The sequence below is a fragment of the Gossypium hirsutum genome, chromosome D08, assembly GCF_007990345.1.
Source record: "Gossypium hirsutum isolate 1008001.06 chromosome D08, Gossypium_hirsutum_v2.1, whole genome shotgun sequence".
Taxonomy (NCBI): Eukaryota; Viridiplantae; Streptophyta; class Magnoliopsida; order Malvales; family Malvaceae; genus Gossypium; species Gossypium hirsutum.
In genome coordinates this window covers 58,074,433-58,218,611 of record NC_053444.1, presented here as the reverse complement: position 1 = coordinate 58,218,611, position 144,179 = coordinate 58,074,433, and the positions used below count along the sequence as shown (strand labels likewise).

The following is a 144,179-nucleotide window of genomic DNA, read 5'->3' as shown; positions in this document are numbered from 1 at the left end:
GGCTCAAAATATATGCGAAGTTATGAGTAAAAATATAAGCTTAAAAAATAAGTTCGAATAAAAAATAAGGTATATTTTCTAAATAGATTAGGTATTAGGTAAATTTTTTTCCTGACCTAAATTTGCCTAATTATTTTTTCATTGTTGTTTTGTTGTTGTTTGCTACTATTTTGATGTAATTTTGCTATTATATTATTATTATTTAGATATTGTATAACTCTTGTTTTATTTTTAATTTTTTTACTATTATTTTTTCCAATGTATTTTTAAATTGTTGAGAAATATTTATTTTAATATTTTTAGTGTATTTAATTCATTATATTTTTAAAATTTATTTTTATAGAAGAAATAATATAAAAAATTTAATACGAGCAAGTCAACCTTGAGTTTAGTATTTTTATTTGGGTCGGACTTAAACAAAATTTTAGACTCATTTTTTGGGTTGAGCTCAAGCCTAAAAAATGAGCACAAAATTTACATTGACCCGGCTTGACTCGTGATTAGGTCTACTTGTTAATTGTTATTGTAAACATTTTTCTTATAATAATCTTTTACAATAGTTTTATAATTCCATGTACGTATAAACAAATCATTTAGTAGTACCTTTTATATATTTACAAAACCCTTTAAACGTTGCTTGTGAAGCCTTCTATGTCAATAAAAGATCAGAGCTCACCAGAGCTAGGTTTCATGAGTACATATGTAGGACACATGAACTTTTGTGGCATTGATATGTAAGTTGTATAAAAAAACGAAAGAGAACTTCAATTCACAATTTATACATATAATGGATGTCTCATTACAACACCACTACTGCATCTATAAGTGATCTAATCATCGAATCACTATGGTAAAAAAGAAAAAAAAAATACTAATAATGATTACTAAAATCTTCGTTTCTTCTGTAACTTGGCCAGCAGCTGCTGCTCGGCTTCTTCTCTCTCCCGCCTGGCTTTGTTTTCGATAGCTTTCCTACCGTTGATCTGTTGTAGCAAGCGTTTACTTTCACGGACCTCAGCCAACCTTTCTTTTAGCCCTGAAAGCTGCAAACCATTGAGTTCAAAGTCTTGGAGTTTTGACTCCATATCTGTGATATCTTGTAGCTCCTCGTCTTGGATCATTGACAACATAATTGTGATATCGTTTTGCTGGAGCATCTCTTCCTCACTTTTTATCTTTTGATACAATTCTGCTAGTGAGTTCATAAAGTAGCTTTGAGAATCTGGGTGGGTAATTCTAAAATTGTCTGCAATATTAGGGTAGTTTTCAAATATCTCATTCAGCACGTCGCCATTACGCTTAAAGACCCTGTAGCTGTGGATGATACCATAAAGTCTTCTATAGGAATGTCAAAATCAAATCTTGTTCTATTGGGAGAGAATACGACTGTGTAGCAAGCAATTACAAGGAAAAAAGAAATCAGAAAATAGTCCAAAAATAAGCACATCACACAATAAACTTTGCAACAAAAACCAAAACTTATAGGACCATCATTTTTTGAATCTAAGATAAGATTAATAGCATTGCACATGAAAATCGATGGTCTTCATTGTGCCTGTATGTCTCTCTGCCTCATATTTGCTTATTTCTTATTTGATCTTATACAACAAATTTAGGTTGTGTTTGGTTTCAAGAAAAAAAGACATTTTATATTCCATTTCTTAAAAACCGTGTTTGATTGAAGTTTTTTAAAATAATTTTTGAAAAATGAAAATAAAAATATGCTGGAAGGAGTAAGTGGGATGAGTTATAATTTAATTGGGTTGAATAACGAAAGATGTGCATCATTCCTTAAATGATATGTGGATAGAAAGTGGTGAACATGATTGATTCAGGTCATCACTTGGCTGGGCACCTTTAAATTTTCTACTCTCTCTGCCAGTAAATTTATGATTAAAGACATTTCCTCTGGTTGTCCCTCTTGACGGATGATCTACATTAGAAATATAAAGGCGTAAAGATTACAAACCGTGAAAACGAATTACTTGATGTTGACTGGTTTTCAGCAATATCTGTGAATTCAATAAACCAAAGATAAAAGACAGTTTACTGCACTTACTAATTTTAATCAACACTAACCATTTTATCTGCATCCAGCATGCGGTTAATGCTATGATCAATAAAGCAAAGCATTTGTTGATTGAAATTTGAAAGATGTGTCATATTGAGGTTCAAAAAAAATCTAAATGCACCATGAATGAAAGTAGTTTATTTTGGCATTCTTCTTGAAAATGATTCTGCCGCTCAAAATTCTTACCTTGTTGGCTCTTAAATATGGCCTCAGCTTTCTTTCAAGAGTACCTGGGTTCAAAAGTGTTGCGAAAGTAGTCATCCATTCCATTAACTTTTTTAATTTTAAAAGAGGACCAGCCCTATTCTTCAATGATTGAACCGCTTGCTTTAGAGACTCCTGATGCTGGATTTGCACAACAGAAACTCAATCTAATCATCCTAACAAAAATTTAAAACTAAAAAGAAAATACAGAGAGGGAATAGAAAGATAATTGGTATTGCCTGCTCAAGTTCTTCCTTCCTGGATCGGTAACTCTCCTCATGCCTTCCGATTCTCACAAACAGATCTTTAGCGTCGTTTAAAAAATCACCTACGATGATTGTGACAGATACATTAATATTTGATGACTATAAGTATATAATGTTATAAATCATAAATGAAGCATAATTCAACATCCATCAATTTTTTTATCCCTTGGTACTAAAGAGGTTGCTGGTATGGTGTCTTAGTTGCAGAAGCTGTGGCAATGAAAGAGGGACTTTACTAGCTGCTAAGAAGTACTCAAAGATGATTAGCTCTCGTTTCTGCTCTTCTCACAATAATTATTTGTATTTTGATTAAATTATAAAGTAAAAATTTTAAAGTTGCAATACTTTTTGTATATTTTGAATTTAATCTTTATAGTTTATTTTTAGGGACTTTCCAAATCTAAAAATTCAGGTTCTTTTGTTAACACTGTTAAATTTGTTGGTATGATATTTTTAAATTAAAAAAAATGACATTGTAATAGATTTGAATTTAATAAAAAATTTTAAAATTCTTGTAATGGGCATTGTAATTATTTATTTTTTGATTAAAATATAGAGTAAAAATTTAGAAGTTGTAAAATGTTCAAAATTCTTGTATATTTAGAATTTAATCTTTATGTTTTATTTTCAAGATTTAGTCCTTCTACTTTCCAAATCTAAAAATTTAGGTCTATTTGTTAACATTGTTAAAATTCTTCTATTAAATTTGTTGGTGTGACATTTTGAAATTGATCCATGTAACAAAAAAAATGACATTATAATGGACTTGAATTTAATAGAGAATCTTATCAATGTTTACAATTTTTAAAATTCACATCAATATTTTAATTAGAGTAAAGTATTTAGGCAAACTAATAGCATTATAACAGTCGAGGTACCAAATTATGTCAAAATTGAAGTACAAAAATTAAAATTTATATTTGAGCGAAATAGAAAGAATAAATCTAGAATTTAACCATTCTTATCATGTCAAAAAAAGAAAAGGAAAACGATTGACATTGGAGTATTGGACAGGTGTCATATAAAATGCAGAGGGATTAGAACTGATATTTGGCCATTAGCTTCTCATGGGAAAAAAAATCAACTAACATTGGGGGGATTGAACAGGTGTCAGAGGGATTAGAATTGATTTTGACCATTTGTTTCTCATGTCAAATGAAAGAGAAAACAATTCACACTTATATTGGATAGGTGTCATGTAAGGAAGGCCTAAGGCCCTTCTTTTATATAAATATGAAATGGTTTGTAAATTTATAAATTATATAAATTATTAAATATTGTTATCTATATCATTATTTAAACTCTTGATTTAGTTATTATCACGAGTCAATTAGATATTAACTGAATCTGAGAAATTATTAAAAGTATAAATAATTTTTTTGACCCTCCAACTTTACAAAAAAATCTTTTTATTTTAATAAAAGATAATATAATTCGATACATTTTAGTATTTTTATTTTAACTCAATCCGGTTAAGGATATTACGAAAATGACATTCTATAATTAAAATAAATTAATATTATTCGAGAATATTTTAATCTTTATTTTAATAAAAAATAAATATGGTAAGATTTGAACCATACCAACTGAATTAGGCTTCCTTTGGATGCAGAATCAGCCATGGTGAGATGAAATTTTGAAGGAATATTCTTTTTTCCTGCACTGTGTTGGTGTTTGGAGAAACAATGGTGAGGTGCAGTTGAAGGTTTGAACCTCACTGCCAGCCTCATTTCTAACTGGAGGTAAAAGCTCCAGCTTAAACACAGTGGGCAGTCAAGTTTTATTGCAGACAAAAATGTCCATATTTTCATTTATTATTTTACAAGTTATCTTTGAAAGTTAAAGTATTTTCATTTATTAATTATCATTTTATCTAATAAATAATCTAAATTAATTATATAATTCATTAAAATATTGGAAGATACATTTTAATATTTTATTAAATAAATTTATAAATTCACATATTTTAATAATTTTAAAAAAGTAAAATAATTTAAAAAACTTCTATTATATATCAATTCTGATCTGATGTCCTTAATAGTCGTTTTTTATTCTCACCTCACCGCTATAGCTACGTTTAAATCCAAACACACACTCCACCATTGTTTCTAATCTCACCACTACAGTATCTAATCTCACCGCTACTGTAACTAATCTCACCGCCACCGCTGTTTTTAACCTCACCAGAGATAAATACACCGCCCATCCAAACTAGCCCTTAGTAAAATCTTAAATTTATGACAAGTGAAAATACCATTTAATATTTATTACAGAAAAAAAAATGCATAACGGATTTTAGAAGAGAGAATACTGAAATAGAACCACCACAATTCATAATTACGGATTTTAAATTGCAAAGCAAGCAAAAAGCTTTTATGTCATATAATTATTAAACGTATAAGTCCAAAAGTATGAGATTGCGACTGCTCCTTCACAGCACTCGCAGCGTTACAAACTCTAATATTATTATTTACCCTTTTATCTATGTTTATTATAGCTGCTACGCTCGCGTTCCTTGGATCCTCTAGAGTGCCGTGGTTGTTCTATCCACTCAGCCGATGGTGACCGTGAATACCTCGACGGCTTCCTTTTGAAATGTCTATCATCATCACTAGATTCGTAATCTACAGCATTGCTACGACTGCTCTTCCTACCACCCCCGCTGGTACCAGAAATTGCCTTTGGGGCTGCTGAACTAGTCTTGTAGTCATCATAGTATCCATTGGAAGTTGACTTGTGATGGCCAGAAGATGCAGGTGCATCCGAAGATAGTCTGCGTTTCTTGCTGTGTTCTTCAGGAAAGCTAATGCGAGAAAACACACTTGTCTTTTGACTCTTATCCATTGCTGCAGTAGCAGTCGTGGAAGTGGCTTTGGTGACTGTTTCAGGGGCAAGCTTGGAAGACTCAGGTCGATGGTGATGATGGCGATCACGGTCATAGTCACGATCATGATGCTGGTCAGGGTTTCTCTTTGTAGGGCGGGGAGGTGCTTCATGGTCCCGCATGGAGTGTTCATGAGAGGTCCTCTCTGATTGGAGCCGTGGGTGTTCATGGCGATGGTCACCACCTAACATTTGTGGGGTAGGCTTCTGCAACAAACAAACATAAAAAAACCTTTAGCAACTTAAAAGTACTCACCCTAAATATGGATCTCTCTTTTATAAAAATTTTATCCCATATTGTCAAGTTATTTTGTTTGTTCCTACGAATTCTTTTGAATTGCTATCTGGCCCTCATCAAAAGGCCATCGTACTCTTCTCGCCCTCATCATGAAACAGAGTAGCAAAAGCAGAGAAACTTCTAGTAGAATTTTATGAATTGCCGCTATAAGCATATATCTCTCTTATGTTCATTTTAATGATAAAAACAGAACAGGGAAACACGAGCAATTGGTAGATGAAAAAACTAGAAAAGCTTGGGAAGACCAGATGGCAAAAGCACAGAATGATTACAAATTGTAGTTTTAGAATACTTGAAGACTAGCAAGGAAAAAAACACGGACAAACAGGATGAACTAGAAAAGAACTTCAATTAGAAACTTCATAAGACAAGTCTACGTCTAACTGTATGCAAATGAGTCGGCGATTTATTTCAAACCCCAATAAGATTTGCACCACTAACACTTCAATTAGCAACTTAATAGGACTAGTTTATGTCCCCAACTATATGTGAATGAATTGGTTATTTCCATTTTTCAACTCAATAAAACAAACAGGAGAAAACAAAAAAAGCAGCAGACTATAGAGCATATATTTAGTAGTACAGAATATAGATAACATAATATCAGTAGGCTGCAAAATGACACTAATACAATGCTTAAACAGTGAGCAACTCCATACGCTTATCCTTTTTCAAAGTAAACCACCATAGAACTTTGCGAGAAAGAAAACAGACAAGTACCAGTAGAAATGTCAAAACTTTAAGACAGCTTAGGAGTGAACATGACTGTCAAAAAGCTTCAATTTTTATGCTCTTCTATTGACTTCCCTATGTCAATAAGTGGAACCATATGTGCATAACCAGAAAAAAAAAAAAAAACTAGGGAAATAATGAAGACATACAGATTTTGGTTTCAATGAAGAAAAATCACCACTGCTGCTCATTTCTCTACCAAATTCCCGATCTCTGGAGAAATCCCTGAAACATGGTAATCCATGAATGGTAAGAAACATATGAATTTAAACCTATACCTAGCACATTTCAAGGTATCAAGACTTAAATGCACTATGAAACCAGGAATAGAAAAATGAAAAGGGAATTATTCCCAAGTTAGTTGAAGTGAACAATTAGTGTACCTAGTAAGCTTAAGAGTATGTTCAGTACCTTTCACCTCCTCTCTCATTTTCACGCCTCCTCCGCAAATCAGCTTGCCGAGCCTGGAATTCCTCTCTGCTCCTGATTGGTGGGGCGACATTCATACCCATTCCGAAGTCGGCAAGATCTCTACAATGCATTTAAAACAAAGCTACTGAGACCATGGATGTCCAAATAGTATCAAGTTGCATATGAAGGTCATTGATATTGAACCCAATAGTACTTTCAAAACAGAGAAAAATGCCATGCATACAATCAAGCAAGAAAATTGCAACTGGTATAAACATACCATATAGGCTATTTAACAAAAGTTATTTGTACCTCTGAGGCAGGACAGGAGGAAACATGTACCCTTGAGCGCCAAAAGGATCTGGAGGCATTACACCTCCAAATGGCATGTCCAATGGACCTAGTCCATAGCCCCCCATATAAGGCATCGCACCAGCATAAGGACCCATAAACCCATCCATTCCTGGCTGCATACCAGTCCAGTAAGGGTTATAGGCTGAAGGACCCATAGACATCATATAGTTCTCAGCTGCAAGATCCTGAGGGGTTTTCCATTGCAACTCTAGAGGACAAAAGAATAAGATTCAGGTTAAATATTCCAAATATTTTTATGAAACTCAATGCAGCTTCCAACATCACCAAATACAAAAAAGGGGCTGTAGACCTACCATTTGCTAGCAAACGGACCTTCTTCTTTTTCTTTTTCTTCCCTGGAGAAGCAAAGCATCAAAAATTAAACCTCAATCTATTTATTTACTGATTCCCACGAGAGAAGGAATACTATGTTCTCTATGATACACACAAACATCCATCCAACTACTTGTGCAAGATGAAACATGAAAGAAGATCACATAAACATTTACAGCCTGAAGAATGCATGTTAATAGACCCACCAGAAATGCTTTTCAAAAAGGACAAATCCTGGCCACAACTTTTAAGAGGAGAGATGGTACTAAGGCATAAACGGAGCAGAATAGCCCCACGTCAAACGTTTCCAACACAGGTTTGAATCTTAAACCTCTCCACTTTCTAGGGAGGATCAGTACCAATATTCATAAAGATTATCTTTCAAACTGATCAAACCAATATAATCAAAAAATTAAGAAACAAATAACTATTACCTGCATCTCCAGAAGCCACCTTTTGTTGCACTTCTTCCTCTGCTAGTGGGGCACTCCCTTGTGATGCAGGTTCCTTCACACTCATTGATTCCAGTGTAGCCTCAGATGCATCAGCAGCCTTAACAACCTTAACTTTCTCCAAGACCTGCTGAGGAATAGCTACCTTAACCTCATTAGCTTTATCGTACACATCAGGACATTCTTCCTTAGCAGACACTGGCTTCTGCTCTCCCTTTGATGCAGCAGATGCAGTAGGAGATGGAATTTTTGGCTGGGGACATCGAGCAGATTCCATATCTAAATTTGGAAGACAGGACAAATCAATAATGATTCTTAATCAAAATGATTCTTACATGATAGAACTCATTGAAAAATTCATTTCATAATGTTGATGACTTACAAACCTTGAACTTGAAAAGTGCTTCCAGCATTATCGGCACTGCTGTTACCAGACTCCAATATGCGATTAATTGTATCTCTTAGGGTCTTATTTGGCAGAAGATCATCGGCCAGTATGTTGGAAGCCCCACATACACACATTAATTTTGAGATAATGTGGTCTCTTATACCTGAGTTATATTTTGTTAAAGTGAGTTTCAACATGCATAACCAAAAGCATCAGCAGGAAAAAAGAACCACAAAACAAATGGAATAAGTAGCTACGAAACTCACATTTATCACAAAAACTCGTAAAACAACATTTGCTAGTTAGAACAGCATCTTTCATTACTTCCTTGCACAATGGGCAATGAAGTTCAGGTGGAAGGTCACCAACAGGACGAGTGGAAGGTAAGCCCTCAATTTCTCTCTCAAAAGCAGCTCTGTTTGAAACAAAAAATTAGTTTTCAAGCATCAAAACAAGAATTTGCTACAAGCATAGACAAAACCCAAAACAGTTACTCATTGGGCTTCAAAACTGCAACTGCTCCGCTCGGCAATGCATAAGAGCCATCTGGAGTTGCCATTAGCATCGACTTTGGAATGCCAGTAGGAGGCTTTACCCTTTTGATATCATAGTTTGGATCACCATTTGTGGGGCAGTGCTGAATAAAATGCCCTACATGAAAGTTCCTTAATAAGCACAATTTTGCTATAATGTCCAGGAAAAGAAGTATTATGAATCAACATACCTGGCACCTTACAGCGGTGACAAACATAACCTGGAGGAGGTGTTTTGCGTTCCAATCCTAGTTGAACCAATAGAAACAAAAATAATTTTCAACTCCATATACAATTTCAGAAGTACAATTATATGAATGAAATGTCCCACAAAATTTCAAACCCCACTTATCTAAAATGAGGATAAATGGACACTGTTCTTTCAAAAATGAATGTTATATAAAAATCATTATATGTTAAGAGCAGCAAAAAAAGTGATGGTGCAAACTTCAATATATTTACAAGGGCAAAAACCACTAAGAACCTCGCACTTAAGGAACTATGGACAAGCCGTCACACTCACATGCAACATATATAGACACAAAATGATAAGAAATCACAATACTAATATCACATACAAAGCTCGGAGGCCCATTTATGCCACAATACTAAGGAAAAGAAAAATATCAAACGTCAATAATCTAGAGATTAACATAAAAAGAATATCCTATGTACAAACTCACACACCCACCCACCATGATAAATGATGCAAAAAAACAAAAAGGACATAAGATAATCACCAAAACCACGCCCACCCATCCTTCCACCCATACCCCTTCCAAAGCCTCTTCCAGGTCCAAAACCATCTGCACCTTGGCTGTTGATCGAAAATAATTAAAATTGTAACCAATGGAAATTACATCAAACTAACAAACAAGAAATGAAAAGGAAAAGAGATTCGAAGTCATCTCACCGCTGCCAGTCCAAGGCAGGAGTATCAATTAAAGCCTTAATCTTGTTGTCTTCATCAGCTTTATTAGAAGGGGGAGCATTATGAACTGGATTGCTAGACTGCACTGGCAGCGTTTCAGGGATTGAATATAAATCATTTCCAAATTCATCCCATTCAGTGTCTTCAGTCTATATGTAAAAAATGAAGGTTGATATTAGGTTTCTACTGTTTTTTCCCTGCTGATAAATACAACATTCCTCAAATACACAACAGTTAACACAAGTTGTGTGAAGACGAACCAATCTTCCGCAAGGAATATTTTGGGATTAAAATGCTTACATATTTTGGGACAGATGACTCAGCATCCAGAAAGTTTATCTTTTCAAGTTGAGCATTTTTAGTCTGATTTTCCACCTTAGGCCTGAGAAACATAACATAGCCCAAACTCAAAACTATAATCAAATTTCGTCTAACAATAGCAGGCAGTACATGCCAGAACAAATCTAAGCACACAACATATAGTTCATGCAGTAAATTGAATCTTTTACACTTGCTTTTTTAACAAGTACAATAAAGTTAAATATTTGACTGGTTAGGTATCTAAGGGATTGAGATAATACTCTTGAGCAGCAACAATAGGCATGCGAGGCCTTCCAGGAACCCGGCGAATTAAAACAGAAGTATTTTTTGGGATTAACATTGCTTCGTCAAGATATTCTGAAATTGAAAAGAGAACAAGTCTATAAAACACTAGAAACAGACTAATCCATGGCGGACAAACAATTACTAAATATCCATTCAAGAAACAAAGTGGGCCAACATAAAGATATATTTGGCTAAACTCCAAATTGACATTTCTATGCTAAATTTATCAAAAATGAAAACTCCCTCCAGGAAACAAAAAATTCTTTCTATTGACTTGGTTCAAGGAACCAGTTTGCAACCCGACTTTTGAATTTAGAACCGACCTCCACGCACTCAAAATACAGAAAGCTAGTCATGGTTAAAACCATCTACACAAGAGAAACTCTACTTGAAATTGAGGAAACCCAGTCGAAGATACATAACAACCAAATTTGAAAGCTTAAACACCGACGAGAACCACTAAGTACGTAAGAACATAGTACTAAATGCCATCTTTGCTCCCAAAAAATTACTATTAACATTTAATTGAACAAAGCTGGCAAAGAGCAATGACCAACCTTCGTTAGTTTGGGCATTAGTGACAACGAGGTCGAAGTCTGTACCCCTGCCCAAGTGCTTTGATTCAAATATTTTTTCTTTCAAAGTACCAACGCTTATAAATGGACCACCCATGGCAATTGAATCAAAGTCTCTTGCACTCTTAAACTTGTAATAAACAGCCATTTTTCCTTTCTTTTCCTCTTAATAGTAATAATGATGATGATGATGATGATGATGAACAAAAATTAAATTAATAAAAAAACAATGTAATTAGCTTATTTATTGGCCTTCCAAAAAATATTTATATAGGCCTGATATTCAAAAAAGAAAAAAGAAAAAACCAAATTGAACAGTACAAAAATTCTTTATTTTTTTTCTTAATTCTAAAAGAAATCAAACCAAACTCGTGATTCCTCGCCGATGCAAAATCCGAAGCTCTCTCTTCAAGAAATCTATCCTTACAGTTTCTCCAGAATTTTATCAAAAAACCGCCGATCTTTTTCGAATTTGTAAGCGAATCCAGAAGTTCCCAAAAATATCAGGGCAAATCACAAGGAATTATTAAAAATCCACTTGGCCATAGCCATTCGTCAAATTCACACGAGCTCTTCGATTGTTTTATTAGAAAAATGGGTCCGAAACAATCAATTCTCCGCTGATCCAGATCTTCTAAAACTCGACCCAAAAGTAATCTTCGACAGACAATCCCACCACCGATCGATCTTCAAAGAAAAACACGGCAGCGTCGAAGGTTGAGATTCAGAAAAGCCAAAATCGAATAGGGAATATTAAAAATGTTGGAGAAGCTCAATCAAAGATTGGAGAGACGGAAAGGATTAGCGATCATCATGCAGCTCTAGGGTTTGGGATTGAGATTGGGTTTGGGGAGGGTTTCAAAGAGAGATAAAGCAATGGGAATTTGGTCCGAGGCTCCACATATAATCTGGACCCTCTAAAATATTTATTTATCTAATCAGCTGGATGGGCCGCCATAAGCCCCGCACGTGCTCCCGAGCTGTTGGTCTAAATATAATTTTGATGAAATTCTTCCAATAGTCCCTGTTCTTAGTGCTTGGTATGGATTTAATCCCTCTATTCTAATTTAGGCCACGTATGTTTCATTGGAAATATACCTTTTGGAAAATGATTTAGGGAAAATGGATTGATTTTCTAGTACTTAGATGATTTTATTTTTCATTTTAACAAATTTTCTTAAAATTATTTTCTAAAAGTTATTTTTAATTAAAATATAAATATATTTGTTATAAAATATTATATTAACATTTCATTTTAACAATCAAAATTTATTTTATAATTAATATAGTATATAAACTTAATAATAAATAATACCTAATTAAAATTTAATTTAAATTACATATTAAAATGTAGATAGTGGCAGAATTGGAGGGGATAACTGAAACTATGCATAATTTAAAGAAATATTCATATTTTTTATACTATAAAGCATTTAAATATTTATAAATTGTAATATATAATTATTATTGAAATATTAGTACAAATATTTTTCAATAATATAGTAATAGTATTACTTAATTTAAAATTGTTATTGTTATTATTAAAATAAGATATTAAATTAAATAATTTATTAAATTAATAATTATTTATTTTATTAAATATAAATAGTTAACTATGTATGTTTAATAATATTGAACACTATAATATTTGATATTAATATTTAAATATTTTTAAAAAATTAAAATAAAATGTATTATTAATATAATAATATTAAAATTAATTTAAGTTAATTTTTATATAAAATAAAATTATTTGTAAAGAAGTTTTTTTTTTTCTGAAAAATAACTTAAGTCTCACAAAAGTAAGTCAATTTATAAGAAATGGGGTTTATTTCTCATTTATCTATAAGTCATTCTTTATTGACTAACTTAAAAATATTTTCCATAAATCAATTTTCATGAAACAAACCTCAATATTTTTAATCTTATACTTTTTAATATTTGAAATATCAGCCTAAATACTAATAGATGTGTTAAATAAAAAGACAAGGTTTTTTAACGTGTATAAGATGAGAATAATAAAAAAATGGCACGACGATAGAAAACAAATTGTATAATTCTAGCAAAAAGAAAAAGGAAAAAAAAAACCACATAATTTATGTCCACCATATATTATTTACGATTAAAGGACATGGCATGTGTTTTTATTATAAGGATATTATTAAGGTAATTTCTCTATTATATGAATTAATTAATTCTTATATTATTGATAGAATCAAATAATATTAAATAAATTAAATGAAATAATTAATTAATTCTTATATTATTAAAAGAATTAAATAAGATTGAATTTTAATACAATTCATATTTACGGTTTTAAAAAATATTATTTATTATTTAAAACAGTTAATAAATTTTAAAAGTTATTTTTTTGTATTCTCAATAAAATGTAAAAAATAAAAACTCATTAAAACTTAAAAATAAAATAATTTAAAATATATAAAAATATAAAAAAAATTCAAAAAGTTTACCCTTATATTGTTATATGGTTTACAATTAAATTAAAATTTAAAAAATATTTTTGTCATTTAAATTGAATTCGGGTCGGTTTGGCCCGAAACATAACAAACTTTGTCCAAACTCAAGCTAAGGCTGGTCGAGTTGGGCGGGCTGTTGGGCCCATTGACGAATTTATTAATTTACTCCATGAATGGTAATAAGGTTTCTCCAAAATTTGAGCTATTTGTTCAATCCATATTAAATCAAACTTAAATATTTTTTAACTTATTTTTTAATCAAATTAATTATATATCAAAAATATTTTTATGTAAACTTAATTATTAAGTATATAAAATATTAGTATAAAATAATTTTACAATGATGATACAAACTCTAAATCCATTCAGATTATTTAAAAATTTACTTCATGAATTATAAATAATTAATTTTTAATTATTTTCATATATAAAAAATTTGAATTAAATAATAATACAAATTATCTATTTGAATTAAATTTAAAAATATTATATAAACTTTTTGTTAAAAAAACACTATATGAAAATTTCAATATTTAATTTATTGCATTTGTATTTTACCAAAATAAGATTTTTTTTATTTAAAATTCTTTTAATATAATATATTTTGAACATAAAAATTTGTATTAAATTTAGTTTGAACATATTCATAGTTTTTATCATTATTTAATAATTATTTTATACTAATATTTTATATACTTTATAATTAAATTTACATAAATATATTTTTGATATATAATTAGTTTGATTGAAATTTTAAAAAAAGATTAGTTTAATTTTATTTAATATGGATTGAATGAATAGTTAAAAGTTTAGAGAGGCATTATTACCATTCATAGAGTAAATTAATAGGCATGTCCATGATTGGGCAGCCTTGATCCGATTTGGGTTGGGCTTGGAGAAGGTTTATATCCTGAGATTCAATTTAAATAATTAAAATATATTTTAAATATTTTATTAAAATTTGAATAGTGAAATGGACTTTTTGGGTGGATATGGCTGAAAACGAGTCCAAATTTGAAATTCTTTTTGGACTTTGACCTCGGCCTGTCGTAGATAAGTCTAAGTAAATAACATATTATATTTTTTAATTTTTGGATATTTTTATTTTTTTAATTTAAAGAGTTTCTAAATTTTCACAATTTTTATATTTTTATTGAAAAAAACAAAAATAAATTTTTATGTACTTTTAAAGAGTAAGGACCAAATTGACACAAAATTGTAAATAAAGAGGGCTAAAAGAGTTATCTTACCTTTTTTATAACAACCAAATTAACCATTGTAGTGGGAATTATATTTTATTTTTAAACACATCCTCACATTCTAAAGACATAGTTTTTACATGCATTACCTACAATATGATAAAAGGTAAAATAATAGACAGAAGCGGAGTGAAAAAAGCATTTACCACCATTGTCTTGTTCCACCTTGTGCTCTTTTTCAATAGAAAAATCTTTATTTAAAATGTATCAACATGAAATCCTTGAGTTTTATCATTTCTACTTATAACTGTCCAAAATCTAATGTCCCATCCAATAAAAATAAAGATTTTCGATATAAATAATATTTGATACATGTATTTATTTCATTCAATAAATCGTATACGTGTTAAATTCACATATTTAAAGCACATGTATACATAATCAAAATAACATTTTTTAAATAATGAAATGTATGATTTTAAGTTGATAATAAAAACATATATGTAATATATATGAGATTAAAATAAAAAATTTAAATAGATAAATACATCTGATTAAAAATAGTAAATATAGCACACTCAAATATTATAATTTATTTTGTGCATAAAAGAGTATTTTAACCATTTCTCCAACAGAATTAGCATTTAATTTGTGACATCTGGGTTAAAAAGTTTGTAAAGATATAACAAGTTGAGTGGATTTTTTTTTTGAAAAATAGTAAAAATTATATGAAAGTTAAAATAAAATTTTGGCGATGCTGTGAGTTTTTTAATTAATTCTATATTTTAATAATTTCTCCAACAAAATTAATTTGCGATTAACTGACACTAACAATCGGAATCCAAACAAGATAAACAATGAAAAGAACATACAGTTAAAACGAAAGTCAGCCATATCTATATATAGCATAAGCAAACTACCAAGACAGTTACCGTCTCTCTCGCTATTCCCCTGCATTAAAATCTCTGTCTTTTTCACTCATTTCTTTCTCTTACAAACACTTTTTCCCATATTTTCTCTCTTTGTTCACATCCCTTCAATTCCCAGAATCTTTATATCTCTTCTTTCAGGTACATAATCTCTCAATCTCTCCTTCTTCTTTCCCTGTCTTTCTTCTACGTATATCTTTCTTCCCCTGTTTTAAGATTTCAGGTTGCTTAACAAATAAACTTCCAGTTAAATATTTATTACCCCGCGTAAAAAGTAGGACTTTCGTATGCAGTTTATAACAACAAATTCATTTCTACTGTATTTACCTCTCAAAAGCTTTTCTTAGAACCGTTGATACTTCATATTATCTTTTACCTGCCTCTTGTTAGTGACTGTATCATTAACAGGATAGCCTAGATGATGCCGGAAAAGCAAAGGCATCCGACGGGACAGGAACAAAGTCCAGCTTCGATCCAAAACTCAGGTATGCTGTAATATTCACATGTTTATGTTTCTCATGGAACCAAATGGCTGAAATTACCAATCTTGAGGGATCTGTTTTTGTTAAGGCCAAGGCAAGTTTGAAGAAATCATCATATACGATGAACTGAGGAAACAATTGGAGCATGTTTCCCTAGCTCTGTTTAAAGAACTAATCCGGCGTTTCGCATGGCGCAAAATCGACTGGAGAAAGTTGTTTCTTGCCGGTGCAGTTATGTCAATAGCTGGGATAATACTCCCAACCTTTTTACTTGCTTATCACCGTAACAGCCGGTTCGAATCTCCGAATGGTACCATGCATTTGAGCAAGAACTTGACAGAGGCAAGGTTGGATAAATCTCAGCTGGTTACAAGTGCTCCCTTTGTTTCACTGAATTCATCTATCGAATCTAAAGAAAGCGCTAGAGTTCTTCGTATGAGGCAAAACAGGAGGAAAACGATTGATGTACTAAAGGTTGTACATCCTCCCCCTCGTAGATCGGTGCCCCGTCACTTACAGGTGAAGATCTTAGAGCTGTTTTATAAAAGTATGATCAATAGATGGTATTGATAATCTAAACTATAGTGTCATGACTTCTGATTCAGAGATACCTTCAGTCATTATCATCACATGAGGCTCTTCTTTATGCTAAAAGGGAAATCGAGCATGCACCATTAGTCGAGAACGTAGGCAATGATTCTTATCTGTACGCTCCGGTATTTCAAAATATTTCGATTTTCAAAAGGTACGGTACATTTCATAACAGCAACTGTGTTCTTATGGTAATAATGTATAGAAATTCAAATTTCTTGTCTTAAACTATTAGGAGCTACGAGTTGATGGAGATGATACTTAAAGTCTACATTTACCGTGATGGAAAGAAGCCCATTTTTCATCAACCTCGTTTGAATGGTATTTATGCTTCTGAAGGATGGTTTATGAAGTTAATGGAGGCAAACAGGGAATTTGTTACAAAAGAACCAGAAAAGGCTCATTTATTTTATCTGCCATATAGTTCACGCCAGCTGGAGTTGGCACTTTATGTCCGGAACTCGCATAATCTCAGACCACTGTCAAAGTTCCTAAGGGACTATGTGAACATGATAGCCTCAAAGTATCCCTTTTGGAACCGTACACATGGATCTGATCATTTTCTTGTTGCTTGCCATGATTGGGTACAGTTGTCTGCTTTATTCTTCAATCATCTACTGAACATGGTCATTGTTTGGGCAGTCGGAGCGCCTGCCAAACAAAGAACCGAGCCTCGGCTGTGGTGCTCCGTTCTTTGTTTTGCAGACAGTGACCACCTTTACTGGACCTCAACAAACAGACCATTTTTATATATGTATATGCATGTGGAACTTCAAAATCTCCTCTAACCTGCATCTTAACCATTAGCAGGGTCCTTTCATAACCACGGAGCATGTGGAACTAAAAGATAACGCCATAAAAGCTCTATGCAATGCTGACCTGAAAGAGAATTTCGTTGCTGGAAAGGATGTTTCTTTACCAGAAACTGCCATAAGAATTGCCAGTAAACCTCTTAGAAATATTGGTGGTGGGATCCGAGTTTCGCAGCGCCCGATCCTTGCTTTCTTTGCTGGAAAAATGCATGGAAAGGTCCGTCCCAAACTTCTCAAGCATTGGCTAAACAAAGATGCAGACATGAGAATCTATGGTCCTTTATCGCGTCGAGTTTCTAAAAACATGAGTTATGTTCGGCATATGAAATCGAGTAAATATTGTATATGCCCTATGGGATATGAAGTGAACAGCCCTCGGATTGTGGAGGCTATATATTACGAGTGCGTGCCAGTGATTATTGCAGACAACTTTGTCCTACCTTTAAGTGAAGTCCTAGAGTGGAAAGCATTTTCTGTGACGGTGGCTGAAATCGATATTCCGAAGCTAAAGGAAATTCTCTTGGCTATTCCGTTGAAAAGGTACCTGCAAATGTTAATGAATGTGAAGATGGTGCAGAAGCATTTTCTATGGAATCCAAATCCAATGAGATATGATCTGTTCCACATGATACTCCATTCTATATGGTATAACAGGCTGAACCAAATCCAAATTCCTCAGTCCTAGCTAGCTTTGATAAATGGGAACATTTTGCAACAAAGATGGATAGCTCCAAAGGGCCAAAACTACAAAGATGGATAGCTCCAAAGGGCCAAAACTAGTGACTAAGCAGCAAGCATCAGCTGACACTATTTGAAGGCTTTTATTGCCTAAGGAGCTGGTCCCATCACCCATTTTCAGATATCAGTGCTTGGAGCTGGATACAGTACGGCAGATGCCTATGCCAGAATGTGTATTGTTGATACAGAGTGTATATGACATGATATGAATATACCAACATGTTAAAATTCGTAAAACACAAATTATCAATAACTGTATAAATATAAATATCTTAGACTCAATCATCACACAAAAAAAGTACAAACACCACATAAATATGTGAATTTCAGTAGCTAAGTACCTCGACCAATTATATTTGACGTTGACCCTTTAAAACCCTTTCGGCCTCAAAATTCTTGGAGCAAATCAACTGAAAATTGATTCAAGAAATCTACACACCAATAGTTGTTGTTTTTTTCTTCACTTCAAAAGTTAGGCCAAGAAATTTAGACATTTAGACTGAGAACATCTGATCATAGCCTAGAAATTTAGACTGAGAACATCTCTTTATTTATTTATTTATTCAAGGAAACATGTTAATTACAAACTTATTATACCATTGCTAATGGATCCTGTTGGTCATCAAGTTCAAGGAACTTATTCACCCAATCCAAACCAAAGCAACCTTCCGTTGAGAAGTCAAAGAATTCGTCCACATCAATGCTGAATTCAGAGTTTTCAATTTCATCACTTCCTTTTACTACCTCTTCTTCTTCCATCTGGACAGTTTCCCATGCTTTGTGAGGCACAATTTGTTCCGAGGAGGAAGTTTGTTCTGTTCTGACATCATGGTTTATCATTTTCTTGCTCAAATGGGAATTCCAGTAGTTCTTAATTTCATTGTCTGTTCGCCCTGGAAGTCTCCCAGCAATCAAAGACCACCTGTTTCCCAGCAGTTTATGAAGCCTAATAATTAAGTCCTCTTCTTCATCTGATATGTTGCCTCTCTTAATGTTAGGTCTCAAGTAGTTCAACCATCTCAACCTGCAACTCTTGCCGCATCGATTCAAACCTATACATCAAAACAAACCAACCCGTTAATTCCAATGCTCCAAAAATGGAGTTTCTCTTCAACAGAAAGTAAATTACCTGATTTAATGGCGATTGTTTTCCATCTCTTTGCACCATGAATCTCAATATATTTAGCCAATCTTCTATCTTCCTCAGCTGTCCATGAACCTTTGTTAAAAACCCTTTTGCTCACTCCAGCCTTCTTTGGAGCCATTATTAGCCAACAGTCAGAAGAGGCAAAGAGTGAGAAGGGGAGACTGAGATGATTAGTGAGAAACAAGAGAAGCGAAGTGAATGAGTATAAAAACATGGAGAGAGTTTGGCGGTTAATGAAGCAGAGAATTGAATGGTCAGTGAGTGGCTCCTAGATATCTACCCTTCTTGGCAAGCCTAACATATACGCTCTCAACTACCAGTTCTGTTTGGACTTTGTTAACGTGGCAGTACCAACCCTTGAGGAATTTTTAGTTTGTTTTTTTTCTCTGATTCATTCTGAAAAGGAAAACAAAAAGAGTTGGATTCACTTGGTAAAGCTGACCCATGTTTCAGTTTTGGACAGGCCGGACCAAAACCCAATCCTCAACAACTACATCCAAATACAATTTTGGTTAAAATTAATAGGTTGGGCCGGGCTAAGGCTTAGTTTCAATTTTTTTTAAGTTCAGGCCCGTTTTAGACCCAGCCAGCTCAAAAGCTGTTTTATTATTCAAAAATTAATAAAATATTTGTTTGGATTGACTCGATTAAGTAACGAACAAGTAAAAAAATAGCGGAAGAAATTAAGAAATTGAATATACAAATTTAATGTGAAAAACCCTTCCAAAGAGGATACAAAACCACGAGTAAAGATAATTTTACTATAATGACAAACGAACAAAGAGTACAAAAGATAGAGATAAAAACTAAACCCCGAAAATCGAAAATAAAGAACCCTCAAAACGTAAACACGAAATTCTCCAAATGTGTTATGAGTTCAAATATTTTAATGGGTGTATTTTCTAAGGTTGTAAAAGAGCCTATTTATAGGCTAAATTCGTAGGTTAAATAATGAAATAATCTAGATTAATCAGAGTTACACTGAAATAAATAAACAGAGTTTAATTGGGAGAATATCTCTCAAATTTGATTGAAATATGAGGCATACTCAACAAATCTCCACATTGACTCATATTTCCACAACGCCATCTTTGTCAAAATCCACCACGGGCCTATCTTGGACTATGCAGGGAATTAACTGAGTCAAATATGTGCTTAGAAGCTAGAAGACTTCTAGCATTCGACTTGTGCAATGCCAAATCAAAACTAACTCGGGTTTGATTTTCACGAATACAGTACCCTAACTTTTCAAAACTTGTATCCAAAAGAAAACCTTTCTTCAACGAAATGGTCATACCTTTTTCGCTCCTATAACCAAGTTATCTCCGCTCCAAATGAGTTAACTTCGACTCCGTAACGAATGAGGGACATCTGGTTTCACCGATTACTGTAGAACCTTCCAGAATATAAAAATTGTCGATCTTATCTTTTAACAAAATGAGAGCCCTACGAGACACCTTAATGTCGCTTGACTCGATGTTGATTCTGCAACCTTTCGAGTCTAAAATACTTAAGGAGATGAGGTTCTTTTGTAAATCAGGTACATATTTGACATCTGAGAGTGTCCTAATCGTCCCATCGTGCATTCTAATTTAACAGTACCAATACCGATTACCTTATTAGATGAACCATTTCTCATGCGCACAACTCCACCTTCAACCAAATTGTATGTAGAGAACCATTCTCTGTTGGAGCACATATGAAAAGAACACCCTGAATCTATGATCCACTCAGATGTAAGCTCAAAGCTAACGCTCGTTGGCATTAACAAGAAATCATCACAGCTTTTGTTGGTCAAATTAACACCAACTACATCTTCCTCGTTACTCTTAACAACCCTTTTATTTCGCAGTTTATAACAATTTGCTTTGACGTGACCTAACTTCTTACAATAGCGACACCTTTTGTCTCGCTTCTTTGATGCTACCAAAATGGAAGCTTGCCTATCTGCCTTGCTATCCGAACCAAACTTATAGTTAAGTTTGTCTTTGTAATAGGGCCCAATTGACCCAAGTCCAAATAAAATTAACAGTCCAACAAATACAGGCCCGCACAAGCCCAATACACCAAAAAAACAAAAAGGAAAGGAGAACCCTAGCCCCGAATGCACCCAGCAGCCGCTTGTCTCCCAACTCCGCCTCCAGCAGTTCCCAGGCACCGCACGTCTCGGAATCGACCACCCCATGCGCGCCGTTTGCTCCACGTTCACCTGCGAATGCGGACTCAATGAGTCCGAAGAGAAAAAAACAAGCAAAATAATTGTATTTTTATTTCTTTTTTCGGCCTATAAAAGGCCCTTCTATAATCTGTAACAGGGGACAGATATTACAGAAGGAGTGATTGACAAAGAAATCAAAAGCAAAAACAGAGAATACAAATTTATTTTTTAAAGGTGAATCAAGTTTTGTAGTTTTTATTTTATTTTATTTTATTTTTTATCTTTTCTTTTTTTGCGTTTTTAAAAAAAAAGGAAAAACAAGGAAAAGGGGAAAGGATTTTACCCCATTCACCGAGGACGCCAGACCAGTGGCCATCTCCGTCGTGATCGGAGCGCCGGCGTGGGCTGAGGAGTGATGCGAGGAAGCTAGGGATAAAACCCTAGCAGAGCACCTGTTGTGTTTTTTTTCCCTCATTCGGTCCTAAATGATTTTGACAAGGAGGAAAATTGTTTTAATTAACAATCAAAACGGCGTCGTTTCGTCCAGGCCCTGACCCGCGCGGTGACTCGACCCGAAGGGGAGGATCCGTGCGCTCTGACGTCACATGGGATATTTGCGCAGTTGGCCCCTCCAGTTTGCAGCGCATTTCAATTAAACTTGTTTTGTTTTTTTTTAGAAATTGGGGGCGCACATTTTATTTTTGCTTCAATTTGGTCCCTTGCTGTGCAGCGTTTCTGGAGGGAGGGAATAATTTCCCTTTTAGTCCCCCATAGTGGCGCGCGTGTTCAAGTGGGCCCTTTCTCTTAAAATTTTATTCAAAATTCGCCCCATTTTTGTTTTTTAAGTTCAATTTAGCCCATTTTTTTCCTTTTATTTTTATTTTTGAATATTTATCATTATATTGTTATTTATTATTTATTATGGTTATTATCATTATCTTTATATTCATACACGCATGGTTTTTACATAATATATATGCATTTTTTTTTGTAGTACATACGCATATTTTTATATCAAATATATACATTTTTATATATGTATTCTTTAAAACCTTTCTTGAATACTTGCGTATTTTAATGCATACGTTTTTATATATATTTTTTTTAAAAACTTTTATATACTTTATATTTTATATATACTTATATATTTTTTATTTTGTAAATATTTACACATACTTTTTTTATCTTTATTTTATTTTCATAGTTTTCGTACACATATATACATGCATTTTTATTAGTTTTTTTTTATTTGATGTGTTTCATTCCTTCTTTTTAGTTGTAAATTTAATTATACAATGTACTTGTATATGCTTGTAAATATTTGTTTGAAATTAGGGTATCCGTTCCAGGTTATACCTTAACCCTTTTTTTAACCTCCCTTTTAAAAATATATTTTGCTTTTCTCAAAGTATTTAAATCATCATATTTTATAAATTCTAAAATATTTGGTATTCCTGGTTCTCGTGAGAGGTCGTGTCCTAACTTACTGGATCGCGATTATTTTTTTCGATGAATTTAGGAAGCCAAGTATTTGTTTTGCAACAAATTCACAAATTTTAAATAAAAGCTTATTCTCGGGAATTCAGAATGTTGGGTCCTAACTTACTGGTCATGACATTTTCTTTTCGAAATAAGAATTTTCAAAAACAAAAGGCAATATTCGGGTGTTTTGAGGTTTTAAAAACATTGTGCCCTAACTTACTGGGTGTGGTGTTTTATTTCTTTGAAATACGAGTTGTCTTATTATTTTAATCCATTCATGAAATAAAAAGCTTCATTTTAAAGTCTTTTCAAATTTTTGACACCAAGGCATTTAAAATCAATTTGGTACCAATTTTGGGCGTTGCGAGGGTGCTAATCCTTCCTCGTGCGTAACTGACTCCCGAACCTATTTTCTCAAATTTCGCAAACCAAAATTGTTTTTAAGGTGGGCCGATCACACCTTAATAAAGGATCGGTGGCGGCTCCAGTTTTGTTTTTTTAAGTCGACAACCAAAATTTTTGTTTTCAAAAACGGTTTCGACAGCTTGGCGACTCCACTGGAGATTTTAGAGAGTCGAGTCATAAACTGATTATATTTGTCTTTGTGTCGAAAATTAAAAGTTTTTAAAAAATTCATGAGTTCCCTTCGCACTCATTGATGTTTTATCATGGTATTTTGGAAACTTTGCATTTGCATTTTGCATTTCGCCCTTAAGTGGGAGCGAGAAACTAGTCCTTCGTGAGGTTTTCACCTTCGTGCAGGGTAGTGGATCGCTTCCGGGATACATCCGTACCTATGTCTTCGTGAGATTTTCATCTCCGTGCAGCCATAGGGAAATGTGTCCCCCTGACTGAACTCGATCCACATGAGCCTATAATGGGTGAAGATCGAGGAACCTGCTGGTTCGGGTACCCTTACTCTAGAAACTAAACCGCATATAGTGAGCTTTAGGAACTTGCCCTAGGTAGAACTATTCCAAAACCCTAGTAGATTCCTAATAAGTGTTCTTGCCATGTTATTATATTTTTATATGTGATACTGACTTGTTTTATTTTTGCTTTGATTGCATGACATCATGATTGCATGACATTTCATTGTAAAGGCGTTGGTTCATATTCGGTTGCCAAATAGGAAGCTTATCATGGGAAATGGGTTTCTTGATAGAGTGGAAGACAATGCGGCTGTCCGGGTTTGGTCTGAGAAGATACAGCGTGAAAAAGGTGACAATTTGGCTGTGGGACACGTATCAGAGTTATGGGACTTCACTCGTGTTAGCGCAGCCCAGAACAACTTGCAAGAGTTGAAGGAAATTTGGGATCAATGGGATAATGAGGTTAGGCAGTTATTCTATTTGAATTATGGGGATTTGCCTTATTTACTTGACATGAAGGTAGACAAGCGTTTGTTTCGAGCTCTTGCCCAGTTTTGGAATCCGGCCTACAGTTGCTTCACATTTGGAAAGGTTGACTTGGTGCCTACAATAGAGGAGTACACGGCTTTACTTCGGTTTTCGAAGGTTCAGGTGGATAGAATTTATTCGAATGCGGTGAATGTACCAACCTTCTTGAGGAAGTTGATGAGTATAACAGGGATGAGTGAGCAGTGGGTTACAGCTCGGATTAAGCAAAAAGGGGATAGTAGGTGTATTCCTTGGAAAAGTTTGAAGGACCTCATTTTAGCACACCCAGATGCGAGGAAGAAAGGAGACGTCTTTGCTTTAAGTATTTATGGTCTAATTTTGTTCCCTAAGATTTTGGGGCATATTGACGAGGCGGTCACTGATTTTTTCGATCGGCTTGATAAGGGAGTTACACCAGTCCCGATAATTTTGGCGGAAACCTTTAGATCGTTGAATGTATGTCGAAGAACGGGAGAGGGTAGATTTATTGGATGTGCACAGTTACTACTTGCGTAGTTCCACAGCCACTTTTGGAAGGTTGATAAGGTTTCATATCAGGTCTTCTCTGAGAGTTATTCACCGTTGAAAGAGATAGTGGCCACGTCAAGGAGAGATGACATCTCGGAGGAGAAATGGATGTCGATCTTTCAGAGTCTACAAGAAGAAGATATTGGGTGGAGAGCTCCATGGTTGCTTCCAGATGATATCCTATATAGGTGTAGGGATTTCGACTAGGTTCCATTGCTCGGGATTTGGGGAGCTACTGGTTATGCCCCATTGCTAGTATTAAGACAATACCGGTCAAGACAGTTTGTGCCTGCCACTCAAGGACTAGCTGAGTGTGAATTCTTGTATAAGGATGATGGCTACAAAAAGAAGGCTCGTGAGATGGCCAATGCGTGGAATCAGACTCGTCGAATGAAGAGATTAGCCGTGGGTCCAATGACAACTTCTGAATATAACGAATGGCGTGTTAGGAGGATTAATGACAACATTCCTGGGCCATGTTCAGAAAATAGTCAGTCGATAGAGGAGCATTTGCGCGTCGTCCCTTCTGAGCTGGAAATCATAAAGTAAGACCTCGAAAGAAGGAATGCAGAATTAGAGAAGAAAGTAGAGCAAATGGAGGAAGAAAATGTGAATTTGAAGTTGGACATAGATGTTCAAAAGCAGGAAACCGAAGGCCTGAGGAAAGGGAAGCGCAAAGTCGAGGAAGATCTGAACAGCTTGAAGACGGATTATAAGAGGCTACGTCTGTCAGTAAGAACTGCTGGGTTGGGAAAATCCTTAGAACAGTGGCGTCAAGAGGTTCAAGAAGAAAAAAACAAGGCTGGTAGATGGGAAGAAAGATTCCAGAAAGCACAGATGCAAAACAGATCGCTCGAGAAGAATTTGTTAGAAAATCAAGATGAAAGAGATAAATTAAAGGCTAGAGTGGTTGAACTTGAGAAGATTGTTTATCAATACCGAAATCGTAACTCAGTGGCGGAACTACAAGCAAGTTTAAGCAGAATCGAACAAATGAAGAAAACTATAGAAGAACTAGAAGTGACATTACAGAATGGTGAAGCCAGGATTGAGTATTTGGAGGCAAACAAAGATCATCAAAGCGAACAGCTTCACTATCTCCAGAATCAGGTTAGAAGTAGGGATCGTGTTATGGGACAAGCCTTGGTTCAGATTCGAGAAGTAGTTGATCACTTACAAACTCTGGCAGTACAAGCTGACACATTGAGCGTAAAGTATGAATTAGAGTCAGACCGGGGACGGGAGTTAGCCCCGTTACTTCAAAAAATCAAGGTCTTAAGTATTAGGGCGAAGTCGTATTTGTAGTCTATTCTATGTAAAGGGATTTGTTTTCTAATAAAGTTTTCCAAGTGAAATTGAATCATAACTAACGCCTTTCTTGCATTCATCTCATGCATCGCATCATATGCATTCAAAACCTTTAATTGATCCTAATTAATTAAAATTATTGCTCAGTTAACCTGGAAACCAACCAACTAACCCGACACCGATACGGCACTCGAGCAAAGACAAAAGATATGGATTAGAGATTAGAAAAGCTTGAACAGCACTAGAAGGAGATGCAAGACCGGCTTCAGCTACAAATGCAAGAACAGTTAGACAAGATGAAGCAAGAAATGTCTGAGAAGATGCGGGAATCTCAAGAGGATATAGTGGCAAAGTTAACCCGACTGATAACAAAGGGAGGTGACAAAGGAAAGGGCCCCATGGCAGATGTTGATGAGGGAAACGATGATGAACTTTTCTATCCTCCAGGTTTCACCCCTCCACATGAGTGAGCTCAAGCTGAATACCCACGTAAATCTACTGTCACCATCATGCCTCAGCAATTTCGAGCTGGTATTTCGAATCTCCAAACTGGGTCGGGTTTTAATCCCGAAAGCAATCCTATTAACTCCGCCATCCCTGACTTTGATGAAGTGGTTGAGAAGGAAAGGGTGAAGGAAGAGTTACCGAATCAGTTGGAAGAAGGATGCAGGTGGCTCGAAGAGAAGTTCAAGGCGATGGAGGTTGCTGAGAGTTATCGAGGCATTGACGCGAAAGAGCTGAGTTTAGTGCCAGATTTAGTACTCCCTCATAAATTTAAGATGCCTGAATTTGAAAAGTACAATGGGACAAGCTGCCCAGCAGCTCACATCACCATGTTCTACAGGCGAATGACGGGTTATGTTAACAACGACCAACTCTTGATACACTGTTTCCAAGACAGCCTTACTGGGGCAGCATCCAAGTGGTACAATCAGTTGAGCCGTGCCACGATTGGATCATGGAGGGACTTGGCACAATCGTTCATGAAACAATATAGTCATGTGACTGACATGGCTCCTGACAGAATCACCATTCAGAACATGGAGAAAAAGCCAAGTGAAAGCTTCAGGCAATACGCACAGAGATGGAGGGAGGTCGCAGTCCAAGTTCAGCCACCGCTCCTGGAAAAGGAAATGACCATGTTGTTCATTAACACCCTGAAGGCACCGTTCATTACACATATGTTAGGAAGTGCCACAAAAAGCTTTCCTGACATAGTCATGAACGGCGAGATGATTGAGAACGCCATCAGGAGTGGGAAGATCGATGCTGGAGAGAGTAACAGAAGATCGGCCTAGAGGAGGAAGGAGAGTGAGGTGAACAACACGAGCATGTACAACAAGGGTTACTCGAAGTCAGTAACAGTGAGTCAGCCAAGAAATGTGGCTGCCAGTCAGCAAAACTCGTCGAGACAGGAGGACAGTACAAGGCGAAATGTTGAGAGGCCCCAATTCACGCCAATTCCTATGTCGTACAGGAAACTATACCGAAATTTATTTGACGCACACGTAGTTTCCCCTTTTTATCTGAAGCCCTTGCAACCCCCGTATCCCAAATGGTATGATGCAAATGCACAGTGCGACTATCATGCGGGAATAACAGGGCATTCTATAGAAAACTGTACGGCTTTTAAGAAGTTGGTTGAAAGGCTCATTGGTATGGGAGTCGTTAAATTTGATGACGCGACCAAGGCAGAAAATCTATTACCAGACCACACTGATGGTGGGGTAAATATGGTGAGCGAAGACAGAAGAATCAAGGCAGATATTGCGGATGTAAAGACTCCTTTGAGAAGGGTCTGGAAGGAGATGGTGAAAAGGGGACTAATCGTCTCAGAAGGAAACTGTGAAAGGAAGAGGAATTACTGTGAGTTCCACCATGAAGTGGGGCATGAAATCCAAGAATGTACGGAGTTCATACAAGGCATGATGGACAATAGGGAGGTGAAATTCTGTGAAGGAGTTCAAGAGGAAAGTGATGTATACGCATCAGAGTTGGCGTTGGGGGTCCCGAAGGTTAACCGTCCTGTGGTCATCATCTCGCGACCTCAGAAAAGTGAGGTTGGGGCACGAACAACACTAAAAGTAATCATTCAAAAATCGACCGTGTTTACTTACAAAGATAACATGAGGGTTCCTTGGAATTACGATTGTAATGTGACAATCCCGGGGAAGGAGGATGTAATCAATAGAGAGGAGCAGGATGAAGGAAGGCACCACGAACAGATGAAAGCACGAGTCGAGCCAATAGGAGAGGAAACTTCAGTTGGAAAAAAGAAGAACGTGGTTAAACCCGAATTGTTGGTCAATGAACCAATCAAAGAGGAGGAAGCTAGAGAATTCTTAAAGTTCATAAAGCATAGCGAGTACAGTGTTGTGGAACAGCTGCACAAACAACCTGCTCGCATATCTGTGCTAGCTTTACTCTTGAACTCGGAGGGACATCAGAATGCACTACTGAAGGTGCTAAATGAAACTTATGTGGCCGACGATATCTCTGTTAACAAGTTGGATCGACTGGTCGGCAATATAAGCGCTGATAATTTCATCTCCTTTAGCGATGATGAAATACCACCTGGGGGTATGGGATCTACTAGAGCTTTACACATCACTGCAAGGTGTAAAGGGAGTATATTACCGGGAGTCCTGGTAGACAACGGGTGGGCACTGAACGTATTACCTCTATCCACGCTCAACAGGCTACCTATGGATAGTTCACATATGAAGTCATGCCAGAATGTGGTGAGAGCGTTTGATAGCACCGAAAGGAGGGTCATGGGGAGAATTGATGTACCTTTGTTAATTGGCCCAACTGTCTATGAGGTAGACTTTTTGGTTATGGACATCAAGCCTTCTTACAGTTGCCTATTAGGAAGGCCGTGGATTCATTCAGCGGGTGCGGTACCGTCATCGTTACATCAAAAACTGAAGCTGGTGTCAAAGGGCCGGGTAGTGACGATAGATGCTGAAGAGGATATCATTGCATCTGTGACTAACGATGTGCCTTATTTGGAGACGAGTGATGATGCAATCGAGTGCTCTTTCTGTTACTTGGAATTTGTAAATGCAACATTCATCCTTGAGGGAAACAAGATCCCGATGCCGAGAATATCAAAGACCACAAAAATGGGTCTGCAATTGACAGTAGGAAAGGGGCTTTACCGAGAAAAGGGTTGGGGAAGTATCTTTAGGGCCGAGTTGATGCTCTAGTATTGAAGGACAAGCAGGACCGTTTTGGCTTAGGATACAAGCCAGACGCTAAGTAGAGGAAGATAGAGCAAGAAAAGAAGCGGGTAAGGAGAAGGGCTCGTTTGACAGGGGATGAAGTTGAATGGGAACCCATGACCTTTCCTCACTTATCCAAGACTTTTGTATCGGGAGGATTCCTCTATCAGGGGGTCAGAAGTATTAGTACGGAGTTGGAGAGTATTCATGCCGTGTATGAAGAAGCGACGGGGGGAAGAACCTTGCGGGATATTCGTCCTTATGAGTCGGGAAGGGCGCTAAACAACTGGACTGCAGAAGAGATACCTGTAGTTTTTAGGATTTCCTCAGAGTAATGTCCAGAACACCCTTATTGCTTTTTAGCCTAGCAGTGATAAGGATTCCTTTGTGAAATAGGCTCATGTCCAGAAAATTGTTATTTTAATAAAGTTCATGTTTGCAATCATTCCTGGAGCAAATCTTTCTTTCCATAAGAGCAATTATTTTAAAATTTTCCCAAACTACACTTGCATTTCATTCATGACCATATTCCTGAATCCATATTGTTTTTATAACAGGTCCCACGATATCAATGATACGAATGTCACTCTTACAAATTTAGAGTCTCCTTTTGAACGAAACATGTGTTTAGAGGGATCGCATGATTTTGAGGATGACGAAGACTGTGGTTTGTCTCCTGACTTGTTGAAGATGGTAGAAAGGGCTGAGAAGAAAATCTTACCTCACAGGGAATCAATAGAAATTGTGAGCTTGGAGGAAGGTAAAGAGGTGAAGATTGGGTCGGATATTTCTGCAAAGACAAAACAAGACCTCATCGAATTACTCCGAGAGTTCAAGGACGTGTTTGCATGGTGGTTGAGTACCGACATCGTAGTCCATCGTCTTCCTATAAGAGAAGATTGCAAGCCAGTGCAGCAAAAGCTCAGAAGGATGAGGCCTGATATCGTGTTGAAGATAAAGGAGGAGGTCCAAAAGTAGTTTGATACCGAATTTCTGCAAGAGGTCAAGTATTCTGAGTGGGTGGCCAATATCGTACCAGTTCCAAAGAAAGATGGGAAAGTACGAATGTGCGTGGATTACCAGGATTTGAACAAGGCTAGCCCAAAAGACAACTTTCCATTGCCCCACATCGACACATTGGTAGACAATACTGCGGGCTTTTCATTATTTTCCTTCATGGATGGCTTTTCAGGGTACAATCAGATAAAGATACATCCTGATGACATGAGAAAGACTACGTTCATTACGTTATGGGGGACGTTTTGTTATAAAGTGATGCCGTTTGGATTAAAGAATGCGGGAGCGACATACCAAAGAGCCATGGTAGCCTTGTTCCATGATATGATGCACAGGGAGATCGAGGTTTATGTGGACGATATGATCGCGAAGTCCAGAACGGAGGAGGAACATGTGCAGGTCTTAAGAAAATTATTCTTAAAATTGAGAAAGTTCCAGCTCAAGCTTAATCCAGCGAAGTGCACTTTTGGGGCCAGGTCAGGAAAATTGCTAGGCTTCGTGGTCAGTGAAAAGGGAATCGAAATTGACCCAGACAAAGTCAAGGCAATACGAGATTTGCCTCCACCTCGCACTCAGAAAGAAGTTCGAGGTTTCCTCGGAAGACTGAATTACATCGCCAGGTTCATTTCACAACTGACTGAGAAATGTGGCCCTATATTTCGTCTTCTAAAGAAACATAATCCTGGTACTTGGAGTGAAGAATGCGAAGAAGCCTTTAACAAGGTGAAACAATATTTGTCTAATACTCCAGTGCTGTCACCGCCTAGCCCGGATAGGCCCCTGATATTGTATCTGACAGTGTTTGATAATTCCATGGGGTGTGTGCTAGGCCAACATGATGAAACAGGGAGAAAGGAAAGGGCGATATATTATCTCAGCAAGAAATTCACTGACTGTGAAATGAGATATTCGCCTATCGAGAAATTATGCTGTGCTTTGATTTGGACAACTCGGAGATTAAGGCAGTATATGTTATACCATACAACTTGGTTAATTTCAAAGTTGGACCCGTTAAAATATATGATGGAGTCAACTGCTTTGAATGGGAGGATGGCCCGGTGGCAGATCTTACTATCCGAATTCGATATAGTCTATGTGAGTCAAAAAGCTGTAAAAGGGAGTGCAATTGTTGACTTCCTAGCTAGTAGAGCTTTGGAGGACTACGAGCCATTGAGTTTTGATTTCCCAAATGAAGACCTGATGTGTATAGCCGCTACTGAAGAAGATCCCCAAAAAGGCCACAGTTGGAAGCTAAACTTTGATGGGGCCTCGAATGCTGTGGGCAATGGAATTGGGGCAGTTTTAGTATCCCCGGATGGTGATCATTATCCTTTCACTTGCAAATTGGATTTTGATTGTACAAACAATATGGCAGAATACGAAGCGTGCATCATGGGTATTCGTGCAGCCATAGAGCGAGGAATCAAAGTATTAGAGGTCTATGGAGATTCGACATTGGTTATATATCAGCTCAAGGGTGAGTGGGAGACGAGAGATCCCAAATTAGTCAGTTATCGAAAGTTGGTCCTTGAATTGATTAAAGAGTTTGAGGACATCACTTTCTACTATCTCCCACGAGATGAGAACCAAATGGCTGACGCACTGGCTACTTTAGCTTCCATGATCAAGGTGAAGAGACGTGAGGATATGAAGCCTATCCAAATGAGTATCTACGAAGACCCGGCTCATTGTTACAATATCGAAGAAGGAGAAATCGATGATAGCCCTTGGTATAAGGATATTCTACGATATGTAAAAAATCGTGAGTATCCTGGCCAGGCAACGGAGAATGAAAAGAGAACTCTGAAAAGACTAGCCATTGATTATGTCTTAGATGGGGAGATCTTATACAAAAAGGGAAAGGATCAAGTTCTGCTAAGATGTGTGGACGCCGTGGAAGCAAAGAAAATCTTGGAGGAAGTCCATGAGGGCATTTGTGGAACGCATGCTAGTGGTTTCACAATGGCCAGACAGATTATGAGATTCGGGTATTACTGGTCCACCATGGAAGGGGATTGCATCAATTATTTTAAAAAGTGCCATAAATGTCAAGTCTATGGTGATAAAATGCATGCACCTCCTTCACCTCTTCATGTCATGACTTCTCCATGGCCTTTCTCCATGTGGGGTATGGATGTCATCGGGCCAATATCGCCGAAGGCTTCAAATGGGCATCGTTTCATATTTGTGGTTATTGACTACTTTACAAAATGGGTAGAAGCTGCTTCGTATGCCAACGTTACAAAGTCATCAGTCAGTAAGTTTTTTAAAAGGGAGATCATATGTCGGTATGGAATGCCTGAGAGAATCATATCCGACAATGCGTTGAACTTGAATAATAGCTCAATAGCAGAAGTCTGCAGTCAATTCAAGATCAGACATCACAATTCGTCACCGTATCGCCCGAAAATGAATGGTGCAGTAGAAGCGGCCAATAAAAATATAAAGAGGATTGTAGGGAAGATGACTGAGACTTACAGGGACTGGCACGATAAATTACCGTTTGCCCTCCTTGCTTATCGAACGTCAACCAGAACCTCCACCGGGGCAACGCATTTCTCCTTAGTTTATGGCATGGAGGCAGTCTTGCCCATCGAAGTTGAAATCCCTTCTCTCCAGGTTTTGTCTGAACTACAATTGGATGAAGCGGAATGGGTTCAATCTCGATACGATCAGTTGAACTTGATAAAGGGAAAGAGGCTAAAGGCTATTCAGCATGGTCAGATGTACCAGAAGAGAATGATGCGAGCCTACAACAAGAAAGTCCGACCCAGAGAATTTCACGAGGGGGACTTGGTGTTGAGAAAAATTCTTCCTCTACAAAAGGATTTTAGGGGGAAATGGATGCCGAATTGGGAGGGTCCTTATGTTGTAAAAAAGGCCTTTTTTGGAGGAGCCTTGATCTTGGCTGAAATGGATGGAAAAAACTTGTCTAATCCGGTAAATTCAGATTCGGTGAAGAGGTACTTTACTTGAAGAAGGGAAGGAACCAAAGTGAAAACCTGCAAAGGGCGCTTTGATTCCAAAAAAAAAATAGAGAGGCTAGGGTGAAAACCCGCAAAGGGCACCTTAAAACCAAAGGGGATTTGAGTTGAAAACCCGAAAATGGCGGCTCAAATTTTGATTGTCGCGTGGTAGTCTTGTTGTACCTAAATCGGTAGAAAGGAATAGATGACATCTTGGGGCATCAACAAAATACTGTGAATTTCCTAAACACGTGTTGAATTCAGAAGGGTCCTCGAAAAGCTATATAGAGAAGTTCAAGCAGAGATATCTGGGGCACATGTTCATAATATTTGTATTGAATTCATTGTTTTAGAATATTTCATTCTTTTCTTTCAATATAAATATCCCCAGATAATTCCTCTATCATTGACGATCCATCGCGAGCTATGCTTCTAAATTAATTTTGTTTTATTCATCGTTATGATCTTCTCGCAAGCATGTTGCATTAGAATGACGATTAATGGACTAGTAAAACTTTCACAAGGGAAGTTTTCGTATTACTCTAGAAATCTTTAAATAGCTCAGGAACCTGAAACAGGACTATTGTTTAGACCTTTACCGGGTTAAAAGGATGGAGATATCTAGGAGTTAAGAGTCAAAATTGAAATTTTCAAGTTTTGACGAAGCGTTGTTATCACAAAGGAAGCCTTAATGAGCAATAATGACTTTAAAACATTCAATATTCATTTTTCATGACATAACATCCAAATGTCATTCATACACGCCTAGTTAGGAGCATTTGATTCATTCTGATCATAACATCCTACTAATTAGGCATAATTATGCTCATAAAGTGAATCATACAGGTCATGTTTCACAGAGAGCAGATTGGTGAAATCATAAAGCCTTGTCTCCCTGAGCAACAGTGGAGCAGGTTGAAAAGCAGCAGATCTTGCCTTCCCATACTGGTGGCGAAGCAGATCAAAGAAAGTAGATCTTGTCTTCATGTACTGGCATGAAGTAGATCAAAGGTAACATATCTTGCCTTCCCATACTGGTGGCGAAGCAGATCAAAGGAAAAAGCAGATCTTGTCTTCATGTACTGGTGTGAAGTAGATCAAGGACATCAGGTTCTGTCTTCCTATATCGGTAGCAAAGTGGATCGAATATACAGGTTTTATCTTCCCATACTGGTGGCGAAGTAGATCGAGGAAAACAGATCTTATCTCCATAAGCAGTAGTGGAGCAGATCAAAGATGGCAGATTTTACCTCCCTGAGGTTGCAGTGGAGTATATTGAAGCCAGTAATTCTATCGCCCCGGTCGGCAGTGAAATCGATCGAAGAAAGCAGATCTTGTCTTCATGTATTAGCGTGAAGTAGGTCGAAAAAAGCAGATCTTGTCTTCCCATACTGGTGGTGAAGTAAATTGAAGATACAAGTCTTATCTCCCTGAAGTTGCAGTGGAGCAGACAAAAGTAACCAATCCTATCTCCTTGAAGTTGCAATGGAGTGGATTAAAACCGCAGATCTCATCTCTCTGAGGTTGCAGTAGAGCAGATCACATCAGATTTACCCTTAAGTTGTAACAGAACAAATTGAAGCTATAAGTCTTATCTCCCTGAAGTTGCAGTGGAGCAGATTAAAGATAGCAGATTTTGCTCTTTTGAGAAGCTACAACATATGAATCCTATCTCTCCGACATTCCAGTGGGGGAGATTGGAGCACCAGTTCCTACACCTCTGAAGATGCAGTAGGAAGGAACAAGGCTACTAGAAAAGAAGCACTGAAGAAGTTAAGGCTCAGTATGGCCAGGCGCAATTGGGCCTTATAGTCTTTGCTCTGTTCTCGTTTCACGACAACGAGCAAAGAGGGGCAGCTGTAATAGGGCCCAATTGACCCAAGTCCAAATAAAATTAACAGTCCAACAAATACAGGCCCGCACAAGCCCAATACACCAAAAAAACAAAAAGGAAAGGAGAACCCTAGCCCTGAATGCACCCAGCAGCCGCATGTCTGCCCAACTCCGCCTCCAGCAGTTCCCAGGCACCGCACGTCTCGGAATCGACCACCCCATGCGCGCCGTTTGCTCCACGTTCACCTGCGAATGCGGACTCAAAGAGTCCAAAGAGAAAAAAACAAGCAAAATAATTGTATTTTTTATTTCTTTTTTCGGCCTATAAAAGGCCCTTCTATAATCTGTAACAGGGGACGGATATTACAGAAGGAGTGATTGACAAAGAAATCAAAAGCAAAAACAGAGAATACAAATTTATTTTTTAAAGGTGAATCGAGTTTTGTAGTTTTTATTATATTTTATTTTATTTTATTTTTTATCTTTTCTTTTTTTGCGTTTTTAAAAAAAAAGGAAAAACAAGGAAAAGGGGAAAGGATTTTACCCCATTCACCGAGGACGCCAGACCAGTGGCCATCTCCGTCGTGATCGGAGCGCCGGCGTGGGCTGAGGAGTGATGCGAGGAAGCTAGGGATAAAACCCTAGCAGAGCACCTATTGTGTTTTTTTTCCCTCATTCGGTCCTAAATGATTTTGAAAAGGAGGAAAATTGTTTTAATTAACAATCAAAACGGCGTCGTTTCGTCCAGGCCCTGACCCGCGCGGTGACCCGACCCGAAGGGGAGGATCCGCGCGCTCTGACGTCACATGGGATATTTGCGCAGTTGGCCCCTCCAGTTTGCAGCGCATTTCAATTAAACTTGTTTTGTTTTTTTTAGAAATTGGGGGCGCACATTTTATTTTTGCTTCAATTTGGTCCCTTGCTGCGCAGCGTTTCTGAAGGGAGGGAATAATTTCCCTTTTAGTCCCTCATAGTGGCGCGCGTGTTCAAGTGGACCCTTTCTCTTAAAATTTTATTCAAAATTCGCCCCATTTTTGTTTTTTAAGTTCAATTTAGCCCATTTTTTTCCTTTTATTTTTATTTTTGAATATTTATCATTATATCGTTATTTATTATTTATTATGGTTATTATCATTATCTTTATATTCATACACGCATGGTTTTTACATAATATATATATATGCATTTTTTTTGTAGTACATACGCATATTTTTATATCAAATATATACATTTTTATATATGTATTCTTTAAAACCTTTCTTGAATACTTGCGTATTTTTATGCATACGTTTATATATATATTTTAAAACTTTTATATACTTTATATTTTATATATACTTATATATTTTTTATTTTGTAAATATTTACACATACTTTTTTATCTTTATTTTATTTTCATAGTTTTCGTACACATATATACATGCATTTTTATTAGTTTTTTTTATTTGATGTGTTTCATTCCTTCTTTTTAGTTGTAAATTTAATTATACAATGTACTTGTATATGCTTGTAAATATTTGTTTGAAATTAGGGTATCCGTTCCAGGTTATACCTTAACCCTTTTTTTAACCTCCCTTTTAAAAATATATTTTGCTTTTCTCAAAGTATTTAAATCATCATATTTTATAAATTCTAAAATATTTGGTATTCCTGGTTCTCGTGAGAGGTCGTGTCCTAACTTACTGGATCGCGATTATTTTTTTCGATGAATTTAGGAAGCCAAGTATTTGTTTTGCAACAAATTCACAAATTTTAAATAAAAGCTTATTCTTGGGAATTCAGAATGTTGGGTCCTAACTTACTGGTCATGACATTTTCTTCTCGAAATAAGAATTTTCAAAAACAAAAGGCAATATTCGGGTGTTTTGAGGTTTTAAAAACATTGTGCCCTAACTTACTGGGTGTGGTGTTTTATTTCTTTGAAATACGAATTGTCTTATTATTTTAATCCATTCATGAAATAAAAAGCTTCCTTTTAAAGTCTTTTCAAATTTTTGACACCAAGGCATTTAAAATCAATTTGGTACCAATTTTGGGCGTTGCGAGGGTGCTAATCCTTCCTCGTGCGTAACTGACTCCCGAACCTATTTTCTCAAATTTCGCAAACCAAAATTATTTTTAAGGTGGGCCGATCACACCTTAATAAAGGATCGGTGGCGGCTCCAGTTTTGTTTTTTAAGTCGACAACCAAAATTTTTGTTTTCAAAAACGGTTTCGACAGTCTTTACTCAACAAATGACCATTTACATCCTCGAATGAGGATTTGTCTCTGTCATAAATCAGGGTCTCCCTAAAAGACTTGTATGAAAAGGGTAAAGAGCATAACAATAGCATAGCCTAATCTTCATCATCAATCTTAACCTCAACATTTTTTAAAATCATTCAATAGAGTAATAAATTGACTAATGAGGTCTCTAAGAAGCTTACATTCGTTCATGCAAAACATAAATAGACGTTGTTTTACCACTAAATGGTTAGCTAGAGACTTAGTCACATAAAGAGTTTCTAACCTTTTCCAAAAGGCGAATGATGTTTTCTCCATCAATACCTCCTACAATACCCTATTCGAGGCACAACTGGATTGCAAACAGAGCCTTTTCATCAAACTCTTCCCATTCTGTCTGATCTAGATCTAAAGGTTTTTCGCGGTAACGACTTTTTTCAGGCTTGTCTGAACTAGAATTGCCATCATCCGAACTTGCCACAGATTGAATTTTGTGACACCATCGAACTTCTCAATGTCAAACATCGTTACTGAAAGTTCTCAATGTTAAATATCGATTTGTGGCAAATCAGGGTGTTTCCATTTTATAAGTTCTTTTTGTTACTGAAAGTTAATAGAATTAAAGGGTCAGATACTAAAATGGTGTTAGAGTTTGGATTGAGTTAAACAACAAAGAATCGATTTAAGCAGTAATAAATCGATTTTTACAATAAAGAATTGATTCAAACAACATAAAGAATCGAGTCAATCAACAAAATAATCGATTCAAATAAGCAAATAATTAATTTAAAACAACAAACAATCAATTCAAAAGAAACAACAATGCTTTTAGTGCTCAAGCAAATAAAAGAAAGAGTAAAAGAAAATGAGCTGAAAAAATTCAGTTGAACAAATCTGCAAACTGATCTCAATTACTTTTTCATTCTTTAAAAAGTACTTTGTTTTTTTTTTGTGATTTAGGAATCTCTCTACCATTGTATGAAAGTGAAGATTTGACTTTTTTTTATGCATTCTCTTTGATTAAAGATCTTTTTGGGTTTTCCACATAATTATATAAGGAAAGAATCGAGTGAAGAAAGAAGAAGACTGGAAGCTTGGGTAAAAGCAATTGAAGCTTGAAGATGATAAAATGGTGGAAGCTTTGTACAAGGAAGCAATCGATTTTTGTGTCGTGTGTGTGTTTGGTTGATGAGAAAATGTAATAAAATTTGGTAAAAATTGTTTGATGAGAAGAAAATATAAGAAAATATGGTAAAATCAACACTATTATATTGACAGATGGGGTAAAATAAATAGAAGTTTATGTGATAAGTTGTGATTGGCGAAAATTCTTTTTTTTTCTTTCTAATAGAGCTAACAATTGGAGTAAAATGGGTAACGGTTGAATAGTTTAGGTATCAGTTCTGACAAAAAAAAATTTAGGTACCAATTTGGAAAAAAGTTTGGGTACCATTTTGTTGTTTAAGCCGAGAATATATGAGTCTAATAACATAGAAATTTGTTGGTCACATTATCCATAAATTAAGAATACTGTATTGACTTGTATGGAGTAATAGTTAAAACTCTTGTCAGACATGTATTTGATGTTAGTTCAAACCTTGTGACCTCCATCCACTACTCCAAAAAATATATAGAATAAAGAATACTTTTATGAAGTTTGATAAAAAAGAATGACTATTTTATGAAGCAAATGTTAAAATGAATTAAAACTACCAATAATGTTTGGTATAATAGTAAGACATATTATAGTTTTAAGAGAGATTACATATTTAAACCTTAGAAATAACATCGTTAGGAGAGACAACTACAAACACCGAATATAGACTTCTTAAAGTCCAAACTAGTACTTTTGTGAATTTAATTTTTTTTTAATTTTATGTATTTATAAAATTACATTATTTTTTAAATAATTTTAACCCCTAAAAACTATAAGAATTCTTTTAATTTAGCAATATGTCATGTTTCATGTATTTTAAAAATAATTAAAAATATTAAAAATTTTCATAAAATTTTTAATTTTGACCTTTTTATGTATCTTTAAAAAGAAAAGTACATTGTTATAATTTCTAATTTTTTTATAATTTGTAAAAAGATTCTGTTTTTCTAATTGGGATTTTGTTTTTGTTTTTAAAATTTCCCATTTTTATTTAAAATTTTATTCTACATAAAAAATATTTTGTGTGGCAAAACTTCAAATTTAAAAAAAAAACTTCAATATTAAAGTGAAATAACTTCAAATATTAAAGTAATAAAAAAGCACAACTTTGGGAACTAAATCAACCTTTTAACTCATTCATTCCTCGAAGGAAAATTTGAGTTAAAAAAAAAACCTTTTGTAAATATACATAGAAAATATTTCACATTATTACTGGAATAATATCTTTTGAGAAATTTCCAAAGCACATAAGCAACATTATTAATCAATTAATTGACCCGCTTGTGTCTCAAGCCTTTGATCAAGTCATGTTCCTTTTTCACTATTTGGCAAAGCCTTGTCCTAATGAGACCACAACAATTGCAACTAAGTTATAAAAGCGAAACAACCTGGCACAATTTTATTCTCTTATCACCACAATTATTACAATAGGATGTTGATCATTGCCTAACAACACTAACTAAATTTATATTTGATATATATACAGTAGATTAATTAAGACATCACTTTTCCTACAACCTCATCAATACAACGCCTCAAGGCTAAATGATATTTTACTAAAACCTTCCGTCCACTTATAGTTTACTTTGATTGCTCAAACACTTGTTAGGATTTGGGTTATTAGTGTAAATTTAAAATTGATTAATTTGAGATTCTTTGTATGATTGTTCTCAATAGTTTTTGCACATAAAGTACAATGAATAAACAAATGTTGGTTCCTAATTATAAGAGGTTTAACTAATACTAAATTGTATTGCATGGTCGGTTTATAATGCAAAAAGATAACTTGTATTAGTAGGCGATCTAAATAGTCCGTAATTAATGGTAGAGTTAAATTAAGTAAATGAATCTAGTTAGGACTATTATGTCTTCTATAAGTCCAATTGTTGAGATAGATTGTCTTGGCTATCGAAGCTAGATTCACTCAAAAAATATATAGATATAGATTGTTTGGACTAAAAATATATTAAACATGGCCCAAGTTAAAATAGTCCTAGACTTGTTTATGGATTAATTCATTTGTGACATTTATAGTGTGGGTTACTAAAATCCTAAATAAGTAAATAAGTATACGCGAGTGTCACGAGCCACGAATCAAAGCCCATGACGAATGCACACAAATTATCCCATGAAGGTCAACTGATCAAATTGACTCATTTAATCCACTTGAAATAGTCTAATTCGTGGAACCCATGGAGAAGCTCATCTACTTAAATCTTTGGTGGCCCAATGAAACACTCCAGTAAAAGTAGAATTACCAGGGTAATCATTGTAAATCCTAAGGGATAAGATTGTATAGAATTTAAATTTCTTAGGACTCTCATCTTGTAGATAGACAGTAATCTCAACCATTGATATGATTTAATCTGTACAGTTGGATCTGGGGAGCTCAACTATAAATAGAGGTCTTCCCTCCATTTCTAATCATGCCATTGTACTTCATTCTTGAGTAATAGAATACTTTGAGAGCATTTACTCAAACACCTTATGAGCATTGCTTTATTGTGGCTTTTTTTGTTCTCTCGTTGCTTCCGCTTTATTTTCCATGCCTTGGAGAATTTCCCTTGTAAATTATTATTTTGTGATAGTTAGGCTGACTTAGGCGGATTTAAAGTAAAGAAATTGTCTAAGGTCGCACTAATTGCGAGACTAAAGTTCTAGCCTCGTGACACAAGTGACTTGTGTACTTTTGATATATTGATAACCTATGCTCTCAAGGTAGTGGACCGAAAGTTGGTATGTTGTGTATTTGACTTTTGCATGATATGACTTCACTCACAAGATTGGAATCCTAGCTCCATAAAAAAAAGAGTAAATGATATTTTCTTATTGTCATCGTGTGGATTATGAAAAATAAAACATGGTAATGAGTATTTTTTATGAGACAAATGATTTTATCATTAAAAGTAGAGTAATGGTCATTTTCATTACGAAAGATACATTGGTGATTATGAGATAAAAGGGATCCAACTAGGTGGGCAAATTTAACCTTAAGGGATCTTGGATATCCTATAAAGGTAACACACATATGACAAGTTCACTTGACTAAAGTTTGAAATAAGTAACTTCCATAATGTTATATAATGGAGAGTTCAATCATGGTACTTTTACTAGATTAACTCCATGATTAAACTTTGTAGTTAATAAATAAAGATTCAAAACTTAATTACAAATTATTTTAGTCCTAATCATATATCTTCAACTGGTCCCTTCGCTAGTTCAACATAACTTTAAATGAATGGACGCAATGAAAAATGAGAAATAGATTTCATGGATTACAGTAAATGTATTTTCTCGAAGAGGTAGTTAATGTAATATTTTTTGGATTATTATTTAATTGATTGAATAAATCAATTAATTAAGTCTAAAGTGAAAAATTAAATTATGTAATTATCATAATTAAATTTTATTCAAATAATTAAATAAATTTATAAATAAATTCTAATAGGATAAAGTCGTCATGATTTTAATGAATTTAAAATAGGGTTGTGTAAATCATTTAATTAGAAAATTTAATTTAACTATTCATGCTTGGGTTTTTTATTTGAATCATGAGATGCAACGAAGAAAAATTGTGCAAGACATGGGTCGCCCTTAAGGACCACCTAATTAGGGCAAGGGGTGGCAGCATGAGACTTCTTTCCCATGGACAAGCCATCAACCACATCTTTAGGAATTCTTAATTGGATCATGACTCCTTCATTCTTAATTAATTTAGAATTAAACCTTGCATAAATTCTATATTAATATAAAAGTCTAGACAAAATTACAAATGCTTAAATAATAAGGGAAATTTTTGCAAAAAAATTATTTTGGTTAATTACTTCAGATGTCCCCAGTCTGGATTATTAAATAAGTTTTTAAATTTTGTTTAGAATTGACATGAAACATATTTAAAATACTTGAATAAAAATTTAAGGGACACAAAAAATTGCTATATATTACATCTAAGATGATCATGTCGCAGTATAGATGTGTTAAAATTTGAAACACATACTTTAAATGTACTTTGAGAATTTAAGTAGAATTTTTTAAAGGTTAAGAGTAATTTAAAATTCGAGTCAAAAGTTTGGAATGTCTATGAAATTAATCTTGTTTCTTTTTCAAAAGGTTAAAATGAGAAGAAGACAAAAAGATGGTTCTCAATTGACAAATTTGCCCCATTTCCTTTCCCATATTTACGGGGGCCATTCTGTCTGCCTTGTACGGACACAAAATGTTGCTACACATTTTTATAATGTTGTATATGTATTTTGTTTTTGTCCAACAAATGTAAGGCCAACACGTTAATTGTTACGATATGACATTTTTCAACAATCAATGGTGTAGTGACATGTGACACTGACGTCAGTTGATTGGTTACTATCTCATCAATATACATTTAAATTATACAAAAAAATGTTTTATATTATTTATTTTAAAATCTTGAAAATTGAAAATATATATAAATCTAAAGAAACCACAAAATATAATTTTTTTAGAAATTCAAGAAATATATTACAAAATTAAAACTAAAAAAAAATAGATTAAAATTGTAAAAAATAAATAAAAATAAAAAAAATTCAAAAAGATACATAGACATTCTAAAATTTTATAAAAATAAAAAATCAGTTAAATTTTTAAAAAAAATCAAAATTTCAAGAAGAAAACGATATATAATTTCTAAAAAGAAAAATACTCAAATTTAAAAAATTCAGAAAACAAACTTTGACCGGATTTGATTGAAATTGACCAAAATTGACTGGGATTGACTACTGATAAATTTTAATCATCAATCAGTCAATACCTGTGAACTTCAGTAAATTATTTTAATTTTTTAAATATTTTTAATTAAAAAATAATTCTTTTAATTTCCAGGAATTTTAATGATTTTTTAAATTTTTTTAAATTTCAAAAAGTTAAACATTTATATATTTTTTTAGAATTAATATATACCTTTTTATTTTTATAATTTTTTTAAAAAAATTTAGCTTTTTATTTTTATTTTTTTAAATTTATTTTTAATATTCTAGATTTTTAAGAATGGTTTATAATTGTTTTGAATTTTCTAAAAAAATCATTTAAATTAATTAACATTCTTAAAAAATTATTGCACCATTAGGTTTTTGGTTATTTTGTATTAACATTTGCCTAATTTAAATATCAGATGGACTGAAAAAAAAATACAAGTACCATATTAAAAAAATGTTAAATTTATATACTTAAGCTTTTAAAGAATTAGCATCTCTCATAAATCTTAGGCTATAAAAATTGGTTGGATTAGGATTATAAATTTTTGAAAAAATTAAAATTAAATTTTATCATACGTAAATATAAAATTTTAAAATTTCTTAAAGAAATAAAATTACAAACTTTTTATTTCTCATAGAGATCAAAATTGAATTATAAATTTTAAAAAACTATTAGCGAAAATCCTTGCATGAATTTCGTATGTATTTACAACAAAGAAGTATCTGTATTTATCATTCATCTTAAAGTCTCTTGATGATACAAAATAAACCTCTTTATCCCATATTAGGGCATTGATTTTTCCCAGTTTGTAAATTAATCTTTATTTGTCTGTTAGAACATAGGATACTTCCTGTCACACTCCAGCTAGTCCCTTTCTCTTGAGCATTTTTAGCCTCAACAATACCTATACAAATCTAGGTATTTCTACACAATGCTTGTTTAGGGCAAATTTAGGGACCGGTCTAAAATGAAAATATTTTTATTTTAGTTTTTTAAAATTTTTAAAATCTTAAATTAGTAAAGGTAAAATTATACTTTAACCTCTTAAAAATAATAAAATTTTGATTTAATTATTTAAAAATTGGCTACTTGTTTGGCTTAATTTAGACCATCTGTATGCTATACTTTCTACAGTTTTTTTTTCTTTCAATGACCCAAGTGGCCGAGTCAAGACAACCTTTTATACCTTCCATTATTTATGTTAGGATCGTCCCGAATAAGCAACGAACAAGTAAAAATTGTAGAAGAAATTGAGAAGATGAACACACAAATTTAACGTGGAAAAACCCCTCAAAAGAGGATAAAAAACCACGGGCAAAGATAATTTTACTATAATGGCAAAAGAATGAAGAGTACAAAAGATGGAGATAAAAACTAAACCCCGAAAACCCAAAAAACAAAGAACCCTCAAACGTAAACACAAAATTCTCTGAATGTGTTATGAGTTCTAATCTAATGGGTGTCTTGTAAAGGAGCCTATTTATAGGCTAAATTAGTAATTCAAATAAACTATACTAATAAATGCTAAATATATTATACTAATAAATACTAAATCTTCTAGAAAGAAAATATATTTTTGTTTAACTTGACTTGCAAGCAATCTCTTAGAATTTGGGTCACACAATTCTAACAATTTATATATGGATTAGACCATGAACATGCCTTTAAAAATGAAAAAAACAGAACCCGAGTTGTTAAATTTAATGGCATATTTCTTTAACATCTAATTTACTCATATTCATGCATTGAAACTGCAAATTTTTTTCTCAAATTACAAATTTAGCTATGATTATATATTTGAAGCTCCATTGCAAGTAACACTCATGGTTATTGTCAAGACTCTACAATCAAATGAATGGTAGTGGTCCATGCATAATATTTTAGATGAAGCCATTAATAACATTTAGATTATTTAAATATATAAAAAAAATGGATGTGATCATTTTCTTCTTAACTAAGATATCATGTTAGTGGTTTGAACCTTAATACCGTTGTTGTTGCACGAATAAAAAATTAACTCATTTTTAAAATTAAATGCATGGACAAGGTAGGGAAAAGAAGGTGATTTACTTGGACATTTCTTAGTTATAGACAAGAAGTAAGGGTATAGGGGCAGATATTGATGGAGAAGTGACCAATGACTCTGAGTCTAGGAAAAAGATGGTGAAGATAAAGCCAAGGTGCCACTTAACCATGGTGGAACAGCTAATTTAATTAATGGGTCTTTGTTGTTTATGTCTGCCAATCAAATAAAAGAAATAAAAGAAACCCTTAACTCTAATATTAAAGTGGTGGGGACTAAAGCTAATGTTGACTGCAGGATAATCAAAATGCAGGCACACTTGTTTGAAAATGAAACAATAAAATTGCAAAACAGGTGTTACCTCCGGATAAATTATTTTATGAAGAAAAAGGATTCATCAGCAAATGATGGGATTCTGTGATGCCGTGTCATAATCGTTACTAAATTTAGCAAGGTGGGTGTATGTCCTCATATGGCATCAAAGCCGAGGAGATTTCCCCTCTCAACCATGGTGGTCGACTAAACAATAAAGGGAAAGTACAATTGTGTAAGAACTCCGACCTTATATGTACCTATGGACTCCATATTTACAATGTCCAATATTTGATATGAACAATGAAACCAGACAAGAGGGTGATCACAGTGAAATCCAGGTTTGGAATTTTGGGTAAGCAAGAATTTGAAATTCGAACCTGGAAATTTACATTTTTTTTATTGAAGAAAAATGAAGTTGCTGGCACGGGGCTCCTCACCTCCAAACCCAGTTTCAACAGCATCATGTAGCTTCCATGATACTGAGCTCCAAAACTCATCAATTTGAAGATTCATGTCCAGCAAGAGATCTGGAAGGTCAATGAATGCTTCATCATCATTGATTAAATGTGACTCTTCTTGAGATGTTGCTGTCGTTGTTGGAGACCGAGGAAGCATTGGATCATCTTCAACACCATGGCTTTTGGTGTAGGTTAGGGTGGCAGCTTTAGCCGCAGCAGCTTGGATATCCTTGGGGGATGCACTAACCGGACGAGGAAGCTGGTGGGCTAACTCAGGGAAATTGAGATAAGCAGAGTTGCCTTTAATCGTAAGAGCTGCTACATCGTGTGCTCTGGCTGCCATTTCAGCCGTAGGAAATGTGCCTAGCCAAATCCTTGACTTCTTCCTGGGTTCGCGAATCTCAGACACCCATTTCCCCCATTGACGCATTCTCACTCCCCTGTATGTTGGTTGTTTCCCGTCCTTTCCCTTGCTTTCACTACCAATTTTCACTTTGCGGGACTTAAATCCCGGTGGGGATGACGATGAAGATGAAGGGAAAGGAGTCTTGGACTCTACATCAAGCGGCACTTCCATGGTGGATTGCTGTTTTTGGAGGTAAAAAATGAGAGGAGCATTGCTTGGAGGAGAAGTGGAGGTAGCTAGCTTCTTATAATTGATTGACACATTATGAAGTTAGAAAAGGTTTTTTCAAGGCAATGGGGCCAAAGGCAAAAGAAAAAAAGATGTACGGTTTTGGTTATTTTGTTACCATAAAATTATTCTCAGAATAATGCACGGCTAACCTTTATCTATCCTTCTTCCTTTTTCTTTGCAATTGCCTGCTCCTTCATGTCTCATTAATCACTCTTATTTCCTCCATCATCAAACCTTTTTCAATTTCACATTTCCTTTTCTCAATTATACATTTAATTTTCAATCTTTCAATCCAATTTTACAAAAAAAAAAATAGCCCTCCATTAATTTATCATCTCTTTTAGTCTTTAAACTTATATCAATCGTCAAAACAACTCAAACTGGATGGAAAGCTTAACCCCGAACAGTCTATGTGTATGCCACATCAATAATTAATTAATTTTTTAAAAAAATATTAAGATTCTTTTTAAAATTATAAAAATTTGTAAAATTTCAAAAAATAAACTTTTATGTTTCTTTTAGATTATTGAGAAGGAATCGTTAACATCAGAATAAGTAGATTGAACAACGAGCAATGGCATAATATTATTAAGAGGCTCAGATATTTTAAATTTGAACATTATGCTAAACTGAACATAGTAGATGGTATGGTTGAAGCCATTTTTCAAAAGGTAACAAGAGAGAAGGTTGAAGATTCATAATCTGGGTACAATCATTTTCAATTTTTATAATAACAACTTCCGGAATTCTAGGAACATACTATATATATAAATGTGGGGGATTAACTTCGTAGGGCATTTTCACTGACACAAACAAAACAACAATAAAATGGTCCAATCTCGTCCGTCTCGAAGCAGCTAAACAATTGAAGGGAAAATAAAAACGTTTGTACACCGGAGCCTAAAAGAGAGGGGAGTCCATGTGCTGTCAATTAATCATGGGACTAAATTTTCTTGTGGACTACATCTTAGGGGTTATCCTTCATCCGATTACTTTTAACGAGGTGAGATTTCTTCTACAATTGCATCACAATTGTTTGTTTACGTAACAATATTTTGATTCTATCGACGCATTTATATCACAATACAACTGTGGTTGGAGAGTTTTTTTTTTCTCATCTAAATTTTTAATGTCATATCTGTTTTTCAATTAGTATTTATATAATATATTTTTAATTATTTAATGAAAATGTATTAGTTTATTTAATAATTCCAATATAATAAAAAGGAATTTTTAGATATAGTATTAAAACACTGATATTTTATAAATAATTTTTAATAATATTAAAAAAATCCAAATCATAATTAAAACATTTGTACTATTTCCAATGTACAAAATATAATTGATGTAAAACAACATTATTTGAAATAATAACTAATAAATGTTACTAAAATACATATTAATTATTTTGATATTTCAAAATATAATGCTAATAAAAATAAAAAAGTGTAAATTATATACCAAGTAAAAAATAATAATATATTGTAGTTAATAATAAATTATACATTTTTGTTTATATAAACAAAATCATAAAAAAAATATATACTTTTTTGTGAATCGGAGAAGTTGCTTTTTTAAAATGGTATAAAAAGTCAATGACAATTTATATTTATTATCAACATTAATAAACTTATCATAAGATTTTTTTTACACCATTTGTAATGATTGAAAATTATGTCACAACATCATTAAATATCAATAGTTGAATTTTACTTCTTTGAAATAATTTAAATCAAACGTACAATCAATATCAAACTAGAAAAGATCAAATAAACAAGGAAAACATTGAATTAATACATAAAAAATTAAAATTATATAAGAAAGTAAATACAAAATATATTCACACTAAATTAATAAACACATTTAACAATAATAATGGTGATTAAAAAATAATTATTCAATTTTTTTTTAAAAACAAATCCGCAAAATGTTTTTCATCTGCACCAAACAAATAACGAATAAATAAAAAAATTGTTTTAAGAGTGCTTGTTTCGCATAGTACAAGCAACTTACAAAAAAAAAAATCATAATAATGTATTACCTCATCATCAATTTAAATAGTTTTTCATGTAACCTCCCCAACCCAACCCAGACGCTAGACTCGAATTCAGAAGATTACATTAGCAATTGAAATGGCCTAATAAGCTATCAAAGTTTTTTTTGAAAATAATCATTTTAAAATGTTTGTTTATCTTTGGAAGAAAACTTAGTTAATTACCAATTTATTTACTACTAAAAATTCTTAATTATAATTTAGCAACAAAAAAGTGATAATAGTTTATGTTTTTAACAAAAATCGAAGTTCATGCATAATTACTTAATATTCATAATTCGAAGTCCTAAAATCAAATTAAATGTCATGCAAGCTATAAAATAAAACTCAAATTCTAAGTTCCATGCCACAATTCAAAATAAAACAAAAACAATACAGTCTGAATAGTTAAAAGATTAAATAATAAATCTAAGATATATTGTTAACTAAATACGAGCTGAGACCCTCCGGATGCCGCGTCTGCATCTTAACCTAGTGGGTTATTTGTAAGGATGAAAATTAAAGGGTGAGTGTGCTATGACACTCAATGTGAGATTAATCACAAGAAAATCCGTGCAAACGATTATGCATACGAAAATATGTCACACATAAATAATTTACAGAGGCAATATCAGGGTATTGATGTTTCAGATCATTCAACAACATTCATATACATATATGCCATATCAGAAATTCCAATTTTGCATGCACATGTTTTTGTGAATGTCATACAGTTTCGGTTTTAACAGAAAAGATCCTACCCCACTGCTACACACCACAATGGGAGGACCCCTAAATTCCAATAACCAACACACCAGGTTGTGGCTTAGCCATTACTAGTTTGCGGATAAACTACCAATGGTTGTGGATATAGAGCAAAATCCCATAGATGGAATCTACCTCTGGCTGTGAGTTCACAACAAAAATCTTTGCAAATGAAATCTGCCTCTAATTGTGGATTACACAACAAATAACCCACAGATGGAATCTGCCTCTGGTTGTGGATACAGAACAAAATTTTCAAATAAACTGTCAATTTTCATTCGTTCACATCGTCCCACCCCAGGCAATGCAATATGACATGCTCAAAACAAATCAATACAACAACATTTATTATGCTTTTAACGGAATAATACAATAGCAAACAATATGCTTATAACAGTTCGATTCAGTAGCAATTAATATGCTTATGATAGATCAACTCAGTAGCAAAAATAATGCTTTTTATGTATTCGATTTAACGGTAACATAAAGCATGCTATACGTACACTCACTAATACACATACAATAGACACATGTATTATTCACAATTCATACAAATATATAAATATTATATTAATTCAGTCAATCAGATCATGGATTCTTTCATGCTATTAGGGACTTAATTAAATAAAATAAAACATTGAAAATAATTCGGGAACCATTTAGAGACTAAATTGAACAAATTATAAATTTTTGGACAAAACTGTAAAATTTGAAAAATAGGGGCACACGATCGTGTGGCCAGGTCATGTGGAATGCTATAGATTGTATGGAGGGGTTACACGATTGTGTGGCTAGGCCGTGTGGGAAGGTCTTAGCCGTGTGAGATTCGAACTAGCTTAGGGTTTCAGAGGCACATGGTCGTGTGAGGGGCCATGTTATCACACGTGTGGCCCTACACGATCATGTGGCAGATCGTGTGGTCCTATTCCTAAACATGATTTGCCCTAATTCATTTGTAAAGGAACACGCACCTTTCACCGGAAGCCCAAACGTCGTCCCTCACGTTGCACCTAAAATGGGTCCTTCAAACGATATTTATACACGAGTTAATGTTTTTTTCAACATTTATCAAGATTACTGGGAATTTCAACAAGATTTGTAAAAGATTCATTAATTTGAACAAAATATTGGCATCAGATGTAAATACTACGAGAATTTGGGTTTAATTATCAGGACTGAATTGTACTTATTGATTCTTGACAAAGATCAGAATTCTATTGTTGATAACTCTAAAATCGATGGACAAAACGATCGAATGGATGATATTTTAATTTGGAACAACAAAATATTCAGCAGTAGAGTATGTAAATTTTGATGTAAAAGAGAGGAAAGAAGAGAAAAGAGAGAAGAAATAGAGAAAAGAAAGAAAATCCTATTTGAATTTGAAAAGAAAACAAAATCCTAGTTCAATTGGGGAAAGCTGGATTAAATATCTACGGTTTGGGAACCCTAGGGTGGCAAGAGAAATTTTCCCAAAGTTTTGGGTCAAAATTTAAAAGAAAATTTTAAGAGAAAAATAAAAGGAACAATTTTGAGGTTGGATTAACTTGAACTTGAGTATGTAAGGGGAAGAATGAATGTTTAACTATTAGGTTGTTACCTATTTTTTGTTTTGCTTTTACTTCAAATATTATATGGTCTACTGTGGTTTTTATCATAGTTTGCTGAAAATAAAAAGAAAAAAATAGGAGAGGAGTGGATAGAACATAAAACCTCTAGGGAGTTTACTAATTACTTAATCATCAAGCCTCAATCATTTCTTAATTAATTATTTCAATTAAGCCTTCTATATTTTGGAGTGTGGCATTCCATCTTTCTCTGATGCCATTGTTGTTTGAATATGATTCGATATTGACTCTTCAAATAATCATTTTTTAAAGCTACATTCTTTTTTTTTTATGTAATTCAAACTTATTAATCCTCACAATCTCCATTTTCAGACTTATAGGTTAAAAAAGCTCTTAAAAAAATTAGTTGAGCCCTTACACTAAATTCCCACCTAATGAAGCCTTTGTCGTTAATTAAAAAAATTAAGCTCCTTCATTAACGGTTTCCGTCTTTGACCATGTTGATCATTAAAATTAGATGATGGGCTAATGAGATGACAACACGTGACAGCTTCTGATTTAATCTTATATTTTTATCATAAAAAATAATTAAAAACATAAAAGACCACTAAAATGATAAAAACTATTCAATATTAAAAAATAAAATATTAAAATTGATATAAACTTATAAAAATTATTTAAAAAATCATAAAGACAATATTATAAAAAATTATAAAAAAATCTAATAAACTTTGAAGTTTCTTTTACTAGAATAGAGTTTAACAATGCATAAAATAAATAAAACAAAACAATAAAATAATACTAAGAGCGACTATATCTAACGTGGCCCCCAAGTATTAACCTAATAATATCTATTTATAGAGAAAAAAATCACATAATGGAGAAAATACAAAAGTATCCTTAAGTAAACAAAGTAGAATTTTGGTAGATTTTCGTTTCAAACTTCCATGCCATTTTTGTACACCTTCATGACATTTTTGGGGCTTGAGTCATGCAATTACTTTAGCTAGATCTTTTGATTCCCTTCTAAATGGTATATTATAGGCACAAAATAGAATTCCGTAGCTCAAGTTATTACCAAAATATTGAAGCAATTTTGTGTTGAATGTTTAATTTGTAAAAACTTACCAAAAATAAACTTCAAACTCACTATCATTTTTAGCATTTTTAATTGGATTTGAATTTTTTCAGCAGAACAAAGTTGAAAATCAGGAGGAAAAATCTTATTTGTCACTCTCCTATTGGAAATGGATAGGGATGACATGGAATCACAGTTTCATGCAATCCATTCTTTTCATCTTTTGCTTTAATTTGTGAACTCAAACTTTAATGTCCTTAAGGTTGCCACTTGTTGATGGTTGATTTATGATATGCTGATTATTAATGATTTAATATGTATAAAATATTTATCAGTTTATTTGAAACATGTTTATATGAATATATATTGTTAAAGCAAATGGTTAAAAAGATTTATTTGTATTAGTTAATAAACCTTGCATATGTTATCGGAAAGCTAGTTGAGCATTATTGGCACGCTATAGAGTACGCGAGCTCATATAGTATTATACGGGTTGCTTGATGCACCCCGAAGTATCGTAGCGTTTTGTGCATTCGCAGGGCTTGGTTGGCTAAGTCGTGCTTTGCATGCATCGAAGTATCATTAAACGTTTTATCGTATCGTTGTGCTTTGCACACTCACAGGGTTTGGATGGGTATATGCATAGTCGGTGTGATTTTCAATATATGGTTACTTGGGCTCAATGGCTTCAAAGTTTAAAAGGCAAAAAAATTAAAGAATAATAGTCCAAATGTTTAAAGGAACTATCAAATGAAATATTGTAATATCGACTCATATTTGTATAGCTTGTATGTTTTATTTATATGATTTTATATTGTTGGCATAGTTATAAAGGTGGGCTAAGTGCATGTAAATATTTGAATTATGTATGTTATAAGTTGGTTGGTTTATGTTGTAATTATAAAATATGTTTTGTTGTAAAATTGATATTATGCATGTGATCTAATTTTGATTACATGGTATATCAGACTTTAGCAGAACATTATTAAGCTTTGTAAGCTCAGATTATCGATTAAAGTTTTCGTGCGTAGGTAATAATCAAATCAAAGAGCTCATGTTCGAGCACTATCACTAAAGAGTCTCTGCAATCCATTTTTGTAAAGACGATTTTCACTTAGCTTACCATTGGCATGTATTTAAGTCCACCAGATTAGTTAGTCATTCTTTTTATATTCGTTAATTGACGAGTCTTTGGCTGAGTTGTGTTAATTGATTTTAAAATTTTTTATATGTATGATTTTTGTTTAGCGCTTTATTATTTGTATGCTTTTTATGTTTTTTATTTTGTAATAATTGAAAGATTGATTTAGTGGGTTACTTCAGCGACTAATGTGGCACTCCAGATCTGACCGGACTTCTAGGTCAGGTTTTGGATGTTACACAACCCAAGCACCTACCTTGTGTAACACCCCTAACCCCTCTCTGTCATTGGATTAGGGTCACGATCATTAATAACACTTCAAGCATTTAATCAATCATAATAAACATATAAACTAGCCATTAACAATATAATATACAGGGGCAGGTCATGACAATCTAATACTTTCGTACTAGGATCTTAAACAATCGAATAATGAATCATACTATGCAATGCTAAACTTGGTCTTCCACTGTTTACACTCTTATCACTATTTATCCCTTCTTGGATGCTAAAAGTTGGCTACGTACAAGACTATTCCAATTATTAACATTAGAGTATAGGTCCATACTCCGACTATTTATTTTCTTTATTTTCAATGATGTTAGTATAATACACTTAATTTTAAGTTTTCTAATCCATTCCAATTTAGAGTAAAAGTTACTCCTATTTTGAATCTACGGGCCCTTAAAAATAGTTTTAAAAAAATAGACAGGGACTAATTCGAAATAATTCTAGAAGTTTAGGGTTATTTTTGAAATTTCCTAAAAATAAGGGACACATGGCCGTGTCCCAGCCTGTGCCCTTGCCTGTTTAACTTACTGACTTGGGTCACACGCCCGTTTGTGACACACAGCTGTGTGCTAGGCCATGTGCACCTAAAGGTGCTTTAAAACTCAAGTTTGCCATTTCCTACTTGCTTGGACACTAAACAACTCATTTACCAATCGTTTAACCTACTCAAAACACGATTAAACATGCCCAAAATATACCAAATTCATCACCTAATATGCCTAACAAATGTATCCTCATTAGTACCACATTTTAAATGTTCGAATACATCAACAACACATCAAACATTCAAGATTTTCATTCATATCACATTTACCATAATTGAACTATCACTTAGCTATTTAAGCTACCAAACTTTAAACTATCACATACCAAAATATAAATTAGGCTAACATAGAAACATAACCTCAACCACAACCATATACACATTTAACCATCATTTCACCAGCAACTAAGATAACAACACTTTAATAACAATATCAACAAAAGACTTCTTAGGTACATGCCATTACAAAATAAGATATCACCACACTTAAGCTCGGGATTTGTTGTTTGATGCTGAGTCTGCGCTACGTCGAAAAGTACCTAGCCTACGCACGAAAAACAAAACTACACGCTGAGTATAACTCAGTGGTATTTCTATAATCCAAATAATATAAACTTAATATAAGTAATTAAAATGCAAAATGCAAAATGCAACAAGTAAGCTATGTACATGTGTTTCAAATCAATAATATAATTTTGCTCATTCCTTATTCACATCTACTAAGATTTTCACACGTTCAAATATATAAGTATATATATATCAATGACATTTCATTTAACATTTGAATATATCAACTCATGCAATGACATGATTCATATCTTTGACCAATACTTGAATTTATTCAAGTTTCACATCTCAATTTATCAATTCATATTTCATTTCTCATCTCATAATCATTTCTCATCTTTGCCATTTCAATATTTTCTCATCTCATTTTCATTTCTCGCCATTTCCATTTCAATATCAATCACATAAATTATTATTTTACTTTCCCCTATTAACACGACTCAGACTCGGACTTAGACGGATACACGGATCCAACCAACACATCAGTTTGACACTCAGTGCCTCATCGGTTAAATCTAAAGTAATAACTGTGCCTAGCGCTATATAAATTGACACCCAGTGTCTCATCGGTTAAACCGAAGCAAATTGGCACCCAATGCCTGATAGTAACAAATATCAAGCTCTCGATAATATTAAGGTAATAACGTGAATGTAATTTATAATACTTTGGTTTAAGTTTCATTTATATTTACTTTCTAAAATTTTGTTATTTGTAGGAGAGATTTGCTTTAAAGGTCTCGAATAATTAAGTGAAGAAGGCATTAGGAAAGAAATGGAGAGACCATAAAAGTACTTTAAAGAAGGAATATTTTAAGAAAAATAAAAGCCTCAAAGAGAAATTGTAACATCCTTAAAACCCCATTTGTAGTAAATAATATGAAATAAAATCTTGGTGAACAAAAAGTATAAGATCAATGAAAATGAAAGTTGTAAGATATCAAAAGCAAGCTAAATCAAGAAGCAAGACATAATGTATTAAATTAAGGAATGGACTAAATTGTAAATACGTGAAAAGTTTTGTGGAATAAGTATAAATATAAAAAATTTGAAGTGAAAGGCCAATAGTGAAAATATCTTAAAGGTAGAAGGATCTAGAAACTAAGGAAAACGGATTAATACAGACCAAATTGAATAAGCGAAAAAAGTATAATGGACTAAATTGTAATTTTACCAAATTAAGTGATGATTCAAGGATGGAATTTTAAAAGATCATAAAGGGAAAAATGGTCAATTAGAAAGAGAGAGAACTCTAGAAGGCAATGGTGATGTTGGAGATATTTTGATGATATTTTATAATTATTTAATTAGATAAATATTATTTAATTAATATTTTAATAAGATATTTTATTAATATTTTATTATAAATAGCTAGTATAAAAGGAGAGAAAGATGAAGAAAAAAAAAGAAGAGAGGATCCTCCATCTTTCCAACGTGAGTGAGGGGGAGAGAAGAAGAAAACTTTGTTGTCTTTACAATTTGATCCTTCTACCAAAAATCCACCATTTTCACCTAGAATTTTAAGGAATTTTCATAACCACTAAGAGAGAAAAGTGATAAGGATACTATGGAGAATAAGAAAATCACCTTGGATTCAAGAAAATAGAATTTGGATGAGAGAGAAAATCAAGTTAAAGTTTGAAATCAATAGGACAAGGTAAGAACATCAAGATTTCAATATATTTTTAAGCTTGATATTATTGAAAAAGCATGAAACTGATGTTATTAATATGTTAGTGAAGGGAAATAAGAAGAAGTGATGAGAAATATTGTAGAGAAAGGAAATGAGGGTGTTATAAACTTTGTTATCAACATTTTGCACTAAAACAGTTTTGGACAGCAGCAGTAGTCTAACTTTGAAAATTCATCAAAAATTGTAGAAATTGAATTAGAGTTAATTAAAGTATGAAATTAAAGCCTATTGAGTCTAATTTTTCATAGAAAAAACGACGTAAGAAAAAGAATTTCATATTATGAGATATATGAATTTTTGTGAGACAAGGTCAGATTGATTTTGGGTTCCCCTGTTCTGGCTTTGAAAAATAGTCAAAAATTGTAAAAAAAAATTATTAGGGGTTTAAATTTATATGTTTAAATTCTTAATGAGTCTATTTTCAAGAGAAACAAATGGAAACATCATCCATAACTAAGAGATAATTAATTTTTAGTAAAGAAAGGTTGATGCTATCAAGCAGCAGAACAGGGACAAATTTGAAGAATTTACTACACTTATTGGCTAAATTATAAATTCTGAAATTTTCAGTAGTTGCTTCGGCAACGAATGTGACATCTTCATGCCTTGACTTGACGATCGGGTCGGGTATGGGGGTGTTACATTTGGTGGTATCAAAGCTTAGGATTTTCGATTCCCGGGCTAAAAGTGAGTCTAAAAAAATACATGTTATATATTAAAATATATATAAAATAATGAAATGTGTATTTGAAATTAGAAAAGATAGTGAAATGTAGAGGTGATCATGGGTTGGGCTACTTGGCCCAGCCCGACGGGCCGCCCGAAAAATGGGAGGGTTCGGGTAAAAATATAGACCCGAAATATGGTTTTGGGAAAAAAAGAGGCCCATTTAGAAAACATTTTTGCCCGGGCCTGGCCCTGCCCGAATTATATATTTTATATATATTAAATATATATTTAATGTAGGTCGGGTCGGGTTGAGCTCAAACTTGGTAATTTTCTTTTGGGCCGGGCTTGGATAAATTTTTAGGCCCATACTTTGGGCCAGGCTGAGTCCAGGCCTAGAAAATGGGCCTAAAATTTTGTCTGGGCCTGGCCTGAACTTGGCTTGTCCCGGCCCATGATCACCTCTACTGAAATGGGACTTAAATTATTTTTTACTAAATAACGATTTTAGCAATATTCGTATGAAATATAAATATGAGAAAAAGAATAGAGTTTGGACTTGAGAAAGTAATGAAGAAGTGAAGGTAATAAACAAATATGACATGAGATGAAGCGACAAGAATATAGGACTAAATAGTAAATTTTGAAAACTATGTGATTGAAACAAGAGAAGTGAAATGTATAGGAACTTGATATTTGAAATAAAATATGAAAAAAAAATACTTGATACATGAAAGAGAATGAAATTGAAGTAATGGAATAATAAAATTAAATCTTTGTTGTTAATAACTTGTTTTCATTATGCAATGCTTTTGAATATTTATTTTACTATGACTAGTTATATTAATCTTATTTTTATGAGTTTTTAATGATTTAATTAATATTTATACAATTATGTTTTGAGATGAAAAATATGCTTTCAAATGATTAAATTAGTAAATTCTTGGTTATATTTTGAGATTTGAAATATTATGATTTCTAACGATGAACAAGCAAATGCTTGATTATATTCGGTTGAAAGCATAAATTTTTTTATATGCAGTATATGATTTGAATATGAATTGAGACTGAAATGAGAATGGAAATGAGAATGGAAATGAGAGTAGAAATGAAATTGATATGAGAGAGAAAATGAGATTGATTATGAAAATTTGATATGTTTCCCGTTAACTAAGTTAGGCTAAGTCAGATATAATTGGCATGCCATAGAATCTTTACATCAGAGATTTAGAACTCCCAAATTCCCAGAGGGTCGAGGGAGGAAAGACAAATGGTCAGATAATATTAGCCCCAATTCCCAGAGGGTCGTAGGCAGTTCTAATTCCCAGAGGGTAGTGAACTCACTTTGATAGCCATCGTTGCCGAACAACTCGGGGTGGCGGATTCGCGTATCTGAACTTAAGTCTAAATTTTAGCACGGGGATTAACTTAAAAAAAATGAAAACGAGAATGATGTGAAAATGGAAATGAAATGGATTATGAAAATTAGTTTTTACCCCGTTAGCTAAGTTAGACTAAGTTCGGGTATAGTTGACATGTCATAGAGTTTCTAAATCAGATATATAGAACTCTCCAATTCCCAGTGGGTCGTGGACTTATTCTGATAGTCATAGTTACTGAATAACTCGGGGTGGCGGACTCGTGTATCCGATCTTAAGTCTAAACTTTAGTACAGGGACTAATTTAAAAAAAAGCAAAAAATAGAAGTAAAGGTATAAGTATATTGAATTATTTGCCGATAAGGGTTAAAATTGTAAAAAGAGCAAGACTTGAGTTATTTTAGTCATTCTAAGTAAAATAAGTGAAATAAATGAAAGAGAAATGAGAATTAATAAGATATGATTAGCACTTTGGTGGGAGTACTTCGGTGCGATACTGTGATTGTGCACTTCAGTGCATTACTGTTAATATTCTGCATATCGTATGAGTTCTTTTAAGTCTACAATGAGTTATATAAGTGAAAAATGGAAAGTGAATGATTAATAAGATTTGGTATGTAATTGTGATGAAAAATTTAACTAATATTAAAAATAAAAAAGTAAAAAAATTGATAACTATTAGTAATCTTGATAATGTTCTTGAAAATCTTAAGAGTAAAAACATGATGAATGAAAATACAATCAAGTGATAGTAATGATTTTAATTAAGTGTATAATATTTTAAGTGATGTGGTTAGTGGACGAAATTGTAAATGAAATAAAAGTAAGTTAAGTAAATAGTAAAATTGATTTTTCTGAGTAAATATATTGAAATTAGTATAATGGAGTGCCTATGTAAAATGGTATTGAATTATGAATAGTTAAAAAAAAACATGAGAAATAAGAGAAGTAAAAAAGTGAAATTTAGCAAAAGAAAGCTAAATACTCATATAAAAAGTGAAATTTAGCAAAAGAAAGCTAAATACTCATATAACCTCTATTTCTTTTTTCAAAGTATTAAATTGAAACATATTGTAAATTAAGTGCAGGGAATGCAAAATAAATTAAAAATAATATTATTATGGGATTGATGGAGAGAAATAATATTTAAAAATATTATAAGATTTAAAATGAGTAAATTGACATGTATGAGACATGATAAATGAAAGAGGAAACAATTGTGAAATGTACAGGAAAAATTAGAAAGTGAGATTAATTAAATAAAATATGAAAGTGTAGAGAAAGATGTAAATAAGTATTCATGAGTTAGAAATTATTAAGCGAGAAATGATTTAATTAGTAACTAAATGAAATTAGAAAAGTGAGTATAGTAAGTGATATTAAATCATGATAGAGTAAATAAGCGACAAAATATGATAAAGTGGTATTGAAATGCATTTATAGGGGTGTTATTAAATTGTATAGGACTAAATTGGAATGATTGTAAAGTTAAGAGTAGTGAAAATTGATGCAAATGAGGGCTAAATTGCAAGGGTATAAAAATATAGAAGTGTGAAATGGAGACACTTAAATTTAATTATAAGAGACATTAAAGTAGTACATTAATGAATATTGATTTGTTAGAAAATAATGATTAAAATGCAAATATTGTAAATTTCTTTATATGCTATTAATTGATAAACAATAGCGATGAAAGGACAATATAAATACCCAAGTAGATGAGATATGAGCAAGTTGGATATGCAAGTGATAGTGCCACTTCGGTGTATTTCAGTGTTAATTTCGCATATCTTGCTTGTTCAATCGAGTCTATTATGGGTTAAATGAAAAATAATTATTTGAAGAAAAGTAAGAATGATTATTGAATCAAGAAAATTTCGAGGACGAAATTTATTTTAAGGGGGGAAGAAATGTAACATCCTCAAAACCCCCCTTTGTAATAAATAATATAAGATAAAATCTTAGCGAAAAAAAGTATAAGATCAATGAAAACAAAAGTTGCAAGATATCAAAAGAAAGTTAAATCAAGAAGCAAGACATAATGTATTAAATTAAGGAATGGACTAAATTGTAAATATGTGAAAATTTTTGTGGCATAAGTATAGATATGGAAAAGTTGAAGTGAAAGGCCAATAGTGCAAATATCTTAAAGGTAAAAGGATCTAGAAATTAAGGAAAATGGATTAATAATGACCAAAATTGAATAAGCGAAAAAAAGTATAATGAACTAAATTATAATTTTACCAAATTAAGTGATGATTCAATAATGGAATTTTAAAAGATCATAAAGGGCAAAATGGTCAATTAGAAAGAGAGAGAACTCTAGAAGGCAATGATGATGTTGGAGATATTTTGATGATATTTTATAATTATTTAATTAGATAAATATTATTTAATTAATATTTTAATAAGATATTTTATTAATATTTTATTATAAATAGCTAGTATAAAAGGAGAAAAAGATGAAGAAAAAGAAGAAGAAGAGAGGATCCTCCATCTTTCCAACGTGAGTGAGGGGGAGAGAAGAAGAAAAATTTGTTGTCTTTACAATTTGATCCTTCTACCAAAAATCCACCATTTTCACCTAGAATTTTAAGGAATTTTCATAACCACCAAGAGAGAAAAGTGATAAGGAGACTATGGAAAATAAGAAAATTACCTTGGATTCAAGAAAATAGAAGTTGGATGAGAGAGAAAATCAAGTTAAAGTTTGAAATCAATAGGACAAGGTAAGAACATTAAGATTTCAATATATTTTTAAGCTTGATAAGGAGACTATGGATCTCCTATGACTACTGAAGCTGTAGAAATTATGGTATATTTACTTAATAAAATTTGAATTATTTTAAATATTTATCATGTTTAATTATAATGGTTTAATTCGTCATTTGTAATGCAAATAATGCCAAGTTATGTTGCATTTGTTTGATTATATATTTCATTTCTAACTCTTTGATTGATTTATTAGGAGAAACTAAAGAATAAAAGGGTGGAGTATGAAGCGATCGCTTCTAGTGATAGTTCTGTTAATCTGGACAACATTGATAACCGAATTATTACTGAAGTTTTGGGTCCTGAAAGATATGGTCGGGTTCGATTTCAAGGATCTTTTGTTAACCCAACCCAATATTTTGGATCCAACTCACAGCAATATATGCCTTCAGTGAATCAGGCTCAAGCTGAAGTTTAGAGGTTAAGAGACCAGATGACTCAGATGCAAGCGAGCACAGTTGAGCAAATTGCTCAACTTAAAACGGAAGCAACATCGAGAGAAGCAGAGGCTTAAAGAAAATATGATGAACTCCAACTATAACTTAAAGCAGAGGCAGCAGCGAGGGAAGCAGAGGCAACAAGAAAATATGATTAACTCTAGCTATAACTTCAGAATATGATGAAGATGCTTCAACAGTCGCAGAATCAACCATCTTAGACTTTTGTTTTCTTATTGTGAAAATATCTTAACAATATAACTTTTGAATGTAATATATTTCATTTATTAATTTAGATCATATACATATTTCTTTCGTGATAGTATCATTTAGATATGAAGTTCTTGGTTGAATTTGATGTTACAGGAAATTATGTTGAAAATTCGGGTTCTATATAAATTAAAATGGTTTGGTAAAAATCTGCTAAAGTTAGTGACGTTTTCCCACAAATGCCGCTAAAGAACATCTCCTTTAGCGGCGCTTCTCATAAAAACACCGTTAAAGAACATGACCTTTAACGGTGTTTGTGGGAAAAACACTACTAAAGAGCATGTTCTTTAGCGGAGTTTTTAGTGAAAGCGTGGCTGAAGGTCATATTCTATAATGGCGTTTTCCCACATAAATGCCACGAAATTTAGCGGTGTTTATCAAAATGCCGCTAAAACTTATTTTGCTATGCAACAATTTAAAAATACCTAGCAACTTAAAGATAAAAATTTCAAACAAATTAAAATTTTCATAACAATGCGAAATAACTTAATTACTTAATCCATGCTAATTGTATATATTATAATCTACTATAAAGTTAATTACAAGTTTAGAGTTTAATGTTGCGTATCATTAATATAAAAATATACATTATAATATCATAATTTTATATAGGATTACATATTATTAATAATGTATCTTAATTATATATGTTTGTTGTATATATTATAATCTACCATACAGTTAGTTATAAATTTAGGGTTTCAGCTTACATCTCATTAATGTAAAAATATACATTATAATAGCATAGCTATATATAGATATACATATTATTAATCTACCTGAATCATATAATATTAACTATATATTTTGTAATCTACCATAAAATTAGTTACACATTCAAGATTTAAATTGCATATTATAATTGTTGAAACCAACTTTTATTTTGAGAAAAAAACAAGTTAGTTGTCGACTTTAAAAAAATAAAAATTGGGAGTCGCCACCAATCTTTCATTGAGGTGTGATTGGATCACCTAAAAAATAGCTTTGGTCTACGAGTTTTAGAAAAATGGATCTGGGAGTCGGTTACGTACGAGGAAGGATTAGCACCCTCGTAACGCCCAAAATTGGTACCTAGTTAATTAATTAGTGTCTTAATGTCGAAAATTTAAAATATGATCCTTAATAAAAACTTAAAAAAACGTTATTTATTAAGACTCTTATCATTTCGGATAAAGAAAATGTCACACCCAATGTGTTAGGGCACAACATTCTAATTCCTCAAAATGAATTAGTCCAAAATACTCGTGTAATAAAATTTAAAAGAATATTAATTTGTTTAAGATTTATAAAGAAATTGCGGCCCAATACGTTAGGGCACAACTTCTCAAAATTCTAAACTTGGAATATTTCCTTTGTTATTATTTTTTTAAAAAAATCTTTGTCTCGAGAAATCAATACGTCACATCCAATACGTTAGGATACAACATATTCAATTCCCGACAACAAGATTTTCATTTTATTTTTTTAATTAATGAGCAATTCTCGATTGTTAGATTTAACGAAGAAAATTGGAACCCAATACGTTAGGGCTCAATTTCCTTGAAAATCCTAAATACGAGTATTATCTCAATTTTGAAAATTTTAAAATCGAGTAAAAAAATGATGTAATGCTACATTAAGTATAAAATACAATAATAAATACAACAATGGCATAAAAATAAACGAAATTAATGTACATAAAAAACAACGACATGTAAAGTATCAAATGAACAAAATATAAATGAAAACATAAATCAATAAGCAAATGAAGGAAATAAACAAAAAAAATATAAAGAGAAAAAAGGTACAAAATATATACATGAAATTATAAAGAATAAAAGACATACACATGGGTTTACTTATAAAATTTTAGACTATAGAATTTATAACAAAATATATATAATGCATTTACGAAAATAAAGAAAAATATATAAATATACATATATATATATTATAACATATGTGTTGAAAATATAAGTTTGTATTTAAGCAAATAAAAAACATAGACATATGCGTATATATATATAAAATATTCATTAGAAAAATATATAAATACATACATGTACATATATACAAAAGTAAAAAAATTTGAAACTAAATATAAAAGTATGTATATGTATATAAAAGTTAGGAAGTAAAATAAAAATAAAAACATATGTATAAAATATATATAAGCATAAGTATATTATATATAAAACAATATATATTACATAAAAACGATGCATGCGCATGAATATAAAAATAAAAATAATAAATAATAATAATGATACAAGATTAATGATGCCACATAATAGTATTAATAATATTAAAATAATTAATTTAATAATAAAAAACTAAAATAACAAATAGAGGATTAAATAGCATCAATAATCAAAGACCAATGAATTTAAAACAAAGAGTATAAAATAAAAAAAAATATAAGGCCAAATAAAATGTACACAAATTTGAAAATAATGAATTTAAAAATGAATAATAAAAGAAAAAGAGATTTGAAATCAACAATATACAAATCAATAAATAAATTATACACAAATCAACAAAATAAAAACGCAAAAGAGAGAGAAATTTGAGTAAATACTCTTAAGAATTGTTATTACTCCCCACTTCTGTTCTTTACAATGAAGGGAGAGGCCTCTATTTATAGTTGAGCCTCCCCAAATCTAACGGTACAGATCAATTATATCAACGGCTAAGATTAAAGAGTATCTACAAATTAAATCTCTAAGATGACAAAATCATATTTTCTAAGATTGCATATATCATATCTAAGATTGCATATATCATATCTAAGATTACATATCCTTGAAGATTATGTTTCTATATATAAGCCCGGGCTAAAATTGGGTATTACAGCTGCCCCTCTTTACTCGTTGTCATGTAACAGGAACGGAGCAAAGACTTTAGAAATGACCAATTTTTACCCGGTCACACTGGATCTTGGTGCTATTCTTCTTCAAGCAGCCACATCCATCCTACTGCATCTTCAGAGGTATAGGAATTGGTGTCTCAATCCACTCCTCCACAACGTCGGAGAGATAGGATAGGTGACTCGTAACTTTTAATCTGCTTAACTGTAATTTCAAAGAGATAAAACCCATCACTCTAATCCACTCCACTACAACTTAGGGAGACAGGATTTGTTTAGTCTGCCCCACTGCAATTTCAGGGGGATAAGACTTGCTTTCTTGAGTCTACTCCACTGCAACTTCAGGGAGATAAGACCCGATGTGATCTACTCTACTGCAACTTCAGTGAGATAAGATTTGTTGTTTTAATCCGCTCCACTGCAACTTCAGGGAGATAGGATTATTGGCTTTAATCTACTCCACTGCAACTTCAGGGAGATAAGATTCGCCATCTTCAGTCTGCCTCACTACAACTTTAGGAGGATAAGACTTGATTACTTAGTCTGCTCCACTGGAACTTCAGGGAGATAAGACTAGATGCGATATGCTCTCTGTAACTTCAGAGAGATAAGATCTGTGATTTTAATCCGCTCCACTGCAACTTTAAGGAGATAGGATTATTGGCTTTAATCTACTCCACTGCAACTTCAGAGAGATAAGATTCTCAATCTTCAGTATTTTAAATTGCAATGTTGGGGAAACAAGATTGATCGTCGTAGCTTCAATCTGTTCCACTACACCGCCAGGGGAGTAAGATTCATCGTCGTGGTTTCAATCTGCTCCACTGTAATGCCAAAGAGATAGGATTCGCTGCCCACAGCTTCAATCCGCTCCACTTAAGCTAATCCAAGCCTTAACGCCAGGGAGATAAGATTCGCTATCGTGGCTTCAATCTGCTCCACTACAACGCCAGGGAAATAAGATTCGCCGTTGTGGCTTTAATATTTTCCATTGTAACGTCAAGGCAATAAGACTGATGTCTTCGATCTGCTTCACTGCCAGTACAGGAAGGCAAGATCTGCTATTTTCAACCTACTCCATTGTTGCTCAGGGAGATAGGATTCACAATCTTCAACCTATTCCACTACTGACCAGAGAGATAGAACTTACAATCTTCAACCTATTCCACTGCTGTCCAAGGAGATAGGGTTGGGGTCATCGATCTGCTTCGCTGTCGGTGTAGGAAGGCAAGATCTACTATTTTTAACCTGCTCTGCTGTAACCTAGGGAGGCAAGGCTGGTGTCTTCGATCTGCTTCGCTGTTGGTGCAGGAAGGCAAGATCTGCTATTTTTAACCTGCTCCGCTACAACCCAGGGAGGCAAGGCTGGTGTCTTCGATCTGCTTCGCTGTCGGTGCAAGAAGACAATATCTGTAATTTTTAACCTGCTCCGCTGCAACTTAAAGAGGCAAGGCTGGTGTCTTCGATCTGCTTCGCTGTCGGTGCAGGAAGGCAAGATTTGCATCTTCACTGATCTGCTCTCTGGGGAACATGACCTGTATAATGAACCTAATTATGCCTAATGATTAGGATGACATAAAATGAGTCAAATGCTCCTAACTAGGCATGTGTGAATGGTGTTTGCACGAATGCATAATTTTTTAATAATTTTTTTCCGAGAATGATCCCACTTAGGTTGTCATTGCTCGAAGTTTATTAAGGCCTTAACACTGATGTGCTACAATGCCTTCTTGCTTCGCTGGCTTTTCTGAAGAAACATTTAGTCAGGTTGCCCCCACTGTAAACCTCAAAGTTCAATCCATTGGGGCACAAAATTTGTACCATCATTCTCCCACTGTAACCCAAAGGTTGGAATATATGGCTTTTTCTCGATCCTCTCCTATCACAATTCAAGGATACAGGATCTAAATCTCTCTGGTCCCTTACACCATTCCCAGGGTATTGTACCAAAGGCTCATGCATAAATGAAGGCTTTCTTCTCCGAGGAAACCTCTTCCTACTGTTTGGTGATCATTGCTTACTTGTTATTTAAGCTTCGTCATTTTGTTCAATCAATGTTTTTAACAACAAAATTCAAAGAGAAAGTCCTACCTAATTTAGACTCTTCCTTTTCAGATTTCCAACCTTTAAACATGGCGCGTTCTAAACAATAGTCCTATTTCAGGTTCATGTATTATTTAGAAACTTCTAAATTAATATGTCAAACTTTACTTGTGAAAGTTTTATTAGTCCATTAATCATTATTCCAATGCAATATGCTTGCAAAAAGGGTATAATAATGGATGAGAATACAATTGGTTCTAAGCATAGCTCGAAAGGAATAGTTACCAAAAAATAAGGATAACAAAGAAATTGATTGGGAGTGTGTATCTTGGAAAAGAATGAAGTATTCCAAAAATAGCAAATTCAATATAAAAATTGGATGCCCCAGATATCACAGCTTGAACTTCTCTACACAAACTTTCTAAGTTTGACATGTGTTTAGGAGATCTACAGTACTCTGTCGATGTCCCAAGATGTTGTCTACCCTTTCCTGTTGATTGAAGATCATCATATGCCCCAATCTGATCAAAATTTGAACTGCTCTGATCACCTCATGCCCCATTCTGATCAATATTTGAGCCGCCCTTTTCGAGTTTTCAACTCAAATCCCCTTTGGTCTCAAGGCGCCCTTTGCGGGTTTTCACCTTGGCCTCCCCATTTTCTTTCTTCTTTTCTCTCTTTTTTTACTTTTTTTTTATATTTTGAAATATTTTTGATTGAATCTGAACTCATAGGATTAGGCATGTCCTTGTTATCTTTTTTTATCAAAATCGATGCTTTTCCAAATAAAGACTTCGCACATAAGGTCCTTTCCAGCTTGGGATGAAGTTCTTTTTGTATGGGAAGGATCTTCTTCAATACTAGGTCCCTCTCAAGGAATTCTCTAGGACGGACCCTTTTTGTGAACTTGCATCATTTGCTTTTGACGCATTTGACAATGATGGACAACTTTGAACATTCCTCTTCAATCGGAATTGGATTCAAAAACTCAGAAAGAATTTTGTCTTCAATAGGCAAAACTGCTATGGTCCCAAGAGAAAGACATTGTCCCGGCAGAGTATTTTTTTGCGCCATCTTTTTTTTTGACGATATGGCATTAATCGTGAACAGACTGCAAACTTTTGATATTATGCTGTTGTTCAAATTTAGTACATTGTTAGATATGATCCTTTTGGCGTTCCATACTGACATATGATTTTTCACGAATTTGCTAACTGTCGAATTCGTGACATTGACATATGAAGCAGCTTCCATTCATTTAGTAAAGTATCTGACAATCACAAAGATGAATCAATGACTGTCAGACTCTTTTGGCGAGATCGACCAAATGACCTTCATGCCCCATATAAGGAGAAGTCATGTATCCCAATGATTCTTTGTAGGGTAAGATTCGTTTTTCGACTTGTTCTACCGTCCTTAACAAGTCTGAAAATAGGCTACAATCTATGTCATCTTCAAAGTTATGAAACCCCTCTAAACACATGTCTCGCTCAAAAGGAAATTCTAAGCCTGTAGCAGCGCCACTCATGTTATTGATATCTGGAGACCCAATATAAAAGAATATACAAAAGAATGTATTTATGAATAACTATTTGTACAATATAATTATGAATGAATGAAAGATGTGGAAGAAAATCCAAAAGAATGAAAGAATAATTATTTCAAAAAGAATGAAAAAATATTAGCTCAAAAATGAATGCAAAGATGTATTTTATTAGAATAATGACGTTCAGACATGAGCCTATTTCACAAATGAATTTCTATCATTTTTAGGCTAAAAACAACAAGAATGTTCTGAATATTACTCTAAGTAAGCTCTAGATGCTACAGAGATTTCTTCTACAATCCGATTATTTAGAACACTCTCAAGTTTATAAGGGTGGATATCTAACAAGCTCCATTTTCAAGTGTGTCTTCACATATGGCATTGATGTGATCATTGCATCCAATCCATTATCAATCATGATTGGGCAGTGGATTTTCTGCACTAGATGAGTCATCAAACTTGACAATACCCATTTTGATTAGTCTTTCAACTAGCTTTTTAAATGTAGTGCAATTCTCTATTGAGTGTCCTGTAATTCCCGTATGATAATCGCATTGTGCACTTACGTCATACCATTTGGGGTACGGAGGCTGTGGAGGCTTTACATGAAAAGGGGAAAAAACATGCGCCTTGAATAAGCTTTGATACAGCTCCTTATACAACATTGGAATTTGCGAGAATTGGAGCTTCTCAGTATCTTTTTTTACTCCTGATTCTTGTCTTGATGAACCCTGCTGATTAGGAACCATTTTTCTTGGTTGATTCACCGTAATCGATTTACTATACACATTCACGCTGTCCACCTCATCTTCTTTTTCCTTTGAGGCTTGCTTCCTGTTATTTCCTCCAACATCAATCTTTTCGCTCCTTATGATGCTTTCAATCATTTCACCAGTCATGACTATGTCAGAGAAGCTTCTTGTGGCACTTCCTAACATATGTGTGATGAATGGGGCTTTCAATGTATTTATAAAGAGCATTGTCATTTCTTTTTCCAAGAGCGGTGGCTGAACTTGGACGGCGACCTCCCTCCACCTTTGTGCATATTGCCTAAAACTTTCATTGGGCTTCTTTTCCATGTTTTGTAGAGTGATTCTATCAGGCACCATATTAGTCACATGGCTGTACTGCTTTATGAATGCCTACGCTAGATCTCTCCCTGAATTAATCTGGGTACGATTCAATCGATTGTACCACTTGGATGCTGCCCCTGTGAGGCTATCCTGGAAGCAATGTATCAGCAGTTGGTCGTTATTAACATACCCAGTCATCCGTCTGCAAAACATAGTAATATGGGCTTCGGGGCTACTAGTTCCGTTGTACTTCTCAAATTCTGCCATTTTGAACTTGTATGGGAGTACCAAATCTGGAACCAAGCTCAATTCTTTAACATCAATCCCATAGTAGCTATCAGAAATTCCATTGCTCTAAATTTCTCCTCTAGCCATTTGTACTTTTCTTCTAGTTGTTTTGGCAATTCATCATTCATTTTCTCCTTTCCAGTTGCTTCATCCAAGTCAGGGATAGTAGGATTAACAAGGTTGTCTCCGGGGTTAGAGCCCGATCCAGCTTGAAAATTCATTGTGTTGTAGCGCCGGTCTGGAACTGCTGAGGCTTAATTGTGACAGAAGATTTGTATAGATACACCTCAACATGCTGTGGGGTAAAGCCCGGGGGATAAACAGGTTCCTCGCTGTCTCCTTCTTCAACATTTAGCACAGAGCCTTTTACTTATCATTTCTCTTGGTCAACTATTGAGTTAACTGGGTCATCATACTCCCTCGAGATTCTATCATTTTGTCTATCATTTTTTGCTGAATTTTCTCAAGCTGCTCATTTATTTGTTGTTGAAGCTGATCCTGCATTTCTTTTTAGAATTGTTCTAGTCTTTCCATCCTTTGATTCATGTCTTTAGTTTTTGATCGAGTACCGTAGCGGTAGGCTGGTTGGTTTCCAGATTAACTGAAGAGTGATTTAAATTAATTAGAATCTTTTAATATTTTTTAAATGCATATGAAGTAATGCAATGCATGAAACAAATGCAAAAAATACGTCAAATTTGATTCAATTCCATTTAAGAAAACTCTACTAGAAATTAAAATTCTTTACATAAAGTGAATTACAAATAAGACTTTGCCCTAATACCCAGAGCTCTAATCTTTCTAAGTAACAAAGCTAATTCTTGCCCCCGCTCCGATTCCAATTTATACTTCACACTCAGCATGTCAGTCTGTACTGCTAAAGTCTGTATGTGATCAGCTACTTCTCGAATCTGGACCACAGCTTCTTCCATAAGACGATTTCTGCTCCTAACTTGACTCTGAAAGTAGTGGAGCTGTTCATTATTACGACTCTCATTTGCTTTCAAGTACTTGATCTGGATCTCACAATTTTGTAGCGCTATTTCTAGCTCTTCGATTCTTTTATTCATCTCCTCAATCTTGCTCAAGCTTGCTTTCAACTCTATTGCGGAATTTCTATTCCGATACTGATGAAGAGATCTTTCCAACTCGGTCACCCTATCCTTTAATTCACTTTTTTCTCTTTGGCTATTCGACAAACTCTTTTTTGAGGCATCGTTTCGCATCTGCATCTCTTGGAATTTTCGTTCCCATCTATCGGCTTTGTCATTTTCTTCTCGAAGTTCTTTACGCCACTGTTCTGAAGTTTTTTCTTATTGACAGACGTAACTTTTTATAATCCGTCTTCAGACTATCCAACTCCTCCTCAGCCTTGTTTTTCTCTTTCCTTAATTTCTCAGTTTCAAACTTCTGAACGTCTATGTCTAATCTCAAGTTCGTCTTTTCTTCTTCCATCTGTTCTATCTTCTTTGCTAAATCCGTATTTCTTCTTTCAAAATCCTATCTTATAATTTCCAACTCAGAAGGGACGACTCATAAAGATTTCTCTATTGACTGGCTGTTTTCCTGTTTTAACTTAGGTGTATTATCGTTGATCCTCCTAACCCACCATTCATGATACTCAGAAGTTATTATCGGACCCACAGCTAACCTCTTCATTCGGCGAGTCTGTTTCCACGCACTAGACATCTCTTGAATCTTCTTTCTGTAACCATCATCCCTGTACGAAAATTCGCAATTAGCTATCCCTTGGGTCGCAGGCATAAATTGTCTTGACCTATACTGCCTTAGCACTTAATGGGGCATATCCAATAGCTCCCTAAATACCAAGCAAAGGAACCCAATCAAAATCACCACACCTATACAGGATCTCATCTGGAAGCAACCAATGAGCTCTCCACTCCACGTCCTCCTTCTGAATATTTTGAAGAATTGCCATCCACTTTTCCTCTGAAATATCATCTCTTATCGGCGTAGCAACTATCTCCTTTAGTGGTGAATAATTTTCATAGAAAACCCAATACGAAACTTTATCCACTTTCTAAAAGTTACTGTGAAACCACGCGAGTAGTAGTTGTGCACATCCAATAAATCTACCCTCACCCACTTTTCGGCATGCACTCAATGACCTGAAGGTTTCTGCCAAAATTACTGGAATCGGTGTAACCTTCTTATCAAGACGGTCGAATAAATCGGTGACTGCTTCATCCACATACCCTAAGGCTTTGGGGAGGACAACCAAGCAAATACATCTAACCTCTTCCTCACGTCTGGGTGTGTTAGAATTGCATCTTTCAAACTTCTCTAAGGAACGCATTTACTATCCCCCTTTTGCTTAATCCGTGCAGCAACCCACTGCTCACTAATTCCTATTATACTCATCAGTTTCTTTGAAAAGGTTGGCACATTTACCGCTCTCGAGTAGACCCTGTCCACTTGAAACTGTGTACAATACTTAAATCCATTAAGCAAGAAATAATGAATGCAACAGGATACCATGAATTTAAAAAAAAAACAAAATTTTCTCGACCATAACACAAGAATTAACCAACTTTGTGGCTCGACTGTCTTATTTTTTTTTAAAAGTCCCCAGTGGAGTCGCCAAGCTGTTGAAACCAACTTTTATTTTGAGAAAAAAAACAAATTAGTTGTAGACTTAAAAAAAAACAAAAATTGAGAGTCGCCACCAATCTTTTATTGAGGTGTGATTTGATCACCTAAAAAATCGCTTTGGTCTACGAGTTTTAGAAAAATGGATCCGGGAGTCGGTTACATACGAGGAAAGATTAGCACCCTCGTAACGCCCAAAATGGGTATCTAGTTAATTAATTAGTGTCTTAATGTCGAAAATTTAAAAATATGATCCTTAATAAAAACTTAAAAAAACGTTACTTATTAAGACTCTTATCATTTCGGAGAAAGAAAATGTCACACCCAATGCGTTAGGGCAAGACATTCTAATTCCTCAAAAATGAATTAGTCCAAAATACTCGTGTAATAAAATTTAAAAGAATATTCATTTGTTTAAGATTTATAAAGAAATCGCGGCCCAATACGTTAAGACACAATTTCTCAAAATCCTAAACTTGGAATATTTCCTTTGTTATTATTTTTTAAAAAAAAAAATTTGTCTCTAGAAATCAATACGTCACATCCAATACGTTAGGATACAACATATTAAATTCCCGACAACAAGCTTTTCATTTTATTTTTTTGATTAATGAGCAATTCTCGATTGTTAGATTTAACGAAGAAAATTGGAACCCAATACGTTAGGGCTCAATTTCCTTGAAAATCCTAAATACGAGTATTATTTCAATTTTGAAAATTTTAAAATCGAGTAAAAAAATGATGTAATGCTACATTAAGTATAAAATACAATAATAAATACAACAATGGCATAGAAATAAACGAAATTAATGTACATAAAAAACAACGACATGTAAAGTATCAAATGAACAAAATATAAATGAAAACATAAATCAATAAGCAAACGAAGGAAATAAACAAAAAAATATAAAGAGAAAAAATGTACAAAATATATACATTAAATTATAAAGAATAAAAGCAATACACATGGGTTTACATATAAAATTTTGGACTATAGAATTTATAACAAAATATATATAATGCATTTACGAAAATAAAGAAAAATATATAAATATACATATATATTATAACATACGTGTAGAAAATATAAGTTTGTATTTAAGCAAATAAAAAACATAGACATGTGCGTGTATATATATATATAAAATATTCATTAGAAAAATATATAAATACATACATGTACATATATGCAAAAGTAAAAAAAAAATTTGAAACTAAATATAAAAGTATATATATGTATATAAAAGTTAGGAAGTAAAATAAAAATAAAAACATATGTATAAAATATATATAAGCATACGTATACTATATATAAATATATATATTACATAAAAACGATGCATGCGCATGAATATAATAATAATAATAATAATAAATAATGATACAAGATTAATGATGCCACATAATAGTATTAATAATATTAAAATAATTAATTTAATAATAAAAAAATTAAAATAACAAATAAAGGATTAAATAGCATCAATAATCAAAGACCAATGAATTTAAAATAAAGAGTATAAAATAAAAAAACATAAGGCCAAATAAAATGTAAACAAATTTGAAAATAATGAATTTGAAAATAAATAATAAGGGAAAAAGAGATTTAAAATCAACAACATACAAATCAATAAATAAATTATACACAAATCAACAAAATAAGAACGCAAGAGAGAGAGAAATTTGAGTAAATACTCTTAAGAATTATTATTACTCCCCACTTCCGTCATTTACAATGAAGGAAGAGGGCTCTATTTATAGTTGAGCCTCCCCAAATCTAACGGTACAGATCAATTATATCAACGGCTAAGATTAAAGGGTATCTACAAATTAAATCTCTAAGATTATAAAATCATATCTTCTAAGATTACATATATCATATCTAAGATTGCATATCATATCTAAGATTACATATCCTTAAAGATTATGTTTCCATATATGAGCCTGGACTAAAATTGAATATTACAATAATATTAAAATTTTATAATTATTATACATTTACAATTTACTTATATTTACTTATATATATAACCATTGATATATTATATGTAGTTAACAGATACTTACCAACAACAACAATAACGTGCTTAATTACAAGTCACCTTAACATCGAGGTTTCTGTGGTGTACGGACACCATTAATGCTTTGCAACAAGTGGTCATACGTGGTCCCTTTGCAACGGGGCTAACCTCAGACATCAACTTAACTGTTGAAAAATGCAAATCTCAACTATATGTGGTGTTTGTCTATTTGAGAGTTTAAGAGCAACATGTTACCTATATCAGCAATGACAGGTCACCCAGCATTAGTTTGGGTCCTTGTCTTATAACGACCATTTTTATATTTGTTCCAAAAAAAAAATTGGAAGGAAAAAAGTCCAATGGTTTTGGTATGTTAATGGGTACTTATTACCACGATGACAAGTACTAGAGATAAAGTTTTATTGACAATTATATTTAATGAGTAAAATGGAAGTATCACTTTCAATTGTTTATGAAAGGTCTAAATTTTTTATGAGAGAGATATTTTGGTGACTCTTAGAAAATCAGATACTACTTTTTATATTTTAAGAATAGATGTGTAGATTTCATGGAACTATATAAAAAAAAATGACGTTCTGTGGGTTGGTGAAGGTCATAGAAGCTAATTAAATGCATAATTGGCAAAGCATATATTACGAACAAACAATGGTTTTAAAAACAAAAATGCAAAAAAAACCAACAAAATGAGCATTCAAAATCATGTTACCAAATACAAAAGGATATCATCCTCTCTATAACTTCTCCAATGGCATATAATTCATGCCTATATTTGGTAAGAAAAGATACAGCAATCTTAACTTGTATTGCCAAAAGAGGGTGGTAATTTTGATAATTTGCTTGAATTCAAGTACTATTTTTTGGATTTATATTTTATCTAAAGACTGCCTATATTGTTAATTAATTAAATAATAATTCATAATATATTTTTAAAATTAAATTCACAATATCATCTGATTCACTGATACTGCATAAAATTATACACCATGAGTGCATCAAATATTAAACTTTCTTACTAGCTAATTTTCTCCTTCCTCTATAACGAGGGACGTAAATACGAGCCCACAAATGCTTTCCGTTGACCAAGAATTTGGCTTTGGATTGCCCATTCAAAACCATGGGTATCACCAATGAAGTAGTGAAAACAATACGTCCGAACTGAGGTTCTTGTCCTGGATGACTAGTGTGTTCAATCACAACATCTTGCACCACTTCTCCCCAATTCCTGCAATGCAAAACCCAACATCAGTAACTACTTCACATTCACTTAAACCATATGTGTATGTATGTATGTATGTAGTTTAATTACGTACGAGGTAAAGAAGTGGAAGATTTCTTCCCCGCTTAAAGGGTGGCCTTTAGAGAATGTTATGAACATTGTTCTCGTATCCTCCGGCGTTTGTCCCGGTCGAAACTCATTGGCACCGGGATTCAAATTCGATACCTTCGTTGACTCGATATATTGATTCAGTTCCAGGCTTGGGTTCGAATCCGATTCACCAATGACCTGTGAAGTAGTAGAACCTTCTCCTAGGGGTCTAGCCGCTGGCTTCAAACCAGATTCATCAACTTCAATAGCAGCATTTTCGCCAAATATTTTGTCACAAACAGTGTCCATGATGTGAACGTAACGCTTGTACATAAACTCCCGATTGTAATAAAAGAACCTGTAATTCATTGGTTCGTCGAAAAGACCAAGGAAAACAGGAGTGTCATATGATTCATCGCTTGGTGATGAAACATTGGGCTGAATGAACTGTAAGCATTGCAGTGCCTCCTCGAAGAAAGCATCGATGGTGTCATCGTCATAAGAATGGATGATTCGAATGAGTTCATGGTAACCAATTTCTTCTAGCATGAGCCAAAGTGTCATTGCTGACTTAACCTGTTGTGAGTTTTTGCCCATTGAGATCACCATTCTATTGAAAAGGACTCTTTCAAGAGTGTAGAAAAGTAACAGGTCTACTAAAGTACCTATTCCAGGCATGGTCGTATTATGGAGCGGGAAACAAGATTACTAGAAAAGTTAAACAGGGAAAACCAAAATGTTGCTGAAGAGTATTGTAGATTTTTTTTCTTTGTATTTTAGATTTGATTTATGTTATTAAATAAATAGGAATTGAAGGGGCTTGTAAAAGTAAATTTGACGCATTGGGAGTGAGGAATTAATTTGCGACTCCTTGGTTAAAGAAAATGCATTTACACTTTTGGTTAATTATTGCTGAAATGGAAATCTAGCTGAAAAATTCATGAACATATCCAACCTTAAACATGATGAATTGGAAAGTATAATTTACTAGATAAATAAAATGATTCTTGCAATATCAAATTGAGAGGGTAAAATTAAAAATTTATTCATCAACTCATTATAACAACTCAATCAAGAATTTAGAAATATATTTATGTTTAAAGTAGAAATAGAGAAGACCTACAAATGTTGAGCGTAATGATAAGATTTATTGTACGGCTTTCATAGACTATAAAACGGACATGAAAGATGTCTTAATTATAGTAAAGCAAAATTATAATTTTTTCTATCCATGTCATAATAAAATTACATTTTTTTTTTATAATTGGGGCAGGGGTAGGGTTGTTAGGGATTAAATCCAAGCCCTCATGCCACAATATAAATGCTATTGCCACTAAACCAAGAGTTTGTTAACTAATAAAATTATATATTTAATATATTGATAGTGTATAGTTGCCACCTCATTAGTGAACAAAATAAATAATATTGAAGCAATTTTTAATAAATACTTAAAAATTTAATTAAAAACTAATCTTAATTTTCCTTTTATAATTTTCTCTTCTCTCTTCCAAAATTGATAAAGTTTTACCATTCACTAAAATCTTAAAAACTTTATTGAAATATTAAATCATCTTTGAGGCTACTCAAGATAAGCAAAAACCATCCCATCCCAAAATTGGAATGGTTTGAGTGTCAAAGTTTAAGCGATCAGCTTCAACTCACCACTATTGGGCAGGTGTTAGCAGAATCTTCCATCCCTTTCACTCTAGGTTGGGAGATAAGAGTGAGGTTTGAGAATTTAGTAGACAGTTAAACTTCATCGATACATAACAAAGGGGAGAAGAAAATTAAGACTAATTTTTAATCATGTTTAATTACTTTTTCAAGTATTTATTAAAATGTCCTTTGATCTTTTTTATTTTGGTCATGACAATTTATAATTAGCTGATGATGCATAGAACTTGTACTTAGTGCATGAAATATAATCCCTTATATTCCATACATCATCAATCAATTATATGATGCCATTTTATTACTACTATTATTATTTAGTTGAAATTATATTGTAACATAAGAGTTTGGGTTCCAAACTATTCCAAATTATAAAGCAATATCTTCGTTGAATATTATAGCAGTCAACTTCATTGGGAGATGTCTCAAACTCCTGCAATCCCATAGAGTAGTTATGCATCAGTCTCGTCATGACATCAATCCCATAGATGTCTCATTTGAAGAATACAAATGAGGCTTTTAGGGAAAAGTATTAATAGGGTGGATTCTGTAAACCACCAACTCCTGTATTCTTTAAGCTGTAGGTAGTTTTTTTTTTACTTTTGTAGCAGATTTTTCAGTTTCTTGGGAGTTTAAAAAGAAAAAGATAGTTGGTGGAAGCTACCTATTCGAAAGTTGCTTTTGGATAACAGTGAAACAACAATTACTTAAGGTCATTACTCGTATGAGTGAATAATATATCCTTAATTGAATCGGCCATATATTTACCTCTTTCAGTTGGTAAATCATGGTGCTCGAATGGTGTTTTCTTAAGAGTCATGCACTACGAATCTGTTGCTTCAATATTGGCCGAATGTACTCTTGGTAACCGTCCGCCACAATCCATGCTCCCTCGTTCAGTTTCTGATACACGAAATCATGGCATCCCAAATTGTTAAAATCCCAATAATATTATAACTAATTAATTAAGAGTTTATGATATTGATGCTATGAAAGTAAGTCGTCATTCAACACATTACAGAATATATCCTTAATCTAGTTGTATCAACAAAAAAGAGAGATCATTTGTTTGTATTAACAAGTCTAAACAACTTTTGAAGCAAACTACATTATCCAAGATCAAATCCTGAAGACCCTTCAATCTTCTATATAAATTTTCAAGTTTCAAGATCAAGTTTTGATAAACTCTTCTATCTAAAATTAAATTTAGATAACTATTAAATTGAAAGCTTCATCAAAGAAATTATAAAATTATTTGATTTATTTCGATTATTTCAAGTCTGCTCAAATTTTGTGCTTACTTGCCTATTATGTATTGTACAATATTCAATTTAAAGAAACTGATTATATGTCGAGTTTAACTTTTTACATGTCTTGAATGTATAGTACTTTAAAATTTTTAAAATAATCCTTATTCTCTATGAGTTTCTATTTTTAAATTATTATAAATTTATATAAATTTTACACATTAATAATTAGTGCTAGTATATTCATATCGTGTTCATTTTGTAGCTTAATTCATTTTATATTTTATATAGTTTATTAAAATGATTAGATTTTAGTTGCAAACTATTTTTTTAGATATTAAAAAATAAAAAAATTATCAAAATGATCATTTAGACAACCAATTTATTTTATTTATTGTTAAATGATTTGTTTGGTATAATATCAAAAATCATAATTACCATAAAATAAAATCATATTCAAACAACTAAGAAAACTAAAAAAAATATTTTATTATAATATTAAAATCTGTATTCAATAAGTTGATCCTTCCTGAGAAATCAATTTAGGTTTCATATTAAAATTTACTATTAAATTAAAATTTTAAAATCCATAGGGAAAATGGAGGATATTTCTATTATACAGTTTAAATATTCCTCACCTAATTTTTATAATGGACAATCCAATAAATATCTTGTTAAAATGTAGTATCATAATTTTTTTTATATAATTAAAGCTGAAAATAAAACAAAACAAAGAGTTTGTAAAGTCTTAAATTTAAGGCTTAATGACTTTGTCAAAATGGCCTTAATTGTATTTTTAAGTCTTTTTTGACCATCAACCTTTGTTCTTTTTTTTCAATTTGTTTTTTCTAACAGATTTAATGAAAGTATCATTAAAAAAAATTAACAGAGATGATGTAGAATTTCATGTGGAATATTTTTAATGAGATGTAATTTTTACTTAGATAAGCCAATAAGATAATTACATGTAAAAAGTAATAAAATAAATAATACATTAAATTAAAAAAATAACTCTTAATTTAAAGAAAATAAACATAATTATCTAAAAAAATTAACTCAGTAGAAAAACCTCTAACAGATGTATGGAATATTGAAACTTTTTGAAGGAAAAGAAAAATTGAAACCTTGAATTTATTCATTAAATCTGTTAGAAGAAGCAGATTGAAAAAAAAAACAAAGGTTGATGGCCATAAAAGACTCAAAAATACAATTAAGTACATTTTGACAAAATATGCAAACGTTAGTGGCTAAATTTATCATTAAGCCTAAATTTTAACACCTAAAGGAGGTTGTTCAAATAAAAGTAAGATGTTTCATTACTGTGATCCATTTTTGCTAGTAAATCTACAACTTTATTTTCTTCTCTAGGCACATGTTGGATATGCCAATATACTGTCTTTTCTAACAGCTAATGAATTCGTCTAACCAAGCTGAGTTTAAGTTTCTTAATATATTACCTTCAATAATCTGAACTGCTTCCATGCTATTTGTACTTACCAACACTCTATAAAATATTTGCTTCAACAGAAGAGACAAACCCTCAAAAATGCCTCATAACTCAACCTCCAATACAAAACAAATTCCTAGGAACTTACTAATCCTAAAATCCAGTTTCCCTTAGGGTCACGCATAACCCCGCTACAGCAGCTGAACCAAAGGCCACCTGAACAGCACCTTCTGTGTTTAACTGAATCCAATTACCTGCCCGTATCGGATAGCAATTCGATCCATTTCTCTTGGCCACATTCGCCTTACAAACAGAAGCATACTATTTAGCTCAATTATACAAGATTTTGATCACTTCGTCAACAGTGTTTCCTTGAAATACCTATAGATTTCAATTTTTCCAAATACCCCATGCAAAGGAAAAACCAATCCACCTCCCCAAACAAAGTCTGCAGCTGGTTGTGCAGATTAACCACAAGCCATTTTTTAATCTAACGATAGAGTTATAGAATGCCGCATATTATTATGATGAGCATTAAATGAAGAAAAAATATTCTTTATCTGTAAACGGTTCATCAACCTTGACGGCATTCACTCAACATGTCAACAATGGAAGTCTGTTGTTACTAACTCCCCCTTGAAATTTGAAATATACCACAACTCAACCATTTGATTTGTCGTACTATTAAATTAAGTTAGTTAATCGCATTGCAAACTTTAAAAAAACTATATTTATTGATATAACTCTAATTTTAAATCAAGATAAATAGAAAACGATACCTTGCTTCAACCTTATGAATAAGAAGCAACTGCAGATTACATTACCATATGCTAAGCATATGAATAAACAAACTAATTGCAGAAGTTAGCTACTTCACCATACAACAAAATACAGAGTTCATCCTTCTCCCACTTCATATCTCATCAATTTCAATGAAAACACTTCAGATCAAACACATTGTTAAAAGATTCAAATAATTTCTAACATACTACTACAACCACCACCTAATGCTAAGCATAGGATTAAGTTAAAACCAGAAAACCAAACTTATTGAGTTGAACCCACAAAAGAAATATATATAACTAAACCCAAACCAGATAGCAAATTATTAGTCTACTAATACCACCAATATTAACCTGTACTGCTCACAAACCCTGAGCTAACCTACGACATTAATTTCAGATCAAGTTTCAAGTTTTTATCTTAAACCGCATGGATTGGGTTCCCACTTGAATCCATGTTAGAATTACCAGATGAAGCAGGATTGGCATGAAAAGCAGACTGCCTAGATGAACCATCAAGTTTTAATGAACGAGATGATGAGCCGCTATCACCAATACTTTCTCCCAAACTCAACTTTGACATTCCCACCAGCTCATCAACATTGATCGGGCTCTTTGAATGTACTGCTGTTGGCTTCACCACTTCATGCGTGTCCTTCTTCGTTGGTTCTGTGTCATACCCCATCCAATATGGTAATGAATATGGAAAAAATGGTGGGAAGTAAGTAGGATATACTACTGGGCAACAGGGTTGTGAGCTCTCTGACTTTGGAGGTACAGTTTCCCCATCATTCGAGTTGTTGGAATCCATTGGTTTATCTTCTTCATCCAATGTAGGTGGAATACTCAACTGGTCATTACTCTGTGTTTCAGCATGTGGATGGTTAGCAGAAAACAAATCCTGTGATGCCATTGGAGTGTCACTTGACTGCAAGAAATAAAGAAGAAAAAGATCTCTTACACAACTAGAAAAGCAGTCAAATTGGATGGATATAAAATGTATCCAGGACTGTTAGTAAGCAAATAGGTATAAACCTATTCTTAAAGAACAAGCTAAGCTAGCTGTTTTATATAGGAGTTTCCTTTGATACGAGTACGAAGCAAACCATTTCACAAACAAATGAAAGAAATCTCAGTGGTATGTCCATGATCCTAGTCATATCTACATTATTAAGTTCTCAAGGTTTAGAGTAGTTGGAAGTTGAAATAGTCAACCAAAAACAATCAAGTCAATTAGTCAAATTAGTAATTCATACAAGATATGGCAACTGATGCATCATTATAGAGAAAATGGTACTAACTTCATCTGCTACGATATCAAAGAGGCTAGAACGTCTTTTTCTCCTAGAAACATTGGACTGCCTGATGAAATATTTCTGAGCATGGCTAGCCACTTGAGTAGGAGTCCTTGATATAACATAATTGCGTGAGATTCCACGCCAATCACCTTTCCCAAGCTTCTGCAGACCAAGGAGAAACATCCTATGCTCCTCTTCTGTCCAAGGAACACCTGTAAAACAAATATAACTCAGATTCAAGAATCGCAGAGAAGTACACCCATGTTTTATCCTATTGCTTCAACGTTTCATTAACAAGAAAAAAACCACCTAGCCATTGTCACACCACGTACTTAGATCATTATTCAATGTCTTCTGGACTTCTCATCCCCCCAATGTCTATGATCAAATTTTTGAAGGATTATCCAATACTAGAACAATGTAGACGGTCACCAGGCACAAAATGAAACCCATTTTATCACCACCAAAACTCAGTGATATCACATCTGATAACCATTCTTTTGGACAGGATTTAACCCAACAAATTTCATGTTATAGCATAAATTATAAAATAAAAATTACTAAAATCCATAACATCTCGATAATGAACTATGAAACCCATTTCTTGTTTTTCAGCAGCCCACCTCACCATATTAAAAAAAAAAAACCAACCCCTTACTCTAACCAGAAGAATGAACTATAAATTAAGTCCAAAACTAACCAGAAATGCCACAACTTTACTTTAAATCCTTAAACTTCAGAAAATTTATATTTAATCGGAAAAAAAATATTTGTAAACAAAATCCAACGTGATTACTGTGCACAAAATAAATACATGGAAGTTTTAAGCCAAACAAAAGACTTCAAAAGTATTTGGAAGGTTTTCTTTTGTAGCTTATATAGTCTTACACTAATCATCCACAGAATAAAAACATAAATAATAGGCAAATAAAATTAATCCATCGAAAAACTGAAACCTTTTTTCCTTTCACGACTCGAAGACGACCCGGGGACGAAATCCTCAGAAGCATAACCATCGGTGTGATCCGGACCCTCACCGGGCGAACCCGACCCATTCCCGTTATGCGCGCCAGAATTCGACCCGGAATATTGGCTTAAGTTGCCCATACTGGCGCTCTTCCGAATCGACCCGTCAGTCAAGCGGACTCCGAAGAGTTTGACCCCTCGGTTGGGACATGTCCGAGAGTTGTGGCCGTTGTGGCTGCAATGTGAGCAGCGACGAGTCATTTTTCACGGCCGAATAGATTCGTTTGGGATCAGATCAGAATGAAAATTAAAGCGATGAATGTCAATCGGATCTTAGAGAATCCGGATCCGAACCGCATGTGGGATAGGGCTGTGGTTTTGAACCAGAAAACAATTTTCCTTTAGTTTTTCTTATCTGGCTCCTCGCCTCTGGCTGTGTTAGCAGGTGGGAGAGAGAAAGAGGGATAAACAATATCCATATCGCATGTATTTATTTATTCAATTGCAAAAGGAAATCTAATGATCCAGTGCTTTGCGGAGTTTATTGTTGGAGATTATCATATTTTATCTTTAACCGTTGATATGGTCAACACTGGTGTGCCATCATCATGCGTTTGGTGTGGGGAGTTGACTTCAACAAGACTTGAGACCATTCCCTTTTTTTTTTTTTCTTCTTCCTCTTCTTCTTCTTTTAGCGATAAATAGTTTAATCCCATGTTGTCTCTCCATTTTCTAAATATAATTTTTATTATATTGGAAACGGCAATAATAAAAACTGTCAGAAAATAAGTGACGTATTCTTTCTTCTCAGCTTATTTTATTTAAAAAAAATATATGAATGGTATGACACGTGTACGGCGGAGAGGTTAATTGGCAGGAAACGTAATCTTGGTCTGGGATCCAAGACCCAAAAGGGTTGGTGAGATGCGTATTCGCCATTTGCAAAATGGCATATTCTAGGGCATAAAAGCTTCTAGGATAAGTCATCGTCCCAAAAGAAATTATTTGTATCACACAAAAAGCTTTATCCAAAGCCGCGGACATTTACAACATATTTAAATACTCCCATATAATTCTATTAATTAACTAACAACATTTATTTAGTTTTAACTAAAGTTAAACCCTCTCTCCAATTAATCTAAAATCTACTCTCTCTTTTTAAGTCTTGGTAACCTCTTGTCCTGTTGTGATAGCATAGGAGGTGGGCATGAGCAGATGGTCGGTCAGGTGATATGAGTTAAAAAATTGGATAAAAAATAATTACAGGTTAAACTAAAAAATATAAATCAGAATAAATAAAAATTTAACTTTTAAATATAAAAATTAAATTAAAATCCAGTATATATTGTGTTTTTCTTTTCTGAGTTGGTGTTTTATAGATAATTGTGTAGGAGATGTTTTGACAAACAATTATTTATGATCGTCTCCAGCTCTTTAAAATGCTAAATTTAATTCCCATTTTAATTTTTTTTAAAATTTTAAGTTAATATATAATAAAATTATTTTTTATTTTTAAAAATAATGAACATGTTTCTCATCACAGTTGTATTTTACAATATTTTATATTATAAACGTGTTCTTTTTAATAATTTTATATATTTATAATATAAAAATTGATAGTTTTAAAAAGAAAATCAAGTAGTTTAAAAGAATTTACATTTTTTTTAATTTTTATGATATTTTTATAATTTTCAAAAAAGAATCTTTATTCCTCAATAAAGCCGTCGACTTTGCTCATTTCTGCTTGGAACCATTCATCTTATTTCCCACTCCTTTTTTGTACGTTTAATTTACTTTATTTCTGTACTTTCGAAATTGTGGGGCAAAATTATTTGAGTTTCATCATGTTTTCATTTCTTTTAGTCTTTTAATATTCTACTGAAAAAAATCAATTATTATGAATTGGTGGAAATTTCTTTAGGGAAATATTTAAGAAAACATTTTCCTAGTTGTTATTGTTATATATTATTATGTCATGCTTTTTCTTTAATTCCTTGAGGTTTGGTGAAGTATTTTATCCATTAGTATTAACTTTTATAGAATGATGATTTGAATTCAGTTAATTTTGTGTAAGTCAACACCTAATCAATACATCTTAACTTGAGATTCATTCATTCATTGATATTTGATTTTATATTTTTTTATATTTGTATGACGAAAATTTTTAATTTTCAAAGTATATAAATATATTTTTCTCCAATAAAATAAAATAACTAAAAGAATATGTTTAAAATGAATCTCGACAAATATATTCTGTCCAAAATTATTATTTTGGACGTGAAATAATAATTTATATTTTTATTACATTTTAATGATTTTTTATATTTTTTATACCAAATATTATATTCTATCCATATGCCATAATGTGAGGCTACAACATAATATTGTTTTATTAACTACTAGTGTCACGGGGCTAGACCTTTCGTCTCATAATCCGTGCGGCCTTAAGCAATCCGTTCGCTCCAACTTCGCCTAAGTCAGCCTTCACGCCCAAAAGTAAAGATTCTTTTAGAACTCCTCCAAGACATCAATTTGTATAGCGGAAGTGATTGTGCCAAAAGAAACTACAAATGAACAACAGAAAGCCAAAGAAAGAATGCACACAAAGTGTTTGAGTAAATGCTCAAAGAATTCTATTACTCTTAAGAATTCAACTTACAATGGATGAGTACAAATGAGAGGGAGACTCTCTATTTATAGTTGAGCTCTCCCAAAACCGACGGTCAAGATACATTTACATCGACGGACGAGATTAACCATATCTCTTGATTTTAGGGATTTACAAGATATGTCATATCAAATCTAATCTAATATTTACAAGATATGATTCCCTCAATCTTCTAAGATTAGTTACCAAATTAGCCTAAATTGTCATATCGTCATTATCGGGACAACCAGCCTTCAATCTGACAGGCTTCTCCAACAGTTCTTTGAATCGGGCCAGTTCTTGTAGGCTAAATGTTCCTCATCTAATCGATAGACCTCCATAAGGCGCATCTTGTGTCACAGTCACGGGCTTTGTACTTTGGCCCATGACATTCTCCCCTACCCATTCTCGCAACGCCCTCGTTGCGACTTCTGAATGACACTGACTTGATTCACCTTGAAACTTTCTCGTTGCCTCAGCTTCTTCCCGACCTGTCTTGCGATCGGGTTGTCCCTTCCTTCTGAACCTTTGCTCGACTTCCGTCCCCTCTTAACTTGCACCGTTGCACTCATTGGTACATCCCGTTGGAAAGAAGTATTCGCTTTAACTTGCCCTAATTTTGACTTGTTCCAATTGGAATCCCCTGGATTCTCACATCTTGGCTTCATACCGCCCACAGTCCCTCGGTCTCATTGCTTAAGAACTTTGAAAGGGCCCCTACAACCTTGCTAAGCCAACAAGTCAGAATTCAAAACACTATCAGAGTGTTTGTAATGTACCTTATTCATAATATTTACTCGTCCTGACTATTTTTGCATCGCTCCTTTTCCCTCGAAGCCCGATGTACAACTCACTTTTCCCAAAGGTGTCGGCTCTACAGTCAAATCTGCAGGCTTCATATCGATCTCTTGCGCCACTAACACTTCCGAATGGGCTTTCGTAGTATTCCATTTTGACGAGTTAATGTTTCTCCCATACGAAACATCTTCGACTAGTTGGATTGACGACAACACCTTGGTCCCAACTTTCATATCCCGATGCACCGGCACAACAATTCTTGTTAACAGACTGGTGACAATATGAATTTGATTGGCCCATAGAAATAGAATTGTCTGAATCCTGTCAAGGAAGTTTAAGCCAAGTACATAATCGTAATCATCTAATTGGATTATCTCAAAGTCTTCCTTGCCCTTCCATTCGTCGATTTGTAGCTCCACATTGTGAGCTACTCCTACAGTTGGAGCCTGCTCGGAATTTATTATTTTTATCTTCTTATTCAATTTCTTAATCGACAGACCAAACTTCTTCGCAGCCTTTTTCAATATGAACAAGTCTGATGCTCTCATATCAATAAGAGCACTCCACTTCTAACCTGCAATGTTGATGTCCACAAACATCAACCCTTCTTCACCATTCTTTTTCTTAGGAAAGAGCACCATCAAATTGACCCTCGATGTCTTCCCCTCAATAGGCTCCGTCTTTTCCTTCGACTCATCTTTCTTTTTGATCAACAACTTCTTTTGACATCTCAATGGTGCTTTCGAACCAATAGCTTAGATATCACTTAGTTCAAACCAACAGCTCTAATTCTACTTGTCATGGGGCTAGACCTTTCGTCTCGCAATCCGTGTGGCTTTAGGCGATCTGTTCGCTCCAATTTCGCCTAAGTTAGCCTTTACGCCCAAAAGTGAGGATTCGTTTAGAACTCCTCCAAGACACCAATTTGTATAGTGGAAGCGATTGTGCCAAAAGAAGCTATAAATGAACAACAGAAAGCCAAAGAAAGAATATACACAAAGTGTTTGAGTAAATGCTCAAAGAATTCTATTACTCTTAAAATTTCAACTTACAATGGATGAGTACAAATGAGGGGGAGGTTCTCTATTTATAGTTGAGCTCCCCCAAAATTGACAGTCAAGATACATTTACATCGACGGGCGATATTAATCATATCTCTTAATTTCAGGGATTTACAAGATATGCCATATCAAATCTAATCTAATTTTTACAAGATATGATTCCCTCAATCTTTTAAGATTAGTTACCAAATTAGCCTAAGTTGTCATATCTTCATTATCGGACCAACCAGACTTCAATCTGACAGGCTTCTCCAATAGTTTTTTGAATCGGGCCAGTTCTCGTGGGCTAAATATTCCTCATCTAATCGATAGACCTCTATGGAGTGCATCTTGTGTCATGGTCACGGGCTTTGTACTTTGGCCCGTGACACTAGTGCCACATTATCTTATTTTAACATTACAAAAAAAAGATTCAAATTAGTCTTTTTACTATTAAATGAATCAATTTAGTCATTGTATTATTAAAAAGAATTAAATAATATCAAATTTCAATAGAGTTAAACCCCATGTGATGGCTTGATGGTCAGGGTATTCATCGCTTCAAGTGTGGCTTGTGTTTGAATCGTGCTAGTCGTGTTTGTTGTTCGGGCTTTGCCTTATTCTTGTAATTCACCAAAAAAATCATTAGTTCTAACATTTATTGTTTTAAAAAAAATTCATTTACCATTCAACAGAGTTATATCTTGAGAGCTTTTTATGATTCTATAGATGAAATATTTTGTTTGGAATTGAATCATAAATGAAAAAAAATGATTTCCATGTTACTTTTTAAACAATAAATGTATTTTTTTAATTTGACATTACCTGATTCTTTTTAATAATATATATCATACTGTTTTACTAAATATATGAAAAAAAAGGCTAAATAAGGCTTATAGGTTATTTTTTTAATTAGGGGTTTACGCTAGTTTTAAATTTAATTAGGGATATAGGTTGATTTCACTAGAAAGCGTGTGTCCAGTTGGATGAGCTTTTTGGAAAACGCAACCAATTAGGCATGCTTTCCATAAAGCTCGTCTAGTTGGATGCACTTTCCAATTCTCTCTCCCAGGGTCAGGGTTTTTATTTTAAGGGTTTTGGGTATTTTGAAAGTGTTCAAGGTTTTTGACAAAAATTCTTAGGTAGTTTTGAAGGGTCGGGGATGTGATAACGCGTCTTAGTACACATACATTTTATATGTCATGGCGATATAGGACTATGACCTTAGAAGCCTATTGTGGGGAAATCTGGTTTAGGGGTAATAATGCTTGATACAATCAAGGGTCGAAGTAAACGTGAAGGTCTCAGTAAGCAGTCATGATACAGTCACAAGTTCAAGTATAACTGAGGGGCAGGTGACAGTCGTTACACGGTCAGGAGTTCAAGCTTTTTGGATACCTGCAAACAATGCTCTATATATATCATACATAATATTGAGGCCATAATCATACGATAAAACTCCAAGACTTCTGGTGTAATCAACATAATTTTTTTCTCTATTTTCAAGTAGCCATTATATCTAACCTTTTTATTCTTGTTTGAAGGCCGACACCGAGGTGAACACAAGAGGGCTCTTAGGAGGAGAGCAAATGTTCCGGCACAGTAGATGTTAAACTCGAGTCGGCGCGACAGTGGTTGTAGTTATTAATAGGTTGTGTAATAACAACCATTGCCGCTACGAAAGAAGTATCACCTTTACTGTATAGTAACAGTCATTCCTCGCCTGAGAGTCCTCTTGCATCCACGACGGTACCAGCTTTTAAACAATAATAAAGGTTAAAGGCACCGGTTGCCTGAAAATAGAAAAAAATTACAGTTATTATAGCTAGATGCCCCAGAGTTTTTCCGTATCAAAATGCCCTCAAACTTCTGTATGTTATTTATAAGACTTCATTTTTAGGTATTCAAAAAGATTGAGCTCGTGACCGCGTAACAACCGTCAACCGACTCCCCCATTATATCTTGATTCATTATCGCATAACGATCGTCGATTGAGACCTTCACGTCGACTTCCATCCTTGACCGTACAAAGCAAAATCACCCTGTAACTGACTTCCCTATGATAGGCTTCGGAGGTAATGATCCCATCTCGGTATGATATATAAAATGTATGCGGCTTGGAGCGGTATCGCATCACCAACGACTCAAAAATACATCGAACGTAAACAAAATATCTTTTTCGGCTAAAATTTTTAAGACCGAAAAATGATTTATAGTGGAAAAATAGAAGTGATTGGAGAGAAATTATATGAGTGAGGGATGATGAAGCTTGGCATGTAAGGGTCAATTTATAAGCACATAAAAGGGTCTATTTGCAAAGGAAAGCCTTTAAAAGAGTGCTGGAACATATTCTAAACATGATGAAATGTTTAAATTGTCCAAAATATTCAAAACGTCAGGCTTTTCAGCTTGGGGAATAGTAAATTTGTTACAGATCATATCTTTAGGATCGTCACCATCATCATCTTCCTCCGTAGTCGATTGTTGCGTTATCCTCACCTATTATTGTAAATCTGCCACTCTCTCATCCACCTATTTTGACGATATGCCACCCCTATAAAATAGTGATGTGCGTAGCGTTTGAGTCACTATAGGCGTGAAACCATAAGGTACCCCAAATCTCAAGTACGTCGGAAAGGTACCAGACATCGATATCGCCATTGACTACTGTATATCAGTGACTATCCCAAGACAAAGTTTAACATCGACATCTATGTTGGGGTGTAGTATGCGAAAGACATCGGTAGAGCGAAATATGTACCTACGGGAACAAAAAAATTGGCCACATACGGCGATGGCCCGTAGTGTTGTGGTGCTTGTGAATAAAATATAAGATTTGTTAATTTAATGGGAATACTTGAAGGGAAGTGACTCGGATATTGCGTAGCCATAGGTGGCACATTTTCTGCCGGAGTAGATCACGAACCCATCGTGTGACTGCGTTCCCTCCTAATATGTTGTGGTGGTCGACATGGCCTTTTACCTAAATTTGCTGACTCCTTTCGTCCGATGATAGTATATATGGGTTACCGATGGTTCTGAGCTATGTCAAGTAATCATCAACTACCGTCGTGTCCGTTGAGAAAAATTATTCGCGAATGGGTATAGATTGCATCCTACGATCTCACGCCTCGATGTGCTCCTCGTACCGCATTGACTAGTCGATGTTGTCCTTCCTCCGTATGTCTACATTGTGTAGTTCCTTTAGGTTTTGTAGTGGCGGCAAAATTCGTTACCTTCACCCAAATTGCCTCAAAACCCGGTCTATTTTTTGCATTTCCATTATCGCATACACTATCAATAACACCTTCTCATCTCATATTTGTCGATTACCCAACACTTTCAGCGGGATGCAGCGTATGACATTGGTGTCGGCGTACAACATCCATTCAAACTGATAAGAAAAATTGTAAATATCATTATTTATGAATTTCTTTTATGTATCATTGCGTCATTAATATAGGTTTGAAAGAATAGGTAACTAACATCGACTTCCGACCATTGATCTAAACATAGCCTAATAACTTTTAGAACCTCAGGTAATCCCACATAGCTTTACTCATGGTTCCACCTGTATGCGATATGTTAGTCGAAACGTATAATAATAAAAATTATTGTACAAACTATGTATTTGTTAATAAATGATGTTTACCTCGTCACTAACGGGAGTATATATGAGTCGATTATCTTGGGACATAAAAAAAATAGTCACCACGAGGCCCACGACTGCAGCAAGAACAAACAACCACCAATCGATGCCACACTCGGTAGGATGGCCAGACACATCTCCTGGTATAACATGGACAATACAGAAGATCCCCAACTTAGTTTCCCGCAGTCATTGAAGTCCACTAAATGTAGTAGCCACCTTGTGTGCAACAAATTTTGAGATTTGTCGGGCATTAAAATGTCCCGATTAACCTCTTGATGTATGCTCAGGCATATTGTTGTACCACCTCTTTCGTTTGGTCTTTAGGGTCTCTAGGGAGCTCGTTGAAGTTATATTTTAACCAGTTCATTGATATCCAACCACCTTTGAACTTGTTTGGGACCTTCTCCACAATGATTGATAAAGGGTCACTTTGTCCGAAACGATCCCAGATTCCGTGATAATTGGCTCATACATTGTTAGACTGAGTTGTAGCGCTACGCCTTCGAGTGCGATTATACACTCGTTGTATGAAAGGTGAAAGGTGTGTGTCTCATGCCTCCATCTTTCCATCAACACGCTGATTAGTTGCAAATCAAGTTTGTAGCCCCCGGACATGCGAGGTGCATGTAAGAATCCAGCTGCTTGCAAGTGGCCATAAATTTCAGGAATCACAGATTTTCCCATATTATGGATGAAGCCCTCCAAAACACGATCATCCACCTATTCACACAAAAAATTATAATTATAATAAAAAATAAAATTAACATTATAGAAATTAACAAAATTTAAATTTTGGTCTTACCATTACTAATTGGGTGGCAAAAATATGCTTGTCGTTGAAGCAGATTGAAGAGGCGACTATTCGTGAGAAATTGATTTAAAAAAATGAAATAATTAAAACAAAAAAATATTTTAAAATAAAAATGTAAAAAATTATTAAAAACGAGAGACTTGAGAGACTTAAGAGGGTTTGAGAGAGTTGAGAGAGTTAAGAGAAGGATGTAAATGAAAAAAAATAAAATTTGAGAGGTATTTATAGGATAAAAAAAAGTTATCGTTGGTTAAGGTTATAATTTTTTTTTACTATTAGCGGCAATATTCAAAAAATTGTTGGAATTTGACTGTTAACTGAAAAATGCGTCCAACTAAACGGGCTTTTCAATAAAACCAACTTATATCCCTAATTAAATTTAAGACCAGCGTAAAACCCAAATTTAAAAATAAAATGGGCCTATAGGCCTTATTTTGCCGAAAAAAAATGCTGTTTAGAATATATTCTTGCTTTAAAAAATAAAAAGAAAAAGAAATTTAAAAACAGTGAGTAAATCTATTTAAAAAAGAAAAGAAAAAGGTTGTTAAGATTAGAGATTGTGAGAGGATCCTAAAGGACACCTAGCCTGGCCTAAGAGAAATGTAAAGACAAAACGTTGCCCAATGTCTGTCTGTCTGGCTCAAAGAGAAGGCACGTGTATAAATCTAATGACATCGTTGAAACAAAGGGGACATCATGCACGGCAACCCATATCAACGGCCGCCATCCTTTATCATCTATTAACCACGAAAAATGAAGGAATTTATTTCCTTTTTTTTGGTCCTAATTAATTGTAGTTTTGAAAATTTTATTGTTTGACCACACCTCCTTCATACTTCTCTTTCAATCAACTGAACTAGATTGAGACACCTTGATTTTTCTGACCTACCTTATAAACTTCATTAGCTGACACAACTAGATTTTAGAATAAATGGGGGAATTTTTATTTTCTTTTTTTTTTTAAAGATTTGATTCCACTGGAGAAAAATTTCCATAAAATTAAGATTAAATCCATAATTTTAAAATAATAAAAGCACCCTTGTTTTTGTTCAAAAGAAAATGAATTCGGTTTAGCAGTTGCCAAAAAATTGATGATATCAATAATTTCATGCATACAAAGTTGCAATATGAACACCTAAAATGGATGACTTTTCATTTTACAAATATAATTCCATCCCTCGTTTTCACATGGTGAACAGCAAATGGGATTTGTCCATAATAATCTTCTTCAACTTATGCCATTTTATCCTCAACACCACCAAGATTCTTAGAATCAAATCTCCTTTTACACATTCAATACGCAACTCAAACCAAATTGCAATGAACTTGGTACCAATATATAGAGATAAATATATAACAAGCCAAATCAACAATGTTTGCAATTCCTTCAGCACAAGTGAGCTTGGAATGATGCATAACTTCAACTACTTGACATATGTAAGTCTAAGGCGCTCTTCCAGGTAGTCCGATGCTTTTATGGGTGGGAATCTGCATGTAACCATGAAAACGTATAAACTCTGTCACTGATCATAAACATATACCAAATTCATGTTGCTCTGATTTAGTATTTTTCTTTAAGGATTTGTATTTGGACATTGTTATGGGGATATAACCATTCAAGGGCCTTCCGGTTGTGGGAAAAAGAACATAGAAAAAATCAAAACATACCAGAGTCAGAGCAATATAGCAGGAAATATAAAAGAGCAAGAGAAGGTAGGTCTTACTCTTCTTTCTGTTGTAGTTTAACAAAACACCAGTTGAATTGATGTTCTATTTGATAGGTTGTTTTCACTTTAATCGAATCATAAAAATAGAAATCACCGGTTGAATCAATACCTTGGCGGGTGAGCCTCACTGCAACAGCTTCCCAAACATTCCACGATACAGTCTTTACTAGGCTCCATGAAGAATGCCACCTGAAATGTTTGCAAAATAATTATAGAATAGAGTCCCCCCTCTTCAATTGAAGAGGTATAGAATAAACAATGTGCAATGACTGGTAAATACATTTCAATCTTTTGCACCCTCATCAAATAATCAGATTATGAACAGATAATATCATTCGACATGAAGATTTCGAAGTCGAAAGGACATTCAACGAACTGCTCCTATTTCCTAACATAATTGAACTTTCCAAAAAAATGAACCTGTTATGCATAAACAGCAAAAGGGTGAATCATTACGGAGTAACGTTCTTGTCTGGGTGGCAGCACTCTATGCAGTGTTGACCTGCAAATGCATGACACAGAATTAGAGATGCAAAGAAGCTAACATTATTGTTTTACAAGCCCTCCAAGAAAAGCATCGAAAGCTTTGTGATAACAAACAACCTGAACAAACAATTGGTCCACCTCTCCAGCATGTCCCCAATGTTAACAACGAAGGCCCTACAGGTTCACATCCAATGTTCAGTACTTTTGTTTTAATGATGATATGTACAATCTGCCATCACTAATACTCACCCACTTATGCTTGGCACATCCTCCCAGACCTGAGGTTGTTTGGATTTCTCCCTGCAAATCTGCTTTCAGAAAGGTGAAACAGATGTTGGGTCAAAATAAAAAATTTAAGGTTTGCATGTTTTTAACAAGGAACATACCTGAAGCCCCGGAACACCATCCGTCATCAGAAGAGTGATCATTCCATAATCTGAATGAGCAGAAGCACCATATACTTCTTCACTTGAAGAGTCCAAGTCCCCTAACATCAAAATTAAGAGGCACATCATCTTTTCTATCTATATATTTCTTCACTCCAATGGAAAGCTTTAGATACAAGTGCTCCATAGAAACTTCACATCAATCAAAGACTTCAACAAATATAAAGAAGCCAAGTAGTGCTACCATACCTGAGCCTGGATAATGTAATAAACGAATAAATCCTAATGGTTCATTAAGGGCACCCACTTTCCCAAAGAAATCTTCATCTAATTTAAGGGACAGGGCAATTAAGGAGAGTAATTTAGTCCCAGCAGACCTGAGGAAGCAAATGTAGCACCACTTTAACCTTTCACAGGTAGCTGAATCTCATTGTATAGTTTTCCAAGCAAGATAGAGTTTAATTCAGAACTTAAAAGTAAGTTATGAACTGGGATGACAAAGGAATCTATAAAAAGGTTGAGTATATCAATAAATTTATAATAGAAACTCTTTGCAGAAACCATAAATACCAATATGTGAACTAATAGCAGGGACTCACAGCACTTTTTGATGATAAGTCTCCATTGTGCTTCTCCAAGATGGTAGATCTTCTGCAATTTCCAAGCCAAAACGACATCTTGAGTATAACTCAATTAAACTTCTTATATGAAGAAACTACTTCAAGATGTTTTGTATAATAAGATAATCATACATACCTTCTAAAGGCCATTGATTGAGGCCATCAGCTAGTGGACCAACATAGAAAGTTTCTTTAGAGTCACCTGTTGTTCAAGCAATCGAAAGTGATCAATCTGACCTCAAATGATCTTTACAGTAAACCAGAAAGGAATTAGGAAAGAAATTAACGCTACTGAAATGGGTGTATTGGAAAATCTTGAACAAACCTATTAGCATCTCAAATCAAACTCGTTGATATAGTCATTGAACATGCAACTTAAGAAGAATGTTAAACATTAAAAAAGGAAAAGGGAAAGGGAAGTTTAAATAATTAAAAATAGATAGAAATACCTTTGGTAGTTAAAGTAGTATCAAGTTTTTCAGCATAAAGTGCTGTATAACCTCTGTGATTCTTGATAGCTAACTTCATCTTCTCTTCAATTGGGAATGAAAAGAAGTTGCTACTCTGCTCAAAAACTTTCTTAACCAATTCTTCATCGACCCCATGATTCACGAGGTAAAAGAAACCGTGGTCAATGCATGCCTGCTAAAAACCCATAAGTTTAAAATCTTTTTTTCTTTTTCTTTTGGAGAGAGTTACAAATTGCATGCAAAAGAGATTGCTTTGGTTCTAAAACCAGTGTCTTTATATTACAATCAATAGACCCGAACTGAAACTGCCTAAAGATTGAATATTGGCAAAGCAAAAGGGTAAAGAAGAAATAAAAAGACGCACCTGACGGATAGAGTTGGCGGTGGAGAAGCGATCTGGTGAGGCCAAGTCAATGATCGGAAGTTGAAGGGCGTTAGACATTTTTCTTTGTTTCGTGGTTTCTGCTGTTCACTTCGCTTTGAAATTCAATCCTGTACTCCAATTTGGTCCATTTTTATTCTTATTTCTTTATTTTTTAAATATAACTTTTAAATCAATTGAAAAATGACAAATTTTTTATATGTATTATGTCAAAACACTAATATCAGATTTGGATAGTAATCAATCTGATTACATTATGAATTTTTAATGGGTTTAATTAAATAAATTATTAAAAAATTATAAAAATTTAAAAAAGTACTAAAAATGAAAAAATCAGTCCAATTGCTAGTTGAATCAATTCTTTTAATAATTCAACAGTGAATTCAATAAATTCATATCAATTTGTGGATCAACAAGTCAGATCTTTTATTCTGAATTAATACCTCAAATAACTCCCAATCTGATTAGTCAAACTATTCTGGTTCTTGAAGTTCCCCTTCTTTTTTTCCTTCTCTTATCGATCCAAATTATAACCACTCACCAATGGTTGACCAAAATTTTAATATAAGATTCTTAATTTATACTTTCCATACACTTTTGTATAGATAAAACGCAAAATTGGACAACCCGAATAAATCCACTTCTATTTCTTCTCACCACTTATAAATTCAACTCCAAACTAAAAGATTCAAACTGTACAATTTTTGAGTTAGGGTTTTTTTTTTAATCATCTCCCTGTCAACATCTTAATTTTCAGACCGTAAAGGTACCCAAAATATAACTTCTTCATTAATGATTGACAAAAGAGCTTTGACTACCAATGTCAATACTAGTGGCGTATTTAGGGGGCTGGCAGGGGGATCACCCCAAAAATAGAAAATTATTCATTTAAGCCCTTTAGAAATTTAAATTAGTAAAAGTAAAATTATACTTTGTCCCCTTAAAAATTATAAAAATTTAATTTAATCCTTTAAAAATGGTAAATATATAGACTATTAAAAATTAAAATTTAATTTTGGTCCCGACTAAAAAAATTTCTGGCTTCACCCTTAATCAACACCACCACTTTTGATCTAATCATTATTTCAACATGCATCGTTTGTATTTCATATTAATATTCCACTTCACATAACTTATTTTGTTTACTTTACGATTTGATCATTCTTCCTACTACTTTAATATACTAATTTGATTTCATGCATAATATTTGCACAAACATATTTAATCCAACTATTTAACATACTCTATACCGGAAATAAAATAAAATCAAGTAAAATTCTTGAACTACTTACCTTGTATCTTTAATCTCTTCACTTTCTTCACTTTAAATTCCAATTTCTTGCTTCCAAGATAGTATTCTAACTCTCTAGTATTTTTACTTCACTTCTTCTTTTGGGTGGTTGTGGAAATTTCAAGTGAATTGGGTGAAAAAATGAGATTTCATGGAGAATGACTAAATTGAAAAGAAAGCAAAGTTTTCTTTCCTTCTCTTCCACCAACGTGATATGCATGGAGAAAGATGATCACCTTTCTCCCTTCTTATACAAATATTAAATTAATAAAATATTTATAAAATATTATTTTATTCATTAAATAACACAAACATAGTTATTGCCTTCTAGACTTTCTCTTTTGTTAATTGACTATTTTGTTGATCTTTCAAAATTACATTTTTGAATCATCACTTAATTTAGTAAAATTACAATTTATTTCTTCATAATTCTTCACTTATTCAATTTGGTCCTTATTCATCAATTTTCCCTATTTTATAGAACCTTCCACTCTTAATATATTTACACTATTGACCCTTCAATTTTTTTATATTTACACTTTAACCTCTTAAATTCTAAATATTTATATTTGGGTCACAAAACTTTTCATATATTTATGATTTAGTCCCCACTTTAAACTAATGCATCACATCAAGCTTCTCCATCAAAATTTTCTTTGACATTAGCTAAAATTTCACTTTTTATAACTTTTATTTCTTTATTTTTTATTTTACTTTATCGAGGACAATTTCTCGATTTTTTCATTATTTCTATAATTAAACAATTTTCGAAGTGTTACATTTTCTTCTTTTTTTCCTTCTCTTATCAATTTAAATTATAACCACTCACCAATGGTCAACCAAAATTCTAATGTAAGGTTCTTAATTTACACTTTCCCTACACTCCTACAAAGATAAAATGTGAAATTGGGAAATCCAAAATTTTGAGAATACTTCTCACCACTTATTAATATTGAAAAGGAATTTTTAGTGTTATTATATTTATTGATTGATTAAAGATTCAACTCCAAATTAAAAAATTCAAACAGTTGAATGTTTGAGCTGGGGTTTTTTTTTTATCATTTCTGTTGAGTATGACTCCTATTTCAGTCAAATTTGAGAAATAATCTTTCAGTTAAACTCTGTTTATTTGTTTCAATCAAACTCTGATTAGTCTAGATTATTTTATTATTATTTGACTTATGAAGTTAGCCTATAAATAGGCTCTTTTACAACATTAGAAAATACACCCATTAAAGATTAGAACTCATAACACATTTAGAGAATTTTGTGTTTACGTTTTGAGAGTTCTTTGTTTTCGAGTTTTTGGGGTTTAGTTTTTATTTTCATCTTTTGTACTATTCATTCTTTGGCCATTATAGTAAAATTATTTTTGTCTGTGGTTTTTTATCCTCTTTGGAGGGGTCTTTGGAGGGGTTTTTTCACGTTAAATTTGTGTGTTCAATTTCTCAATTTCTTCTGCTATTTTTACTTGTTTGTTGTTTAATCGGGTCGATCCCCAATAAGTGGTATCAGAGCTAGTTTAATTTTCATAAATCAGCCTGTTCAGAGATGGCAGCAACAAAGTTTGAAATTAAGAAGTTTGATCGTGAGACAAGTTTCAATCTGTGGCAAGTTCGGATAATGGCAATTCTAGTTCAAACCGGCTTGAAAAAGGTTGTTACCGGGAAAAAGCCTGAGAATCTAAATCAAATAGAATGAGAAGAGTTTGATGAAAATGAATTGTTTGCAATCTAGTTGTGCCTCGTGAATACGGATGCAGGAGGTATTGATGGAGAAGGCCTCATCGACATTGTGAAAAAGGTTAGAAACTCTTTATGCGACTAAGTCTCTGGCTAACCGTTTAGTGTTGAAACAACGTTTATTTACGTTTCACATGAACGAATGTGAGCTTTTTAGATATCACATCATTCAATTCATTACTCTTTTAAATGATTTAAAAAACATTGAGGTTCATATTGATGATGAAGATCAGGCTATGCTATTATTGTGCTCTTTACCCCTTCATACAAGTCTTTCAGGGAGGCCCTGATTTATGATAGAGACAAACTCTCGTTTGAAGATGTGAAGGGTCATTTGTTGAGTAGAGACAAACTCGACAATGAGTTTGGTTTGGATAGCAAGGTAGATAGGCAAGCTTCCGTTTTGGTTGCATCAAATAAATGAGACAAAAGGTGTCGCTACTGTAAAAAGTTAGGTCACGCCAAAACAGATTGTTATAAACTGCAAAATAAAATAGCTACTGAGAGTAACGAGAAAGGTGTAGCTGATGCTAATTTGGTTGATGAAAGCGGCGACGATTTCTTGTTAGTGTCAACGAGTGATAACTCCAAGCTCATTTCCGAGTGGATCCTAGATTCGAGATGTTCTTTCCACATGTGTCCCAATAGAAAATAGTTCTCCACATACAGTTCGGTTGAAGGTAGAGTTGTGCACGTGAGAAACAATTCATCTAGTAAGGTAATTGGTATTGGTACTGTTAAAATTAGGATACACGATTGGACGATTAGAGCACTCTCAGATGTCAGGTATATACCTAATTTACGAAAGAATCTCATCTCATTGAGTATTTTAGACTTGAAATGATACAGAATCAACATCAAGTCGAGCAACATTAAAGTATCTCCTGGAGCTCTTGTTTTGTTAAAAGGTAAAAGAACCTGCAGTCTTTATATTTTGGAAGGTTCTACAGTGACCGGTGAAATTGGATGTCCTTCGTCCGTTACGGAGTCGAATTCAACTCGTTTGGAGCGGAGTCAACTTGGTCATAGGAGGGAAAATGGTATGACCGTTTCGTTGAAGAGAGGTTCTTTTTTGGATGCAGGTTTTGAAAAGTTAGGGTACTGTGTTCGTGAAAATCATACTCGGGTTAATTTTAATTCGGCAGTGTACAAGTCGAAGGCTAGAAGTCTTCTAGTTTCTAAGTACAGATTCGACTCAATTAATTCTCTGCATAGTTCAAGATAGGCCCGTAGCGGGCTTTGGCAAAGAAGGCATTGTGGAAATATGAGTCAAGGTGGAGATTTGTTAAGTATACTCCTATTTCAGTCAATTTTGAGAAATAATCTTTCAGTTAAACTCTGTTTATTTGTTTCAATCAAACTCTGATTAGTCTAGATTATTTTATTATTATTTGACCTATGAAATTAGCCTATAAATAGGCTCTTTTACAACCTTAGAAAATACACCCATTAGAGATTAGAACTCATAACACATTTAGAGAATTTTGTGTTTACGTTTTGAAGGTCCTTTATTTTCAGGTTTTCGGGGTTTGGTTTTTATCTCCATCTTTTGTACTATTCGTTCTTTGGCCATTATATTAAAATTATCTTTGCATGTGGTTTTTTATCCTCTTTGGAGGGGTTTTTTTCAAGTTAAATTTGTGTGTTCAATTTCTCAATTTCTTTTGCTATTTTTACTTGTTCGTTGCTTAATCGGGTCGATCCCCAATAATTTCCATGTCATCTCGATTTTCAAATAGTAAAAGAGATTTGGCTACTAATATAAACTTGTTTAACAATTATTTAGGTATCAAATAGTGCATTTTAATAGTTAAAAGCAGTCTTTGAGCCTTAGTTCGAGCACTACGTTAAAACGAACTGGAACATGAAAAAAAAATGGAGCCACCACCACAATTTGATGAATTTTTGTAACTTGAGTTGGTGAGCAGCAAATGGGTTTATCTTCAACGATTGCCATATCATCCTCCACAACATCTGTCACACACAAATTTTGGACCTTTAAAGTTAGGTGCTAGTATACCTTTGTAATTTGGTTTAAATTGAGTAATGATTTTTTTTATGATGTTAAAATTTGGATTGTAACGGGATTGGGAAGGTCTTTGTTGAACACCTTTTATATACATTTATTTAAATTATGAACTTATTCCGAAGATATTTAATTTATTTCATTTCATAATGAGAAAGCTAAAAGGGAGGATTTATGTCGGTTTTAAAATTTGATTTAATTCGGTAGTTTTTCTTACAGATATAGAGTGAATTTGAATGGATGGTAAGTTTACTTGTGGTTAGTGTGAAAACAGCGGTGGTGGTGATATTAAATATTATAGTGATATTGTAGCGTAAGACAAAAAGTAAACTAAACGTATCGCACCGCACTCAATCGTTTATCCAAACTCACCCTTACTGGATGTGAGGATAAGGAATTGAGCTTAATGCTCAATGAACTACATGGTGGGAGCTTGTTTATCTAACTGTTATTATGTAACTAGATAGTAAAAAATTTAAAAAGAGGGGTTGGATGGGTAATAATGACATAGGTTAGCAGTGGGAATGCATAGATATGACTAAATACATTATAATCATATAAAATAGTTTAATTAGGCTAGTGGAAGTGGGTGACCGGCTATTTCAATTAATGTTGGCCAAATTGTTTCTTTTGACTTGAAGCTATCTTTAATTTAATGGGTAGAGGAGAATTATGAGTGGGAGTGGGTGGCGGACTCATAAATGGTAAATCTAATATATTTTAATCTCGTTCTTAATGTGTTTTTGAATAAATATTTATATAAATTGGTGATTTTGATTCTCCTAATCCTTTTAATTCATGTTCTTATACTTAGGTGAGCATTTGGGAACAAAATGAGTGAAAATCAGGGGAAAAGAGAAGATTTCAGGAGCCACACGGGCTAGACACACGCCCATGTGCTAGCCCGTGTCGATTTCGCATATTTCTTCCCAAACACCCGGAAAAACACAATTTTTAGGCTTTCTGAGCATTCTAAAGTCTATAAATACCAAATATAAGAATAGATATTGATGCCATTAGAGAAGATCGAAGAAAACACTCGAAGACCATTTGGAGCCAACTTTGAAGCAGATTTCCATCAAGATCGAAGACCTCCTTTTAATTTCTTTTGAAATTTTTATGAGTTTCTTTATTTTTTGTGGTTTTTCTGACTTTGAGATGCTTTTATTCAGGATTATGAACTAATTCCCTAGATACCTAAGGAAGATGAAATCTATTATTTAATTTCTATTTTATGCTATAAATACTTGATTCTTGTTCTTAATTATGTATGCTTATCCATTGTTTAATATTTCCAGGATATTAATTCATGTTTAATGTGTTTAATTCAGTGGAGAAAAGTCCCTATTTAAGAGTAGATCTAGCATAATTGAGTGGAGTTGCATGCAATCCTAGAAATAGGACGACATAAATCTATCGGATTAGAATCAAATCTAATAGGGGAATCTATAGATCGAATTAATGCAACGATAGGGGTTTTAATTAGAAAGAGATTTCAATTAATCAACCTAGAGTCGGTTGTTCTTGCTCTCGAAAGAGATATTAACATAATTTAGGGATTTCTACGGATCAAGACACCAAATGAATAAATCGTTTAATTCAGATTCAAAATAATAGGTGAAGTCTAGGTGAATTCTTTCCTGGGTATTGTCTCTCTCATTGGTTATCTTCGATTATTTTTCCTATTTCATTCTCTGTTGAGTTCTTAGTAAATTAGTTTAGAAATTTTAGTTTAAAAAGCACATCACTCCAATTTGCCAGCTAAATAATAAGAAAACGGTAATTACTAATACTTTTAGTCATCGTGGATACGATATCTCTACTCACCGTAGCTATACTGTTGTTCGATAGGTGTGCGTCGTAAATTTTAGTTAGTACAGAAAACAAACATCACAGACAAACCAAGGGAGAAAGAAATAAGTAAGAAATGTTTTTTTGGGTGGTTAATATGGAGGAACTAAGGTATGTTTGGGCTACATGGTGGGTGAAATTAAGTAATTAGAGTATTCAAGTTAAAGTTTCAAGCATGGTAGACTCTTGCATCTCTTCTTTATATCAAAATATTGTAAATTGAAATGGTAGGATGTAGAACCGTGAATTAACAATGAAATGAAGCCCTCTTTGCTTAGCTTAAACTCTTTAATGGCTGTAATGTTGGGTTCATATTGTGATAACAGCCCTTTTTCCTCTCTAATTATCATGCTTGGATGTTTAGCTAGCAAAGAGTTGGAGGGACCAAACGGCTAGTGTGAGGCTCTCGGCATCTTAGGAAAGTTATTTTGGTGAGTTCTCAACAACACTTGAAAACTTGTTGAATTCGGCTGCAAGTTGTGGGAACTATCTCTTGATTAAGGATGTTGCTGTTAATTTTGCGTATCTTGTATTGTGGTTTAAAATGCAAAAAGTAACATGCATTGTTGTTCGGTTTATGCTTGAGAAGTTCAAAATTTGGGAGCTTAAAACAGTTTAAATTGCGATTCATATTGCTGTCCAAAAATACAGTTTTAGTAATGTCCCATTATTAATGATTGAAGCTAAGAAACAAGTATTTGATGAAAGGATGTAGGCAGCTAAATTGTCTGAAAATTTAATTGTTGTTAGCTGGAGAACTACTCGAATGCATGCTAGAGTTTAATATGTCCGAATGAACTTTGGAATTAAACATGTCCGAATTACCCTGCTTAATTAGATTAAATGTGTCTGTAATTTAACCCTGTCTATACAATAAAGTTGTTGTTGTTCTGTTTCAAAACAGGTCAAGAGCTTATATACTTAAAATTAAATTACTACATTGCATGATCTTGTATGATTAATTAAATGCTTTATTGGTGGCATTGATATATCATTATCCAATTATAAGACAAAATATATGTATAAAATATTGAAGTCTTATATGTATCGTGATGTTTGTTTGACTGTTTAGTAGGGGTGTAAATGAACAGAAGGTTCTATAAGTTATTCGTGAAATGTTCGTATAACGTCCGATTATTAAATGGGTATGAATTTTTTTTATGTTCATTTAATAAATGAAAGAACACGAACAAATGTGTGTTTGGTTTGTTTATGTTCACGAACAAGCTCGTTTTAAAGCTCATTTATTGGCTCGTTTATTTATTAATGATATTTTTTTATAAAAATTCCATTAGTATATATTTATAAAATTATCTTGGTTTGTATTTTTTCATTTATAATATAATTATTAATATTTATATTTGACTATTTAATATCTAAACAATATATGTGTATGTATTTATTGTTTGGTTGTTTGTTTATTATTAATTACATTGTTCGTGAACATGTTCAATTATATGTGCATGAATATGTTCGTAAACACTAAACAAACGAATATGAACACACATAATTTTAAATAAATAAATATGAACAAAACTTTGAAAATTTTAACGAACACAAACTAAACACGAACAAACTTAAAAATAAACAAACGAACATGAACAAATGTTTATTCGTTCAAGTTCGGTTCATTTACAACCCTAGTGTTTAGAATGAAATGCTTTGCTAGTGAGCACTCAATCGAGCCTTTCTTAGCCTTTGTCAAATTTTAATTGCTTAAATTTCTTATGTTTTCTGTTTTCGGTTGAAGAAGTTATTTGATACAAAGAAAAATCTGATTTAAAGGTTGTTGATGTCGTGGTTAAGGCCGTTATTGCACAAAAATGTTGTTTTGTTCTTCTTATGATGAATGTTGTGCAATTAAGACATGGTGAAATTGTTCAAATTAATGTTGTTGGCATACAAGGTTACATAGTTATTATACTCGGCTGTAAAGTGAAATAAACCAAGTTTAATTTGTCCAATTTGCATGTTTTTTTAGCTATCATGCTGTTTCGAATTGGAGGAAAAAAATCTGCTCTTCTAAATGTTAATATTTATGCTACCCAAATGCTATACTTTCAGCATTTAATTCCAAGCTATGTGTCCTAATTGTGTTGATTGATGAAGATGTCTAAAATAGTACATAACAAATATTCTTTTTTGGTGAAAAAACAGAATAATTAAACTATATACAAAAATTAAACTATCCCCTCTAACGGGGAGGTCTCAAACAAAAGTAAATTATTTGTTCTATGTTGGACCAATTTGACCAAACGATCAGTTTCTTTATTATCCTCTCTAAAAGTATGCCTAATGTTTAACTGTTTAAACCAGGATAACATTTGATGGATCCTCTTGATCAAGGCAGAATTGGACCTTTCTAAAGAATTCGTCTGGATAGCTATGATCGCCTCAAGACAGTCAAACTGAAGAAGCACCTTGTCATATCCTCGCTCAATAAGAAGACTCAGTTCGTCCAAAATATCCCATGACTCCGTATCAAAAACAGGACAATTACTCTAAAATCTATTATAACCAATAATCCACGCTCCATCTCGGTCATGGGCTATTCCCCTTGCCGCCGTGAACCCAACTTCTTTCTAGATAGATCCATCTATACTCAAACATTCTCAATTGTTAGCTAATTTAGAAAACGGAAACTTACCTCATGTTTCATTCATTTTGCCCCTAGTAGTAGAGAGGTACTGCTTTGCCCAACTATAAGACGCTTTAATAGTTTCATTAACACTCCATGAAGCACCCTGGAAGATGAAAATGTTGCAATTCTTCTAAATACGCTAAGCAATAATCCCGAAAAGACATTGCTAATCCACATCTCCAAAGCACAAGTCATGCTAATTTTCAAGGATAGAAACTAGTCACTCGTGTATATTACCTGCATAGAATCTAGAATACCAATCAAGTGGGATTAATTGGTCCCAAATATTCCTTGCTGCAGGACAATCCTAATAGCATGTAGAACATCTTCAGGACCATGAATGCAAACCTCAGAGGCTGAATCATGTCCTATTCCTCAGCATGTTATTTCCACTTTGGTAAGCAGAAATTGATTGAGAGCAAGCCAAATAAAGAATCTAATTCATTGGTGTCCTCGAAATTTTTATGGAATACGCCACATTGGTTCTTTCGGATTACACGATCCCTCCCGAAGCTTCATATAAGCATTTTTTAAGGGAGAAACCACGAGTCGAAGTTCCTCCCCAAATATTCCCTTTAAAATGCTGTTTTGAGATGTCCCAACAAGGACATATTAAATGGTTTGTTAATCTTAAAGGTCCGACATTGTTGATGCAATTGTGGCTGTCCAAAGGTGTCTTTTAAAGTGTTCAGATGTGGCTGTTCGAATGTACTTTCAATGTGTTCAAATGTGGCTCCCCAAATGTGTCTTTAAGGTGCTTGAAAATGACATGTTAATGATGTCCGTATTAAATTTCGAATGCTGTACTAAAGTGATGTGGCGTGAAACCAAATATCTTGTTTGGTATTAAACTATGGCTTCGCGGAGATTTGGCGGATGAGTCAGAGAGTTAAATACTAAGGGATGGCTGACTAATTTCCGTTCGTATTATGTGTTCGCAATGTCGAGGAGAGCGCTTTGAGCCATTCGACTCATTCTTGGAACCATTTAAATACTCAGTTATAATTTCATTCTTATTCTTATTATTTTATTTATTTACCTGTTCAACTTTGAGATTTAGTAATTGTTATGCTACTACTCAATATTATGATGAGTCTGAGAGCTATTTGAGAAATTTGAACTTATTCGGTTCTCTCTTTGTCTCAAATTTTCAGGTACATCATTTTACTCTCTGTGATTAAAGGGATTTAGCCAGATCCCGGAGCCCTTGTTTTGACTTTTTGTAGCATGTATATATACCAGAGTGGCTTAAGGAATTTGTATAAAGATAAATTTGTTGCATGGTCACATGTATGTAAAGAATGGTATAAAACACTGACATCATGTCATTTATATATTTTTTCAATAGTTTAAATGCACATCAATATCTTCATTTTGAATAAAAATCAAATTCAAATAAAAATCCTAAAATTCAGGATAAAATTATTAATATTCCTGTTTCATGCAATTCTTTCTCATCTCATCAAATTCTGTATTATTTTAATACTTCTTATATTGCTCGTTTTTATCATGAACAAAAGATGATAATTGAATCCTTGCTTCATAAATAAGCAAAGCCGAAATTTTAAATTTTTGTCTCCGCCTATAGTTTTGAAAATGTGCTGGAATGCATACCTCAGGTTGAATCACTAAATTCCCATTAATTGACAGATGAAATTAAACGTCACTTCAGTTCTTTACTTGTTGGTTAGATTATAAATTCATCTTCGGGTTGCCGGTTGTCCGGTTTACTTCGAGGGTGTTACAACACCATTCTTAGAATAAAAATAACCTGTCTGTTTATTACGAGGGTGTTGTTCTTAGAATAAAAATAACCTGTCTGTTTATTACTTACAGTATCTATGCAAAGGCCTGCAATTATCTGTAGCTTGGAATATGATATGTGAAAATGGTGCATAACTTCAACTACAAGCCATATGTAAGTCTAAGGCGCTCTTCCAGGTAGTCCAATGCTTTTATGGGTGGGAATCTGCATGTAACCATGAAAACGTATCAACTCACTGATCATAAAACATATATGAAATTCTTGTTTCTTCGATCCTTTTTTTTTTAAATATCCATGTTTAACGCATATTTGGACATAATTACTGTTAGGGTATACACAGATTTCAGTCAGGATGTGCTCATAAATACTGAATGAGCTGAATTGATCAATGTTCTATTTGATAGGTTGTTTTAACCATAATTGAATCATAAACATCGAAAGTACCGGTCGAATCAATACCTTGGAGGGCAATCCTCACTGCAACAGCTTTCCAAACATTCCACGTTACAGTCTTTGCTAGGATTTAAGAAGAATGCCACCTGAAATGTTTGCACACATAATTAAAGAGAAAGGCCTCTCTCAACTGAAGAGCGACAGAATCAACACTGTGCAATGCCTGATGATAGCATTCAACAAAATGTTCCTAACATAATTGAACTTTCCGAAAGAGAAGTGGCATAATTATGCTTAAACTGGAAAAGGAGTAAATCGTTACGGAGTAGTGTTCTTGTCGGGGTGGGAGCACTCTATGCAGTCTTGACCTGCAAATGCATGGCACAAAATTACAGGAGATACAAAGAAGCTGACATTATCGTAAAACCCTCCAAGAGAAGCATTGAAAGCTGTTTTAAGATATGAAACAACTAGATTACCTGAACAAACAATTGGTCCACCTCTCCATCATGTCGCCAATGTTAACAATGAATGCCCTACAGGTTCACATCCAAGATTCAGTACTTTTGTTCAAGTGATGACAACTACAGTTTGCCACCACCAATACTCACCCACTCATGCTTGGCACATCCTCCCAAACCTGCGGTTGCTCGGATTTCTCCCGACAAATCTGCTTTCACCAAGGTGAAAAAAATATTTGCTGGAAAATCGAAATACATAATCTAAGGTTGGCGCATTATTAACAAGCAACACACCTGAAGTCCCGGAACACCATCAGTGGCCAAAAGAGTGAGCATTCCAAAATCTGAATGATCAGACGCACCATATATTTCTTCATTGGAAGAGTCCAAGTCCCCTAACATCAAAATTAAGAGGCATGTTGTTATATTCTTAAGGTTTCATGATTCTGAACTGCCTATATTGTTAGGATTTTGCAGCAACAAAAACAAAGAACAAAGCAGCAAGAAGCTTGATATAATTTACTTGCTCACAAACGTGCAGCAAGGAATGAAAAACTGATTTTCATTACCATTAACAAAGCAATACATGACTTTTATAGACAATCTTCTCTATCAAACACAACTACTCAGCCTAGTAAGTTAGTAGTTTGTCATACATTGCTTGTACACTAAAACAAGCCAACTAAACAAGTCATTCAGCTACCTAAACACATCAAGCTGTCATCAAGTTTGTTCATTTTCAACCAAACATAATTACAATGTAACTAAACAAGGAACTTGCTATTGCAGCAAGCATACGAGCTGAAGCATGCATACAAGCTGCAAGCTCTTCAACAAAATCATCACAGCAGCATGGTTGGCCACTTTTCAACATATATACAAGTGTAATGCCAAAGATTAAGAAATGCCAAGTAGGGGTACCATACCTGGATAATGTAATAAACCAAGAGATGCCAATGGTTCATTAAAGGCACCCACTTTTTCAAAGAAATCTTCATCTAATTTCAGGGACAAGGCAATTAAGAAGAGCAATTTAGTCCCAGCAGACCTGAGGAAGCAAATCAATCACCATTGTAAACCCATAAATAAGAGTATAACTACCAATATGTGAACATTAAAAAAAAAAAAACTCTCTAACCTCGAAATGTATGGATTTATTTATTTATTCATTCTGTAAACCATAAATACCAATATGTAAACTAACAGCAGGTACTCAGAGTAGTTGTTGATAATAAGTTTCGATTGTGCTTCTCCAAGATGGCAAATCCTCTGCAATTTCCAAGCCAAAAGACCATCTGACATTCTAACTCAATTAAATTTCTTATGTAAAGCAACTGTTATATAAGATACTCATACATGCCTTCTAAAGGCCATTGATTGAGGTCACCAGCTAGTTGACCAACATAGAAGCCTTCGTTAGAGTCACCTGTTTTCCATGCAGTTAAAAGTGATCAATCTGACCTAAAATCACCCTTTTACATTAAACCAGAAACATAACGAAAATACATAAACTACCTTTGGTACTTAAAGTAGTATCAAGTTTTCCAGCATAAAGCGGCGAATAACCGCTGTAATTCTTTATGATCACCTTCATCTTCTCTTCAATTGGAAGTGAAAAAAACTTGCTACCCTGCTCAAACACTTTGTTAACCAATTCTTCATCGACCCCATGATTCACAAGGTAAAAGAAACCGTGGTCGATGCATGCCTGTTGAAATAACTCATATGAGTTTAAAAGCAGATTGCATTGCACTGGAACTACCTAAAATTTGAATAATGACAATGCAAAAGGCAAAAGAAGAAATCAGAGGATAACCTGACGGATCGAGTTGGCGGTGGAGAAGCGATCTGGGGATGACAAGTCAACGATGGGAAGTTGAAGAGCGTCGCACATTTTTTTTTTTTGTGGGGGTTTCTGCTGCAACTTGCTTTGCTTTGAATAAGAATTAACGTGTTTACATAAACCTACCTTAAAAAAAACCAAGTTTACATATTTAAATTGATGTTGGTCAGAAAGAAAGAAAACGACAATATATTCTGGTTCTATTTCTTCTATTGCTCACTGTCATCTTCTATTTATTACATTACAGTATCTTTGCAAAGTCCTGCACTTCTCTGTAGCTGCGAAAGTATTGATTGCAATTTCTTTAGCAGAAATAATAAGCTTGGAATGATGCATAACTTCAACTACAAGCCATATCCATGCATTTAAGAATTAAAATGTGTTAACTCTGTCACTCATGATGAACATATGTGCAATTCCACACATATTTAGACATAAGTATTGGAATATAACCAACCAAAGACCCTCCAATTCCAAATACATGAAAAACTATAGAAATTCATACCCTCTTTTAGATTTCAATTTAGGATGTGCTGATAAATACTAAATATTTTAAATTGATGTTTCTCATAGTCACAGCATTTTTTGATAATAAGTCTCCATTGTGCTTCTCCAAGATGGCAGTTCTGCAATTTCCAAGCCAAAATAATAGCTTAGTATAAGTTAATTAAAATTTCTTAAGATGCTCATAAATACCTTCTAAAGGCCATTGATTGAGGTCATCAGTTAGTGGACCAATATAGAAACTTTCTTTAGGGTCACCTGTTTTCCAAGCAGTCGTAAGTGATCAATCTCACCTTAAATCATCTTTAAAGTAACTCTGCTGAAATGGGTTCATTGGAAAATCTAGGATAATCCCACTAGTATCTCGAATCAAATTCGTTGATATAATCATTTCACAGGCAGCTTCAGTACAAACGTGAATTATAGTAGATTAACTCCTTGGACAAGCCACACAAATGTAAGAAGATCAATTCGTCTATTTCCATGTTCTAGTTTCAATATCTCTTTTAGTTACAACTCATAATACAACTGAACCGGCAGCTCAACACTTTACCCTCCACGACACCAAGATTCTTAGAATCAGATCCCCTTTTACCATTCATACGTAACTCAACTCAAATTGCAATGAACTTGATACAAAAAAGTACACATAAAACAAGCATACTAGATACTACATATATTCTGGTTCTGTTTCTACTATTTTTCAATGTCATCTGTCTGCTGATTACATTACAGTATCTTTGCAGAGGTCTGCAGTTATCTGTAGCTGCGAAAGTACAGATTACAATGTTTGCAATTTATTAGCAGAAAGGAACTTGGAATATAATCTGTAAAATATGATGCATAACTTCAACTACAAGCCATATGTAAGCCTAAGACGCTCTTCCAGGTAGTCTATGGCTTTTATGGGTGGGAATCTGCATATATGAATGAAAACGTGTTACCTATCTTTCTGAAGACAAACATATATGAAATTCGTGATGCTCCAATTTGAAAATACCAGTTGAATCAGTACCTTGGTGGACAAGACTCAGTGCAACAGCTTTCCAAACATTCCACAATACAGTCTTTGCTAGGATTTGTAAAGAATGCAACCTGAAACATTTGCATAATAGTTATAGAACTTTTCAGAACAATGAAAAAGTGATAGAATGAGCAATGTGCAATGACTGGTGATAACATTTCAATCTTTCGGCCCCATGAACAGATGACACAAGAAATGACACTACAAGTGAACAGGAAAGGCTGAATCATTACGGAGTAGCGGTCTTGTCTAGGTTGAAGCACTCTATGCAGTGTCGACCTGATGCATCATTACACAACATTAGGAGATACAAAGAAACTGACATTATTGTTTTACAAACCCTCTAAGAGAAGCATCAAAAGCTATACATAAGATGCAGGCAACTGGATTACCTAAACAAACCATTGGTCCACCTCTCCATCATGTCCCCGATGTTAACAATGAATGCCCTACAGGTTCAGAATCAAAGTTCAGAGGCTGGTTTGGCAAAGATAACAAATATGTTGCTTCTCTTTTCGTTTTTCTTCTGGATAGGATTGAAAGGTAGGAACGAGCACCTTAAACCAGTACTTTTGTTCTAGTGATTACTTGAACAATCTACCATCATTAAGACTCACCCACTCATGCTTGGTACATCCTCCCAAACTTGTGGCTGCTTGGATTTCTCCCTGCAAATCTGCTTTCAGAAAGATGAAACAGATGTTGGGCCGAAATATGAAATTTGAGGTTTGTGTACAATTAACAAGGAACACACCTGAAGCCCTGGAACACCATCTGTGACCAGAAGAGTGACCATTCCATAATCTGAATGAGCAGAAGCACCAAATATTTCTTCACTTGAAGAGTTCAAGTCTCCTAACATCAAAATCAAGAGGCGTATTGTTATATTCTTAAGGTTTTATAGCTCTGAACTTCAATATACAAGTATAATGCCAAAGATCCAAGTAGTTCTACCATACCTGGATAATGTAATAAACGAATAAATGCCAAAGGTTCAATAAGTGCACCCACTTTTTCAAAGAAATCTTCTTCTAATTTTAGGGAGAGGGCTATTAAAGAAAGTAATTTAGTCACAGCAGACCTGAGGAAGCAAATTTAGCACCTTTTAAAACCTGGCAGAAGTAGCTGAATCTCATAGTATGAATTTCCAAGCAAGATAGAGTTGAATTCAAAACTTAAAAAGTAGGTTTTGAACTGGGATGACAAGGGAATATATGAAAAGGTTAATTATATTTATCAAATTATAGAAGAAGCTCTTGGCTAAGAATAAAGCCTAAAGAGACCAAAGATGTATGAAATCATCTGTAAACCATGAATACCAATATGTGAACTAACACCAGGGACTCACAGCAGCTTTTGGTGATAAGTCTCCATTGTGCTTCTCCACGATGGCAGATCTTCTGAAATTTCCAAGCCAAAAGATCTTAGTACAAATCAAATAAATTTCTTATACGAAGAAACTATTTATACAAGATAAAGTGCAAGCAAAGTAGGAATCTGGAAATTGACAACTACTGCAAGTTGTTGTTTATAAGATGTACATACCTTCTAAAGGCCATTGATTGAGGTCATCAGCTAGTGGACCGATATAGAAACTTTCTTTAGAGTCACCTGTTTTTGAAGCAGTCAAAAGTGATCAATCTCACCTTAAATCACCTTTTACATTGAACTAGAAAGAAATTAAGAAAGCAAAGTAACTCTGCTGAAAAGAGTTCATTCGTAAATCTAGAATAGCCCCACTAGTTTCTTGAATCAAACTCGTTGACATAATCATTAACAGGCAGCTAGCTTCAGAAAAATGTTAAGCAGTCAAGGGGGAACAAAAGGGAAAGGTTAATTAATTAAAATAAAGAAACTACCTTCTGTAGTTAAAGTAGTATCAAGCTTTTCAGCATAAAGTGCCGTATAACCTCTGTGATTCTTTCTCACCAACTTCATCTTCTCTTCAATGGGGAGTGAAAAGAAGTTACTACTCTGCTCAAAAACTTTGCTAATCAATTCTTCATCAACCCCGTGATTTTCAAGGTAAAAGAAACCGTGGTCAACGCATCCCTGTTGAAAAACTCATATGAGTTGAAAAGCAGATTGTTTTGCTGGGAACTGCCTAAAAATTGAATATTTGCAATGCGAAGGGCAAAAGAAGAAATCAAAGGATAACCTGACGGATCAAGTTGGCGATTGAGAAGCGATCTGGGAATGACAAGTCAATGATGGGAAATTGAAGAGCGTCAGGCATAATTTTTTTTACTCCTTTTCTGCTGCAACTGACTTTGCTCTGCCTCTTATCAATATCATCAAAATAAATACTTCGCTGGATAATTTAATCTTCCTTTTGTCTTCGGGTATAATTAGATAAATCAAATCGGGATACTGTTTTTAACCTCCCACTTTTGTATTAAAGAATGCTTTTAAAACACTAGTCTGCAAAACCCTCCTCCAATACACTTTATCTTTTAGGGTGTATACTTTAGGATACTCAACACTAGGCTGGTCGCAGCACAATTGAAGGAGCAAAGGGTCTAGGCAAAGGTTTATACAATTAATCCTCAATGATAAGCGAACCATGCTGTCAGATGGGAGTTGGCTACGCAATGTACAAAACTGTAAACTCGACCGACACACCTGTCACTATTTCTCCAGTTCAATGCTAAAGGACTATTTTAATGAAACTAATAACTCAATAATGCACGGTATGCAAACACAAGTTGCACAGAACAAGACAGCCAGTAGAAGTTCGGATGAGTGCATTTGACTCAATCCTTGACAACCTTCTCATCCAGCAACAAAGCATTGACAAATCACAGCAAACAGCAGTTTCATCCATGCATAAATCTGTTTAACATCTGTTGTTTCTCAGCTAAAGGAAACAACCAAGACAGCAGACTTCAGTGTATGTTATAAAAATTAAAAGCAAATCAAGATGTTCCAGAAAGCAAAAATTAATCCAAAAAGAAACAGCAGAAGGCTACAATGACAAACCAAAGAAACCAAGTTATTCTCCGAGGCTACATCGAATAAAGACGTTGAACATCTGATCATCTCCATATTCTTTAAGTTGAAGCCTCTCAACGCGTCTTCCCGAAATGAGGTTTGCATCTATGCACTCATCATAAAGGCGAAGGCCAAGTCTATTATTACCACTTTTGGTGAATGGACATAACGGAGCACGCTAACACGAATTCGATTCATACTGTACATAACGGTCACCGGCACAGCTTCTTAAGCCTCTATTTTCGCCTCCATCAATAACTCACTAAAGGTCTTTAGATGCCAAGTGCTGCAAAGCCACCGAAATTTATATTACAATCTAAGTACAAATCAATTTCCTATGCTTGCTACCGATAGATTTCGAAGTACATACTGAAAAACAAATACTAGTCAAAGCTATTAATAAAACCACTTCACATCTGTATTACACTATTTATTTCAGTTGTAATTCACCATATACTCCTAACTAAAAAAAAAATTGCCACCTCTTGAAATGCAGGCTGTCATGCAGGCTGTCATGTGTCACCATATTATTGATTATTAGTGTCACATCAACGTATTTTAATTGTGTTAATTAAGTCCCTAGGAAAAATACTAAGTCGATTCACGATTTTTAAGTATAGATACCAATTAAGTTAAAAATTTTAGATACCAATTAAATAGAAATTACCAAATTTAAGTAATTCCGTATATATTTAAAAAAAGTAATTATTAAAAATCAAAATGTAAAGAGACGGAGAGAACAAGCGTTGGCGAAGCAATAGAGAAGAACGGTGCCTAAGCCTAGCGGCCAAGCGTTAGTTGACAAAAATTGACAAGTCGTGGTTTGGTTGTGGCCCGTGGGGTTGAAACGCTTATTATTAGACAGGGTTGGGGTTAGACCTGTCCATGGGCCGGGCGGTCCGGCCCGGCCCAACAGCCCGCCCGAAATATGGGAGGGTTTGGGTAAAAATATAGGTCCGAAATATGGGCTTGGGCAAAAGAATGAGACCCGTTTAAAAAATGGGCCGGGCTCGGGCATAACTTTTAGCCCAGCCCGGCCCGAATATAATAAATATATATTTTTTATTTTTATTTTTTAATTTTTAATTTTAAAATACTTTAAAAATATATTTTTTATTTTTAAAATATTTTTTTGTGTTTATTAAAAATCGGGCCGGGCTCGGGCTTATTATTTTTTCCCGGGCCGGGCCTGGGCAAAATTTTAAGCTCATATTTCGGGCCGGGCCCGGGCCTAAGAGTCGGGCCGAAATTTTTGTTCCGGGCCCGGCCCGGCCTATGGACAGATCTAGTTGGGGTTAAGGTCGGTTTGATTTAAATTTTTTGATTTTTTTATTGAATCGAGGAATTCAATTTTTTATTTTTATTTTCCAAACTAAAATCAAACTATGGAGATAAAAAATCAATTATTATCAAATAGTATTAAATAGATTCGCTTTAAATTTTCGTGTTGATTTTGGGTTTTGACTTTTGGATTTTATTTAAATAAAATTGTCTTTAAATTTGGACTTTTCAACTTTAATCAGATCAAATTATCTTTGTTTTATGTTTTTTAGACATTATTTGATAATTTTAACTTCTTTTTAATTATACATAAAATCTCAATTAATATATTTATATAAAAAAATAATTTGTAAAATATATAATTATATATGTTTATTAAAAATCTAACTAAACCTTTAATCACTATCAATCTTCATTGAACATAATCAAATGTTCAATTATTTGTATTTTATAACTCTTAATGTATAATGAGAGCAAAAAAAAAAATTAACTCATAAATGTTAATAATAATAACCAAAATTTTAGAAATTTTAACAACAACAATAATAGAAAAAATAACACAATACATCATGTAATACCCGATTTTGGCCCGAGTAAAAGGCCTAAAATACAAATGGGCCGATGTGGCCCAAACCAAACTACATAGGCCCAAAACCAATGGCCCAAAATCATCAGAAACCCTAGGGTTTCTAATCTTCAGCCGCCACAACCACCAAGCATCCGCGCCGCCTCGCACGAGCCTCGTACCTGCAAAGCAAAGAAGAAACAAAGCAGTATATGGCAAGAAAATATTGAAATCGAATCAAGCAGATATAGAAAGATTTCTTTTTACTTTTTCTTGTTTCATGATTGCTATAAAAGCAATCTTAATACACTGTAAAAAAAGGAGGGGGCGGGAAACATTGTATTGAAAAATTAAAAAAGAAAATACAAGAGAGAAAAAGGCTACTGAGAATTCAGAAAATAAAAGGTGAAATACCATTGTTAACGATTTTTATTTTTTTCTTTGCTTATTCTCTTTTCGGTTTTTTTTTCTTTTTTTTGGTTAATATCTACTGGTTATTTAAGAAAAGAAACGAAAGGCTAAAGTTTACCTTATCGACGCCGTCGAACCCTCGTCGCTTCGTCGCAGTCGGAGATTGAAGGAAGGCTGGGGCTGAACGGCGGCATTGAGGGGTTAAAGAAACCCTAAAAAGAACTTTTTTCAGAAAAAAAGGATCTGAAGTGTTCTTTTAATTTTGATTTTTTTTAACCTTAAGGCAAATACAGAACGGCACCGTTTTGGGGGGGGAATCTGCGCGTCGACCCGACCCGCAGGTTGGGTCCGTGCATTTCCACTCTAAATGGGAAATTGCGCAAAAAGCCCTCCCTCTTTTGCGCCATGTTTTATTAAACCAGTTGTTTCTTTTTAATTTGGCCCGAATGTTTCTACCTTTGTTCATTTCAGCCCATATCGCTGCACACGGGAGGCGGATTATTTCCAATTTGGCCCCCATGTAATTCGCATATCGCGATTTAGCCCACTATTTCGCTTAAATTTCATTTATTTCTTGTTCTTTTAGTTTTTTTCAACTATTTGGTCCCTTTTTACAGTTTGTTATTTTTTTAAAATTTATTTTCTCCTTATTATTATTGTTGTTGTTGTTGATGATATTGTAATTATTATTTTCATGTACATACAAACATTTTTTTATATAATATATACACTTTTATATTTTTAATTTCAAAAACTTGTTTTTACTTTTGTAAATATGTACATACGTATACTTATTTTTTTATATTATTCTTCATTATTTTACAAATGTATATATATATAAATATAATATATGTACACATTTTAGAATACACATACATTTCCCATATTTTATAATTTAAAATATACATTCATTTTCTATAGTATATATATACCCTTTTTTATATTCTTAAATTATTATAAACATATTAATTGTTCTATATATTCCATTATTTTATATATATTGTACATATATATAAGTATTTAAACACATACATATTTTCATGATTTACCTATATATACTTATACATTTTTATTCCGTAAATATATGTCCATATACATACTTTTATATTTTTTTTATCTTACTGTCACAATTTTCGCATACATATATACATACATATTTTTTTTAAAATTACTATAAGTTTTTTTTCATATATTTCATTCCTTTTTATGTATACTTATATGTTTTTTTAAATATATGCATACACATATTTTTAAATTTACTTATATATTGCACTTATATATATTTTAAATACACATACATATATAATTCATATTAAAGTGTTTGTTTTATGTTGTATATTAGCATTTTATCATTTCTTTTTAAAACAAGAAGATATATTTAGTTTTGTCAAAACATTATGACCGTTTTGTTCAAAGGTTTTCAAGGTCATGCAAATATTCGATATTTGGGATTTTCGAGAAAATTGAGCCCTAACATATTGAGTTTCGATTTTCCTTGTTAACCCTAAATAATCAAGACTTTTTTTTAAACGCATAAATAAAAATCATTTTTGGGAATTCAACACGTTGTGTCCTAACGCATTGGATGTGACGCATTGATTTCTCGAAATGAGGATCTTTTCTAAAAGATAATAAAGGAAATATTCAATGTTTAGAATTTTGAGAAATTGTGTCCTAACGTATTGGGCCGCGATTTTTTTATAAATCTTAAACAAATGAATATTCTTTTAAATTTTATTACACGAGTATTTTGGACAAACTCATTTTTGAGGAAGTGGAATATTGTGCCCTAACGCATTGGGTGTGACGTTTTCTTTCTCCGAAGTGAGAGGAGTCTTAATAAATAACGTTTTTACTAAGGATCATATTTTTCAAATTTTCGACATTAAGACACTAATTAATTAACTAGGTACCAATTTTGGGCGTTACGAGGGTGCTAATCCTTCCTCGTACGTAAACGACTCCCGGATCCGTTTTTCTAAAACTCTTAGACCAAAGCCGTTTTTTTAGGTGATCCAATCACATCTCAATAAAAGATTGGTGGCGACTCCCAATTTTCTTTTTTTAAAGTCGACATCCTAAAATTTTTGTTTTTAAAAAAAATAGTTTCTACACATCATAAGTAAAAAAAAAACATATATAGATGAACACTTAATTCTTAAAAGTTTTAACAGCAATAATAAATAAAGAACGAATTCGTGAGACACTGACACTAAAATTAGAGTTATAGTTTATTGTTTTATTTTGGGTTTTTAATGGGTTTATACCTTCAAAATTTTATTATTATTGTCAAAAGTATTTGTCAAAATTGAAACAAAGACTAGCAATAATCCTTGCTTTGTTAATGGTCAAAAGGAAAAAGTGGAGTCCGTTGACTTCACCACAAAAGTTGAGTTAGATTTTGGAAATGGTCAATCATGTTAAAAATATGGGTAAATTACATTAATAGTTATTTAATTATTAATATTTTTAGTTACTTAATTATGAAAAAGTTACAAAATAGTCACCAATTATTCAACTTTTGTTTTTTGGTCATCAACCATTAATTATTAATAAGAAGGTAACTTGGAAGCTTTTAAAATTGACATAATAACAACTTTAACTCTTAACATTTCTATATTGTGTTAATTTAATCTTGATTCTAAAAAGATTAACCCTCAATATTTACATATTGTGTAATTTAGTCTTTTTGTAATTTTACTTTTCTTTGTGATATTAAGGTTTACTTTTAAAAGAATAAGAAAATATGAAAATTGTTATCTTGGATTTTTAGATGTTTCATGTTTTATATAATTTCAATCAAATTAGTTGATAAATTTTTTTAGCTTTTCAGGTGAAATGGTCACAAAGAAAAGCAAAACCAAATTACATAATATGTAAATGTTTAGGACTAATTTTTTAACATTCAAGACTAAATTGACATTGTGTATAAATATTGAGAGTTAAATTTGCTATTATTCCAACTTTAAAAGCTACAACATCATCTTCACGTTGGCTATTTAATGACTAGTGACCAAAAAAGAAAAAAAATTAAATAGTTGGGTGATCATTTTGTTGCTTTTCATAATTAAGTGACCTAAAAAAAACTTATCATTAGTTGGATGACTACCAATATAGTTTACCCTAAAAATATTAATCATAAATTTGGGTAATTGATTTTTGTTTAGAAGATAATATTGTAATTGGCTAATATACTAAAAAAAAAAACCCCCTCAAACTGCTATACTTTTGTTTAAACAAGTTTTGAATTATTTTTGTAGTTAAATAAACTTTTATCCAATGATTTTTAATCATAAATACTTATATAAAAGTGGAAGATGGATCGATTAAACCGATAAATATGATTGATAAGTGTTCAATTGAACCTTTTGAGATATAAATCATTGGCAAATTGAAGGATGAAGAATGCATATCCACGACTCTTTGAAGAAAATCGAAAAATCTTGAACCCAAAAATGACTAGATCCCATCCAAAAACTCGTTGCAAGTCAATTGATTTTCCAAACTTGAAAATTGACACTTTTGATAAATAAAATTTAATAAATTTCACCCATAGTGTATGTATTAAATGCCCTTGATTTTAATATAAAAGTAAAATTATTTTGAATTTCAAGTTTCATCTTAACTTATTGTTTATGTAATAGGAATTCTACTCACTTTTAACATCAACATAAAATTTAGAAGAGTAATCAATAATTTCAAAAGAGTGATTAAGTGTATATGGTATAAAATCACTTTCAAGATTAAACTATTCCAATCACGTTAGCATAAAATGCAAATTAACTTAAAAATTTAAAATATTTTCACTTTAATATTAAAATCAAGGGTATTCTGAGTAAAAAAATTATAGGTTAAAGATTTATTTAATAAAAAAAAGCATAAAAATTTGTTTGAATAAAGTATAATAGTTTAAGAGGTTTTTTTTGGGGTAATATATTAGTGTTTGTAATTCTTTTGCTTTTACGTCTGTTTGATTGAAAGAATTGATTTTCTGAAAAATCATTTCCAACTTTTCCAGCGTTTGATTGGCGGAAAACATTTTCCATTTGGAAAATGAACTCCAAAACAAGGGAAAATGGGTTACATTTTAGGGAAAATGAGTTACATTTTAGGGAAAATGTCTTACCCTTTCAATTTCCGTAAGATATTTTCTGTGCTCTCCTCTCTATCGCCTCCTTCATTCCTTCTTTCATTTCCGGTAGAAAATTGTTTCTGTTTATCGATTTTCCAGTAACTTGTTTTTTTAACACAATTACAAATAATTTATTTGATATTAATTTTTTCAATTTATAACGATTAATATTGTAGCTTAATAATTGAGTATTATTATAAATAAATCATTGCAATATATGTAAAAATAATTTAAAATATAAAAATTTATTAATATATATCAATATATGTAAAAACAATTTTTTCGAAAAATATTTCCAGGAAATCTGCCAAATAGCCGAAAATATTTTACACGGATTCAATCAAACACCAGAAAATATTTTCCAGTAAATTATTTTACAGAAAAATAAAATATTTTTTCGAAATCATTTTACGGAAAATATTTTACTAGCAATCAAACAGATATAGGTCTTAAAAATGTTAAAAACAAATGAAACTGGAAGGTGCGTTTGTTTCTCGTGAAAATATGGAAGAAAACAAAATCGAGAGAAAAATTGGGGTGAGAAAATGGAAGGTGATATGTATCATGTGTAACTTCTTGGACGGGTAAAGTTTGGAATCTCTCCACACTCTAATGCCGTGTGGAAAGGCCAAGAAAAAAAGCAGCCTTTGTGTTGAGTTTGTATCAAGGAAGGACGAAGGATGGAAGTCGGGGTTGGTGATGTCGATAGCTTTCTTAAGTCGGATATTGGGTGCGACTATAATTTAATTTGATTCAAAAAAAATTTAATACATCTAATTATTCATAACTTAGTCCTCCTTCCAAATTTACAACTTAAATTATTTTAACAACAAGAAGGATTCAGATCATTCAATCTTACTTTTTGTACATAGTTCTGATCAAAATATAGTTATATGTTTATTATGACAGAAAAAAAAAATCTAATATTGTGATTTGGTGAAACATTTTACATGAACTTTTAAGTTTTGTGATTTCTACCTTTTTATTAAATAATCTTCCCTTCAAATTATGCATTTTGTGTTCCAATGGTGTTGTTTTTAATTTTCAAGTGCACTCTCAAATCCAGTAAATTTTATATATAATTATTAACCAGAACAAATGTAATTTAATAATATAAAAATATTTAAAATATATTAAAGATGAAATGTTCAATAAGACTAGTAAGAGTAATCGATAGTATCAGATATAGATTGTAACCTCCCCAACCCAGCTTAGATATTAGACTCGAATTCGGGAGATTACATCAACCACCGAGATGCCTTAATACAATCGGAGTTTTTAAACTAGTCAACTTAAAACATTTATTTATTTTAGAAGAAAATTTAATCTATTTTCAAAAAAGTTGATAAGTTATAAAAAACGTTTTATGTTAACTTTCCTAAGTAATGATGACTACTTTAGGAAAACTTAGTTAATTTTTCTTATTACTCACAATTTTTAATTTTAATCTGACAGCAAAAAAATGATTTTTACTTAGTTTTAATAAAACTATATTTCATGCTTTAATAAAAATCATATTTTAAAATTAAGATAAATGCTATGAATGCTAAATAAATCCTAAAACGTTTTTGAAATAAAATAGTACAATTTTGAAATAACAGAAATTATAAAAATAAGCCTAATAATACTTTCATAAAAGTAAAACGTTTTTGAGCCCTCCGTATGTTGCGTTCACGTCCTAACTTGGTGAGTTATCTGTAAAGATGAAAATAAATTGGGGAATGAGCTATGAAGCTCAGTGTGAGTTCTGTCACAAGGGAATCAGAGCAAACAATAGACAAGCCATGCATAATATCAACTCATAGAATAAATCACAATCAATTAGCAATACAAAATATCGATAATTCAGATAAACTAATCAACAAAATATTTCAATGTTTGAAGCCATGTAATTTCTTATGCATGCAATGCAAGTTCGATTTAACAATAAAAATGTCCTACCCCACCGCTACACACCATAGTAGGAGTTGCCTAGAACTCCTCTACCTTTACACCACATTGTGGATAAACCACTAATCATTGGAGATGAACTGCTAATGATAAAATATATTGGTAGATGAACCATCTGTCTGAGGAGATAAAAGCTGCTAATACGTTGTGGATGAACCACTAGTCAAACATATGAACTGCCAACTAAAATACGTTATGGATAAAACAATGGCTGAGCAGATGACTGGGAACTAAAATATGTTGTGAATGAACCATTGGTTGAGCAGATGATTGCTGAATAAAATACATTGTGGATAAACCACTGGTCGAACAGATAAACTGCCAACTACTTCTTCCGTTCAAACGTCTCACCCCATGCAATGCAACATAACATGCTATAACAATTAAATACGGTAACATTAACATGCTTATATCAAATATATACAATATCAATTATTATGCTTATAAAAAATCATAATAGTAGCAATAGACTTGCTTATCATATGTTCGATTTAATGGTAACAATGGCATGTATCTCATGCAATCAGTATCATCATGGTTTTACATAAAAATATCAGTTCATCAGAAATATAATGACAATAGATATGTAACAATCTCATATCATACATTCACAATAATGAATCAATAAATTATATCGTGAATTCTAGCATTATTCATATTATCATTGTAACAGCCTGTTTTCAGTGAAATCAAAATAGTGGTTTCAGGACCACAAATCCGAGTCCAGAAAAAAATTATTTTAATATTATTTTATGGTCTATCGTATGATAGGAATATCATAAAAAAAATTTCGTTAAGAAAATTTTACCAATTACATGTTTAATTGATAAAAAGGACAAAATTGTATGAAATGTAAAAGTTGAGTTCTAGTAGCTATAAGTATCAAATAGCTATTAAATTCAAAATTTGAAGTCCTTATATGACAAATAGACTATTAAGAGGAGTTAGTAGACATGGAAACCCTAGTTATGGGTGTTGAACTCAAGCAAGCTATTTTGGCTTAATTAGGTATGTTTTCTTGTCCCGTTTTTAATAATTTTCATATTTCCGAGATTGTAATAGCTTAATTTAGCTATCTCGAGGATTAATTTGTAAAGTTATCAAAGTGTTATGATTTTTCCATGGATGAATATAGTTGGATTATGAAATTTTATGGTAGAAAATGGAAGGTTGTTGATAGATAAACAACTTTTGTAAAGTGAATTTTGATGAAATTGTGATTTAGGGACTAAATTGTAAAGATGTAAAATCATAGAAAAATTCTAAATTTTATGAATTACATGGACTGCAAACGTTATATGTAAAAATTGGCTAGACTTGGAATAAAGATTAAATTGCATGAATTTCATTTTCCGATCCTAGGGATGAAATCGTAATTAAATAAAAGTATAGGGGCAAAATGGTAATTTTGCCTAAGATGTGAATTGGATTGAATTGAGTATGAATTGTATTAAATTGAGCTAAATTTACTCGTATATATCCGGATAGACCAAATACAAAATTGGATCGTGGAAAAGAAAATGTATCGAATTAGTAGATTACAATTCACAAACACTTGTCGAGGTAAGTTCGTATAACTAAATTGTGTACATTTATATTTTTGAATTGAATATTGTATATATGAATTGTATAATTGTCATATATATGAAATTAATCACATATCTGACAGTGCCCGATAAATAATAAGTCTCATTTGTATAAATGAGATTCGATGGATACAGGATTCCCGTATTGGTTGTGGTCCTGCATATGTTGTGGACACACCACAACTCGAAAGAGCATCCCGTTATTAGCCCTCTCGAGCTTCCTATTATATGGTTCTTGCGAGTCTCCCGTTAATAGCTCTTCAGAGTATCCTGATTGGTTGTGATTTTGCATGTGTTGTAGACACACCACAGCTATTATGAGCGTCCCCATATATGACTCTTTGTGAGCTTCTCGATTAAAAGCTTTTTGTGAGCTTTCTGATTAATGGCTCTTCGGAGCTTCCCGATATGGCTCGCTTGAACTTCCCGATATATGGCTATCCGGAGCTTCCTGATTAATGGCTCTTCGGAGCTACTCGTTATACAGCCTAGATAAGCTTCCTATTAATGGCTCTCCGGAGCGTCCTATTATACGGCTTGAGAGAGGGATTCCCGATTAGTACTCTAATGAGCACCCCCGAATATGAATTGACGAATTTCAGATTCGTACACTTCATGTGTACTACCCTTGTATCCATCGATATTTTAAATGATTCAACTGGTAAAGTTTCGATATGAGATAATATGAATTCAAGATGAATTACTATGAGAAATACTTGAAATACAAAGATATGATATGTACATTTTCATGGATACTTGAAGTGATAAATACATGTATTGTAACGACTCGATAGTCACGGGTGTTAGAAAGTGCATTTTCGAGACTCCGTTACCGTAAATCAGACTCGTAAATATTTTATTTTTACGAAGCTAGTTGTGTGGTTAATTAGGTTTTTGTTAGATGAATTTGCATGAACTAAGAGAAATTAGGTATAATGACTAAATTGCATAAAGGGTGAAAGTTGAATTATAGATTAAAGAAAAATTAAAAGGAAAGGACTAAATAAGCAATTATGCCATTGCTTATAAATGAGGCGACATAAGATAGATATTTATAAAACTTAAATTTAAAATATATATTATAATATTATATCTTAATTATTAAGTATATATATTATATTATATATTATAATAAGTAAATATAATAAATAAAAGAAAAAAAAGAAATAGAAAGAAACATAATAGAAACGAAACAGGGAGAAATAGAAAGAAAAGAAAAAGGGAAAGAAAGAAAGGAGAAATTAGGGTTTCAAAGTTCAAAGCTTCATTAGTAAGTCAATTTAGTCCATTTTCTTGTAATTTTTATGTATACTACTTAACCTATGTTGAAATTTTAGAAAATATTAAATTTTTAGATGTTGTTCATGTTGAATAATTTAAGTATTTGAGATTAAATTGATAGAATTTTAAGTTAGAAATGAAAAAGGGGTTGAATTGTAAAATAAATTATAAGTTTTGAGTATTAGGGACTAAATTGTAAAAATTTTTAAATTTAGGGATTTGAGTGAAGTTAGAGAGTTGAATTTAGTCTAAAGTGGAAATTGAATGAAAATATGGAATTAGTTTTGAAGAAATAAAGTTAGTCTCGGTTTAGAGACTAAATTGGAATTTAGACAAAAGTTAGATAAAAATTGAAATATTCAATGTGAAATTGTATTGTATTGATGAATTTTAATTGTTTTAATTTCGTAGCTAACGTCGTACCAAAACCCTCGACTAAAAAGGGAAAAGATAAACTTGGCAAGGAATAGCTCGGAATTTCTGATTTATATTACTATACTCCGAATTAAGTTGTTAATTGCTATAATTCAATTTAATGTATATGGTAAGCGTTGAGGTGAGAATTATTGTGTTTTGCAATTAAAATGTATTGATTTAGTACGTGATGAATTTATTAAATTTATATTGATTGAATTGATATATATATTGATTATTTGAATTGAATTGAATATTGGTTGTATTTGAAAAGTGAAATTAAACCCTATTAACTGTATCGGGCTGAGTCGGATATAGATGGCATACCATAGGATTGGAAGAGTTCAGGGGTTTCTTCGACTTCGAGTCGATGAGACACTGGGTTTCAAATTATTACTTCGGATAAATTCGATGAGGTACTGGGTACCAATTTACTTCAGCATGGCCGATAAGACACTGTGTAGCACCTCTAACCCTTATCCGTTACCAGAACAGGGTTACGGAGTCTTACCGAACTTTACGAATTAAATATGGACATTTCCCAACCTTTGTTACACAATTAAGAATAAATCATATCACACTTATATTGTCCCTTAGATGGACCTTTGAGGCCCAATATTCACCTTAGATGTGAATCGGGACTAAACCGGGTACTTAGGAAATTTTTCCCGAAATTTTAAAAATTTTCTTAGAAGCAGGGGACACATGCCCATGTCTCTGCCTGTGTGGACGAAAATAGGTCATTTTAAGGCCACTTTTCTTACCCATTTTGACATTAACCTGCACTCAACATTCACATACACCAATATATCCTAACCAAGCAATCAATACAAGCTAAAACATGTTCTCAACATGACATAACATCACAAATATTTCATTTACTTATACCTACCTATTTAACTCATTTCAGTGATTTATCAAATTCTACTACTAATTACATGCATACAAACATTTAATATTCACAACCACAATTCAAACAATTTCATTGCCAAACCAACCCTATACATGCCATATAAACTAAAATTTACATTGCAAAAACTATCGGAATAAATTGGATAGTGTAGCTTGATGTGTTGATCCGATCTTCCGACTACACGTTAATCTACAAGAACATTAAACAGCACGAGTAAGCTTAATGAAGCTTAGTAAGTTCATTAGGTTAAACATTGATCCTACCGAACTTAATATAATATAATAAATTAAATTGTAAATAAATCATGCATTTTTCCCTGTCAAATACAATATAATCAATAAACACACTTCCTTCAGATCAATATCAATAATAATCTATAAATCTTTCAATTCAATCACATAAGTCTTTTACCATTTCTTATTGAATCGAAGAACTGCTTATGGATATGAGTACATCATTCTTTTTGTGCCATAGTCCAACTATGGTCTTACACATGCATTGCCATGGCCCTGCCATGGTCTTACATTTGTAGTGTCATAACCCAGTTATGGTCTTATCATTAGAATGCCATAGCCCAGCTATGGTCTTACACATGTATCTATACTGCCATTGTCCAACCATGGTCTTATGTTTAAGGTGCCATAACCCAATTATGGTCTTTTCATTAAAATTTCATAGCCCAACTATGGTCTTAAATTTAAACATTGCCATGGTCTAACCATGGTCTTATCCGTTAATTCATTCTTTCCCACGGAACAATTGTACTCAATCCTGCGTTCTGCTCGTTTTAAACATTCAATTCAATTTTCATACTTTTACAATAATCTTAATTTAAACAAAAAATATGAATAAATATATTATACCATTCCTAATTTAAAAAATAATCATGAAAGTTTAACCATATGAACTTACTTGGGTTGGATTGTAAAATTGGTAATAGTTCAGAGACTACTCGACTAATTTTTCTTTTTCTCGTTGATCTACGAGCTCTTGATCTAGAATGTAAAAATTTTCATTCATTAGCATATATTTCAATTTTAGTCCACTTCACAATTTATACCTTTCAAATTTTGAAATTACATAATTACCCCAACTTTTATAGTTTTTGCAATATAGTCCCTCATCAATTACCTCATAAAATGAGATAATTTTTCTAAATTAACACTTTATCTAAATATTATAAGCTATTACAAATCCTTTTATAAACATAATTTAATGCCAAACCCTAAAATTTAATCTTTTTCATAATTAGATCCTAAAATCAATTTCTATTAAAATTTCTTGATAAAATCATCATATAACAAAATTAAAACTTCAAATCCATGTTAATTCATTATAAAAATCTAGCACTCATCAATGGTAACTTTCAAAATTACCCATAATATCAAAAACTAATGAAATATATAGTTGGACCTAATTGTGGAAGTCTAAAAAAAACATAAAAATTTCAAGAGAAAAGCAAGAATTAAACTTACATGAAGTAAAAATATAAAAACAAGCTTAAAAATATAAAAACTTACAAGATAGTCCTCCCTTATTTACCATTTATGTTATTTAATCACTTTAGCAAGTTTTGCACCTTTTTCAATTTAGTCTTTTTTAATTAATTAACTATCAAAACGATAAAATTTTCTAACAAAACTGTAATACTACATTAATGACACTCTGTAAATATTTATAAAAATATTTAAGGCTCGGTTTATAGAATCGAGGTCTCAATACCCCGTTTTTAAAACCAATTAACCTAATAATTCCTTCTAAACTCAAATCACTATTTCACAAATATTTCTAAAATCACATTTAACTCGTAAATACTAAATAATAAAATTTACGAGCTTACTCATCGAAATTGGTGACTTCAAATCACCATTTCCCTCACCACTGAAAATTTAGGTTGTTACACACTAGGTGTTAACTTATTGCTTCGAATTATTCAATGAAGCACTGGGTGTCAAACTGGTGTGTTTTGGTTGGATCCGTTCGAGTCTGTAACCGTGTCATGTTAATAGGGGTTATTGAATAAAATAGCATTATGATTGATATTTAGTGGTGATTTGAAATATGGTTAGAGACATATGATTTGTGTATTTATGAATTGAATATGAATGAACAATATTGTTGTTCAAATGATTTCTGTTCATATTGTGAAAAGTTATCTAGGATAGCAAATGATAAAAATTTAATGTGTTATAAATACCTTATTTATGAATTGAATAATTGTATGACTATAGTTATTGCATGTTATATTATTTTACTTTTAAGCATTCGGATTATAGAAATACCACTGAGTTTATACTCAGTGTACGATTTGTTTTCCGTGTGCAGGTTAGGTTAAAGTCAGATTGCCGATTTAGCATATATCAATGATCCCGAACTCAAAACATGGTGATGTATATTTCTTTTTGTGTCGGCATGTACCTAGGATGTCTTATGCTTGTCATATTGGGAAGTGAATGTAAATAATGTTATAAGATGATATTGGTTACTTATATACATGATTATACATGTTAAGTTGAGGTTTAATATGGAATGTTTAAGTTGATGCATAAGTGAGAGTGATATAGGCAAATTTGGGTTGAAATTGGTATGAATTTAGAATTGGCTTAAATAGTGTTTTATTTGATTGCTTTGATAATATATGTGAAGTACCTATGAGGGTACATTGGTTAGGAAACTAGGATAATTGTTTTGACATGTTTTAAATGTATTAAATCATGTTTTAAAGTGATTGAACGATTGGTTTTTGAGTTGTTTGGTGTTCAAGGTTGTAGGGAAGGGTAAACTTGATGTTTAAGGTTCATTTTGAGTCCACATGGCCAGACACATTGGCGTGTGACTGGACCGTGTGAGACACACGGCTAACACATGGGCGTGTGTCCCCTGCACCTAGGAAAATTTTTGAAATTTTGCGAAAAATTCCTAGAGTACCCGATTTAGTCCCAATTTGTTTCTAACACATATTTTGAGCTTCGAGGGCTCATAAAAGGGACAATATGATTATATAATGTGTATGCTAAATGATTATATAATGTTCATATTTGATTTGAAAAGTCTGGTAATACTCTGTAACCCTGTTCCGGCGACGGATAAGGGTTAAGGGATGTTACATGTATGTGGAAATTGAATATTGACGAGCTCATTTACGTTTCTTGGTATTTATGTGAATTACATGACTAACATGCTTGATGAAGATATGTGTTAGGTAATTGGCCAAATTGGTTTGAGCATGTTTATTTGCTTACCTTAAATGTGAATTAATTGGTAAGTTAAATTCAATGTTGTACGAACTTACTAAGCTTAAATGCTTATTTTGTTTTATTTCTCCTGTTTATAGTATTGGAAGCTCGTAAAGATTGGAAGTTGGTCGGAGCTATATCACACTATTCATCGACCCAATTCGGTATAAATAGTAAATTACTTTTGATTATAATGGCATGTATAGGTTAATTAGCCAATTTTGGCACATACATGTTTGGTTGTAACTAGCCATTTGAAATGGCTTGTGATTGATATATTTTGATGTATAAATATGTGTGTCTTTATCTAGTTAATGTATATGGTAAAATGATTGAAGTTGGAGTGAGGATGGATTATGCATATGAATATTTGATCAAATGGGTAAGTAAGTAAATTTGTATACTTGGTCATATGAGGTATTATATAATGCGTAAGACTTAGATTTGGCTTGGTTTAAAATGTCTTGGATTGGCTTGTGAATGTGTTAAAATGTTAATGTAGGTGGAAGACCAATTGGGTGAGAAATATGGCTTAGAAATGGACTTATTTTGTCCACATGGGCAGAGACACGGGCGTATGTCTCAGCCGTGTGTCTAGCACATGGGTGTATGTTTTGGCCGTATGTCCCCTGCATCATTAAAATTCAAAACAAAATGCTCAATATTTTTCACACGGCCTGACACACTGGCGTGTGGCTTGGCCGTGTGACCCTTGCACCTATTTAATGCAAAATTTCATGTTCACATGGCCTAGCACACGGGCGTGTGACTTAGCCCTACGACCCAAGTCAGAGAGTTACACGGGTACTAACACAAGCTAGGACACGGTCGTGTGCTCTACTTTGAATGCCCACACGGCTTGACCATACGGGCGTGTGTCCCCTACACCTAGGAAAAATTTTGAAATTTTGCAAAAAATTCTCTAAGTACCCAGTTTAGTCCCGATTTGTTTCTAATGTATGTTTTGGGCCTCGAGGGATCATATAATGGACTTTATGAATAATATCTGACACGAATGTTAAATAATATGAAATGTCTGTATTTGATCTGTTTATTTCGGTAATGCTTCATAACTCTGTTCCGGCGACGGATATGGCTTAGGGGTGTTACAATCATGGGCTTAATTGAATAAAATAAAAAACTAAAATAGTTCAGAAACCAATTGAGGACTAAATTGAACAAAACATAAAATTCTAGGCCAAAAATATGAAATCTGAAAAACAGGGGACACACGGTCATGTGGCTAAATCATGTGAAAAGCCTTAGATCGTGTGGAAGGGGTACACGACTATATGACCCTATTCTGAGGCGCGATTTGCTCTAATTCGCTTGTAAAATAACTCACTCCTGTCACCGAGATCTCAAACGTCGTTTCTTACACTTAAATCTGATCCGAGGTACCTAAATCGGGTCATTCAAACTATATTTATGCCATAATTAATAACGAATCTTAAGAAAAATCAAGATTTCAGGAGATTTTTGGCAAGATTCTTAAAACATTGTTTTATCTTTCTTTAAAATTAGCGTGGATAAAAATTCTACAAGAATTTAATGTTAAAACACCGGGATTGGAATGTTCTTATATATTCTTTACAAAATTAGAGATGAAATTGATGCTTTTAATTCGGGAAAACAAAATAATCAATAGCAAGAAAGTTGAAAATAAGGTGTAAAAAAAGAGAAAGAGAATAAATAGGAGGATGGAGGGCAAATTCTATTAGGATTTGAAAAAGGGGAAAATTGAAATTCTAATTAGAAAAAGAAGATAAAAAGATGACAGAATTCTAATTCTATTGGAATTTTAAGTAATGGCAAGATATGAATTCTAATTATGAGAGAATTGGGTCAATTCCTAGGGTAAACCTTAAAGGTGTCACTTGCAATTATCCCAAATTTTTACCGAATCTGAAATTAAAATGAAATGGGGGGGAGAAGGCAGCAACTCGAACCCTAGTTTCAAGGAGTACTAACACCTTACCATTGAGCTTATTGCTCATTCTTACTTAATTTTTACACTTAATTTTACATATTTTAATGTTTGGGAGACTTGCCAAATTTTTAAAATTATAAAGAAAAGAAGAGCTCGAATTTAGGTCTTTTGGGACATGTACTAACGTTTTAATTGTTGAACTATTGTCTAGTTCTTATTAAGTTTTATCCTCAACCGTATATATTTTAGTGTGGTTGTTATTCTAGGTTGCTAAAAATTAAAAGAAAAGAAGGCTGCTGCTTAAATTCAAAAGAGTAAACCTATAAATTATAAAGCTATCCATTGGATTAGAGTACACAACTCTCATGAAGGTATTGAAACATTACATGCAAATACATTTAAACTCTAACCTATGGCAAAAGGACCCACGTCGGACTTCAACAACACAACATATACTTCCACCAGTCATTTCAAAGAGCTACCACATGTTGAGGGCTCTTTCCATTGCTAAAAAATAACATTGCACTCATAGATAACATAGGTATAATGAAGTGCTAATGAATCCACTAAAATAATATAAATAACTCATAGATAATATTTTTGTACCAACAACATTATGCACTTACATAATATGTCGAAATCTAATTTATGATATCTTGTCTCATCCATTCAACAATGTATGTGTGAGGACTCCCAAATCTACTTCTTTAATCTTTAATTATACCCCTTGTCAAACTAAATGCATTTGTCAGCATCAATCTACTTCTTAATTTTGCAACTGTAATTGAAATTTTGAAAAGTTGAAATTGTCATCTGACACGATGTAATCAATTTTTGTAACTTTTGTAGAGATTTACAACGTGTCATATTCCTGCACGATAGTTTCAAGATTCCCTTTTAGTTTTTTTTAACCCATGTCAGCACGTGTTAACCATTGACTAAACTTTAAAAGGTATTTCAAATATATATATAAAACATTAATTTTTTAAATTCATATTTGACCACGTGTCACATCATTACTGAAACCGTCGCCACGATTTCACCTTGCATAAATTTGGAATTTAAATTTCATGTTTAAATAATTTCTAAATAATCTGAAAAATAGATTATGTGTTTCCTTTTAAGGTGATCTATTTATAACAAAAAAATTTAATTTTAAACATTAAAATTTAAATTAGGAATATTATAAATTAAAAAGAAAATCATAACCACAGCGTAATTTGAGTTGATGGATTGGGGATAGATCTGTCCATGGGCCGGTTCACTCGATCCGGCTTGAAAGCCCGCTCGAAAAGTGGAAGAGTTTGGGCAAAAATATAGGTTCAAAAATGGGTTTGGACAAAAAAAGCCCGTTTAAAAACAGGTCAAACCTAGAGTAAGGCTTTTTGGCCTGGGCTTGACCCGACTTGAATTAGCAAAAAGACAAAAAATTATATTGTTTTCTTGTTATTTTGCTACTAAATTCTACTGTTTTGCTACCACTTTACTATTATGTTACTACTATTTTATTGTTATTGTTTGGATATTGTATAACTCTTATTTTATTGTTAATTTTGTTTTTATTGTTAATTTTGTTAGTATTTTAAAGGCATTTGCTTGTTAAGTTACATCTATCTTAGTGTTATTTAAGTATAAATATTTTTTAAAATTTATTTTCAGTTTGTTGGGAAAACATTTATTTTGATGTTTTTAGTATTTTTGATGTATTATATTTTTTAAAAAAATTATATAAAAAATTAATTCATATGAACCGAACCAGGCCCAAATTTTAATATTTTTACCCAAACCGGGCTTAAACAAAATTTCAGGTCCATTTTTCGGCTCAGGTAAGGCCCGGACCTAACAAACAAACCTAAAATTTTAACAAAACCTGACCCAACCTAACCTACGGACAAATTTATTTGGGATCGTCTTCAGCATTGAAAATGGAATGACGAGTAACTAAAAAATAATAATTCCAAAATTAGATTATGTAACTAAAAAAATACTCATATATCCTATCTATTTATTAAGTAATTTTAAATAAAAATATAATTATACTTTTCCTATCACTTATCCATGTATCTTCTATTTAGTTTATTCATTAATCTATTTTAACTACAAAATAATTACATATTGAAGTATTATAAAATTAAATATATTTGAATTATTTTATATAAAAATATATTTTACTTTAATTAAAATTAAATACTTTAAATTTATGTATAATTCAATCATATTTTAACCTAATATTATAATTAAAGTAAAATTTAAATAATTAACATGTATATTTACATAAAAAATAATTTAAAAAGAAGCAAAAAGTAAAGAAAAGGGAAAAACAAAAATAATTATCATTGATAACAATTTTTTAAAAATAAACTTGTAGCAAACAAGGCAATGGCTTGATGTCGAGGTTAAGGTCTTGAGAATTTTAAAATCTTAGATTCGAGTCTTATTTTAGGTAAACCAACTTATATTTGGTAAAAATTATACATTTTGGTACTTAGAGGTAACAATATTAATTTTTTATTGTTTAATTCGGGTTTTAGGTCTAATAATATTAGCAATTAACTTTTATCATTGGACTATTTTTAATAAATTAAATACAAAATTAAACAAATTCACAATTAACACTAAATTTAACAAAATCATGAAAATTCAAACCTAATAATTTTAGGAACTAATTTTCATTATATCAACCCTAAAACTTGAATTAAATATTAAGAAATTAACACCGTTACAACTGGGTACCACAATGTACAACATTTTGTCAAATATAGGTACCACATTGAAAAAAAATACATGTACTGTTGACACCATTTTTGGATGAAAAATGGAGTCGACTTGGGTTTTGAAAATGAAAACGAAAACGAGAGTCGCCACCAATCCTTTTTGATGAGGTGTGATTGGGTCACCTTGAAAAGATGGTTGTTTTTAATAAACAATTTAATTTTATTAAAACAACAAGTTTGGTCCACGAAATTCAGAAAAACGGGTTCGGGAGTCGGTTACGCACGAGGAAGGATTAGCACCCTCGATACGCCCAAAATTGGTACCTAGTTGATTACTTAATGTCTTAGTGTTGAAAAACTGAAAACTTTAAAGAAATTTAAAATACGATCCGAAAAAAAACTCGAATGGCATGGATTAAAATTCAAGAGGATATTTGGCTATTCGGTCAATCGGGAAATCGAAACCCAGCACATTAGGGCACGTTCCTTGAATTTTCGAATGCAAAATATTGCCTTATTTTGAAATTTTTGGAAGGATATTTAGCTATTTGGTTGAACGAGAAAAAATCGACACCCAGCACCTTAGGGCATGTTTTCTCGAATTTCCAAACGCAAAATATTGCCTTTATTTAAAAAAATCCTCATCTCGAGAAAACGACATGTCATATCCAATGCATTAGGACACGACGTATCAAATTCCCGATGCGAGAGTACATGCCGAAAAATTTATTTATTTAAAAAGACTTTTAATTATCTCGGCTTTAGAAAAGGGATCATGCCCAGTAAGTTAGGACACGATCTTTTCTTAATTCCCGAGATCGTTTGAAAACTCGAGTTTGAAAATATTCACGTGTTTAGATTTATTGTGAAAATCGAAACCCAGTAAGTTAGGGCACAACTTTTCAAATATCTAAACACGAGATTTAATTTATTTGAAATGGATTTTGATATATTGGGCAAAATGAAACACGATGCTAATATGTATTGCGATATATATATAAAAAACATATGTATGTGAATTATAAAATATAGAAAATATGTAAGAAAAATATAGATTTTAAAATATAAATAATATGTATAAGTATGTGTATATATATATATAAAAACACGTACATACACATGTATATATATTATAAAAGTATAAATATGTACATATATAAATAAAAAAAATGGGTATGTGCATACATATATATTACATAAAATAAATGATATAAGTATGTATATTGTAAAATAAAACAGTGTAAGTATGTACATATATATGTAAAAAAAAGACATATATACATATATTTTATAAAAATGAATGATGGATATAGACGTATATGTATGTATGTATAACAAAACATATGTATGTATATAAGCTAAAAAAACGTGTCTATAAAGAGATATATAGATATATATAATAAGATATAAATATATAATAAGATGATATATATAAATAGTTATAATAATAATAATAATAATAGGACAAATATATTCAAAATTTAAATAAGTAAATATAAATAAAATATAACAATAACAATGTAAAACTAAATGGTATAATAATGGTGACGTAAATATACATATATATAATGGCAAAATATAATAATAATTGCTAGATTAGTTAATAAAACAACAAAAATAACAAAATGGGTCAATTTGTGATAAAAATAAAATTTAAAGGGTAAGACTATAATAAAATGCACAAAGGAGGACCAAAATAGAAGGGCGCGAAAGGAAGAAGGACCAAAGGGGTAATAAACCCGATTTTCAGGCCACGCGTCCCTTCCTTAGGGGCCCAACTAATTGAGGATCAAATTTAAAAAGGGAACAAATCCGTGGTCCAAATTAAAATAGGAGAAAAAAGACAAATGGTCCAAATTGAAACAGACTGAAAATGCGGAAGGGCCTGAAGCGCAAATAACCCCTTGATAGAAAACACGCGGATCCTTGGCAGGCGGGTCGGGTGGATCGGGTCTAAAGACTAAACGACGTCGTTTTAGGGCTATGATGCCAAGCCCTAAACGACACCGTTTAAGAGGGGTATAAAATTCTAATTTTTTAGCAAAAATTCATTCTCTTCCACTCTTCAAAAAAAAACACAAAATACTCTCTCAACTCTCCCTCTTCTCAGTCCCTCCTCCGGCTAGGGTCCGGCCGCCTCCGGTCATGGGGCCGTGTACGGTGGCCGGAAAATTCAAAAGGTATGTTTTTTTTTGCCTTTTTTATATGTTATATATATAGTTTTAAAAAATAAAAGAAACAAAATCGAACACAAATAATTCGAAAGGAAAAAAATAAAGAGAAAAAAAACTAGAAAAAGAAAATAAATATACCGAAAATGGGGTTGTTGAATTTGTTTTTTTATTTCTTATTTCTTGAATTTTTTTTTGCAAAAAAAGGGGGGAGGGCTTGTTACAGAGATGATACTTGGCTTTATAGCCAATTTTACATGCTATTTTAGTCTTCTTTTTTCTTTTTCTCTGTTTGCCACTGTGCTTTGCGTGATTTTCTTCTTTTCAGGCAAGTGGGGTGATGGGCGAGCGGCGCGAGTCAGAGGGTAGGTGGCTGAGATGATTGACGGCGGCGGCAGATGTAGAAGGCCCTAGGTGCGGCGCACCTAGGGTTAGGGTTTCTTTTTTTTATTTGTGTTTTGGGTAATGGGTTTTGTAATTGGGCTTAGGTAGGTTTTAAATTTTTGGGCCTGTTATTTGGTGAGGCCCGGGTAAATTTGGGCTGTACAGCTGCCCCTCTTTGCTCGTTGTCGTGTAACGAGAACAGAGCAAAGACTAAGAAAGACCAAATTTGCCCGGTCTCACCGAGTCTTGACCTCTTGGCGCCTTTCTTCTTCAGATAGCCTTTTCGCAATCCACTGTGCCTTGTTGTTTCGATCCACTCTACTGCCCTTCAGAGAGATCGGACTTGTAGCTTCAATCTTCTTCGTACCAACTTCAGGGGGACGAGATTCGTTGTTTTAATCTGCTCCGCTACAACTTCAGGGAGGTTGGATCTGTGGTTCTAATCCGCTCCACTGCAACTTCGGGGAGATAGGCATTGGCGCTCCGACCCACTCCGCAATGTCGGGGAGATAGAATTATTGGCTTCTATGTACTCCACTGTAACCACAGGGAGGTAAAACTTGATGCGATCTACTCTGCTGTAACTTCAGAGAGATAAGATCATTTATTTTAATCCGCTCCACTGTAATCTCAGGGAGATAGGATTACTAGCTTCAATCTGCTCCGCTGTAATCTCAGGGAGATAAGATCTGAAATTCTTCAGTCTGTTCCACTGTAATCTCAGGGAAATAAGACCTGGTGCGATCTGCTCTACTGTAACTTCAGAGAGATAAGATCCTTGGTTTTAATCTGATGCGATCTACTCTGCTGTAACTTCAGAGAGATAAGATCTTTTATTTCAATCCGCTCCACTGTAACTTCAGGGGGATAGGATAGTGTCTTTGATCTGCTCCGCTGTAATCTCAGGGAGATAAGATCTCTGGCTTCAATCTACTCCACTGCAACCGATGGAGACAAGGCTTTGTTTTCGATCTGCTTCGTTGTTAACGCAGGAAGGCAAGATCTGCTATCTTCAACTAGCTCCATTGCAGCCAATGAAGGCAAGGCTTTGTTTTCGATCTGCTTCGTTGTTAATGCAGGAAGGCAAGATATGCTATCTTTGACCAGCTCCACTGCAACCAATGAAGGCAAGGCTTTGTTTTCGATCTGCTTCGTTGTTAATGCAGGAAGGCAAGATCTGCTTCTTTAACTAGCTCCACTGTAACCAATGAAGGCAACACTTTGTTTTCGATCTGCTTCGCTGTTAACGCAGGAAGGCAAGATCTGCTTCTTTAACCAGCTCCACTGCAACCAATGAAGGCATGGCTTTGTTTTTGATCTGCTTCGCTGTTAACGCAGGAAGGCAAGATCTGCTTCTTTAACCAGCTCCACTGCAACCAATGAAGGCAAGGCTTTGTTTTCGATCTGCTTCGCTGTTAATGCAGGAAGGCAAGATCTTTCTTTAACCAGCTCCACTGCAACCAATGAAGGCAAGGCTTTGTTTTCGATCTGCTTCGCTGTTAACGCAGGAAGGCAAGATCTGCTTCTTCACTGATCTGTTCTCTAGGGAACATGACCTGTATGTTCTATTTTATGAACCTAATTGTGCCTAGTGATTAGGATGACATGATCATAACGAATCAAATGCTCCTAACTCTATGTGTATGAATGACATTTGAATGAATGCAAACTGTCATGAAAATGATTCCTTAATGCTTAGGTTATCATCACGCAAAAGCTTATTAAGGCTTTATCACTGACGTGCTACAACGCCTTCTTACTCGGCAGGCGTATCCAAAGAAACACTTAATTTGAATGCCCCCAGTGTGATCTTCAAACTTCAATCTACTGGAATGCAAATTTTGTACCATCATTCTCCCACTGTAATCCAAGAGTAGAAAGATATGGCTTTTCTCGATCTTCTCCTATCGCAATTCAAGGATACAAAATGTGAAGCTCTTTGGTCCTTTACCCTATTCCCAAGGTGTCATACCAAATACTCATGCACAATTGCAAAATTTTATTCTCCAAGAAAACCTTTACTTATCACTCGGTGATCATTACTTGTTTGTTCATTGAAGCTTTGTCACCAACACGGTATCTTGTCATTTTGCTTAATCAATGTTTGGACAACAAAATCTGAAAGGATAGTCTTTAACTTAGACCCTTCCTTCTTAGATATTTCACCCTTTAAACTTGATGTTTTCTAAACAATAGTCATGTTTCAGGTTCCTATATTATTTAGAAACTTCTAGAGTAATATGCAAAACTTCCATTGTGAAAGTATTATTAGTCTATTAATCATTATTCTAATGCAACATGCTTGCAAAAAAAATCATAATGATAGGTAAAATAGAATTGATTTGAGAGCATAGCTCGAAATGAATAAATTATCAAGGATAGCTAAAATAAATAGAGGAATTGATTAGAACATGTATCTTGAAAAAGAAAGAAGTATTCCAAGAATGACAAAATCAATATATAAATAGTATGAATGTCAGGTGCCCCAGATATCGCAGCTTGAACTTCTCTGTACAAACTATCTAAAGACTTTCCTGAGTTTGACATGTGTTTAGGAGATCTACAGGACTTTGTCGGTGCCCCAAGATGTCACCTTACCCTTTCAGGTATAGCAAGATCACCACATGCCCCAATTTGATCAATATTTGAGCCGCTCTTTTTGGGTTTTCAACTCAAATCCCCTTTGGCCTAAGGTGCCCTTTGCGGGTTTTTCCCTTAGCCTCTCCATTTTTACTTTTTCATTTTTTTCATCTTTTTTTTTACTCAAAGTGCCCTTTTGCAGGTTTTCACCTTGGTCCTTCCTTCTTCTTTAAACGAAGTATTTCTTGACTGGATCCGAGTTTATAGGATTAGCAATCTCACTCAGGATCAGTGCTCCTCTAAAAATGGTCCTCTTTACAACATAGGGACTTTCCTAGTTTGGCATTCATTTCCCTGTAGAATCCTTTCATTTAGGAGAATCTTTTTCAACATCCAGCCCTCTTGTGGAATTCTCTGAGACGAGCCTGTTTATTATGGGCTCATATTATTTATTTATGGTACATCTGACCCTGATGAATAACTTTTAACCCTTTTCCTAGGGCCAACTGATCACATCGCGATTGGATCCCTTCAACAAGTAATGAAGGGATTTTAACAGGTAAAACTACCTCATTCTTGTAAACCAAAAAGAGAGGTGTTGCCCCAGTACAGATGTTCGACAAACAATGAGGGCATATGGTAATTTCTCACGTCAATCCTTGTAAGTCTCAGTCATTTTCCTTCAATTTTCGATGTTCAACTCTAGGAACTTCAGTGACGAATCATGGTGTCCACTTCTGAGTTAATTTGAGACCTCAGCTATCATGCTATTGTTTAAGCTCAAAGCATTCTCCAACACCATCCTCTCTGAAATTCTGTATCAGTATAAGATGACCTTGATCCATGCAGTAGCCTCTAAAAAATAAAGCAATGCCCATCAGAAGTCTTCGATAATGGTGATGTCCATGCCCTATTTTGCTCAAAATTTGAGTCGCCCTTTTTCGGGTTTTCAACTCAGATCCACCTTTGGTCAAAGCGCCCTTTGCGGGTTTTCGCCTTGACCTCTCCTTTTTCTTTTTCTTTTTTTCCTATTTTTGACTTTGATTTTTTTTATTTTTATTTTTGTTTTTCTTTTGATATTTTGATATTTTGATTTTTTTGATTTTTTTTTGAGTCTGAACTCATGAGATCAGGCAAGTCCTGGTCATGCTTTTCGACCAGAATCAATGTTATTCTAAAGTCTTCCACATAAGATCTTCCACTTTCATCTTGTATGCGAAAAACCTTCTTTGGTACCAGATTTCTTTCATAGAGCCCTTTTGGGACGCAACTACGATAGAAAACTTTGGATCTTCCTCTTTAATCAGGATAAAGTCCAACATCTTGAAGGGATGGAAACTCGACTTCAAATGGACAAAGCTATGCTGACTCAACGAGAGAGGCATTGCCCCGGTAAAGAATTGCATCGTTCGCACTGTAAATTTCTGCCATCGTGCTGTTGTGCAGGCTTTAAGAATCGAGGCATACCCTGGTATGATCATACAAAGACATCTTTGAACTCTAGAGGTAACTCAACAAGGTATTGCTTCGTTTCTGTGGTCAGGTCAATTCTAGTCTTCATCAAGCTCACAATTTCTAATGATTCCTTGAGAGGTAAGATCTGTTTATCCACTTGTTCTACCATCCTCAACAAGTCTAGAGATAGGCTACAATCTATGTCATCTTCAAAGGCGTGAGATCCCTCTAAACACATGTCTCACTCAAAAGGAGATTCTAAGTCTGTAACAGTGTCATTCATGTCATTGATATCCAGGGACCTACTGTAGGTACAAAAGAATATACAAAGAATGTATGAATTTAAGAATAATTATTTATACAGTATGATTATGAATGAATGAATGATGTGGAAGAAAATCCAAAAGAAAAATAATCAGACATAATTATTCAAAAAGAATATTGGCTCAAAAGTGAATGCAAAGATGTATTTTATTAGAATAATAACGTTCAGACATTAGCCTATTTCACAAAGGAATTTCTATTGCTTCTAGGCTAAAAACAACAAAATTTTCTGAACATTACTCTAGATAAGCCCTAAAAACTAAAGGGATTTTTTTTCGCAGCCCAGTTGCTTAGAACACTCCAGATTTATAAGGGCAGATATCTAACAAGGTTCCTTTTCATTCGTGTCTTCAAATATGTCATTGGTGTGAACGCTTGCCAACATTGAACGTATGTTTTCCTCCTCTTTAATTTCCTCACGAAGCTTCATCCCCTTATCGTCCATCATGTCCTGAACCAAGGCCTTGAATTCCACACTCTCTTGGGTCTCGAACCCCCTCTCATGATGGAAATCACAATGGTTTCGTGTCTTTCCCTTATTTCCTCCTGAATCAGAAATAACTGATCCCCTTCCTACCTTCATGTCTACCCCATTATCAATATGGCTAGGTAGTAGATTTTCTGCGCTAGACGAGTCATCAAATCTGACAACCCCCATATTAATGAGCTTTTCAACCAGTTTCTTGAAGGCAATGCAGTTCTCTATTGAATGCCCCGTAATTCCCGCATGGTAGTCGCATTGTACGTTCGTGTCATACCATTTGGGATACGGAGGCTGTATGGGTTTTAAGTAGAAGGGGGACACCACACGTGCATCAAATAAGCTTCGGTATAACTCACTATATGACATCGGAATTGGTATGAACCGGAGCTTCTCAGTACCTGGCTTCACTCCAGATTCTTGCTTTGAAGACCTCTGATGGCTGGTGGTTTCTGTCTTTGATCGGCCCACAGTGATTGGTTTTGAGTGGCCCTTGTTATATATATTCGCATTATTCCCCCTATTCCCCTTTTTCTTTGGGGCTTCTATAATATCTGGGTACTCTGCCCCTACCTGCTTCATTTCTTCTGGATCATCACGTGCAACAAGAAAATTGTTCCTCAAATTGGATCTTGGGCCCGTCAAGCCACTTACTGGTGCTGTTGTACCAGTCTGATATTGTTGAGATCTTATGGTAAAGAGTGCTCCTTGTGGACGCCCATCCGGCTGGACTTGGACACTTATCGGAGTATAATCTAGGGAATGGGCAAGATCCTTATTATCAACCCCAAAGTGGACCACTGGGTCCTTCCTTTTTTCTAACTCTCCAGCTGGCAGTCGGTTGAACTGACTCATCAAGGTTCTTTGTAATTCTAGCATCTGATCTCTCATCTCCTGTTGAAATTCAGTCAATTGCTCCCGCATCTGAATCTGCATTCACTCTAATCTCTCCAACCTTTGGCCCATTCCTTAGTTTCTATTCGGGTACCGCAAAAATGTTGGTTTTCCAGATTTTCTGAAATGATTTTATTCGATTAGGTTTTTTTTTAATGGTCATTAATGCATATGATGTGATGCAATGCATGAAAAGAATGCAAAGAAAAAGAGGCACTGATTCTAATTCAACTTCATTAGAAAACTTTACTAGATAAAGAGTTTCTTTACATAAAATAGACTACATATATGGCTTTGCCCTTACACTCAAAGCCTTAACCTTTCTAAGAAGCCAAGCTAATTCTCGGCCCCTGTCCGACTCTGACTCATACTTCAAACTTAATAGATCAGCCTGAACCGCTAGAGTTTGCAGATGATCAGCTACTTCGCGCACTTGAGCCACCGTCTCTCCCATAATATAATCTCTTTCTCTAATCTGCTCTTGAGATCGACGGAATTGTCTTTGCCACTGCTCATTATTTTCTTCCAAAAGCTCTATCCGGATTTCACTATTTTGCAATGCATTCTCTAGCCCTCCTATTTGTCCTTTTAATTCTTCAATTTTGTCTAAGCTCGCCCTTAATTCAACCGTAGCATTACGATTACAGTACTGGTGAAGCGATCTTTCTAGTTCAGTTATCCGGACCTTCAACT

At 33.4% G+C, this 144,179-nt stretch overlaps 10 protein-coding genes and 1 long non-coding RNA gene across 24 annotated transcripts; 2 read left to right on the top strand and 9 right to left on the bottom strand.

The window, feature by feature from the left end:
* Positions 1-4,852: 4,852 nt before the first annotated feature.
* On the bottom strand, positions 4,853-11,940 carry LOC107929373 (E3 ubiquitin ligase PQT3-like). The gene is made up of 15 exons (XM_041098580.1): positions 11,020-11,940; positions 10,438-10,534; positions 10,157-10,238; positions 9,839-10,005; positions 9,666-9,742; positions 9,117-9,173; positions 8,887-9,043; positions 8,659-8,807; positions 8,391-8,555; positions 7,987-8,283; positions 7,534-7,575; positions 7,178-7,427; positions 6,866-6,985; positions 6,604-6,679; positions 4,853-5,631 (listed from the first exon to the last, which is right to left on the bottom strand). Exons 1-15 carry the CDS (start codon positions 11,183-11,185, stop codon positions 5,020-5,022), a joined length of 2,514 nt encoding a protein of 837 aa, XP_040954514.1. The 5' UTR covers positions 11,186-11,940; the 3' UTR covers positions 4,853-5,019.
* A 3,843-nt stretch (positions 11,941-15,783) lies between these two features.
* On the top strand, positions 15,784-18,212 carry LOC107929318 (probable glycosyltransferase At5g03795). The gene is made up of 5 exons (XM_041098579.1): positions 15,784-16,127; positions 16,213-16,643; positions 16,730-16,869; positions 16,951-17,299; positions 17,526-18,212. Exons 1-5 carry the CDS (start codon positions 16,061-16,063, stop codon positions 18,210-18,212), a joined length of 1,674 nt encoding a protein of 557 aa, XP_040954513.1. The 5' UTR covers positions 15,784-16,060.
* A 580-nt stretch (positions 18,213-18,792) lies between these two features.
* Positions 18,793-19,718, bottom strand: LOC107929319 (transcription factor MYB3). Its single transcript, XM_016860706.2, has 2 exons — positions 19,395-19,718; positions 18,793-19,317 (listed from the first exon to the last, which is right to left on the bottom strand). The coding sequence occupies exons 1-2, from the start codon at positions 19,624-19,626 to the stop codon at positions 18,857-18,859; spliced, it is 693 nt and encodes a 230-aa protein (XP_016716195.1). The 5' UTR covers positions 19,627-19,718; the 3' UTR covers positions 18,793-18,856.
* Positions 19,719-27,619: 7,901 nt separating this feature from the next.
* LOC121220361 (uncharacterized) lies at positions 27,620-29,497 on the top strand. The gene has a single exon (XM_041100052.1). The coding sequence runs from the start codon at positions 27,620-27,622 to the stop codon at positions 29,495-29,497; it is 1,878 nt and encodes a 625-aa protein (XP_040955986.1).
* A 16,358-nt stretch (positions 29,498-45,855) lies between these two features.
* LOC107929345 (ethylene-responsive transcription factor ERF039) lies at positions 45,856-46,989 on the bottom strand. Its single transcript, XM_016860743.2, has one exon. It carries the CDS (start codon positions 46,810-46,812, stop codon positions 46,174-46,176), a length of 639 nt encoding a protein of 212 aa, XP_016716232.2. The 5' UTR covers positions 46,813-46,989; the 3' UTR covers positions 45,856-46,173.
* A 28,526-nt stretch (positions 46,990-75,515) lies between these two features.
* LOC107929358 (uncharacterized) lies at positions 75,516-76,500 on the bottom strand. The gene is made up of 2 exons (XM_016860754.1): positions 75,827-76,500; positions 75,516-75,738 (listed from the first exon to the last, which is right to left on the bottom strand). Exons 1-2 carry the CDS (start codon positions 76,498-76,500, stop codon positions 75,516-75,518), a joined length of 897 nt encoding a protein of 298 aa, XP_016716243.1.
* Positions 76,501-81,076: 4,576 nt separating this feature from the next.
* Positions 81,077-83,988, bottom strand: LOC107929382 (transcription factor KUA1). Its single transcript, XM_016860785.2, has 3 exons — positions 83,224-83,988; positions 82,271-82,479; positions 81,077-81,897 (listed from the first exon to the last, which is right to left on the bottom strand). Exons 1-3 carry the CDS (start codon positions 83,492-83,494, stop codon positions 81,391-81,393), a joined length of 987 nt encoding a protein of 328 aa, XP_016716274.1. The 5' UTR covers positions 83,495-83,988; the 3' UTR covers positions 81,077-81,390.
* A 9,321-nt stretch (positions 83,989-93,309) lies between these two features.
* On the bottom strand, positions 93,310-97,788 carry LOC107929323 (2-oxoglutarate-Fe(II) type oxidoreductase hxnY). 8 transcript variants are annotated; one of them, XM_016860711.2, is made up of 12 exons: positions 97,545-97,788; positions 96,235-96,362; positions 95,850-96,042; positions 95,537-95,602; positions 95,380-95,431; positions 95,030-95,157; positions 94,781-94,881; positions 94,644-94,702; positions 94,512-94,568; positions 94,365-94,410; positions 94,018-94,097; positions 93,310-93,669 (listed from the first exon to the last, which is right to left on the bottom strand). In XM_016860711.2, exons 2-12 carry the CDS (start codon positions 96,310-96,312, stop codon positions 93,606-93,608), a joined length of 924 nt encoding a protein of 307 aa, XP_016716200.2. In that variant the 5' UTR covers positions 96,313-96,362; positions 97,545-97,788; the 3' UTR covers positions 93,310-93,605. The 8 variants fall into 8 exon arrangements, with proteins under 8 accessions (XP_016716200.2, XP_040954507.1, XP_016716199.2 ...); XM_041098573.1 differs by having other exon boundaries at positions 94,644-94,705; positions 95,850-96,045; positions 97,545-97,763; XM_016860710.2 differs by having other exon boundaries at positions 95,850-96,045; positions 97,545-97,763.
* Positions 97,789-107,362: 9,574 nt separating this feature from the next.
* Positions 107,363-110,316, bottom strand: LOC107929350 (2-oxoglutarate-Fe(II) type oxidoreductase hxnY). Its single transcript, XM_041100051.1, has 11 exons — positions 110,239-110,316; positions 109,938-110,130; positions 109,779-109,848; positions 109,627-109,691; positions 109,349-109,486; positions 108,717-108,817; positions 108,573-108,631; positions 108,441-108,497; positions 108,284-108,329; positions 108,028-108,107; positions 107,363-107,772 (listed from the first exon to the last, which is right to left on the bottom strand). Exons 1-11 carry the CDS (start codon positions 110,314-110,316, stop codon positions 107,709-107,711), a joined length of 951 nt encoding a protein of 316 aa, XP_040955985.1. The 3' UTR covers positions 107,363-107,708.
* Positions 110,317-111,339: 1,023 nt separating this feature from the next.
* LOC107929335 (2-oxoglutarate-Fe(II) type oxidoreductase hxnY) lies at positions 111,340-115,053 on the bottom strand. 7 transcript variants are annotated; one of them, XM_041098567.1, is made up of 11 exons: positions 113,952-115,053; positions 113,653-113,845; positions 113,339-113,404; positions 113,142-113,193; positions 112,753-112,874; positions 112,548-112,645; positions 112,411-112,469; positions 112,186-112,242; positions 111,950-112,072; positions 111,785-111,864; positions 111,340-111,686 (listed from the first exon to the last, which is right to left on the bottom strand). In XM_041098567.1, the coding sequence occupies exons 1-11, from the start codon at positions 114,027-114,029 to the stop codon at positions 111,673-111,675; spliced, it is 942 nt and encodes a 313-aa protein (XP_040954501.1). In that variant the 5' UTR covers positions 114,030-115,053; the 3' UTR covers positions 111,340-111,672. The 7 variants fall into 7 exon arrangements, with proteins under 7 accessions (XP_040954501.1, XP_040954500.1, XP_040954502.1 ...); XM_041098566.1 differs by having other exon boundaries at positions 112,548-112,648; positions 113,952-115,045; XM_041098568.1 differs by having other exon boundaries at positions 112,027-112,072; positions 113,952-115,042.
* Positions 115,054-116,565: 1,512 nt separating this feature from the next.
* LOC121219890 (uncharacterized) lies at positions 116,566-117,286 on the bottom strand. Its single transcript, XR_005916920.1, has 2 exons — positions 117,160-117,286; positions 116,566-116,812 (listed from the first exon to the last, which is right to left on the bottom strand). It is a non-coding gene; the product is annotated as an uncharacterized lncRNA (long non-coding RNA).
* Between the last annotated feature and the right edge of the window lie 26,893 nt (positions 117,287-144,179).

Excerpts from the sequence above, each read along its gene's own strand:
- LOC107929373 (XM_041098580.1), bottom strand. The coding sequence starts at position 11,185 with ATGGCTGTTTATTACAAGTTTAAGAGTGCAAGAGACTTTGATTCAATT. Across the intron at positions 9,743-9,838 it reads CCTGCCTTGGACTGGCAGCG|CCAAGGTGCAGATGGTTTTG; the intron begins GTGAGATGACTT and ends TTCGATCAACAG. Across the intron at positions 6,680-6,865 it reads AATGAGAGAGGAGGTGAAAG|GGATTTCTCCAGAGATCGGG; the intron begins GTACTGAACATA and ends ACCATGTTTCAG.
- LOC107929318 (XM_041098579.1), top strand. The coding sequence starts at position 16,061 with ATGATGCCGGAAAAGCAAAGGCATCCGACGGGACAGGAACAAAGTCCA. Across the intron at positions 16,128-16,212 it reads AGCTTCGATCCAAAACTCAG|GCCAAGGCAAGTTTGAAGAA; the intron begins GTATGCTGTAAT and ends GTTTTTGTTAAG. Across the intron at positions 16,870-16,950 it reads AATATTTCGATTTTCAAAAG|GAGCTACGAGTTGATGGAGA; the intron begins GTACGGTACATT and ends TTAAACTATTAG.
- LOC107929319 (XM_016860706.2), bottom strand. The coding sequence starts at position 19,626 with ATGTTTTTATACTCATTCACTTCGCTTCTCTTGTTTCTCACTAATCAT. Across the intron at positions 19,318-19,394 it reads AACAATCGCCATTAAATCAG|GTTTGAATCGATGCGGCAAG; the intron begins GTAATTTACTTT and ends TTTGATGTATAG.
- LOC121220361 (XM_041100052.1), top strand. The coding sequence starts at position 27,620 with ATGTACAACAAGGGTTACTCGAAGTCAGTAACAGTGAGTCAGCCAAGA.
- LOC107929345 (XM_016860743.2), bottom strand. The coding sequence starts at position 46,812 with ATGGAAGTGCCGCTTGATGTAGAGTCCAAGACTCCTTTCCCTTCATCT.
- LOC107929358 (XM_016860754.1), bottom strand. The coding sequence starts at position 76,500 with ATGCCTGGAATAGGTACTTTAGTAGACCTGTTACTTTTCTACACTCTT. Across the intron at positions 75,739-75,826 it reads ATCTTCCACTTCTTTACCTC|GAATTGGGGAGAAGTGGTGC; the intron begins GTACGTAATTAA and ends TTTGCATTGCAG.
- LOC107929382 (XM_016860785.2), bottom strand. The coding sequence starts at position 83,494 with ATGACTCGTCGCTGCTCACATTGCAGCCACAACGGCCACAACTCTCGG. Across the intron at positions 82,480-83,223 it reads GAGTCGTGAAAGGAAAAAAG|GTGTTCCTTGGACAGAAGAG; the intron begins GTTTCAGTTTTT and ends TTTGTTTTACAG. Across the intron at positions 81,898-82,270 it reads TTGATATCGTAGCAGATGAA|TCAAGTGACACTCCAATGGC; the intron begins GTTAGTACCATT and ends TATTTCTTGCAG.
- LOC107929323 (XM_041098573.1), bottom strand. The coding sequence starts at position 96,312 with ATGTCTAACGCCCTTCAACTTCCGATCATTGACTTGGCCTCACCAGAT. Across the intron at positions 95,432-95,536 it reads CAATCAATGGCCTTTAGAAG|AAGATCTACCATCTTGGAGA; the intron begins GTATGTATGATT and ends TGGAAATTGCAG. Across the intron at positions 95,158-95,379 it reads ACTTATCATCAAAAAGTGCT|GTCTGCTGGGACTAAATTAC; the intron begins GTGAGTCCCTGC and ends TTGCTTCCTCAG.
- LOC107929350 (XM_041100051.1), bottom strand. The coding sequence starts at position 110,316 with ATGTGCGACGCTCTTCAACTTCCCATCGTTGACTTGTCATCCCCAGAT. Across the intron at positions 108,498-108,572 it reads GATGTGCCAAGCATGAGTGG|GGCATTCATTGTTAACATTG; the intron begins GTGAGTATTGGT and ends GTGAACCTGTAG. Across the intron at positions 107,773-108,027 it reads AGTGAGGATTGCCCTCCAAG|ATTCCCACCCATAAAAGCAT; the intron begins GTATTGATTCGA and ends GGTTACATGCAG.
- LOC107929335 (XM_041098566.1), bottom strand. The coding sequence starts at position 114,029 with ATGCCTGACGCTCTTCAATTTCCCATCATTGACTTGTCATTCCCAGAT. Across the intron at positions 112,470-112,547 it reads ATGGTGTTCCAGGGCTTCAG|ATTTGCAGGGAGAAATCCAA; the intron begins GTGTGTTCCTTG and ends TTCTGAAAGCAG. Across the intron at positions 111,865-111,949 it reads TGGGGCCGAAAGATTGAAAT|GTTGCATTCTTTACAAATCC; the intron begins GTTATCACCAGT and ends CAAATGTTTCAG.